At 43.7% G+C, this 106965-nt stretch overlaps 3 protein-coding genes across 6 annotated transcripts; 2 read left to right on the top strand and 1 right to left on the bottom strand.

Annotated features, from left to right (window-relative positions):
* Nucleotides 1–30080: 30080 nt before the first annotated feature.
* LOC120028471 (gap junction delta-2 protein-like) lies at nucleotides 30081–31190 on the bottom strand. The gene has a single exon (XM_038973677.1). It carries the CDS (start codon nucleotides 31188–31190, stop codon nucleotides 30081–30083), a length of 1110 nt encoding a protein of 369 aa, XP_038829605.1.
* A 5149-nt stretch (nucleotides 31191–36339) lies between these two features.
* Nucleotides 36340–54637, top strand: LOC120028745 (vascular endothelial zinc finger 1-like). Of its 4 annotated transcripts, XM_038973973.1 has the most exons (7): nucleotides 36340–36422; nucleotides 39133–39192; nucleotides 45701–46503; nucleotides 48617–48686; nucleotides 49090–49255; nucleotides 50573–50617; nucleotides 51292–54637. In XM_038973973.1, the coding sequence occupies exons 1-7, from the start codon at nucleotides 36390–36392 to the stop codon at nucleotides 51612–51614; spliced, it is 1500 nt and encodes a 499-aa protein (XP_038829901.1). In that variant the 5' UTR covers nucleotides 36340–36389; the 3' UTR covers nucleotides 51615–54637. The 4 variants fall into 4 exon arrangements, with proteins under 4 accessions (XP_038829901.1, XP_038829903.1, XP_038829902.1 ...); XM_038973975.1 differs by lacking the exon at nucleotides 39133–39192; XM_038973974.1 differs by lacking the exon at nucleotides 50573–50617.
* A 2556-nt stretch (nucleotides 54638–57193) lies between these two features.
* On the top strand, nucleotides 57194–105976 carry LOC120029093 (CUE domain-containing protein 1-like). Its single transcript, XM_038974395.1, has 10 exons — nucleotides 57194–57381; nucleotides 94808–95446; nucleotides 96189–96316; nucleotides 97285–97411; nucleotides 97554–97830; nucleotides 98163–98234; nucleotides 102647–102736; nucleotides 102884–102977; nucleotides 103156–103278; nucleotides 103434–105976. Coding segments are annotated over exons 2-10 (1224 nt in total). The 5' UTR covers nucleotides 57194–57381; nucleotides 94808–95134; the 3' UTR covers nucleotides 103435–105976.
* The last annotated feature ends 989 nt before the right edge of the window (nucleotides 105977–106965 follow it).

Below are 106965 nucleotides of genomic sequence, written 5' to 3'. Positions count from 1 at the left end.
GAGCGCGTCTTCGCGCTAGTTTGCGACTCTATGCAAGGTCCGATCCCACTTCTGACACCAATATAATGAAACAGCAGGGAGCAGGTCTCGAACCTTCGACCTTATAGCACGAAGTTCGGCGCGCTATCGACTGTGCCGCAAAAGCATGCTCCTCCGGCACAGTCGATTTCCGCGCTTATAAACCCAGGGTCGTTACAATATGTTACTTAAAAGATCTAACAATATTATAAAATTACATCTCGGAGTTTTTGTTTGAATTCTGGTTCTCTTCTCACAACACAAGTCACTCAGATAAGCCTAGCCAGTAACATGCTGCAGGTGCATTTGGCATTTGAAAAAACTATAGCTGTGCAGTGCTACAGAATGAGGAATGAATCTGTATCATAAAAGTGTAATGCAATATTCAGTCTTTTTTTGCCTCAAATACACACACACATGCTAGGGACAAATGTGTAGGCTACTTGTCCAGAAAGGTTTGTGCTGTAGAAGTGGATCTGCAGCAAAAGTATACCTTTACTACCATCTACAGGTCAAAGGTCACACTAGCATACAGAAAATGTAAATGCAGGGTATCCACAGAAAATTGAAATTTGAGTGTTTCTCTTGAGAAGTTTAACCAGTTCATTCCCTTCTCACTGAGTGTCCGGCATCATTTATTATTTTATTTGTTGTAAATTAAGTGTGGTTTATTTTACAGGACATTTATTTTACAGTGAATCATTGATATATGGTTGAATGTTGGTTGTGGGACATATCTGAAGTGCTATGTGTGTGTGTTCCATTAATCACACTAATGCCAGGGTGTGTGTGTGTGTGTGTATGTGTGTGTGTGTTGGCATGTTCTACACAGTATTCAGGACAACATTACTCTGTTTTGCATACAATGTGATTATTACTGCATAATAGACTACCATGTATTTTCTAATCAAATGTGTTTACTGGGGAACACAAATGAAGACAAAGGCCATCAATTCCTTGCAAATATTACTGTATTAGGGGAAATCGCTGTATTAAGCCTGCTTTGAAGACCGTTTGAATGGCTTGGATAGGCCTATGGACATTGGCTACCCGTCATTCAGGGCAGGTGTTCCTTGGTGTCCACATCACCAACGAACTATCATGGTCCAAACACACCAAGACTGTTGTGAAGAGGGCACAACAACACCTTTTCCCCCTCAGGAGACTGAAAAGATTTGCCATGGGTCCCCAGATCCCCCCCAGAAGTGAACATGGTGATTAGCTCACTAAAGAGCTCTAAAGCCAAAGATGTGTTTGGGCTGGACTCTACCTTTTTTTTAAACTGCAAAGAGTCACTCATTGGCCCCATTACTAAGGTCACCAACATATCTATTGGTCAGGGGGTGTTTCCAAGGGTCTGGAAGTCGGCAATAATAACCACATCTTTAAATCGGGTGACCCTGCTGACATGAGTAACTACAGGCCCATTAGTATACTACCTGTGGTATCGAAGGTTGTTGAAAAGTGTGTAACAGAGCAACTGATTGCCCACCTCAACAACAGCCCCTTCACATTACACTCCATGCAGTTTGGCTTCAGAGCAAAACACTCCACAGAAACGGCCAACTGCTTTCTTCTGGAAAATGTGAAATCCAAGATGGACAAAGGGAGCTTTGTTGGAGCTGTGTTTCTGGACCAAAGGAAGGCTTTTGATACTGTTAACCATGAGGTTCTCATCACAAAATTGTCCAAGTTCAACTTTTCCCCCGATGCCTTGGGATGGATGAAATCATACCTTGAAGGCAGAACTCAGCGTGTCAGAGTGAGCAATGAGTTGTCGCCCACTCTCAGCTATGATGTGGGTGTGCCCCAAGGGTCAGTGCTGGGGCCCCTCCTGTTCAGCCTGTACATTAATGATCTGCCTTCTGTCTGTACTGGGTCTGAAGTTGAAATGTATGCAGATGATACATTGATATATGTGCATGCAAAGAGCAAACAACAAGCGGCACAAGAACTCACTACTGTATTGGTACAGGTTGCAAAATGGCTCAGTGACTCATGTTCGCATCTCAATGTGAAAAAAACTGTCTGCATGTTCTTCACAAAGAGGGCAACTGATGCTGCTGAGCCAGATGTCTATGTGTCAGGGGAGAAGCTCCAGGTGGTATCTGATTTTAAGTACCTTGGCATCATTCTTGATTCCAACCTCTCTTTTAAAAAGCAGGTAAAAAAGGTAACTCAAATAACCAAATTCAACCTCGCTCATTTCCGATTTATACAAAATTGTTTCAATACAGAGGAAGCAAAACTGTACTTCAAATCTATGATACTCCCCCACTTAACATACTGCTTGACTAGTTGAGCCCAAGCTTGCTGTACAACATTAAAACCCATTCAGTCTGTCTACAAACAGGCTCTCAAAGTGCTTGATAGGAAGCCCAATAGCCATCATCACTGTTACATCCTCAGAAAGCATGAGCCCCTGAGTTGGAAAATTATTGTGCAATACACTGATGCATGTCTTGTATTCAAGATCCTAAATGGCCTGGCTCCCCCTCCACTCAGTACTTTTGTTCAACAGAAAACCCAAACATATGGCAGCAGATCTACAAGGTCTGCCATGATAGGTGACTGTATAGTTCACTTAAAGAAAAGCACCTTTAGTCAATCTGTTTCTCTGTGAGAGCTTCCCATGTTTGGAATATACTGCCATCAGACACACACAACTACACCACCTATCACACTTTCGCACAAAAAACATGGCTAAAGGCCAGTCAGACTTGTGAACATAATCCCTAGTTGTGTATTGCCGCTTTCCATGTTGTCTGTTGTCTGTAGCTTGTGAGGTGTGGAAACACTTTCTTGCTTTTATGGATTTCGTCTTGTTGCTTTTTGTGCTATGTTGCTCTGTGTGCATGCTATGTCTTGCTTGTCCTATGTTGCTATGCGTGTGCTCACTGCTCATTGATTGTCTGTATTGTTATTGTAATTGTTTTTAATAACCTGCCCAGGAACTGCGGTTGAAAATTAGCCGGCTGGCTAAAACCGGCACTTTTACTGAAACGTTGATTAATGTTTACTGTCCCTGTAAAAATTGAAATAAACTCAAACTCAAACTTTTGTTTTTACACTGCTGCTACCTGTTTATTATCTATGCATAGTCACTTTACAAATTACCTCGATTAACCTGTAACCCCGCACATTGACTTGGTACCGGTACCCCCTGTAAATAGCCTCGTTATTGTTATGTACATTTCTTGTGTTACCTTGTGATTGATTCGATTTTTTAAAACTTTAGTTTATTTAGTAAATATTTTATTAACTCTATTTCTTGAACTGCATTGTTGGTTACGGGCTTGTAAGTAAGCATTTCACAGTAAGGTCTACACCTGTTGTATTCAGCGCATGTGACAAATTAAATTTGATTTGATTTGTGGGGCAGAGCCCATCTGTTTTGAGCCCCACATTTTTAACATTTTGGGGGCTTGCTTGTTTTGCCTGTTATTTTGGCATTAATACGTGTCACATATCCATTTGCAAACAATGTCAAAAAATGTATTTCATTGAGTTAATAAAGCTGCATACAAACATGGTCTCTTTTTTGTTTTCTTGAGTAAAGCATCTCCTAAATGCAGGTGTTTCAGCCTAGCTCAGGGCTTTCTGTGGTGGTGGGGCAGCCAGCAGAAAATATGGAGCGTTGTGCCGTGATTGGCTCAGTGTTCTGTCACTGATGGGGACACTACTTCACCTCCAAGTCTAAGGGTAGAGCTAGAAAATTCTAGCCCCTTGGGTGCTGCCATAGAGTTATAATACAAGTGCCCATCCAAGAAGGCTCAATCACGTTATATGTACAGTAGCTTTGATTGGACTGATCATATCAACATCATATTTTCAAAATCTTAGCTAGCGGTCATCATCATGAATCAAGTCGACAATCTACTGGCAAATCCTTTTTAATCCTTGTCATATGAAGATAAATTAAAGATAAAACATATCGGTGCTCATTGGCCATTGGACATGAACATTACACAACAAGTTGGAAATCGCAAATTCAACAATGAGTGTTTTGGAAGGAATCAGTGACAGTGGCTAACTGCAAGCATTGCAAGGCAATCACTAGCTTTCTATTCAGTGGAGTGGCTGTGTGGTCCCAAATCTGGGATTAAGAGGCCCTTTTCTAAATAAAAAAATTCAACATTGGCCATGCTGTCAATGAAGCATGATTTGTGCCATGCTCAAAACAACTGTGAACTCGGAACTGCGAAAACTTGACTTCAGTGAGTTGAAGACAACTGGGAAGTTGTGAATAAACAAGCTCCGACTGGGAAAATATGTTTTGAACGGTCATCCAACTCGGAATTGTAAATCCGGCCTCTTTCTAGAGCTACGACCTGAAGATCAATGACGTCATCATGATTCAACCGTGTTTTTTTCTGAGTTCCCAGTTGTTTTGAAACTACCATAAATAAATCCAGAGAATGCCAGACTTTGATGACAAATTTTGCTCACGAAGTACCACCCTTTCCTGTTCAAGCTCGCTCATTGTCTTAATCGAAATTACTGATTGCCTCTTATCCGCTTGTCGTCCCCTTTTGCCATAGTTTGTACATCTGAATTTTCATTAGAAACCACATTTAATTAAGCAAGTCAGCCATATCAACTATGTTTTTTTAAAAGGCAGTAAATGAGGCTGAATGATCTGTTTCGCTGCCAGACAAGGCTCCACTGATAGCCAGGTGTAGCAGTGGTAAGATGTTGGGACTGCTGTTGGGACAGCTTTATGTAGGCCCTAACAGTTTGTGAGCACCGTTTGTCACCATTATAGTGCAATTAATGTATTGTTTAGTGTTGTGTTGTGACTTTGCTGGCATGCATCCCACTTTTTTTTTTGCCCAACCAAGATTTACATGCTAAAATCGCCACTGCCTATGGAGATTGCGGAAAACATCCTGATTAGAAGGGGATGTTTGCGAGGCTTCTCCTGTTGAGAGGTGGAGGGAAGATCCTCTGGGAGTCCAGACGTGGTAGCATGTGCCACTATGCTGGGCACTACAGAAGAGAGAGAGTTAACATGCATTTTAATTTGGAAATTATGTTATATTGTATTCTCAGTTTCAACTCAACATAACTTACACAAATAAATGAGAACCAGCATCTTGAGGCTTGGAAACAAATTCATTTTACATAAATCTCTTAATATATACGTATATCTCGATAATATATCATGTATATAGGGTATAATATTTATTACACCAATTTCTCAAACATGGACTTACACATGCTATCTTCAGCAGTAGTCTGGTCTTTGTATTCAGGGTGGTGGGAATTCTTCTTGGAATCCTTCTTGTTCCCCATCTTAAATGTCTAAGAAAGAGTTGAAAGACAAAAACATGTCAAAACAACAGTCACAGCGGAACACCGTCATGGTAATAACAATCACATATTACACACCAGCACAACAATATTTATAAATGGTTTTGGAATTAATGGATGGTTTTACATTTTCTCGAAATAGCATTGTTTACTCACATTGACACAATTGTTCATTTAAATAGTTTGCTGTACCTTTCAGTCGAATTTCAGCCTGGCAAGCCTTTGTAGGAAAGACAGCTTCCCTTTGGTAGCCTTCACATCCATGGGAAAAGCCTCAGGCCGGGTGGCTTCGAAAGATGTTCTTGAGACTGCCCTTGATGCCTCGTCACAACTGTGGAGAATCTCCTAGCTCAATGACTTCACAAGAATCCTATTGAATGTAGAGTCGTGAGTCGACACGGCCAGTTGGAGGATCTTCTCTGAGCCAAACACCTTCAACAGATGTTTGTAGACTTTATGAATCCTCAGGTTCTCGGGATAAGCTTGGTTCTCAAAGCAGCCTGACCACCAGCCTGAAGGCTATAACTTTTGGAATCAGGTTTTGTGATGTGCATGTGATGTCAACTGGGTACAGATCAGTTTGGTTTGGATTTTTGACAGAAGTCTCACCACTGACCTGCTGATGAGGCCAGTGAAGTCATCATCACCGCCTAAGTTATCAGAGGATGGGGCTGAAAGCGAGACATCTTTGACAACATCTGGGCTGGTTGACATCTGATCACAAGCAATGCTCTGAGCTACGCTGGAACAACTGGTGGCATCCCTTTCCTCATCTATGTTGGCGTCATGCAGCATTGGAGGTCTCACTTGTTGCCATGCTGATGGCAGAGAAAGATGGCAGAGGGTAGGGCTTACCACTCAGTAGACTACCTATATCAGTTATCAGTTATATCAGGTCGGAGATGACCCTCTGCTTTGTGCATCAGAAACCACAAGTCCATTACTTGGCTTACCATTACTTTGGTAAACAGACTGACTGTGTCACAAAATGCTGATGTAGAAAAATAGCATGAAATCCTGTCTTCAGATACATTGGCCGTCACACTGACTCCCTGAGCCCAACTCATTGATGCTAAAGAGGGCACGAGGCTAGGAAGCAGGAGGCGCTTCACATACCCAGCTCGTAAGCTGTAGGCTTCCCCACCTTCTTGTCATTCCTCTTCAGCTTCGTAAGGACTGAATCGGATGCCCTCTTTCCAGCCACCACTGTCAGAACCAAAGGGTTGCTCTCAGAAATTATGTGGTTGACTTGGTGAGTAAGATCACGGGAGAGAGCACCAATCCTACCCTGAGATATGAGCTCCTCCAGTCTTGCTATTGCAGCTGTTTGATCAGGGTGGGATGCAACTTTCCCTTCTTCCTCTGGATATACCTCATTTATGATGGTATTCAATATTGCAGACATGCTTTCCCTGGCATCACACAACAATGTTTTTAGCTCCGTAGATTTGCCCATGTCGATGACTGAGCATCTAAAAATGGGCTGAGTAGTACTTTCTGGAAATTCAGAAGGGATGGGAGTGCCAGGGAGTGCAAATTCCAACTCTGACTTCTGTGATCTGGCAGATGAGGATAATAACGAGGAGGAAGATCGCTCTGGCGCTTGGTAGACCAGTTCCTCACCACATTCGCTACTTCCTTCTCAACGTCCTCCAACATAATTCCAACCATATTCTCTATTTGTGAAAGCTCTCCTGCAGTCACCGTTTGGTCAGATTGTGACAGCTCATTCTGAATTGAAACCAGAAATGGCTGAGGGTCTTTTTGGCTTGAGTCTTTGTTGCTTTTGCCATGTGAAATAATTCCTCATGTATGTCTTCACATTGTGGTAAATAGTCTTCGCAGAAGTCCAGATCTTCTTCTCAGATACTTCCACACAAGACTGGGAGCCTTCAGGTGTGGCCTAGTGTACTCTAAGCTTTTATCATTGCTCTGTTGAAGCATAGAGTCTGCCTCCCATAGAGTAGTAGAAGACTCTGTGGGTGGGAAAAGGCTCTTCGTGTAATTTGTAATTGATCCAATGATTTCAAAAGCAGTTGAATTTGTATGCCTCGAGGAAATTGTTGATGTTGCTGGCAACATCTGAGAATCCGTCTGGCTGGAACGGACTTTTCTGTGAAAGCTACTCACTGATTTTATCAGTATTTTTTGCACTTTGTTGGAAGCGTTCATCTGGAACTCTTCGCTGGAGATCTTCTGAATGACTGAGGCTGGAGTATCTCTTAATCCCTCCAACGCCGAGGAACCGGACACAGGCATGTCTTCTAGGTAAGACATGATACCGTCCAAAAAGTCACAAACTTCAAGGGAGTTGTAAGAGCAACTCTCTGCAACAGATGATGTGCTTTTCAAATCTGCCACCTCTGACCTAGAGTTGAAGTCGGACGTTTACATACATTCATCTGTACAAACATTAGTATGCAAGTACATGTATAAACACCATAGGACCACACAGCCGTCAAACCGCTCAGGAAGGAGATGCGTTCTGTCTCCTAGAGATGAATGTACTTAGGTGCGAAAAGTGCAAATCAATCCCAGAACAACAGCAAAGGACCTTGTGAAGATGCTGGAAGACACAGGAACAAAAGTATCTATATCCACAGTAAAATGAGTCCTATATCGACTCCAAAACCGCCATAAAAAAATCCAGAATAGACTATGGTTTGCAACTGCACATGGAGAAATGTCCTCTTGTCTGATGAAACAAAAATAGAACTGTTTGGCCATAATGACCATCGTTATGTTTGGAGGAAAAGCCAAAGAACACCATCCCAACCGTGAAGCACGGGGGTGGCAGCATCATGTTGTGGGGGTGTTTTGCTGCAGGAGGGACTGGTGCACTTCACAAAATAGATGGCATCATGAGGACGGAAAATGATGTGGATATATTGAAGCAACATCTCAAGACATCAGTCAGGAAGTTAAAACTTGGTCGCAAATGGGTCTTCCAAATGGACAATGACCCCAAGCATACTTCCAAAGTTGTGGCAAAATGGCTTAAGGACAACAAAATCAAGCTATTGGAGTGGCCATCACAAAGCCCTGACCTTAATCCCATAGAAAATTTGTGGGCAGAACTGAAAAAGCGTGTGCGAGCAAGGAGGCCTACAAACCTGACTCAGTTACACCAGCTCTGTCAGGAGGAACGGGTCAAAATTCACCCAACTTATTGAGGGAAGCTTGTGGAAGGCTACCTGAAACGTTTAACCCAAGTTAAACAATTTAAAGGCAATGCTACCAAATACCAATTGAGTGTATGTAAACATCTGACCCACTGGGAATGTGATGAAAGAAATAAAAGCTGAAATAAATCATTCTCTCTATTATTCTGACATTTCACATTCTTAAAATAAAGTGGTGATCCAAACTGACCTAAGACAGGGAATTTTTACAAGGATTAAATGTCAGGAGTTTTTAAAAACTGAGTTTAAATGTGTTTGGCTAAGGTGTATGTAAACCTCCGACTTCAACTGTATAGCCACAACCTGGGAAAATACCTCTTTGGAATAACAGAGATACAGTAATGGTTGAGAGTTCTCACTTGGCATTTAAGGAGAGCACCAAGTCCAATTGAGTTGACCTCTTGCAGTATTGCCTCGCTTTTACTGGTTTCAGGTTGTTCTGGTGTTTTCTCTTCTACAGAGCCAGTTTAATCACGTTGCCACGACGTGGTCCTTTTGGGTGTACAGTCGTGGCCAAAAGTTTTGAGAATGACCCAAATATTAATTTTCACAAAGTTTGCTGCTTCAGTGTCTTTAGATATTTTTGTCAGATGTTACTATGGAATACTGAAGTATAATTACAAGCATTTCATAAGTGTCAAAGGCTTTTAATGACAATTACATGAAGTTGATGCATAGATCAATATTTGCAGTGTTGACCCTTCTTTTTCAAGACCTCTGCAATCTGCCCTGGCATGCTGTCAATTAACTTCTGGGCCACATCCTGACTGATGGCAGCCCATTCTTGCATAATCAATGCTTGGAGTTTGTCAGAATTTGTGGGTTTTTGTTTGTCCACCCGCTTCTTGAGGATTGACCACAAGTTCTCAATGGGATTAAGGTCTGTGGAGTTTCCTGGCCATGGACCAGGAAACAAATATCGATGTTTTGTTCCCCGAGCCACTTAGTTATCACTTTTGCCTTATGGCAAGGTACTCCATTATCCTGGAATGGTTGGGAGAAGTTGCTCTCGGAGGATGTGTTGGTACCATTCTTTATTCGTGGCTGTGTACTTAGGCAAAGTTGTGAGTGAGCCCACTCCCTTGGCTGAGAAGCAACCCCACACATTAATGGTCTCAGGATGCTTTACTGCTGGCATGACACAGGACTGATGGTAGCGCTCACCATGTCTTCTCCGGACAAGCTTTTTTCCGGATGCCCCGAACAATCGGAAAGGGGATTCATCAGAGAAAATGACTTTACCCCAGTCCTCAGCAGTCCAATCCCTGTACCTTTTGCAGAATATCAGTCTGTCCCTGATGTTTTTCCTGGAGAGAAGTGGCTTCTTTGCTGCCCTTCTTGACACCAGGCCATCTTCCAAAAGTCTTCGCCTCACTGTGCGTGCAGATGCACTCACACCTGCCTGCTGCCATTCCTGAGCAAGCTCTGTACTGGTGGTGCCCCGATCCCGCAGCTGAATCAACTTTAGGAGACGGTCCTGGCGCTTGCTGGACTTTCTTGGGTGCCCTGAAGCCTTCTTCACAACAATTGAACTGCTCTCCTTGAAGTTCTTGATGATCCGATAAATGGTTGATTTAGGTGCAATCTTACTGGCATCCTTGCCTGTGAAGCCCTTTAAGTGTTAAGTGTTTTTGTACTATATCTCTTAACACAATGATGAAAATAATCATGGCCTCTAAACCTTCAAGCTGCATACTGGACCCTATTCCATCTAAACAGCTGAAAGAGCTGCTTCCTGTGCTCGGCCCTCCTATGTTGAACATAATAAACGGCTCTCTATCCACCGGATGTGTACCAAACTCACTAAAAGTGGCAGTAATAAAGCCTCTCTTGAAAAAGCCAAACCTTGACCCAGAAAATATAAAAAAACTATCGGCCTATATCGAATCTTCCATTCCTCTCAGAAAAATTTGAAAAAGCTGTTGCGCAGCAACTCACTGCCTTCCTGAAGACAAACAATGTTTACGAAATGCTTCAGTCTGGTTTTAGACCCTATCATAGCACTGAGACTGCACTTGTGAAGGTGGTAAATTACCTTTTAATGCCGTCAGACCGAGGCTCTGCATCTGTCCTCGTGCTCCTAGACCTTAGTGCTGCCTTTGATACCATCGATCACCACATTCTTTTGGAGAGATTGGTCTACACGAGTTCTGGCCTGGTTTAGATCTTATCTGTCGGAAAGATATCAGTTTGTCTCTGTGAATAGTTTGTCCTCTGACAAATCAACTGTACATTTCGGTGTTCCTCAAGGTTCCGTTTTGGGACCACTATTGTTTTCACTATATATTTTACCTCTTGGGGATGTCATTCGAAAACATAATGTTAACTTTCACTGCTATGCGGATGACACACAGCTGTACATTTCAATGAAACATGGTGAAGCCCCAAAATTGCCCTCGCTGGAAGCCTGTGTTTCAGACATAAGTGGATGGCTGCAAACTTTCTACTTTTAAACTCGGACAACACAGAGATGCTTGTTCTAGATCCCAAGAAACAAAGAGATCTTCTGTTGAATCTGACAATTAATCTTGATGGTTGTACAGTCGTCTCAAATAAAACTGTGAAGGACCTCGGCGTTACTCTGGACCCTGATCTCTCTTTTGACGAACATATCAAGACTGTTTCAAGGACAGCTTTTTTCCATCTACGTAACATTGCAAAAATCAGAAACTTTCTGTCCAAAAATGATGCAGAAAAATGTATCCATGCTTTTGTTACTTCTAGGTTAGCAATGCTCTACTTTCCGGCTACCCGGATAAAGCACTAAATAAACTTCAGTTAGTGCTAAATACGGCTGCTAGAATCCTGACTAGAACCAAAAAATATGATAATATTACTCCAGTGCTAGCCTCCCTACACTGGCTTCCTGTTAAGGCAAGGGCTGATTTCAAGGCTTTACTGCTAACCTACAAAGCATTACATGGGCTTGCTCCTACCTATCTTTCCGATTTGGTCCTGCCGTACATACCTACACGTACGCTACGGTCACAAGACGCAGGCCTCCTAATTGTCCCTAGAATTTCTAAGCAAACAGCTGGAGGCAGGGCTTTCTCCTATAGAGCTCCATTTTTTTAATTTTTTAATTATTTTTTTTTTTTATCCCATTTTCTCCCCAATTTTCGTGGTATCCAATCGCTAGTAATTACTATCTTGTCTCATCGCTACAACTCCCGTACGGGCTCGGGAGAGACGAAGGTCGAAAGCCATGCGTCCTCCGAAGCACAACCCAACCAAGCCGCACTGCTTCTTAACACAGCGCGCCTCCAACCCGGAAGCCAGCCGCACCAATGTGTCGGAGGAAACACCGTGTACCTGGCCCCCTTGGCTAGCGCGCACTGCGCCCGGACCGCCACAGGAGTTGCTGGAGCGCGATGAGACAAGGATATCCCTACCGGCCAAACCCTCCCTAACCCGGACGACGCTATGCCAATTGTGCGTCGCCCCACGGACCTCCCGGTCGCGGCCGGCTGTGACAGAGCCTGGGCGCGAACCCAGAGACTCTGGTGGCGCAGCTAGCACTGCGATGCAGTGCCCTAGACCACTGCGCCACCCGGGAGGCCCCAGAGCTCCATTTTTATGGAATGGTCTGCCTACCCATGTGAGAGACGCAGACTCTGTCTCAACCTTTAAGTCTTTACTGAAGACTAATCTCTTCAGTGGGTCATGTGATTGAGTGTAGTCTGGCCCAGGAGTGTGAAGGTGAACGGAAAGGCTCTGGAGCAACGAACCGCCCTTGCTGTCTCTGCCTGGCCGGTTCCCCTCTCTCCACTGGGATTCTCTGCCTCTAACCCTATTACAGGGGCTGAGTCACTGGCTTACTGGTGCTCTTTCATGCCGTCCCTAGGAGGGGTGCGTCACTTGAGTGGGTTAAGTAACTGACGTGGTCTTCCTGTCTAGGTTGGCGCCCCCCCTTGGGTTGTGCCGTGGCAGAGATCTTTGTGGGCTATACTCGGCCTTGTCTCAGGATGGTAAGTTGGTGGATGAAGATATCCCTCTAGTGGTGTGGGGGCTGTGCTTTGGTAAAGTGGGTGGGGTTATATACTTCCTGTTTGGCCCTGTCCGGGGGTATCATCGGATGGGGCCACAGTGTCTCCTGACCCCTCCTGTCTCAGCCTCCAGTATTTATGCTGCAGTAGTTTATGTGTCAGGGGGCTAGGGTCAGTTTGTTATATCTGGAGTACTTCTCCTGTCTTATCCGGTGTCCTGTGTGAATTTAAGTATGCTCTCTCTAATTCTCTCTTTCTCTCTTTCTTTCTCTCTCTCGGGGGACCTGAGCCCTAGGACCATGCCTCAGGACTACCTGGCATGATGACTCCTTGCTGTCCCCAGTCCACCTGGCCGTGCTGCTGCTCCAGTTTCAACTGTTCTGCCTGCGGCTATGGAACCCTGACCTGTTCACCGGACGTGCTACCTGTCCCAGACCTGCTGTTTTCAACTCTCTAGAGACCGCAGGAGCGGTAGACATACTCTTAATGATCGGCTATGAAAAGCCAACTGACATTTACTCCTGAGGTGCTGACTTGCTGCACCCTCGACAACTACTGTGATTATTATTATTTGACCATGCTGGTCATTTATGAACATTTGAACATCTTGGCCATGTTCTGTTATAATCTCCACCCGGCACAGCCAGAAGAGGACTGGCCACCCCTCATAGCATGGTTCCTCTCTAGGTTTCTTCCTAGGTTTTGGCCTTTCTAGGGAGTTTTTCCTAGCCACCGTGCTTCTACACCTGCATTTTTTGCTGTTTGGGGTTTTAGGCTGGGTTTCTGTACAGCACTTTGAGATATCAGCTGATGTCAGAAGGGCTATATAAATACATTTGATTTGATTTGATTTGATTGTTGTACAAAGCAATGATGACGGCACGTGTTTCCTTGCAGGTAACCATGTTTGACAGAGGAAGAACAATGATTCCAATCACCACCCTCCTTTTGAAGCTTCCAGTCTGTTATTCGAACTCAATCAGCATGACTGAGTGATCTCCAGCCTTGTCCTCGTCAACACTCACACCTGTGTTAACGAGAGAATCACTGACATGATGTCAGCTGCTCCTTTTGTGGCAGGGCTGAAATGAAGGAGATATGTTTTTGGTGGATTCAGTTCATTTGCATGGCAAAGAGGGACATTGCAATTAATTGCAATTCATCTGATCACTCTTCATAACATTCTGGAGTATATGTCATTTGACATCATGCAAACTGAGGCAGCAGCCTTTGAAAATTTATATTTGTGTCATTCTCAAAACCTTTGGCCATGACTGTAATATCGTGGCTCCCCCTTCTCTCACTCCACAGGTTTTACAATGGTCATAAATTCCTGGTAGAAACTCTCAGTTTTGAGGGAGAGCGTAAGTATTCTTTTTTTTTTTTTTACCCCCTTTTCTCCCCAATTTCGTGGTATCCAATTGTTAGTAATTACTATCTTGTCTCATCGCTATAACTCCGTACGGGCTCGGGAGAGACGAAGGTCGAAAGCCATGCGTCCTCCGAAACAGAACCCAACCAAGCCGCACTGCTTCTTAACACAGCGCACCTCCAACCCGGAAGCAAGCCGCACCAATGTGTCGGAGGAAACACAGTGCACCTGGCTCCCTTGGTTAGCGCACACTGCGCCCGGTCCACCACAGGAGTCGCTGGTCCGATGAGACAAGGATATCCCTACCGGCCAAACCCTCCCTATCCCGGACGACGCTATGCCAATTGTGCGTCGCCCCACGGACCTCCCGGTCGCGGCCGGCTGCGACAGAGCCTGGGCGTGAACCCAGAGTCTCTGGTGACGCAGCTAGCGCTATGCAGTGCCCTAGACCACTGCACCACCCGGGAGGAGTGTAAGTATTCTTGTTGCAAAAACTCATAATCCCCAAAATTGGAGAATTAAAGAATATTTCTGTTTTTGAGAATGTGGGAATGGTCAAAGACACTTAAGGGGCAGTCATGTCGAGTTTGTTTCATTTGGTGACCTCATGAAGGACAGGAGACACACATTAATGTTTCTTTGTTTGTATACACTTCTCAATTATGGGGTTTGCATCTCAATCTTGGATAAAATAAATGATTGAGTATAGGAATACTTTTGAAAATATAAAATGTGATGTTAGCCTTCGAAATGAGAGTATGGGTTTTCATATAATGTTTTAACTAGTCAGTGACCACACCCCATGAGTACACACATTTACATTGGCGTCATGGAACACCCCCTTTTCTACTGTAATATAAAAGCCACTTCCAACTAAATTTACATAAGACCAGAAAATATGGAGCTGTCGTTACATGTTGAAATGGTTGGCAACTCTACCAAAAGTCAAGATAACACCGGGACAAGGTGACCATGTTGAAATGGCTAAGAAATCAACAAACTAAAGAACAATTATTCAGGCTGCAGCTGTTTAAATACTTTAATCTGGTAAACGCATCCGATCTTAGAACATTTCCGAACGGGACTCTGAAGTATCCATTATAACAACCTACAACTCCGACGGACTGATCTCTGGTCACAAACCAGAGGCTTTCTGTTGACTGACTATCCAGCAGACAGACCAGCGATCGCGGAGTGGGATAGCCATAACATACACTCATAAATATGTAAATTGACATTTATTTTCGAATGAGCGGTTGTTCGTGTGCAAAGTATTAGCAATTTATATGAGTGTAGTTATCCTCTCTGAGTTTCCCGCTCTTGAACTGTCCCCACCCCTTTCCTTTGTCTACCAATCCGTCATATCGGCTTAGCCCACCATGGACTTTTCTATCATGTCAGTAACCAATGTCTAACCTATTTGTGTGTGTGTTTATGTAATTCTGTGATTGATGAGTTAGTTAATAAATAATTAAGCCAATTTGTATATCGCTGATTCATGATTTATGTTAGGGTTTGTGCAGATATCCAAGGATTTGCAACGTTCAGTAATGAGACTGATGAGGTAATAATATATTAATAAGTGACTGCAATCGACAAGATCCGAAAATATCGGAATAGTTAATTCGGGAAATAAATACTCTTTAAACATTTTCCTGTGGTGCCCCAACTTCCTAGTTAGAGTTACATGATTAGTTTAATCAAGTAATTAAATTACACATAGGGTATTGATTTGATAACATACATTCTTCACATTTAATGGTAGTCAATGCTACGACAACGTCCATCAGATAAAGAAGATGAACTGCGTTCTGATATACACTACCGGTCAAAAGTCTTAGAACACCTACTCATTCAAGGGTTTTTCTTTATTTTTAATTTTTCTACAATGTAGAATAATAGTGAAGACATCAAAACTATGAAATAACACATATGGAATCATGTACTAACCAAAAAAGTGTTAAACAAATTAAACAAACAAACAGATTCTTCAAATATCCACCCTTTGCCTTGGGTAAAGACAGCTTTGCACACTCTTGGCATTCTCTCAACCAGCTTCACCTGGAATGCTTTTCCAACAGTCTTGAAGGAGTTCCTACATATGCTGAGCCCTTGTTGGCTGCTTTTCCTTCACTCTGTGGTCTGACTCATTCAATTTTGTTGAGGTTGGGTGATTGTGGAGGCCAGGTCATCTGATGCAGCACTCCATCACTCTCCATCTTGGTCAAATAGCCCTTACACAGCTTGGAGGTGTGTTCGGCCATTGTGCTGTTGAAAAACAAATGATAGTCCCATTAAGCCCAAACCAGATGAGATGGCATATTGCTGCAGAATGCTGTGGTAGCCATGCTGGTTATGTGTGCCTTGAATTTTAAATAAATCACAAACAGTGTCACCAGCAAAGCACCCCCACACCATAACACCTCCTCCTCCGCGCTTTACGGTGGGAAATACACATGCGGAGATCATCCTTTCACCCACACATCGTCTCACAAAGACATGTGGTTGGATCCAAAAATCTCCAATTTGGACTCCAGACCAAAGGACAAATTTCTACCATTCTGATGTCCATTGCTTGTGTTTCTTGGTCCAAGCAAGTCTCTTATTGTTATTAGTGTCCTTTAGTAGTGGTTTCTTTCAGCAATTCGATCATGAAGGCCTGATTCACACAGTCTCCTCTGAACAGTTGATGTTGAGATGTGTCTGTTACTTGAACTCTGTGATGCATTTTTTTGGGCTGCAATTTCTGAGGCTGGAAACTCTAATGAACGTATCCTCTGTAGCAGTGGTAACTGTGTCACCCCTGCTCCCGCTCTCCCTCCCTGGTGCACTCCTGCCACCATCATTATGCACACCTGCCTTTCCCCCGTCATGTGCATCAACGATTATTGGACTCACCTGGACTCAATCACCACTGTCATTACCTCCCCTATATCTGTCTGGTTCCCCGCTCTGTTCCCTGCTTCAGCAATGATTTTCCTATGTCCTTGTATACCCGTGTGCTGACGCTGTGCCTGTCTTGTTTTATGTCTGTTCCTTATTAAATGTTGACTCCCCGTACCTGCTTTTCATCTCCGGCGTCAGTCCTTACACTCTGGGACTTCCATTCCTGTGGCAGTCCTCATGATAGCTAGTTTCATCATAGCGCTTGATGGTTTTTGCGACTGCACTTGAAGAAACTTTCAAAGTTCTTGAAATTTTCCGTATTGACTGACCTTCATGTCTTAAAGTAATGATGAACTGTCTTTTCTCTTTGCTTATTTGAGCTGTACTTGCCATAATATGGACTTGGTCTTTTACCAAATAGGGCTATCTTCTGTATACCCCCCAATCTTGTCAGAACACAACTGATTGGCTCAAATGCATTAAGGAGGAAAGAAATTCAACAAATTAACTTTTAAGAAGGCATACCTGTTAATTGAAATGCATTCCAGGTGACTACCTCATGAAGCTGGTTGAGAGAATTCCAAGTGCAACAGCATTCCTCCTCCTCTTCATACGAAGAGGAGGAGTAGTGATTTGACCAAAGTGCAGCGGGTTGTGAATACATAATGATTTATTAAATCAAACGATGAAACACGAAAACAAACACTTGGAAGGATTTTACAAAATAACAAAACGGAGTAGACAGACCTGGACATGGAACTTACATAAAATACACGCAGAACTCACGAACAGGAACAGACTACATAAACCGAGACAGTCCCGTGTGGCGCGACAAACACTGACACGGACGACAATCACCCACAAACAAACAGTGAGAACAACCTACCTTAATATGACTCTCAATCAGAGGAAACGTCAAACACCTGCCTCTAATTGAGAGCCATACCAGGCAACCCAAAACCAACATAGAAACAGAAAACATAGACTGCCCACCCAAAACTCACGCCCTGACCAATAAACACATACCAAACAACAGAAAACAGGTCAGGAACGTGACACCAAGAGTGTGCAAAGCTGTCATCAAGGCAAAGGGTGGCTATTTGAATAATTTTAAAGATAAAATATATTTTGATTTGACTTGTTTGGTTGCTACACGATTCCATATGTGTTATTTAAAAGTTTTTATGTCTTCACTATTATTGTACAATGTAGAAAATAGTAAAAATAAAGAATAACCCTTGAATGAGTAGGTGTTCTAAAACTTTTGACCGCTCGTGTAGGTGACTCACTCCTACATGGTGAAGGCAAGCTCAGTTTTGAAACAGGCAGATCACTGGAGTCAGTGTGCTCCACGAACACAGCACTGGAGTCAGCTTTCACCATAAGTTCTTCCCCTTGGACTGGAGCTCCACCCATTCTGAGGAACAATGTCTCCAGCTTTGCCTGAAGCCTGTTGCAGAGTCTACGAGCTGCATGGAAGGGTTTCCCTTTTGTCGTACAGTGTCCCACTTGGGGGATCTCTCTGGGTGCTTGTTGGCTGATGTAATTCAGCATGCTGCACAATGTCATTGACATCTTCAACAAAGTTATCAATTATTTTTGATGCCTCAGAATCTACTTTATTCTGTATAAGCCCAGTGGCTGCAGAATCAAGGATCCTGTCAGATGGGCCAGATGTATTCATCAAGCTTGGAGTGGTACTAAACGAATGAGAAGTTTGAACCATACCAGAGATACCGCTCCTAAACCTTCTCACAAAAATTTCCCTCACAGCCTTTGAGGGTTTGGTCTTTCACTTCGCACTCAATAGAGGGCCAAGATTTTGAGTCATTGCTTTGCAAGATGTTTATATTATGTTCAGCTCCTCTGGAACAGAAGGTGCTCCTCTGCAAGGTCACTGCCAGATGCCAACATTTTAACTTTCACAGCCACTTCTTGAAGCAGCTTAGCCGATTCTGGATTTTCTTTTTCCAATTCATCCACCATGTCTGCGATAACAGTCATCCCCTCTTCCATTGCAGGTGGAATGCACGACTCAACATATAATTCAGAGGTGGAGCTCTGGTCCTCTGGAGTGGCGTGATCATCAAAAAACTTCTGGATCATGTTGACCATCTGTTCAGCGGCCTGGGTACCAGAAGCAATAGGGGAGGACCGCCCTGAAATGGTTCAGCTGATGGTCACAGAGAGGGTCGAGTTAAGCTGTTCGACCACGTCCTTGATAAGACCAATGGTCAGCTCAGGTGGGCAAGAGGACAGGATCTTATGGTCAGACAGTTGCTCCTGGACACTTTTGAAGATTCTGTCCACTGGCATTCCCAGGTGGACTTTCACTGACGTCTGGGAACTTTAAAACGAACAAGCAAAGCATGTGTTTTGTCTCTTAATACTCTGATTTAATTTTATTGGGCTTTTACAATAGGCCTATTTGAATAAAGTTATCTATGTAACCTTTCTTACTGATTACAGTAGACTACAGTTTCATTGAAAATGGATAACACAACCTGCACATCACAGACAGAACAGAGAACCAATGTAATACTACAGAGCTAAATCTCTGACCTGCATCGTTGTCGGTGCCCTGCTTCCCTGATTTCTTGCCACTACTCTTTCTTTTTGCCTAGAATAGAACAGAACAGATTCCAGATCTCTAATGATGGCAGACATGGTACAACAGGGCCTGTATATGATCTAAAATGCTAAACTGATCCAAGATCAGCACGTTTTGAAAACAGTGTGTTATTATCATAGAGATATATACTGTAGATCTCTATGGTAGGCCTGCTATCAGGTGCAGAGAGCAGCCCAGTAGACCTATGTGCTCTGTCACTCCTGCCATCTTCCCTTCCTTCACTTCTTGACCTCCTTCTTGGGCAGGGCTACCAGTTCTTCCTCAATACCCTCCTTTCCTTCCCTCTGAGGATCATCATCCTCCCTCTGTACTACCTGAAGGACAGACATTCCAATAGGTAATAATAGGTCAATGTCAGAGCAGATCCTTGCAGAGGACATCATAAATAGAGCTACAGCCATATCAGTGATTGACTATAGAGAATGGTCCATTTGTTTTGCAATATGTTCTAGCTTTTTACAATAAATACTGTATCAGCTTAGATTACTTTTATTTTTATTTTTTACTTTCCCCCAATTTATTTAGCATTTAGCCTACCCTTCATCCATTCAAGCTATTTTATATCTCGAAAAGCATGTCCTTGTTTGTGTTGGTTACATTCAAGTTGAGTTCAAGTCAAAAGTCAGGACAATATTGCAGGCAGGGATTGTAATTTGGGGCTACATGCTACGTCATGGAATGTTATAACTTTATGACATCACAAATCGTATTTTGGGGAGGAGCGCGGGAAAGGTTACTTGTCCACTCAGTAGGAATAATATTGAGAGAAATCTCCCTGTCAAACGTTTTCGATACCCCTACTCCTTCAATCGAACAATTACACTGGACACTGCCAATAATTTCATCACTCTCGACTGGTCAAAACCAATCATTGGTCAAAACACAGTAACATGTGGTCCTGCCTTTGCTATATTGTCTCTCTTGTGGGTTTATTTAGGTACGACATGTAGACCTTTAATAAGCCAAGTAGCCTTAGGTGGAACCCTAAAGCTCAGACGTTAGTCAACGTCTTCTGGGAAATGGTCACGACTTCCACCGAAGGTGGCTCCTCTCCCTGTTCGGGCGGCGCTAGCTGCCACCGATCCCTTTTCTTTTTCGTTTGGTTTTGTCTGTCTTGTGTTCACCTGTGTCTAGTTTAGGCTAATCAGTGGGGTATTTAATCTCGCCCTACCCGCTAGGTTTTGTGTGGGATTGTTTGTGTTACTGTCGTTGGCTTGGGTTGCGTTTTTCCCTGTTTAGCAGGTTTATTTTCACGGGACTGTTTTTCCTGCACGTTAGTTTAGTAGAGGAGTGTGTACCTCCGTTTTCAACTAGACTGCGTTCCTGCTTTCTAGTGGCTGCTTTTGTGGTCCTGTACCTGTTTTGTTGGTGGACCAGTAAATAAAACGCCCTTCTTGAAATTCTTGCTCTCCTGCGCCTGACTCCACACCCACCTCTCCTAGGGAGATACTGACAGAATCCCGCACCCGAAAATCATGGAGTCAGCAGGAGCGGATGTGCCCTCCCCGTCCATGGAGGAATGTGTCCTCCAGCATACCGCCATTTTACACCGTCTGGGGACGGCTATGGATCAAGTGATGGCGAGAATGGAGAGATGGGAGAGGAGCGGCCTCCCTACCCCGTCTTCAGCCACTCTCCAGCCTGCACCACCACCTTCTCCGGCGGCATCCGGACTCAGTGGGCATCGGCTCGCGCTCCCGAGGGAGTACGATGGGATGGCTGCCGGGTGCAAGGGGTTCCTGCTCCAGCTGGAGCTTTACCTGGCAACCGTTCACCCGACTCCCTCGGGAGGGGAGAGTGTCAACGTCCTGCCTTTCGGGCAAAGCCCTGGAGTGGACCAACGCGTTCTGGGAGGGTACAGACTCGGCGAGGGACCATTACCCAGAGTTCACCCGCCGCTTCCGGGCTGTGATCGACCACCCACCGGAGGGCCGAGCGGCGGGTGAACGTCTGTTTCATCTGAGGCAGGAGACGAGGAGCGCACAGGACTTCGCGCTGGAGTTTCGGACGCTGGCCGCCGGTACGGGGTGGAATGACAGGGCCCTGATGGACCACTATAGGTGCAGCCTACGGGAGGATGTCCGCAGGGAGCTAGCTTGTCGAGACACCACCCTCACTCTGGACCAACTGATAGACATGTCCATCAGGCTGGACAACTTGCTGGCTGCTCGCGGGCGTCCAGATCGGGTCCTGTTCGTTCCACCTCCCAGCACTCCCGCTCCGACACCCATGGAGTTAGGGGGTGCTGCAGCTAGGGCGTCCGGAGGAGGAGCCTCCTCCTGCACCAGTTGTGGTCGGAGAGAGCACACTGCCCGACCGGTGCTGGAGGAGCTCGTCTGGGAGTCGAGAGGGCAGGCAGAGCACTGCTCGGACACCCCAGGTGAGTCAGCACCAGGCTCACCCAGAGCTCCCTGTTGGTCATATGTATGTGTTGATTTCCTTTCCTGAGTTTTCCCCCCATTCCCAGCATAAGGCGCCAGTATATTCAGGCGCAGCGGGGAATTTTATGGACCGCGGGTTCGCGCTTAAGTTAGGGTTTCCCTTGGTTCAGATGGACCAACCCTTCCCCGTGCACGCCCTAGATAGTCGACCATTAGGGTCAGGGCTAGTCAGGGAGGCCACGGTTCCACTGGACATGTCTCTTCCTCATTGATTCTCCTGCGTTTCCAGTGGTGCTGGGGATTCCCTGTTTGGCTTATCACAATCCCAAAATTTTGTGGAAACAGGGTGCTCTAAAGGGGTGGTCAGAGGAGTGCTCAGGTAGGTGTGTGGGAGTTTCCATCGGTGCAACGACGGTGGAAAGTCCGGACCAAGTCTCCACCGTGCGCATTCCCCCTGGATATGCCGATTTGGCTATCGCTTTCTGTAAAAAGAGGGCGACCCAATTACCACCTCATCGACGAGGGGATTTTGCGATAAACCTCCAGGTAAACGCCGCACTTCCCAGGAGTCACGTGTATCCCCTGTCACAGGAGGAGAGGGTGGCTATGGAGACATATGTCACCGAATCTCTGGGACAGGGGTACATTCGGCCCTCCCGCCTCCTCGAGTTTCTTTTTTGTGAAGAAGAAGGAGGGAGGTCTGCGTCCGTGCATTGACTATAGAGGTCTAAATATCATCACAATGGGGTTCAGTTACCCGCTACCTCTCATCGCCATGGCGGTGGAGTCATTTCACGGAGCACGCTTCTTCACAAAACTGGATCTCAGGAGCGCGTATAACTTGGTGCGTATCCGGGAGGGAGATGAATGGAAGACCGCGTTTAGTACCACATCTGGCCATTATGAGGACCTCGTCATGCCGTATGGGTTGAAAAATGCTCCAGCCGTCTTCCAATCCTTTGTAGACGAGATTCTCAGGGACCTGCACGGGCAGGGTGTGGTGGTTTATATCGATGACATTCTGATCTATTCCGCCACACGCGCTGCGCATGTGTCTCTGGTGCGCAGGGTACTTGGGCGACTGTTGGAGCATGACCTGTACGTCAAGGCCGAGAAATGTGTGTTCTCCAAACAAGCCGTCTCTTTCCTGGGGTATCGCATTTCCACATCTGGGGTGGTGATGGAGTGTGACCGCATTGCGGCCGTGCGTAATTGGCCGACTCCGACCACGGTAAAGGAGGTGCAGCGGTTTTTAGGGTTTGCTAATTACTACCGGAGGTTTATCCGGGGTTTTGGGCAGGTGGATGCTCCCATTACCTCACTACTGGTGTGGTTTTTGGGCCGGTGCGTTTGCGGTGGTCGGCGGAGGCGGGCAGAGCATTTGGTTGTCTGAAGGCTTTTTTTACCGATGCTCCCGTATTGGCTCATCCGGACCCCTCTTTGGCATTCATAGTGGAGGTGGACGCGTCCGAGGCTGGTGTTGGAGCCGTGCTATCACAGCGCTCGGGCACGCCACTGAGGCTTCGCCCCTGCGCTTTCTTTTCGAGGAAGCTCAGTCCGGCGGAGCGAAACTATGATGTGGGGGACCGGGAGTTGCTGGCTGTGGTAAAGGCTCTGAAGGTGTGGAGACATTGGCTTGAGGGGGCGCAACACTCTTTTCTCATCTGGACTGACCACCGTAATCTGGAGTACATCCGGGCGGCGAGGAGACTGAATCCTCGCCAGGCAAGGTGGGCGATGTTTTTCACCAGATTTTGTTTCACCATCTCATATAGACCAGGTTCCCGTAACGCTAGGGCCGACGCACTGTCCCGTCTCTATGATACCGAGGAGCGGTTCATCGATCCCACCCCCATATTTCCGGCGGTATGGGAGGTGGACGCGGACATCGAGCGGGCGTCACGGTTAGAACCTACTCCACAACAGTGTCCAGCTGGTCGGAGGTACGTCCCGCTTGGTGTTCGCGACAGATTGATCAGGTGGGCCCACACGCTACCCTCCTCTGGTCATCCGGGGATTGATAGGATGGTGCGGGGTCTTAGGGGGGAAGTACTGGTGGCCCACCTTGTCCAAGGACGTGAGGATTTATGTCTCCTGCTGTTCGGTGTGCGCCCAGTGTAAGGCTCCTAGACACCTGCCTAGAGGGAAGTTACAGCCCCTTCCCGTTCCACAGCGGCCTTGGTCACACCTGTCGGTAGACTTCCTTACCGATCTTCCTCCGTCACAGGGGAACACCACGATCCTGGTCGTTGTGGATCGGTTTTCTAAGTCCTGCCGTCTCCTCCCTTTGCCCGGTCTCACTACGGCCCTACAGACTGCGGAGGCCTTGTTTACACACGTCTTCCGGCACTACGGGGTGCCTGAGGACATAGTTTCTGATCGGGGTCCCCAATTCACGTCTCGGGTTTGGAGGGCATTCATGGAGCATATGGGGGTCTCGATCGGCCTGACCTCGAGTTTTCACCCCGAAAGTAATTGGCAGGTGGAGAGAGTTAACCAGGATGTGTGTAGGTTTCTGCGGTCTTATTGCCAGGACCGGCCAGGAGAGTGGGCGAGGTTCGTCCCATGGGCCGAGATGGCCCAAAATTCACTCCGCCACTCCTCCACGAATCTGTCGCCGTTCCAGTGCGTGTTGGGCTATCAGCCGGTCCTGGTACCGTGGGATCAGAGCCAGACCGAGGCTCCTGTGGTGGAGGAATGGGTGTAGCGCTCAAAGGAGACCTGGAGAGCCGTCCAGGATTCCCTGAAACGGGCCGGTGGGCGGCAGAAGGAGAGCGCTGACCGCCACCGCAGTGAGGCCGCGTGTTCGCACCGGGGGACCGGGTCTGGCTCTCGACCCGAAACCTGCCCCTCCGCCTGCCCTGCCGGAAGCTGGGTCCGCGGTTTGTGGGGCCATTTAAAGTCCTGAGGAGAATAAACGAGGTGTGTTATAGGTTACAGCTCCCCCTTACTATTGAATTAACCCCTCGTTTCATGTGTCTCTCCTCAGGCCGGTGGTAGCTGGTCCACTGCATGACGTTGAGGTGCGGGAGGTCCCTCCGCCCCCCCTGGACATCGAGGGGCCCCCGGCGTACACGGTACGTTCCATCCTGGACTCTAGGCGTCGGGTGGGGGGCCTGCAGTACCTCGTGGATCGGGAGGGGTACGGCCCGGAGGAGAGGTGCTGGGTGCCGGTGGGGGACATCTTGGACTCATCTCTGCTGAGTGAGTTCCACAGCCTCCATCCGGATCGCCCTGCGCCTCGCCCTCCGGGTCGTTCTCGAGGCCGATATCGGCGTGGTGCGGGAGCCGCACGTCGGGGGGATGGGTACTGTCACGACTTCCACCGAAGGTGGCTCCTCTCCCTGTTCGGGCGGCGCTCGGCGGTCTACTAGCTGCCACCGATCCCTTTTCTTTTTCGTTTGGTTTTGTCTGTCTTGTGTTCACCTGTGTCTAGTTTAGGCTAATCAGTGGGGTATTTAATCTCGCCCTACCCGCTAGGTTTTGTGCGGGATTGTTTGTGTTACTGTCATTGGCTTGGGTTGCGTTTTTCCCTGTTAAAACTTCTCTAGGGTAGGGGGCAGCATTCGGAATTTTGGATGAAAAGCATGCCCAAATTAAACTGCCAGCTACTCATCCCCAGAAGATAAGATATGCATATTATTAGTATATTATTAGATTTGGATAGAAAACACTCTGAAGTTTCTAAAACTGTTTGAATCATGTCTGTGAGTATAACAGAACGTATTTAGCAGGCGAAACCCCGAGGACAAACCATTCAGATTTTTTTATTTTGAGGTCACTCTCTTTTCAATGGTTTTTCATTGGGAAACCAGATTTCTAAGGGGCCTGCTTGCAGTTCCTACCGCTTCCACTGGATGTCAACAGTCTTGAGAAATTGGTTGAGGTTATTTCTTTGTGTAATGAAGAAGTACGGACATCTTGAACGAGAGTCACTCGAGGTGTCCTGTTAGATAGAAGCGCGTGACCAGAAAGCGAGCTATAGTTGGTTTTAATCCTGAATTGAACACAGATCATCCCGTCTTCAATTCCATCGATTATTAACGTTAAAAAATACCTAAAGTTGTATTACAAAAGTAGTTTGACATTTTTTGGCAAAGTTTACAGGTAACCTTTGAGATATTTTGTAGTCACGTTTGAACCGGTGTTTTTCTGGATCAAACGCGCCAAATAAATGGACATTTTGGATATATATCGACGGAATTAATCGAACAAAAGGACCATTTGTGATGTTTATGGGACATATTGGAGTGCCAACAACAGAAGCTCGTCAAAGGTAAGGCATGAATTATATTTTATTTCTGCGTTTTGTGTCACGCCTGCAGGGTTGAAATATGCTTATCTCTCTTTGTTTACAATGGTGCTATCCTCAGATAATAGCATTGTTTGCTTTCGCCGAAAAGCCTATTTGAATTCTGACATGTTGGCTGGATTCACAACCAGTGTAGCTTTAATTTGGTATCTTTCATGTGTGACTTAATGAAAGTTTGATTTTTATAGTAGTTTTTATAGTAATTAATTTGAATTTGGCTCTGCATTTTCTCTGGCTTTTTGCCAAGTGAGACAGTAGCGTCCCGCCTAAACTCAGATTTTTTTATATAAATATGAACTTTACCGAACAAAGAATACATGTATTGTGTAACATGAAGTCCTATGAGTGTCATCTGATGAAGATCATCAAAGGTTAGTGATTAATTCTATCTCTATTTCTGCTTTTTTTTACTCCTCTTTGGCTGGAAAAATGGCTGTCTTTTTCTGTAACTTGGCTCATATCTTGGCTCATATCTCATATAATCGTTTGGTGTGCTTTCGGCGTAAAACCTTTTTGAAATCAGACACTTTGGCTGGATTTACAACAAGTGTATCTTTAAAATGGTGTAAAATACTTGTATGTTTGAGGAATTTAAATTATGGGATTTCTGTTGTTTTGAATTTGGCGCCCTGCAGTTTCACTGGCTGTTGATGAGGTGGGACGCTACCAGCAGGTTTATTTTCACGGGACTGTTTTTCCCGCACGTTAGGTTAGTAGAGGAGTGTGTTCCTCCGTTTTCGACTAGACTGCGTTCCTGTTTTCTAGTGGCTGCTTTTGTGGTCCTGTACCTGTTTTGTTAAATAAAACGCCCTTCTTGAAATTCTTGCTCTCCTGCGCCTGACTCCACACCCACCTCTCCTAGGGAGATACTGACAGAAATATTTGTACATAATATTAATTTCAATATCGTTCTTATTCTTTCATTTAGTCTCAATCCAAACCAACTTTCAATAAAATCCTATTATTGGCCGCCAAACCCCACCAAATAGGTTATTGTAGGCCATACAGTAGCAGGAGAAAATGAGAGCTGCAACGGGGACTCTTCCCTTGGCTCCTTCAGTGCAGAGGCGAGCGCCTGTATTGACCTGTGCCCCTGCCACTAAAGCCCAGGCCAATGGGTGGAGGCAGTAACCTACAAGGCTGACAGGCTACACCGTGTCATTTAATTAACTCACTAGAATTACCTTGTCTTTTTCATCCATTTCGATCACCTGCACATCCTTTTCACGTGAAATTAGTTTTGATTACTTTCAACTTTAATCCACTGATTTTAAGTGTTTCTGTTGCCTACGTCATCATGTGATGCTGTGAGCTAACAACAACAAAAAATATGCAGCAGGCTAGATAGACCTGGGCTGCATAACACAAAGTTATGTATTTGTTTACAGTGTAAAAAATAGCCTTGGCCTACTAGTTTACTAATCAAGTCCACACTAAAGACACACCTCTTCACACAGGCTTACTCAGATTCTCTATTATCCTAGCTTTAATCTCTGTTTAGTTAATTTTCCTGGTTAGTCTGCAATCATGTTTAGTGTTCTCACTGGTTAGTCTGTCCTTATGTTTACTGTCCATTAATATAGCCTACTTACTTATTTTAATGTTTGATTTTATATATTTTCATCCTGCAGATGAAACGTGTATGTAAAGTGACTTTGGATGTCTTGAAAAACTCTTGTTAGATCGCGTGTATTCCAATCTTCACTGTCCATGGTGCTGAATCTGACTGCCGCTAAATTAGTTTGAACACTGAAAACTTGTTTCCCCACCTTTAAAGGCCCAGTGCAGTCAAAATGATTTTATATCATACTGTACAACAGTTGATGAAACTAACACTGTAAAAGTGTTAGCTACTTCCTGATAGTTCTCGTTGAAAATACAGAGCACATTTCTCTGCCCAGGCGTGGCTGACTCATTCCGGATTTTACAACACCTGCATAGGTATTTTGCATGTCAGTTAAAGGTCCAATGCAGCCATTTCTATTTCAATATCAAATAAATTCTGGGTAACAATTAACAATTAAGTACCTTACTGTAATAGATTTCCACAAAAATTGCTTTCAGCAAAAAATATTTCTCAAGCCAAAATTTTGCTAGGACTGTCTGGGAGTGGTCTGAGTGTGGAGAGGAAAACGGAAAACTAGCTGTTATTGGCAGAAAGGTTTGGTACTCTCTTAGAAGGTGCTGTGTAGATATGGGAAACACTCTTTTCACGGCACTTCAATATATAAGTTACTTTTTCGTAGCAGGTTAGGAGAATTAACGTTACAGGTTAGGAGACTGAGGTTAAGGTTAGGAAAAGGGTTAAAACCTCCACGGGATTGGTGTCCCCCCCGCGGGACGGTTGAGCTAATATAGGCTAATATGATTAGCATGAGGTTGTAAGTAACAAAAAAAATCCCAGGACATAGACATGTCTTATATGGGAAGAAAGCTTAAATTCTTGTTAATCTAACTGCACTGTCCAATTTACAGTAGCTATTACAGTGAAAGAATACCATGCTATTGTTTGAGGAAAGTGCACATTTATGAACTTGAAAATGTATTAATCAACGAATTAGGCACATTTGGGTCTTGATACAACATTTTGAACATATATGCAATGGTTCATTGGATCAGTCTAAAACTTTTCACATGCAATCTAGTGGCCAAAATCTAAATTGCGCCTGGGCTGGAATAATACATTATGGCCTTTCTCTTGCATTTCAAAGATGATGATACAACAACAAAAAAACTCGTTTTTTTCATTGTATTATCTTTTACCATATCTAATGTGTTATATTCTCCAACATTAATTTCACATTTCCACAAACTTCAAAGTGTTTCCTTTCAAATGGAATCAAGAATATGCATATCCTTGCTTCAGGTCTTGAGCTACAGGCAGTTAGATTTGTCATTTTAGGCGAAAATTTAAAAAAAGGGTCTGATCCTCACAGATATGTGCACTACATACTCAGAAAAACAGATATTTACATTTTAGAATGTATTTCATCAAGAAAGTACATTATACAAGTCTTTTTTAATCTTACTCTTAATTACAAATGATTTATTTGGCTGTGGTTCATTTGATTTTCAGCACAACCCTGTTAGATAAATTAAAGTATTATAGTGACCTCTTGTGGTCAGATTTCAAACTCACAACTAAACTCATTCAAATGCAGGTTTTCCATACACTGTCTTATCAAACAGTGCAACATTTGACTGTTGAAATTACATTCTTCTAAAATTCTTACACTTCTGGATGAGAAATACAAGTCACTGTTCCAATACTGTTTGATTCTGCCGTTTTTGAAATACTATGGGCAAATATGAGAGCATTTGAGATCGGGACACCAACTATAAACATTTCAGTTAATAAAAACCCTTGGATAATTTCAACATTAATTACTAAAGATCTATACACATACATACCATGCAAATATCAATAAAAAGAGGCACACATGCTACAAATAGTTAGTGACTACCCACCAGTCAATCAGATTAGATTATTCTGAAAAAGAATAATGTTATAAGAGACAAAGTCCCTTTAGACAACATAAATGACTGTCTGCACACAGGTCAAAACTACTCTGCCAGCTATATATTTCAACAATTAAAAGGAATTATTGAAAAGTATCCTTCAAACATTGTTAGAATGTGAAAACGTGTCATGTTTTATGAAACAGGTGTGTTTGTATTGAAGAACCCTGAGATTGTGTACAGTAGGACTTATGTGTGAACAGACTGAAGATAATGACTGTAAACTGAATGAAAACAATTTCCCAGCAAAATGTTTTACTTTTCTCTTTCTTTTGAAACTCAGGAACAGTTTGAATGTTCTTTATGTAATTTTAGGCTATGGTATGGATGATAACGCTGAATCTTTCTTTCTGAATCAGGAGTATACTCTCATTCTCCAAATGCCCAATCTGAGCAACCTATGCTATAAACTCTGTCTTTCCCATTGTTGTTTCAAAAGTGGAAAATGCTACATCTGAGAATCACACAGAATGGGCCTTTCACAGCCAAGACTTCTTAGTCCGTTCCATCTTGGCCATGTTGGCCAGTTTAACCTTAACCCGGTCCCTCTCTTCCGGAGTCCTCTTGGAGGTGCACTCCACAGTAGAATCGGTCTCAAAGGAGATGGCTGGGGCATGAGTGAGCAGGTGGCCCCCAGCCTTCTCCTGGGCCATGGGAGTGGGAGTCTCCAGGACCACCCTGCCCCTCAGAGAGTGTTTGAGCTGCAGCAGCAGAGGGTTGTGGTGGTCGTACAGCCCCACAGGGTTCCTCTCAGGGCGGAAGCAGGTGGAGCAAGCGGAGCACAGTACGCGGAAGATGTAGACCCAGCCCAGAAAGTGCAGCTCTGCGATGTTGAGCACAAAGCAGCCCACGCTAATGCTGAACATGAAGTTGAGAAAGATGGTCTTCTCAGTGGCACGTGACACGAAGCAGTCTGTGCGGGTGGGGCAGGGGTATGTCTCGCAGCGGTACAGTTGAGGCACCTCGAAGCCAAACAGGTAGTACTGCCCCACCAGGAAGGTGATCTCCATGACGGAGCGCAGCAGCACGTGCAGGATGTAGATGAGCAGCACCTGGCTGGAGAGCTGACTGGGATCCTCCCCCAACTCCCCATAGTCCTCCTCCAGCAGGCTCTGCTCCACCCCCTCCGCTTCCTGACCAACCCACTCCTCCCTGTACCCAGGGCAGTAGGTGGGCATACCAGTCTCCATGTTCTCCAGCCCTTCCCTTCCCAGCTGCCCAAAGAACTTCTTGGAGGTCCGCTCAGCCATCACCTGCCCCTTCTGGATCTCCAGCTTCTCGTCCTTGGCGATCTTGTGCAGGACGTAAACGATGTAGAAGATGGACGGCGTGGAGACCAAGACGATCTGGAAGACCCAGAAGCGCAGGTGTGAGACGGGGGCGAAGGTGTCGTAGCAGACGTTGTTGCAGCCGGGCTGCAGGGTGTTGCAGGTGAACTTGGACTGCTCATCGCTGTACACCGCGTCCCCCACCAGGGTCACCAGCAGGATGCGGAAGATCAGCAGCATGGTCAGCCAGATCTTGCCGATCACTGTGGAGTGGTTCTGCACCTCGGACAGGAAGCGTCCGAGAATGGACCAGTCTCCCATGGTTTAACCTGGGGGAGGGGTGTGGAGGTTTTTGAAGGGACAAGTGTGTGAATCAGAACCTCTCAGTGCACTGCTACCTAAAACAGTAGAGTCCGAATGATTTTGACACCCACATGCTTTTCTTTCAAAAACAAGGACATTTCTAAGTGACCCCAAACTTTTGAACGGTAGTGTATGCAAAGGAACATTTTCTACTGTTTTGCAAACAGTGAGAGAAAATGACTTCTTATCTGGTCTAAGATGGTTGAATAAATAATTTTACAAAGAATGTCACTCATTATCTCATAACTTCTCAAACAGCTGTTGATACACAATAATGCTAGAGTATGCCCATATCAGTGAGGGGGATACAATGCAAAGGAAATTGTAACAGCAGAAAAGGTTTTTACTCCTTGCCCTTTATCATAACAATTGAAAACACAAACAGGGAAGAACATTCCTAACAAAATAGTTAAAAATCCACTCACCTCTGGATAGTTTGTCTCTTTCCAATGCAAATCTGTAAAAAATGCTTTGCCATGCAGTCCGCATTGACTATAATTAATATGAGTTCTGTTTAATGGATGATATGAACGGTGTTGAGCCTGGTATGGGAAAATAGGCTGACCAGACATATTCAGCCACTCTATCTGAAACTCTCTTTGTACTGTGGGGATACAAAGGCAGCCAATGTACAGTTTAACAAAGATTTTAAAATACAATGGGAGGCACCTTTTCTGAACAGCCGGGAATAGTCAAACAGTAACAGCAGGGAACAAACTGGAAAAGGAAAACAATGCCAGTTTATGCAAAGGTTCTGCTCTTCGCCAGTTTAAAAAATACAATTTAGAGAAATGGAAGATTGAACATTTCTCACTTTTCCAGATTATGCTCAGTCAATCTTTGAAGGAAATGTGATGACAAATTAGAGGAATCATCCAGCAGTTTTAGGCTTATATTCACCAGTTATGACCACAGCATTTCTCTTTCTGTAGACCTCTAGTCTTAGTGCTTTGCCCCATCCACTTATAGACCTAACACAGAGATAAAATCTCACAATACATAATGTTCACTAAAAGTGTCTTCCAGGAACTGTAGGTACCAAACAGGACTGTGGTATCATTTCTAATGGTATACTGAAAACACTATAAGTAGCTTGCATCAATGACGTATGGATCCAATCAAAGTCTACAGACGAAACACACAGAACAGGTTGTATCTCCATTAAAATAAGTATTTTAAGAGTCTATCCATCCACTTGAATGTCCATCATGGGATCCAATGTAAAGACCAAGCCTCAGTATCCTCTGCAGCATCTGTTTCTCTGCTTCATCATGATGTAGTCCATCCACTGTGGCTCTGTAACGGAGGACATGAGGACCATTCCCCTGCAGTTGGCGAGGGCAGGAATTCAATTGTTACTTTGTGTGGTTGGGCTGAAAGGCTGGATTAGGTCTTGTCCGTGTGTCATACAGTGCATTCGGAAAGTATTCAGACCCCTTGACTTTTTCCACATTTTGTTACGTTACAGCCTTATTCTAAAATGAATTAAATTATTTATTTTCTCATCAATCTACACACAATACCCATAATGACAAAGCCAGAACAGGTTTTTAGAATTTTTTACAAATGTATTAAAAATTTCAAACAGAAATAGTATTCAGACCCTTTGCTATGAGAATCGAAATTGATCTCAGGTGCCTCCTGTTTCCATTGATCATCCTGAGATGTTTCTACAACTTGATTGGAGTCCACCTGTGGTAAATTCAATTGATTGGACATTATTTGGAAAGGCACGCACTTGTCTATATAAGGTCCAACTGTTGACAGTGCATGTCAGAGCAAAAGCCAAGCCATGAGGTCGAAGGAATTGTCCGTAGAGCTCCAAGACAGGATTGTGTTGAGGCACAGACCTGGGGAAGGGTACCAAAACATTTCTGCAGCATTGAAGGTCCCCAAGAACACAGTGGCCATCATTCTCAAATGGAAGAAGTTTGGAACCACCAAGACTCTTCCTAGAGCTGGCCACCCGGCCAAACTGAGCAAATGGGGAAGAAGGGCCTTGGTCAGGGAGGTGACAAAGAACCCGATGGTCACTTTGACAGAGCTCCAGAGTTCCCCTGTGGAGATAGGAGAACCTTCCAGAAGGACAACCATCTCTGCAGCACTCCACAAATCAGGCCTTTATGGTAATGGCCAGACAGAAGCCACTCCTCATTAAAAGGCACATGAAAGCCCGCTTGGAGTTTGCCAAAAGGCACCTAAAGACTCTCAGACCATGAGAAACAAGATTCTCCGGTCTGACGAAACCAAGATTGAACTCTTTGGCCTGAATGCCTAGCGTCACGTCTGGAGGAACCCTGGCACCACCATGGGGATGTTTTTATTTTTTTTTACTTTTATTTAACCAGTTAAAACCAATTGAGGTTAAAAACCTCTTTTGCGAAGGCGACCTGGCAAGAAGGCAAAACAACAGAGAAATAGCAGTGTGTCCATAAAATATTACAGAAAAATACAAATTACACACAAAAGACAAAGTGTCACAAGTTACAGGTACAATTGAAGATTAGAAACAATTGCGGTTATCACAAACAGTGTTGTCAATCAGAGTCTTAAAAACAGGCAAGGACACTAACTCCCCTAACTTTAAAATCTTTTGAAGCATGTTCGAGGATGAAGGGGCATTATGGGAAAAAGATTGTTTCCCCATCTCAGTTCTATCCTTAGGAACAGACAAGGACATCAGCGACTGTGAACGAAGACTGAATTGACTGACTGATCTGGTCAGTAAAGAACAGAGATACAAAGGGAGGGACTGGGAGACTAGTCAGGATCGAGAGAAAGATGATTGGAGAGATCAGAGAGATCCTTGATGAAAACCTGCTCCAGAATGCTCAGGACCTCAGACTGGGGCGAAGGTTCACCTTCCAACAGTACAACCACCCTTAGCACACAGCCAAGACAACGCAGGAGTGACTTTGGGACAAGTCCCTGAATGTTCTTGAATGGGCCAGCCAGAGCCCGGACTTGAATCCGATCGAACATCTCTGGAGAGACCTGAAAACAGCTGTGCAGCAACGCTCCACATCCGATCTGACAGAGCTTAAGAGGATCTGCAGAGAAGAATGGGAGAAACTCCCCAAATACAGGTGTACCAAGCTTGTAGCTTCATACCCAAGAAGACTTATTAAGGCTGTAATTGCTGCCAAAGGTGCTTCAACAAAGTACTGAGTAAAAGGTCTGAATACTTATGTAAATGTGATATTTTAAATTTGCTAACATTTCTTAAAACCTGATTTTGCTTTGTCATTTTGGGGTATTGTGTATAGATTGAAAATAACAATTTAATCAATTTTAGAATAAGGCTGTAACGTAACAAAATGTGAAAAAAGTCAAGGGGCCTGAATTCTTTCCGAATGCACTGTATGTAAACACTACAGGGCAGCCAGTGCTAGTGGGCCAAATATGATCAATAATTGTTGATCTAAATGAGAATATTGAGGAAGCATTTGGCTTTCTGAAAAACACCAATCTAAGCATTGTCATGCCTAGAGGTGTAGATCATTGATAATTAATAAACCCTTTATAGGACCTATATACTGTAGATGCTTCAGAAATAATTTATAAGCAAATGTCTCGGAAGATAAAGTGTTGCACTATTGACTAGACAGCACATGTGCCGACTGTAATGTTATGATCATGTACCACTTCAGTTTAAGTATGTATAGATCAGTTTAAGTATGTATAGTATACTATGGGTGATGGATTTCTTTGAAGGGCCAATACAGCCGTTTTTATCTCAATATCAAACCCTTTCTGGGTAAGAAATAAGTACCTTACTGTGATTGTTTTAAATGAAAATGGTCAATAAGAAATTAAAATAGCTTCTTTGCAAAAAGCAAATGCTCAAGCAAAGATTTTGCTAGGACTGTCTGGGAGTAGTCTGAGTGGGGAGGGGTAAATTAGCTGTTGTTGGCAGAGGTTTGGAACTATCTTTGTTATTGGTCTATTAACTAATTAAGTGCCAGGTGATGTCACCATGCAGGCCAAAACTCTATCCCAACAAAACAGGCTGAAATTTCAGACGGTCTTTTCAGCCAGCTCTTACACTAAAAGGGCATTATCATAATTTCACAACCACATTTATTTGTACCTTTATTTAACTAGGTAAGTCAGTTTAAGAACAAATTATTATTTTCAATGATGGCCTAGGAACAGTGGGTTAACTGCTGCATAACCAAATCATTGAATGGGTGTCAATCACTGTGTGTGGAAATCTGTTTGGGTTTTCTGTGAACTATTGAGTGTGTGCATTGATTTCTAATCGTATATTCAGTGGGAAGTGATACATTTACCTTTTACGACATTCCTGTTTAGGGTTGGAATCTTCCCAATTCTCTTTTTTTCCTGAGAGCAACATATGGCAGCAACCAAATGCAATCTGGGAAAGAAATCTAAGTTTTATTGTTTCACTGATTTAATTTGAAGTGACTGCTGTGGTTAAGTGATTATTATATACGTCTATGTAAGTGATTCATCATCACAATATTACAGTTCATAGAGCAAGGCCATGGTGGTTATCAGATAATGGACGATGAAGGTAGGTTCTGAGCACATTTGTAAATTAATTAATGTTATGCATATGTTGCATCCTAATTGTGTTATGCAAGCATTTGTGTCTGGAGGTCAATATTTTGCAATCCAAGCAAATCTTGAAAGGATTTCTTAAAATTTTATTTGAAGGGGTTGACAAATAGTAGCTAAACTGTATAGAAACAACATGTTGCTTTTCCCCTAGTGTTTGTGTTGTAACATAATGTAATGATAAATACAGGCACAATCAGTAACCATAATTGACGATGGCATATTGAAAATGTACTTTTATGCCATCTCTGGAAGGCGCTCTAACGGACTAGTTAAGCACGACAAATGGGGGAACACGTTCCATGTCGAACATATTTTATTGTTGATTGACGCGCCACATCATATACCATTCAATCGTTTCCCAATACATACGTATTAGAAACACATTTGACAGCCACCATATTTTTAATACAAGCCAATTTACAATATGTTAATTTCTGAGAAATCTCTAACGTCCCATAAACGTCCACTAGAAATGGTTCAGCCCGGAGGGTTACCGGAAGTTGTAGCAGCTGCCATGTTTAGCTGCTTTGTTGTAGATTCCGTCTAGGTTTCCTGCAGATTTTAAGTGTTGCAATGGAACCGAGCTGGAGTACATTTTTATTCCAGGTAAGTGTCATCAGAGTGGTAAATTTGATTAACTACATCTAAATGTTACTAGATGTCTAATGCACCGTTGCTAATGGTGATTTTAAACGTGGATTTCTAGTAAAACTATTCAAGCAAAACAATGGTAGCGTTAGCTAGTTAGCTAATATTGGCTAGCCTATGAGCAATCCGCTGAAAGAGCTAACGTTAGCTCGCTAGCTCACTACATCAATCCCAGACTTCCAGCTGTGAGGTATATGGATGACGCTCGAGAGAGAGAGAGAGAGAGAGAGAGAGAGAGAGAGAGAGAGAGAGGGGAGGGGGGCGATCTGGGTGCCCCCCCCCCAGTTTTTTGTAGATTGTTGGTGTTAATACATACTTTAATCAAAATCCGCTAATGCATGTTTATTATAAATACCGGATAAATTGGAATGGGCCCCATTTAGCTAAATAGAAAAACTAAGCAAGCTAGCAAGTGATCATGGCCGCGCGTTGGTTAGTTAGGATGCTAGCCAGCTAGTTGTAGTTAGCCTCAAAGAACGAGAACAATCCACATCCAGCGGCGAGCCATGCTAGCTAGCGAGTAAATGTGGCATGAAAACAGTTTTTTTTAAAAAAATTTTGCAGTCAGTGATTTTGTTGACACATTTTGATAGGATTTGAATGATGTTCTGCTTTCAGCAAATCGCACTCGTATACATGCTGGGCACGAGGAGGGAATACCCCGCACTTCCGATTCTAAAATTTCCCCCCTTTTCCTCGTCCCAAAATATGTAACCGCGGGTTGGAGAAAGAATTCAAACTATGCAGTAATCTGCAGCCAAGATGCTAGCTAATTCTTGCACTACTGATCATTTGTAACCCCTCTGCCCTATGTCTGAGATTTCTATTAGGCAGCTTGCGGAGGATATTCGCGTCCTTAGTTGTCTGCCTTTGGTGCGATTTAAATTGCAAATCCAGGAATAGGGATGGTATTTGCCATTTACCATTTTATTAAGTACCTATATCCATCCAATCTATACATATTCAGAATTCCTGGACATGGTTACAGCATTTTTAGCAATGCACAACTTGCACCTTAATCAGTTGCAAAAATGCTTTTCCTACCCTCTGGCACGAGGTGAAAAGTTGTCTATGTAAAAACCTATCCTCTTGTTGCACTATGTTCATGCAGAGGAGTTGTAGTATTTACTAATGTGTGCTTGTAACAAGACATTAAACATCTGATAAAAACTTGTACACATATTTTGCCGATGTTATTGCAGGTGCAGCGAAATGCTTGTGTTTCTAGCTCCAACAGTACCTAACAATATACACAAATACCCCTGAATTAAGAAATATCAGGACGAGTTATGTCAGTGTGGAATATATGTATATGATGGACAGTATATGAGTAGAAAATATGTGTACAGCAATAGTTATATAGGAGGAGCCCTGACTAGAATACAGTAGATTATTTTTTATTTAACTAGGCAAGTCAGTTAAGAACAAATTCTTATTTACAGTGATGGCCTATTCAGGGGCAGAAGGACAGCTTGTTACCTTGGGGATTTGATCCAGCAACCTTTTGGTTACTGGCCCAACGCTCTAACCACTAGGCTACCTGCCGCTAATATACATATGAAGTGGGTAAAACAGCATGTAAACATTTATTAAAGTCACCCGTGTTCAATGACTATACATAGGGTAGCAGTCCCCCCAAAAATAAAGTGCCTTTGGAGGAAGAAAACATGAAAGCAGTCAACTTGCCAGATACACTAAATTCATTGATTGTATACATTACATAACCATTGGGAATTAAACCACCAACAGTCACGTGTGTCAGCTAGATCTTGAAAATGGTTCTCTTTCCATCACACCTGGGGGGAATTGCATTTTAAGAATCCAGAATATGTATGCCTAGACATTTGAAACATCCTCTTTTATGTTTATTTTCCTGGAATGTGGATCATTAGCTTAAGGGGAACAGGCTATTTCTCCTAGTGGACATGTATGTAACTTTTACTGTCCAATCTATCTGGCAACCTAAGATGCATTACAAAATGCAGTGTCAGTTAAATTATTAGATGAATTGGACCTTTTTGAAGACCCTTATTCACAACATCTCAAATGGCCTACTGCGTAGTGTCCCAATCCCAGGTCAAATGTGAACACCAGTGTTGAAAATGTATGTCCTCAAACCACTTGCCAGTTGTTTTTTTTCTTCCCTACTCCGCCTAATCATATTGTAGCCGTAGTGGTAGGCCTAGTTCTGTTCCCTCAGCGCTGGAGAGGTGCAGCTACTGCCAGTTAATTGGCGTGAGCCGAGGACCCTTGATAATGGTTTTATTTTGTTGCTAACAAGGTACAAATACCTGAAGCTGGTGTGATGGAGCAGTGGAGGAAAATGGAAACTAAGTAGTTGTTATTTGGAGGCTCCATTTGATTCGCTGGATTGGATAAAGCATCTAATGAGGCTGTGCGTCACTTGTTACTGTTCTGTAAGCGTCGGAAGTTATGCTTGGTGCGGGGGGGGGGGGGGGGGGGGGGTTGTCAAGCTATGCAGTTCTCAATAATAGTGTTCTCGTAATCCTCCTGAATCAGATGAAGATGACTCATTTCTTGTCTCACTATTTTAGGACAAACCTACATTTTAGGATTCCCCTAAGACAATACGTAATAGGGTTTTGTTTTACTGTTAATGTTAACATTTTATTAACAAGCCCAGTATTTTCCTTTTCTTTTGTATTAGTCTTCTGTAGGTCCCATGGTTCCAGGGAATCCACGTAGGGACTACTACACAGGGATCAGAGTAAGTTCATGTCCTCCACAGTAAAATCCCTGTAACCTGTGAACATTTTTTTTTTCTGCACATGACACGACCCCAACCAAGCCCTCAAAACATAGGTAGAACAAAGTATGTAGTCAAGGTCTTAGTCCTGGTTTCAGGGTTAACACTCAGATCTTGTTGCTTCCCTCATGCAGGTTGGTGCCTGAGTATGTTTATCAAGTTTTGTGAGAACACAAGCAATACCAATATATTTGAACTATTACTGTTTCTGGGATCATAAAATAAATTAGGCACTTCTTGTCTGAGCAAATGGCAAGCTGTGTTCTTGGGGGCCTTGTCTGATATCTAAACAGATTAGCATTGTGGTCAATGAGATACTTCTCCATCATTGTAAAGCCCCGCCCCACATCTCTGACTGAATTAACAGAACAGGCTGCTTTTATGTTTTTTTTGTTTTGTTTTCCACGCCCCCACTCCGTTTCAACACTATTTATCTGGGAATGACCTCAGCCTTCAGAGCGGATTTGTATCAAAATCATCAGAGCAGCGTGAAGGCACAGCGGGCTTCAGCTCCCTATGCGTCTGAGTCTGAGAGCCTTGCTGTCTCAGACACACACACACAGCTAGAAGAAATGCTAATGGTGGTAAGAATTCCAGTCTGGATCCAACTACAGTGCAGACGGAGGATAAAAAGGGGACTCGACACCCTGTGACTTCACCCTCTTTTTCCCCCATTCCCCAAAGCACGCCAGCTGAACAGAATCCCCAAATCAGGCAGGACTGGTGTCACAAAGGCCCCCCTGAGGGTCGTAAGTGCATCACTGCTTGGATTTGTGTCCTCTACGGCTCCACAAAAGAGCATAAAGAAAAAGGAACACAATTTGGGATTTTTCCCGACTCCCCCAGCTCAGACCCCATCCCTTGCCTGCCTGGCTGACCGTATTGGGATGCTTGGCTGAACCTGAAAGCCCAGGGGTCAGCTCTTTAACCCTGCCCTATGGTGATTACGGAAAATAACAAGGTCGTTTCAATCGTGGTGTCTTTGGTTTGCCCGTTGTAAGGTTGCTGGGTACAATGTAAAACTCTATTCACGCACCAACCAAAAATATTCATAAACCCCCCCGCCCCCCCACCCATTCTTTGGGGGCTGCCGTGACCAATTGGACAATGCCAGCAGCTGCAGATGTCCTCTGTACACTGCTCTATTAGCTACCAGTGTTGGGTAATTGTTTTGCAATCTTGTCAGTTTTCATTACACTGCTACATGTTTTTCAACCACTGCAAAACAATAGACAATCAGCAACATTTTGGGTAGTGTATGATTATTAGTAGGTGATTATTGAAACATTTCCTGATTTAGTGTTTAAAGGAAATATTTAAATGTTGTAATGTTTTATTTACGTATGGTTGATGGTTGTAGTAGGTTATATAAGCCAGTGGGATGAATGTGATTCGGGGGTGTGTAATTAGTTTGAGAGTTTGACGCCTCAACCAGCCTGCACCCACAGCACCACATAAAGGTGGTGTGAAATTGCTCCAAAAGGGATATTTATAGCAGATGTAACATGCTGCTTATACAACACGTACTGAGACACAACACAAGTTTCATTTCAAATAATTAGCATTAGTAGGTTCTGTTATCGCCATTCAAAGCGGCACTGAATAGTAAAGGGTCTGCTCGTCATTGCAGATGGATACCGTGTTCAGGAGGCATGACATTGGAGGAAATGTTGAAGTAGATGAGAAACTACCTGAACTTGTCCAATTGGTCAAAGCAACCATTCTGGACAGTATGTACACTCCCCAAATCAAATAAATGATGGCGCCAGAGGGGATTTCTGCTGTTTTATGGGCTCTTAACCAACCATGCTATGTATAAATTAAAAAAAAAAAAAAATGGTAACTTATTTTGTACATAATGTTGCTGCTACTCTGTCTTAAGACCAAAAAGAGCTTTTGGAAATCAGAACAGCTATTACTCACCTTAAACTTGACTAAGAATTTCTCTTTAATGGGTCGGACAAGAGGGATTTACTCCAGACACCCGAACAGGCCCTCATCCCCGTCATTCGCAGGAGAAAGACTGAAGAGGTATTGCGGAAAGAGATCAGGGTGCCTTGTAAGAATCCGCCGACGAGTGGCTAGTCTGCCCTTGCTATCCGTACTGTTGGCCAACGTACAATCGCTGGATAATAAATTGGATGAACTAAAAGCACGTATATCCTACCAACGGGACATTAACTGTAATATCTTATGTTTCACTTAGTCGTGGCTGAACGACATGAATACAACAGCTGGTGCACGATATCTAAGGAAGTCTCGAGCATTTGCTCGCCTGAGGTAGAGTATCTCATAATAAACTGTAGTTTCATCTATATTCTTCGTAGCTGTCTACAAACCACCACAGACCGATGCTGGCACTAAGACCACATTCAATGAGCTGTATTCCGCCATAAGCAAACAGGAAAACCCTCATCCAGAGGTGGTGCTCCTAGTGGCTGGGGACTTTAATGCAGGGGAACTTAAGTCCGTTTTATCTCATTTCAGCACGTTAAATGTGCAACCAGAGGGAAAGAACTCTAGACCACCTTTACTCCACACACAGAGATGAGTACAAAGCTTTCCCTCGCCCTCCATTTGGCAAATCTGACCATAATTATATCCTCCTGACTCCTGCTTACAAGCAAAAATTAAAGCAGAAAGCACCAGTGACTTGGTCAATAAAAAAGTGGTCAGATGAAGCAGATGCTAAGCTACAGGACTGTTTTGCTAGCACAGACTGCAATATGTTCCAGGATTCTTCCGATGGTATTGAGGAGTACACCACATCAGTCACTGGCTTCATCAGTAAGTGCATCGACAATGTCGTCCCCACAGTGACTGTACGTACATACCCCAACCAGAAGCCATGGATGACAGGCGACATCCACACTGAGCTAAAAGGTAGATCTGCCGCTTTCAAGGAGCAGGACTCTAACCCAGAAGCTTATAAAGAATCCCGCTATGCCCTCCGACGAACCATCAAGCGGGCAAAGCATCAATACAGGACTAAGATCTAATCGTACTACACCGGCTCCGACGTTCGTCGGATGTGGCAGGGATTGCAAACTATTACAGACTACAAAGTGAAGCACAGCTGAGAGCTGCCCAGTGACACGAGCCTACCAGATGACCTAAACTACTTCTATGTTTGCTTCAAGGCAAGTAACACTGAAACATTCATGAGAGCATCAGCTATTCCGGACGACTGTGTGATCACGCTCCCCGTAGCCGATGTGAGTAAGACCTTTAAACAGGTCAACATTCACAAGGCCGCAGGGCCAGACGGATTACCAGGACGTGTACTCCGAGCATGCGCTGACCAACTGGCAAATGTCTTCACTGACATTTTCAACCTCTCCCTGTCTGAGTCTGTAATACCAACATGTTTAAAGCAGACCACCATAGTCCCTGTGCCCAAGAATTCTAAGGTAACCTGCCTGAATTACCTGTAGCACTCGGGTCTGTAGCCATGAAGTGCTTTGAAAGGCTGGTCATGGCTCACATCAACACCATTATCCCAGAAACCCTAGACCCACTCCAATTTGCATACCGCCCCAACAGATCCACAGATGATGCAATCTTCATTGCACTCCACACTGCCTTTCCCACCTGGACAAAAGGAATACCAATGTGAGAATGCTATTCATTGACTACAGCTCAGCGTTCAATACCATAGTGACCTCCAAGCTCATTACTAAGCTAAATATCTCCCTACAACTGGATCCTGGACTTCCTGATAGGCCTCCCCCAGGTGGTAAGGGTAGGTAACAACACCTCAGCCACTCAGATCCTGAACACGGGGGCCCCTCGGGGGTGCGGGCTCTGTCCCCTCCTGTACTCCCTGTTCACTCATGACTGCACGGCCCGGCACGACTCCAACACCATCATTAAGTTTTCTGATGACACAACAGTGGTAGGCCTGATCACCAACAACGACGAGACGGCTTATAGGGAAGAGGTCAGATGCCAGGACAACAACCTCTCTCAACATGGTCAAGACTAAGGATATCATTGTGGACTACAGGAATAGGAGAACCAAGCACGCCCCCATTCTCATCGACAGGGCTGTAGTGGAGCAGGTTGAGAGCTTCAAGGTCCTTGGTGTCCACATCACCAACAGCCAACATGGTCCAAGCACACCAAGACAGTCGAAGAGGGCATGACAAAACCAAATCCAGCGATTGTAAATTTGCCAAAAGATTTGGCATGGGTCCCCAGATCCTCAAAAGGTTCTACAGCTGCACCATCGAGAGCATTCAGACTGGTGGCATTACTGCCTGGTATGGCAACTGAGGTTGAAGGCCGAACAAGGCCCTACAGAGGGTAGTGCGTACGGCCCAGTACATCACTGGGGCCAAGCTTCCTGCCATCCAGGACCTCTGTACCAGGCGGTGTCAGGAAGGGCCTAAACATTGTCAAAGACTCCAGCCACCCTAGTCCATAGACTGTTCTCTCTGCTACCGCACGGCAAGCGGTACTGGAGCACCTTGTCTAGGTCCAAGAGGCTTCTTAACCGCTTCTACCCCCAAGCCATAAGACTACTGAACAGCTAATCAAATGACCCACAGTGATGCCGAAACATTGGTATTTTACCCAATAAATTCCTGGGAGTGTGTGTGTGTGCGCAACCATTTTTTTCTATTTTAGTTTGTTCTCTGTTAGTCAGCACTACATTATTTAATGTTCTCTGTTAGTCAGCACTACATTATTTAATGTTCTCTGTTAGTCAGCACTACATTATTTAATGTTCTCTGTTAGTCAGCACTACATTATTTAATGTTCTCTGTTAGTCAGCACTACATTATTTAATGTTCTCTGTTAGTCAGCACTACATTATTTAATGTTCTCTGTTAGTCAGCACTACATTATTTAATGTTCTCTGTTAGTCAGCACTACATTATTTAATGTTCTCTGTTAGTCAGCACTACATTATTTAATGTTCTCTGTTAGTCAGCACTACATTATTTAATGTTCTCTGTTAGTCAGCACTACATTAGTTTGTTCTCTGTTAGTCAGCACTACATTATTTAATGTTCTCTGGGGGTGCTCCAGCTAATGCTTTTTATTAGGTATAGTTAGCTAACACACAGGTTGTCCCGTGCTAGATGCTGTACCAGTAGAGGAGGAAAAAAAGATCAGCTTACATGCAACAGATTTAGATTATTGAGTGGCAGGGAGCTGTGTGTGTGTGTCTAGACAGACTGTTATTTGTGTATCTTTGATGGATTCGTTTGAGCAGATCTCGAGTTGAATATTTTGGGTGTGCAATGCTAGATTTAGTCTTCATAGTTTAAAAAAATAAAACTTGATGTGGTGAAAAGGTCAAGAGGCGTAAATCTACAAAGTGAAACAAACCTGTCGATTCTATGTATGTAGTTGGTCAGGTGTACTGTATATTGTTCTTGTCATTCTGGCACGACATAACTGACTACATCACCCACTGAGCTCAAATCTCAGAGTTTAAATCCTCTCCTGTGTCTTATTAGTTATATGGCACCTTGAACAGCTGCCTCATAACCCTCTTCTCTCCTCCTAACCCTCTTCTCCCCTCCTAACCCTCTTCTCCCCTCCTAACCCTCTTCTCCCCTCCTAACCCTCTTCTCACACCACATTCATCAGGGCTGCACTTGTGTTTTTTCTGAGAGGCTCAGATGCCCTGGCTGGAAATGGCTCCCTTTCTATTTCTGGTAAATTAATGGATGTCCCTCTTTTTAAAGCCTGTCCTTCCTCTTAGAACGCAGCATTCATGCTGACAGGGCTGGGGTTGTAGTAGTAGTAACTTGGCTGCCTGAATGGCACAGGGGAAGACTTGGAATAATTTTTATTTTTGTGGGGGGCTCCCGAGTGGCGCAGCTGTCTAAGGCACTGCATCTCAGTGCTAGAGGCGTCACTACAGACACCCTGGTTCGATTCCAGGCTGTATCACACCTGGCCGTGATTGGGAGTCCCATAGGGCGGTGCACAATTAGCCCAGCGTTGTCGGGGGTTTGGCCGGTGTAGGAAGTCAATTGTAAATAAGAATTTGTTTTTAACTGACTTGCCTAGTTAAATGAATAATGGCATAAATTGAGCAACCTCTTTTTGAGCCTCAAACCTCAACGTCACCCACAAGGCTACCCTTAGATATCACCAGAAAAGCTTTTGAGTAGTATAGCTTCGTTCATGAAATTCATCAACAACATCTGTAAATGGAAGCTGACAACCAAATTGACTCTTCAAATAAGAAAAGTGAATCAAATTGTCATACTCTGCTCAATTCTTTGAAAAATTAGAAGTTTTGTTTTACTGTCATCCTTATCTTGGAAACAGCGGTAGTTCTGCTGACAAGGCAGTCCGTTTCAACTCTCTGGAGCAGTCAGAAACAGGTCTCTCTCACTTTCTCTCTCTGCTACATGCAGCTGTAGTAGCTTTGAGGGTGTGACTGACTGACACTGTAGACTGTGTACTGATGTGCTTCTGCATGGCTGTCTTTGTGTTGTCCTTCCAGCAGGCCAATGAAGCCCTGCATCACCAGCACCAGGTGGCCCAGAACAGCTTGCTGCCTCTCCTCCAGTCAGGAGGACCAGAACCTGTGGACCAGAAACCTGTGATGCCCATCCTCTTGGACCAGAAGCCCCCGGTCAGCGTCGCAGAGCTCCTCAAGGACAATGTGGCCAGTGGGACGGGGGGAGGCGGAGGAGGAGGCGGTGGTCCCGTTGTTGTGGTGAAGAAAGAGCCCAAGTCCAAAACACCGTTCATCTGCGGCTACTGCAACAAGGCCTTCCGGGACAGTTACCATCTCAGACGGCACGAGTCCTGCCACACGGGCGTCAAGATGGTGTCTCGTCCCAAGAAGACACAGACGGCGCCCACCATGGTGCCCATGATCTCCACAGTGCCACAGCGCGAGAACAGCGGCGGCCAGCCCTCTTACATCTCCACCATCGCTGGCATCCTCACCACGGCAACCACCTCGGCCTCCACGGGCTCCAGCATCATGTCTCCCACCATGGTGCCCCAGCAGCACCAGCACCAACAGCAGCACCATCATCATCAGCAGCAGAGCCAGCCCAAGAAGCCTGCCAAGCCAGTGAAGAAGAACCACGGCTGTGAGATGTGTGGCAAGGCCTTCCGTGACGTCTACCACCTGAACCGTCACAAGCTGTCCCACTCAGACGAGAAGCCCTTTGAGTGCCCCATCTGCCAGCAGCGCTTCAAGAGAAAGGACCGCATGACCTACCACGTGCGCTCACACGACGGGGGCGTTCACAAACCTTACATCTGCTCTGTCTGTGGGAAGGGCTTCTCCAGGTGCGTGGTGCAGTTCAACTTACTCAAGTTTCCCTTTAGTCCACTTAAAAAATGTTTATTGTCCATAGTACATGTTGAACTGTAATTGTTAATAATGCATTCTAAGAAAGAGTTTGTGTAAGGTTCTTTGGAATTTCACATATTTCTTACCGTTGTCTCTTTTTCACTGCTTCCATTTTAATGGGCCCCAAATATATTTTCTGATTGTGGGGAAAAAGCAAGAGGGCCATATTAGAACTTTTCAAATGTCGTCTTAATTCAGAATCGGAAACGTTTATGTAGAAGAAGCCTAACTGACAGGCATAAAGGACTACAAGAGGGCAGATAGTATCCAACAGGTGCAGCCTCATAAAACAATGTCAAATGTAGCCCTAGATTAATATGAGGATGATACAAGTCCATGGCAGGCTTGGTTGGGTAAAAACATTCCACTTGAAATTGATATTCAGTGGTCAGTAGCCTCATAATTTAAAGGTGTGATGAATTTTGGAAATCCTCATGTGTTGGAATGTAATTGAATTGGACTGGTTAATCAGTCTCAATCGATAGAAATTTAGGAACATTGCTTTGCATACTAGTATGTTTCCACAATGATGCTTTAATGCACATAGCCAAAAGGTGTTATGTACAATTTCCACTTTGAATGAAATTCCTCAATCAAAGAACAAGGTGGAGTATAATTTGAATGCCTAAAATCACATACCAGAATGCCTATTTATATGGTAACCCTATGAGACAATGTCCTTAATTGTTGTTCTGGACCACATCTTGTTTGTGTGTAGCTTTTATGAAGCTTGGCCATGATTACCGATGCCCCACGCAGCTTCTGTTCAGACCATAGTACTGGCTCATGACATGCAAGCAGTGCCCCACCATGTATATAAACAGTATCTGGACCTTTGCGTGCGTCACATAGTAGTCCCTCGTGTCCCCCCTCTCAGGGATATCGGCAGGGGACAGGGAGAATGCTGCAGGGGCCAGACAGCACCAGAAGAGATGGGTCTCCAGTGTCACTCCTGCAGCTCCCAAGGCCAATGGTAGTGTTCTGACTCACTGACTGGTCTGATTTCTAATCATTGATTTAGCTCCTCCCCTTTTGTTCTTTCCAATATTGGAGAGTATTTTGTTATTTCCCCCCCAACCTAACCCTTTCAGACATCATTAAGTTGTCAGTGAACGGTGAAGTTCTTGAGCTAAATTATTAGCAACTAGCGAAGTGAAGGATATTGTATCATAACCATATGACTTGGCGCAAAGTAACACATTTTACTCTTATGCGGCTAGAGGTGCATTTTCATGCTTGGCAGTCCTGAAAGAGGCTATTCCCCTCTTCTTTAACGAAGGAGTGTTGTGTTGGAGGGGAGATATGAGCTTTTTAGCTCCACTGCACTCCTGAGGAGATGGGATTGGACTCCTGTTCGCCATCACGAAAAGCCTGCTAGTGTGAAACCACCTCCTTAGAGACATTTTCAAGCCACACTCTCCTCCTTTGTTGGAGGGGAATTCTCTGGCTGCGTTTGTCCAATAGCTACATTTCACTAGTGCGGCTTAGTGAGGGCAGAGGAGGGGAACTGAGCGACAGATGGATGGCTGTGGTTGCCAGATAATTGTCTTCTCCAGGGTATACTGTAGAACAGATGATTTTTTGTTGTTGTGATGTTGTAGAATAGAGTTCTAGTTCGATTTTGAAAAGTTCTAGTTGGATTTTGGTGTGGCTCAACTGAATAACTCTCTGGTCTTGTTGCAAGAACATCAATTATTACTTTGGGGGAAGGAATGCATTTTGGAGGGGTGTAGTAGTGGATTGATGCTCTAATAGCCTGTGGCCCATGGGTCAGATATGGATGCCATGAGACTAACATTAATTTAATAAATAAAACATCCACAGTAAATTTAACATAATTGAACTATTATGGTATAACTGTGGGTTCACAGAGAATTTGTAATTTGCCTGCAATCTTTGTTGGCCCATTTTGTTAATTGAATCACGTGTCAACACAGTAGCCCCAGCTACTGTCAGTGTATGGCGTTATTGATTAAACTGTACCAGTGTTTTAGCTATTATACCAGGTTTTAAAATGCATGTGTTCTTCTGTGTCCTCTCCTCCTGCAGGCCTGACCATCTAAGCTGTCATGTGAAGCATGTTCATTCCTCAGAGAGACCCTTCAAATGCCAAGTAACGGTAAGGAGCCAGGCATCCTCCTCCGGGATGCCACCTTCCCTGTTTATGGTCACTTTCCTGTTCCGCACATTCACTCCTGGTTTGTTGGATTAAGGATGAGATTATTACGCTAACTCCCAATTGTAAAATATGTCATCTCTCCTGAGTCTTCAAGTTGCAGACATGTCTGCAGTGTACACACACACAAACTAATTCAGTGAATTTTAACATTTTTGTTTATTTATTTAACTAGGTAAGTCAGTTAAGAACAAATTCTTATTTACAATGACCGCCAAACCCGGACCATGCTGGGCCAATTGTGCGCCACCTTGTGGGACTCCCAATCACGGCCGGTTGTGATACAGCCTGATACAGATTGTATCTCATCTGATATCCCCGTCATTGTCCCTGTATACCACCCCAGGCCTGCACCTCTGCTTTCGCCACCAAAGACCGCCTGCGCTCCCACATGATCCGACATGAGGGCAAGGTGACCTGCAACATCTGTGGCAAGATGCTGAGCGCTGCCTACATTACCAGCCACCTCAAGACCCACGGCCAGGCCAGCTTCAACAACCCCTGTAATAAAGGTACGCCAGGCAGCCTCCCACTCTCCTCCTCCACTCCCTCCATCCTTCCCACTCTCCCCTCAGCCACACCTAGCCTGGGGTGCTCCAGACCTAGGTATTGAATCTTATATTTGTTTTCTTAAAAAATACTTTAGGTACTTATTCTGTCCCTATCTTTATGCTGAAAGCACCCCATGCATTGTCGTTCTGTGGTGTCCTGTACATCATAGGCAGGCACAAAGCATGTTGTCAGGGGTGTATTCATTCTGCCGATTCTGTTGCTAAACGTTTCTTAAATGGAAGCAAATGGAATGAAACGAAGGGGGGCCTACCTGAATTTGTCCAGTAGATACTCTTGTTTTGATACGAGAGTTTCTTCAGAATCATGACATGGAGTGGAGAGTGACCCATGGCTGTATGTATTTTATTCCAATATATTTGGGTCAGGATAAAGAATGATTAGGAATAGGCCAACTTTATATTAGCCATTTTCATGGACATTCATATCCTTCAGTGCAGCACCACAACAAATTGACTTTGAGATTCAAATGTACTGCACAACAGTCCACAACTGACAAGGACTGTGTTACCACTCATTCAGGGATTCATATCATAATGTCAGTTTGCTGGGGCCAACCCACAGCCCTGTCTGGTTTACCAGTTGTTTACATGTGTGGTGGGGATGACAAGTATCTCTGCTGAAAGAAATGGATAGCGTGTAGCAAGAAATCTGGTAGGAGACGGTCTAAATTTAAAGGGCTTTGGACGTTCAATTCATTTGACGCTCATAGCAAACTAGTGCAGCAATACAAGTCATTCAAATGCGATATGCGAGTCGACCAAAGAAAACACTTAATATCCTCTTAAGTGTTGATGGGTCTGTATGCTGTTTTCAGACTCTGTGGGTATCTTGTTTGTCAGCTGTTGAAATGGAGGTTTATGACATCTGCTCTCTTGTTGGTTTTTTTCAAACCTCCACTGACTTATGGGTGTTGAAGTCCAGTTTGGAAGAATAAGATCACTCTGATTAATTTTTCATAGGATTGATCACTTTTTAAAATGGCACGGGCAAAATCTATTGTTCAGCAGACCCTAATCATTTTACCCAATAAAATGGATATGCATACATTATACAACTATCTATTTCTGTCCTCACCAGCTACGACGTGCATTAAACATTTTAGTACTTGGTAGAAGGCCAAATGATTAGCCCTTCGTGTATCTAACCCAATGACCTGTGTCCCCCTATGCCCTTCTGGCACGCAGAACCAAGTGATGCCCTGTCCCAATCAGTCCTGTCAATCAATGTAACCCCTATCTGTCTGTATCTCTGAATAGGGCTAAGTGACTGGCAGTGGAACCACCACTCAGGGCTACGAAAAGGTAATCTAGTAGCTAAAGCCGAAACCCATCCCAATCCCAACCCCTCCAAATTTGTAGCTGTATACTTACTTATGCATTGAAGTGGCCCATTTTCCACTACAGATCTGTCTTCTAGCCTAGCGTGTGTAGTTCTAGTTGTTTTACAACCAAGTCGTTGCAGATGCTTCTGTGTTATGGTATCAGGGTTTTATTTCATTAAGCAGGATCAATAAGTTAGCTAGCCAAATGACTTTGATCAACCTTAAATTACAACTCGGAAGGTTTAAGTGGAATATGGGTTGTTTACAGCATTGAGTTAATTATACCATACCATTTCAAGTTGACTATAGTATGAAAAAAAGTGTTTCTGAATATTAGCTGAAAGTTAGCTGGCTAGCACATTGATCCTGCTTTTTGAATTGCCCCCTCAGGTGAGTTGACGGTAGGAGAGATCTTAAATAACTCGTTCCAAGTCCTTATGGACATCTCTCGTTTTCAAGGTAGGTTCATAAGAATCCTACCATTTGTTTTATCATGTCTAATCATTTTAATGTGTGTGTTGACCGTTGCAGTGACTCAAACCTCGGCCCCTCTAACCCTGTGGAGCTTGGGGCTATCATAAATGGTTTGTAATGAACGATCACCCAGCTCATTCTGTCTTTCTTTCGCTCCTTCCCTCCCTCGTCTTTCCTCAGACTCTAACAACGTGCACAACTCCGGCTCGGTGACGCCCGTCACCAACTCTGCCGCCATCACCTCGGCCATGAACCGTGGCAACGCCAGCAACCCGGTAACCATCGCCGCCCAGATGAACATCACCACCAGCACGGTCAACATCACCTCTCCAATCAACCTGCAGCACCCAGTGACCATCACTGGGCCCATGAATATAGCCCACCCTGTGGCCATCACCTCTGGGATGCCCATGAATATAACCGGGCCGCTTAACATCGCCATGCGGCCCATGGATAGCATGCCTTTTCTCTCCCAGGTCCTGCCTTCCTCCCCTCCCTGGTAGTAACCCCTTCCCTGGCCCCTGGTTAGCATCTCTTTATCAACCCCTCCCACCTCTCTCCTTCTACCCCCAAACCACCACCTCCTCCCTTACTTTAGCAGACCTTCCTCCTTACCAGGAGTACTATAGATGATCTTGTAGTAGAGCAGAGGTGTAGTATGGTGGGCTAGCTGGACGCTGTACCCGTCTGTCTGTCCGTCTGGCTGCAGTGGGAGCAGCTGTGAATGCAGCATGATGAGAGGTGGACTGGCCAGCCCCTGTAGATGCTGGTGCATTTTATTACCTTTTAACTGCCGGTAGGAGAACAGTCCTGGAAATCATGTGAAGTCTCGGAAGGAGGAATGGAGCTTTGGAATGATGCTCCAAGTGGATGCCTGACGTAAACAAACAACGAGTTATGCCTCGCCTCTTGCGTCAGAACATACCTGCACATTTGGCATTGGAATGAAACTGTAACAAATGTATTGCTGGTATTAATGTTTTTAAATGCTCTCTTACAGAGCAGATAGTTTTTATATTAGTTTTCCTTTTGTTATTATTATTATAGCCTGCTAATCAGTATTTAATAGTTGTATGCTTTGTAAGGAGTTAAGTACAGCAAAAGGGACAAAGGCTACCATTTTGCAGGATGGTGATTTTTCTGGAGAGAAAAATATCAAAGGCTCAACAGTTCAATCTTAGGTCAATGCCTTTGACTGTATAAGGTGAGCTCTCCCAGGTCCTGATGCCATCAATGGAAAATGGTCACATTCTCACTGCTGGTTACTGTAAACCTATACATGGTGTTTGTTAGTTTTGTTTTTGGAATAGTTGTCAGGTGTATTTTTAGATGACTTGATAAAGTAGCCGGAGGACATTACAGTGGTAATGTTACAGGAACACAAGGAGGAAATGTCTCGCACTGAAAGCATATCCCCGAGTTATTGTCCTGAAAACAGCAGTATTATTAAGAATCAAAATGAGTAGTGTTGGCTGTGAGCCTCGTTAATGTAGAGGCTATCAGAGCCACCTAGTGGCGCAGTAGACACTATGCTGAAAAAACAGTCCCAAAGTTCACCTTTTAAAACTTTTTGTGAAAATAGTTATGTTGGGAGAGGTTTTGGTAGGGCCATTTAATCCCCCTCTCTTTTTTAGTTTTTTATTGCAGGTTTAGGATCTTATAAGTATGAACTTCTACTCAGGAACTGTGCTGAGAGTAGCCCAGTCTTTTGATGAGAGTAAAAGGATCAATTTAAGGTCAACACGCAACCTTTGTTGACCTTATACCCATTCTTTGTAAATATTACAACAATTATTTTATTTTGTCTTTGCCTTTCAAAAAATTTAATAAAAGTAGATATCCTTCAACACAGGTCAGGGCTGTAATTACTTTATCAATGTCAATATGACTGTCCATTGGACTACTTTTCCATAGTTTACTTCCCAGGTTAGTTTAAAGTTTTCTGTCTCCTGAGGTCCTTTTATTATATTACTGTAGAACCAAAACTGCCAGCTGGGGCCCATGATGCCCGGAAAGAGAATGGAAGCAGAGATGAGAGGCTGTGTCAACTACATGTGTTCTAGAATGGTCAAAGATTATGGGTCAGGGGTCACAGGGCTGCTGCCTTCTCCAGCCCAGTGCCTACTGGCGTTGCCTAGGCCTACGTTCAGTACACAGGCCTCTCAACTGGCAGGAACTCTTTGAAACACGTGTAGCCGGCACGGCACCGATGTGAGCCATTGCCCCAAAATCAGGCTGTATGTCAAACTCGTGGACGTTCTTCAGAGACTTCTGCCCTCGTCAGTGGCATCGCCTTCCCTGTGTCTCTGTCTTGGGAAAGGCAAGATGTATGAGGCCTTTGCTAGTATTGCATGCATGCCAACACAGTGCCCCAAGAGAATTACTCTAATCTGGTATGGAGTTGTGGTCTTGTTGGCATTGGATTCCCTTTCCATCGATCTCGCATCGATGTTGCATGTGGACGTCTGAGCTCGTCCAAGTTTGGGTTGAGTAAAAAAAATAGTCATTAGACTTGACAACTTTTTAAAAGAAAACACTAAAAACAGAATAGTTTTGAAGTACGTGTTTGTTTGTCATTTGGCCTTCCGCAGTGGCCGTAACTAGTGTGTCTGAACTGCTTTACAACAAGACTATTTCACACCTCTGCTTCCTCTTCTAGATGTGATGGACATAGACTTCGACAACACTAGTGCCCAAAGCCTGTTTTAGCATGGGCAGCGCCATTGAGGACTTTTTGAAGAAGTCAACTGGGTGGGACTTCCTATAGGGTTAAGGAAGGATCAAATTCTATCCAGGTCATCAGGTGGGATCAACCAATGAATTATACTCATGAGGAAACATTCCATAACTGCAGGTGGCAGTAAATCGCCTACCTTGGCTTAATACATGTTCTAACAACACACTCCAGGTGGCAGTATGCACCCTTTTAGTTTGTTTGCCAACTCATAGAAGTAGAAGAAGGTGTACTATTTCAGAATTCAATGGCGCTGCCTCTGCTCTCACAGATGCCATAATGTCTATGGTGATGGACTTGTTTTGTGAAGGAAGCCTTAACTGTTCAGATGGCTAAGAGCTAGACAGCCCCCTCAACCAAATTGATATGTTGTCATTTTTGAGGGCGGGGAGTATGGTTTACATTGAATTAAGTGTTTTGTAAGCAACATTCTAAACCGTTATAAACATTTTGAAAACATGTTCTGTAATAATGTTTTTAATAAAGGGCCATTACTCTTATGCACCATCAGTTTCTTTTTAACCAAATGCTTTTAATTTGTTTACGATGACACTACATTTTTTAAACGCAATGATGGTTTTGGGCTTAACTTTGATTTTTGGAAGAGTTAAGTTAGTCTGATCTTTCTCAATTTTCTTTATGATTTGGAAGTTCTTGGAGCCCTGTGAAGGCTGATGAATGTATATCTTTGTACAAAACCATTTAGTTCAGAGGACATGTTAGTTATGATAGACACATGCAAGGAAAAAAAAAAAAAACATTTTTATAAATCTTTTTGTATTAGAACATTAACAACGGTAATTTTGTATATACGAAGACTAGGCTTTCTAATTAGCATAAAGGTAAACATTCCTATTTTTTTTTTTTTTTTTTTTTTATACATATGTGTCAAGAATAATTGTAAACATATGCGCAATGTTTTTATGTGCCTTTTATTTGGGTTGTCTAAATAAAAGAACTATAAAACATGATTGTGGACCGTCCATGCTGAGTCTCAGTGTAGGGAGGACAGAGTTAACATTTGGCTCACCCAACACCTCCTAAAAGGTATCCTTTCTTTCTCTCATCCCCCCATTCCCACCCCTCAGGTGTCTACACTGCCAGGCTCACAGTTGGCGTGCTATTGGAGTATGGTGTAATGATAAGTGCCTCTGTGACTCTGCGTATTGAGAGGATTTGGGGTGTATTGTGCCAAACCATGCTGTGTGTGGGTGTTTTTTTTTCTTTTCACTCATTTAAATTTTTATCAATTAAACTTGGAAATTTGGATGGGGTGTCTCAGTTTGTTTTGTTTGTGTGAACTGCACACAGTATTCTATTCTATTTTTTTTTCTCACATCATCTTTTTGCGGCCCAGACTTTAGCTCCTACTGTTAGTGTCAATGTAATCTGGTTCAGTGCACATTAGCCTGGGGATGAGGTTCGTGTCAGTGTGGATCCAAGTAATTTAAAAGGCAAAGATGCATGACTGAATAGGATGGAGTGGGGACTTTACACACACACACACACACTGGACAGTTTATTAGATACACCTGTTCACGAAAATGGTTCGCTCCGATAGTGAGTTCATGGTCACTGCAGGCAGGCATTGAGACATTCAGTTTCGATTGAACGTTAGGTCACTTGTTTTAACCATTCTAAGTGACTGAGTGTGGTATGATCGTCGGTGCCAGGCAAAGCGGATCCAGCATCTCAGAAATTGCCGCCCTCCTGGGCTTTCCAAGCTCGACAGGTTCTAGGGTTTACTCGAAAAGTGTGCGAAAAACATTGTCAGCAGCAGTCCTGTGGGCGAAAACAGCTCATTGATGAGGTGGAAGGAGAATGGCAAGAATTGTGCAAGCCAACAGTCAAGCCACAAACAGACCTATAACGGCACAGTGGTGTGCAGACAGCATCTTGGAACGCACAACTCATTGATCTTTGTCACGGATGGGCTATTGAAGCAGAAGACACACCGGGTTCCACTCCTATCAGCTAAAAACAAGAAGTTTCTCCAGTGGGCACGCGATCACCAACATTGGACAATTGAGTCGAAAAATATTGCCTGGTCCGACGAATCCCGGTTCCTGTTGCATCATGCTGATGGCAGAGGCAGGATTTGGTGTAAGCAGCATGAGTCCATGCTGTACCGACCAGGTACTAGATGGGTGTAACTAATAAACTGTCCGGTGAGTGTACATTTGCAGTCTCACTTCACTCCGCCACCAGCACCACCACACATACATTGTGTTGTGGCCCTGGCATGTGGCAGCATAATGGATCCATTCATTACCATTCAAGTCACAAGAAATGCATCACATCATTTGTCACTTCTCATTCAGAAACACATTTACACTTGACAGTTAACCCCAAATATTGCCAGGAGAACGCTACCTGCCTGAATGCCTAGTGGCAACTGTAAAGTTTGGTGGAGGAAGAATATTCTGTTTCCAACATTGTGGCAACAGTTTGGGGAAGGCCCTTTCCTGTTTCAGCATGACAATGCCCAGTGTTCAGAGCGAGGTCCATACAGGAATAGTTTGTCGATACCAGTGTGGAAGAACTTGACTAGCCTGCACAGAGCCCTGACCTCAACCCCATCGAACACCTTTGGGATGAATTAGAATTCCGACTGCGAGCCAGGCCTAATCGCCCATCAGTGCCCGACCTCACTAATGCTCTTGTGGCTGAATGGAAGCAAGTCCCAGCAGCGATGTTCCAACATCTAGTGGGAAAGCCTTCCCAGAAGTATGGAGGCTGTTATATCAGCAAAGGTAGGACCAACTCCATATTAATGCCCATGATTTTTGAATGAGATGTTCAACGAGACTTTTGGTAATGTGTTCTATGTTTGAGTTGCTTTTGAAAGCAAAATTCGAATTGAAAATATTGTCATTTTTCAATTCGATTTTCATAATAGCAAGCTAGGACTGATGGTTTGGGTTGCTAAACTAGCAAGTATGTGTGTTTGGTTACCAAGGGAACCACTGTCGCTATCTTGTAAATTTGCTAGCTACATTATTGGTATCACCAAAGGGATTAATTGGGTCAGTCTCATATGTTGCTTACCTAAAAAAGGACAATATAGGAGGGTATCTGAAGGAAAAGGTAGTCCTATGTGTTTTTTCTCTACAAAAAGTGCAGTACATTTCTGTCATTACGTCTTCAAACATACATGCTTTCAACTGGAGGCTAAGCACACGTGTACATTCTGCTCGTGCGCCTCTATAACATAAATAAACTACCCTCTCTCTCCTCACTACTGTATTTCTCCCATTTGTCCGCTAGGAAGCTGTGTTGTTCTTTGTTTCTGGGACAATATGATGCAGGCTCTGTGCCTCCGACCGGCAGACATTGTTTTCATAGCTCTGGTTTACTACTATCAGCCAACACAGGCACAGTTTTGTGGAGATCCCTCTGTTGCAATAATTCGGACTTTCAAAACACGGTCACTGAAGAGAGTCATCCACAATCTGTTTGGCAATAAAAAATAACATTGACAGAAGAAATCACCGTCGTAGTTCCCCTTCGGAAACCATTTGTCTGCTTTTCAATGAGTAAGTAACATTAGCTACATTTGACTGTTTTCCAGCTAGCTAGCAAGTAAACGCTAACCAAATGTGCATTTTTTTTTACTAGCTAACTGATTTAAAACACAACGAAGTAACGTTTTAAGTGTTCACAATTTACTAAGATTATGGATAGCTAAAGGACACTGGGTAAAGTGAACCTTGATGGATTGTCTGTTTTCTATGGTGGAATTGGGAGTCAGCGAGGCCCTTCTGAACAGCAGCGTCCCAGGATTGCACAGTTGTCACAGAACAAGAGTTGACGTTAGTTATAAAAATATATTGTTGTGTCCCAAGTAGCTAACGTTACCGTTAGCTAGCTAACTAGTGAACAGATGTTTGCTTGCCTTAAACTATAGTATAAGCAAATGTGATAGTATTTATCTAAAAAGTATTTCCGCTAGCTAATTCCCTTAACGCAATCCACAAAACTAACATTAGTTAGCTAAATCAGTGAATGCAAGCTAACGTTAGCTGTCTTCGTAAGCAGTAAATGTCAAATAATGTTTTAATATCGTAAACTCAAATCCTAAACAAACAGCATATAAAGGTATCAGCCAAAATAAAGGTAACACTTGAGTAAATTGGGGATAAAACGCATAATGAAAGCAGGTGCTTCAACACAGGTGTGATTCCTGAGTTAATTAAGCAATTAACATCCCATCATGCTTAGGGTCATGTATGAAAATGCCCAGTTGCCCATTATTTTGTCTACCATGGCTAGAAGAAGAGATCAAATTGTATTGGTCACGTATACATATTTAGCAAATGTTATTGTGGGTGTAGATCTGTGACTTTGAAAGAGGGGTCTCAAAGGACATAAGGGGTTTACGGTCACCAGATCTTAACTTACTTACTGGAGATTCTGGAGCTGCATCTGAGAGAGTTTTCCACCACCATCAACAAAATACAAAATTATGGAATTTCTTGTGGAAGAATGGCGTTGAATCCAGACACTTGTAGAATATATGCCAAGGCTCACTGAAGCTGTTCTGATGGCTCGTGGTGGCCCGACGCCCTATCAATACACTTTATGTTGATGTTTCTTTTATTTTGACAGGTACCTGTAGTTGACAGGAATTTGTTCATAAAGCGATCAAGAAACACATGCCTGATTTTTAGTCAGCGACACGAACAAAGACAGCTGCCAGAGCAATGGTGTGATGGTTCACCGTTAATAAAGCCACACTGTAAATATTTATTTACCATCAATAAGATGCAGATCCTTACATTATCTCGCACAGTATATTATTAAAGTTCACATGTGCCAACAAAGCTTTCACAATAAAATGGCAAGTAAGGCTAGTATACCTATTATTATGAAAGAATAGTGGATATTTATCATGTGTGTCCAAAATGTGTTCTGTCTGTCTTTCCTAAACTGTGCCAGCTACTTCTAAACAGTGCAACATTATTGATTGTGTTCATAAGATGTTCAAGCATGTCTGTGTCAAGGATGATAACATTTTCATGTAACACAGACTGCTCTGATATGTCCAAAGTGTCACGGCTGCTTTGATGCCACTCTGTCTATAGTCTGAACTGATGTTGAATCCATAAATATTCCTCTTCGTGCTCTAGAAATTCTTTACAGTTCCAAGGATTTCAAGGTTTCAAAATATTCCGGGTCAAGAGTTTGTTCTCACCTTGGGCTCCTGGTCTTTGGTTGACTCCTTTCCATAGAACAGCTTCAGACGACAGCCCATGAATTGCCCGGTGAGGCTGAACAGAACTCACCACCATGTTTCCAGATGAGTGTCAGAAGCGCTAATCGTTCATTAGAAATGTTTTGGACTGCTGCCCATGGTTTGAGAGATCACAGAGATGGTATTCTGAAGGTTTGCACTGCAGTTGGCCTCTCTATCTCTCCTCTCATTATGACTCAGAGCGTGCCAAAGTAACTTCTTGTTTTGGTTATCATTTTCCCACATCTTTTGAAAAAGTGCAAGTTAGCAATACATTGAAGCCAATCGCGTGGTTGGTCGATGGATCCACAATGTCAAATTAGACTATGTTCTGTAATAGGCCTACTTTATGTAAAGTGTTACCTGTGTAGCAGTGTTTCTGTTAGCCAGCAATTGCAGGCTTTTGCCCCCCCATAAATAAAACTTTCTGGCCAGAATGACCAGGAGAAAAAAAATCCAGCACAAAATAATGCTTTTTATTCATTGATGCTTTTTATTCATTATGTATATACATTTGACCGTCATGCTTATCAGTCTATAGGTTAATTTGCATAATTTAGTGGAATTAAATTGGCCTGTCTATTTTTGTTATTCATCATGTATCTTATTTATACAACACAACTATTACACACGCACAGCATACAGAGCCTATTTTGAGCGGGATTTCTCCTGCAGCTGGTTGCTGCTGTACTAAAACATGCTTTTATAAGCCCATTCTCTGCACAACAATTCTAAATGCAATCAAGTGTTAAAAGTTTTGGTGCAGAATTAAAAATAGCTACTATTTTTATTTCTCAACTGGTAATTGAAGCGCGCCTCCCATTCATTCTATTGCAGGCAACAGGCTATCAGCGCGTCACCCACCACTTTACAATGTGAGCTGGAGGCAGTATGCATTTTGAAAACATTTAATTATTTGAAACCTGAATGTTTTATTTCATATGATGAGGCATATCTTACCTTGCTTCAAAGGAGCCTATAGGCAAAATCTCACCATGGAAACGTGGAGGCAATTATTTTAGAAAGACTTCAGCGGCACGTGAGTTGGAAGATTACTATTTCTACCATTCTGCATGCCAGTTATGATTTTCATATGCGCAATTTCGTGGAACAGTTCAATTTCAGTAACATTTTTGTTTCTCAAAATTGTTGTCATGTGGTTAATCATAATCTGAATTAAAATGATAAAAATCTAAAAGTTATAAGTCAACTAATGCGAGATCAAAAAATAGAAAGAATGGCGCCGGAGGAGATGGCTGCTCCTAAACAATTGTGCTATTGTGTTGTTTTTTTTGCGTTAATGTTAACTTTTGTTTTTATTTTGTACATAATGTTGCTGCCACTGTCTCTTATGACCAAAAATAGCTTCTGGATATCAGGACACCTCGCACTGGACAAATATTATTTCTTTAACGAGTCGGACGCTAAGAATTTACTTCAGACATCCGACAAGGCCCGATGCAACGTAACCCCCCCCCCCCCCCCCCCTGTCATTTGCATCAGAAAGAGACAGAGATATCAGGGACGTAGGTACGGGGTGCTTTGTAAGGATCCGACGGTGAGTGGGTAATCTGCCTCTACCATCAGTCTGATTAGCCAACATACAATCATTGGATAACAAAATAGACGAGCTACAATCACGAATATCCTACCAACGGGACATTAAAAACTGGAATATCATATGTTTCTCAGAGTCGTGGCTGAACGACGACACGGATAACATACGGCTGGTTGGGTTTACGCTGCATTGGCAAGATAGAACAGCTGCCTCCGGTAAGACAAGGGGTGGCGGTCTGTGTATATTTGTAAACAAAAGCTGGTGCACGAAATCTAAGGACATCTCAAGGTTTTGCTCGCCTGAGGTAGAGTATCTCATAAGCTGTAGACCACACTATTTATCAAGAAAGTTTATCTGTATTTTTCGTAGCCATCTACATTAAAGGTCGACCGATTAATCGGAATGGCCGATTTTAGTTAGGGCTGATTTCAAGTTTTCATAACAATCGGTAATCTGCATTTTTGGACACCGATTATGGACGATTACATTGCAATCCACGAGGAGACTGCGTGGCAGGCTGACTACCTGTTATGCGAGTGCAGCAAGGAGACAAGGTAAGGTGCTAGCTAGCATTAAACGTATCTTATAAAAAACAATCAATCTTAACATAATCACTAGTTAACTACACATGGTTGATGATATTACTAGTTCATCTAGCTTGTCCTGCGTTGCATATAATCGATGCGGTGCCTGTTAATTTATCATTGAATCACAGCCTACTTTGCGAAACGGGTGATTTAACAAGCGCATTTGCGAAAAAAGCACAGTCGTTGTGCCTACCCATAAACATCAATGCCTTTCTTAAATCAATACACAAGTATATATTTTTTAACCTGCATATATAGTTAATATTGCCTGCTAACATGAATTTATTTTAACTAGGGAAATTGTGTCACTTCTCTTGCGTTCTGTGCAAGCAGAGTCAGGGTATATGCAGCAGTTTGGGCCGCCTGGCTCGTTGCAAACTGTGTGAAGACCATTTCTTCCTAACAAAGACTGTATTTAATTTGCCAGAATTGTACATAATTATGACATACATTGCACAACCTTCAATGTTAACAGCAATATTTAGACTTAGGGATGCCACTCATTAGATAAAATACGGAACGGTTCTGTATTTCACTGAAAAAATAAACGTTTTGTTTGCGAAATGATAGTTTCCGGATTTGACCATATTAATGACCTAAGGCTTGTATTTCTGTGTTTATTATAATTAAGTCTATGATTTGATAGAGCAGTCTGACTGAGCGGTGGTAGGCAGCAGCAGGCTCGTAAGCATTCATTCAAACAGCACTTTCCTGCATTTGCCAGCAGCTCTTCGCTGTGCTTCAAGCATTGCGCTGTTTATAACTTCAAGCCTATCAACTCCCGAGATTAGGCTGGCAATACTAAAGTACCTATTAGAACATCCAATATTCAAAGGTATATGAAATACAAATGGTATAGAGAGAAATAGTCCTATAATAACTACAACCTAAAACTTCTTACATGGGAATATTGAAGACTCATGTTAAAAGTAACCACCAGCTTTCATATGTTCTCATGTTCTGAGCAAGGAACTTAAACGTTAGCTTTTTTACATGGCACATATTGCACTTTTACTTTCTTCTCCAACACTGTTTTTGCATTATTTAAACCAAATTGAACATGTTTCATTATTTATTTGAGGCTAAATTGATTTTATTGATGTATTATATTAAGTTAAAATAAGTGTTCATTCAGTATTGTCATTATTACAAATATATATATATATATATATATATAAAAATCGACCGATTTTAATCGGTATCAGCTTTTTTTGGTCCTCCAATAATCGGTATCAGCGTTGAAAAATCATAATCAGTCGACTTCTAGTCTACATACCACCACAAACCGATGTTGGCACTAAGACCGCACTCAATGAGCTGTATACTGCCATAAGCAAACAGGAAAACTCTCATCCAGAGGCGGCGCTACTAGTGGCTGGGGATTTTAATGCAGGGAAACTTAAATTCGTTTTACCTAATTTCTACCAGCATGTTAAATGTGCAACCAGAGGGGAAAAAACTCTACACCACCTTTACTCCACACACAGAGACTCATACAAAACGCTCCCTCGCCCTCCATTTGGCAAATCTGACCATAATTCTATCCTCCTGATTCCCGCTTACAAACAACTAAAGCAGGAAGCACCAGTGACTCTGTCAATAAAAAAGTGGTCAGATGACGCAGATGCTAAGCTACAAGACTGTTTTGCTAGCACAGACTGGAATATATTCCGGGATTCTTCCGATGGCATTGAGGAGTACACCACATCAGTCACTGGCTTCATCAATAAGTGCATCGATGACGTCGTCCCCACAGTGACCGTACGTACATGCCCCAACCAGAAGCCATGGATTACAGGCAACATCCGCATTGAGCTAAAGGGTAGATCTGCCGCTTTCAAGGAGCAGGACTCTAACCCAGACGCTTATAAAAAAAAATACCACTATTGCCTGAGACAAACCATCAAACAGGCAAAGCGTCAATACAGGACTAAGATTGAATCGTACTACAGTGGCTCCGTCACTCGTCGGATGTGGCAGGTCTTGCAAACTATTACAGACTACAAAGGGAAGCACAGCCGCGAGCTGCCCAGTGATATGAGCCAACCAGATGAGCTAAATTACTTCTATGCTTGCTTTGAGGCAAGCAACACTGAAGCATGCATGAGAGCATCAGCTGTTCCGGACGACTGTGTGATCATGCTCTCCGTGAGTAAGACCTTTAAACAGGTCAACATTCACAAGGCCGCAGGGCCAGACGGATTACCAAGACGTGTACTCAGAGCATGCGCTGACCTACTGGCAAGTGTCTTTACTGACATTTTCAACCTCTCCCTGTCTGAGTCTGTAATACCAACCCGTTTCAAGCAGACCACCATATTCCCTGTGCCCAAGAACACTAAGGTATCCTGCCTTAATGACTACCGACCCGCAGCAATCAGGTCTGTAACCATGAAGTACTTTGAAAGGCTGGTCATCAACACCATTATCCCAGAAACCCTAGACCCACTCCAATTTGCATACCGCCCCAACAGATCCACAGATGATGCAATCTTTATTGCACTCCACACTGCCCTCTCCCACCTGGACAAAAGGAACACCTACACTACCACTCAAAAGTTTGGGGTCACTTAGAAATGTCCTTGTTTTTCAAAGAAAAGTAAAAAAAATGTTGTCCATTTTTAAAATAACATCAAATTGATCAGCAATACAGTGTAGACGTTGTAAATGACTATTGTAGCTGGACACGGCTTATTTTTAATGGAATATCTACATAGGCGTACAGAGGCCCATTATCAGCAACCGTCACTCCTGTGGTCCAATTGCACGTTGTATTGCGCTTTCACATCGATGATTGGTGATTATCGAAGGGGGAGATTGTTGGAAAGATTTTTCAAATAGCTTACTCTGAGGAACTAGCCCCTTGCACCTCTCTGGTTCAGAGCGGTTGGGTTAAATGCGGAAGACACATTTCAGTTGAATGCATTCAGTTGTACAACTGACTAGATATCCTCCTTTTCCCTTCATAGTTTTAATATATTATCATTCACAATGATAGCTGGAAGTAGGGGTGCTGAGGGTGCTGCAGCACCACCTGATAAATCGCTACCTCAACATATAGGGGTGCTGCAGCACCTCCTGATAAATCTCTACCTCAACATGTAGGAGTGCTGAGGGTGCTGCAGCACCTCCTGATAAAGCTCTACCTCAACATGTAGGGGTGCTGAGGGGGCTGCAGCACCTCCTGATAAAGCTCTACCTCAACATGTAGGGGTGCTGAGGGTGCTGCAGCACCTCCTGATAAAGCTCTACCTCAACATGTAGGGGTGCTGAGGGGGCTGCAGCACCTCCTGATAAAGCTCTACCTCAACATGTAGGGGTGCTGAGGGGGCTGCAGCACCTCCTGATAAAGCTCTACCTAAACATGTAGGGGTGCTGAGGGGGCTGCTGCACCTCTTGATAAAGCTCTACCTCAACATGTAGGGGTGCTGAGGGGGCTGCAGCATCTCCTGATAAAGCTCTACCTCAACATGTAGGGGTGCTGAGGGTGCTGCAGCACCTCCTGATAAATCGCTACCTCAACATTATCAGGACAGAGAAACCAGACACATGGGGCAGCACCCCTAAACAAAAGACAATGAAAATTGACACATCTCGTAAATGATGGTTATGAAATAAACTTATTTTGAACTCTGCAAACAACATTTAAACTGTGAGAATGAAAACGGTAAATAACTAATTTAATAAATGCATTAACCTCTCTGGTACGCTAGCGTCCCACCTCGACAACAGCCAGTGAAATTGCAGGGTACCAAATTCAAAACAGAAATCCCATAATTAAAATTCCTCAAACATACAAGTATTATCCACCATTTTAAAGAGAAACTTCTTGTAAATCCAACCACAGTGTCCGATTTCAAAAAGGCTTTACTGCGAAAGCACACCATGCGATTATGTTAGGTCAGCACCTAGTCACAGAAAACCATACAGCCATTTTTCCAACCAAAGAGAGGAGTCACAAAAAGCAGAAACTTTCACATCCGGTGAAAGTGCAGAGAGCCACATCAAATTACAGAAATACTCATCACAAACATTGATAAACGATACAAGTGTTTAAACATACGAATAAAGATAAACTTCTCCTTAATGCAACCGCTGTGTCAGATTTCAAAAAGGCTTTACAGAGAAAGCACAGTTTGCGATTATGTTAGGTCTGCACTTAGCCACAGAAACCCATACAGCCATTTTCCAGCCAAGGAGAGTGTTACAAAAGTCAGAAATAGCATTAAAATAAATCACTTACCTTTGATGATCTTCATCTGGTGGCACTCCCAGGTCTCCATGTTAGACAATAAATGTTTGTTTTGTTCGATAATGTCCCTCTTTATGACCAAATACCTCCTTTTTGTTTGCATTTTGTCCAGTAATCCGAATGCTTAAGGCGCGTGTGCTAATTCCAGACGAAAAGTTTTTTAAAAAGTACAATAAAAGTTAGTAGAAACATGCCAAACGATGTTTAAAATCAATCCTCCGGTTGTTTTTGTCATAAATAATCAATAATATTTCAACCGGACAAAAGCTTCGTCAATAGGAAAGGCTAAACAAGAAAGGCGCGTTCCCGATCAGGCGCATGGCTGATGAATGGAAATTTCCACTGGCCACTGATTGAAAGTGCTGTATCTCCCTAATTTTTCAGAGTAAAAGCCTGAAACAATGCCTAAAGACTGGCTACGTGTAGAGGAAGCCACGGAGCTCGTGAACTGGGTCCTAAGTCTTTGTATGGTGGATAGGCTTTCAATGGAAAAACAGCCTTTGAAAATAATAGTACTTCCTGGTTGGATTTTCCTCTGGTTTTCGCCTGCCATATCAGTTCTGTTATACTCACAGACATTATTTTAACAGTTTTGGGAGCTTTAGAGTGTTTTCTATCCAAATCTACTAATTATATGCATATCCTATCTTCTGGGCCTGAGTAGCAGGCAGTTTAATTTGGGCACGCTTTTCATCCAAAATTTCGAATGCTGCCCCCTACCCTAGTGAAGTTAACAGAAATGTATGTAACCAAATAATGAGTAACGGTACATTTACTACTGATGACATATGTTATGGGGAATTGATACAACAAATGTATCAGAGGGCAAACAATACACACAATGAAACAATGAATTGCCAAAAGTTGGCGGGAGACAGCTGAGCCATTTTGGAGAGAGACTCACCTACGTCTTTGGCACATAACCCTTCTTGTTTTAATTATACTCAAGAAACATTATAGTCACACACATATATATTTTAGATGCTTTTCGCTGACAGCTGCAACTCCGTAATCAGCTAGGCAGGCCTATTGCCACGCGGGCTACCCAAATTGTGGGCTACCCAAATAGGCATAGGCCTAGGCCTATGAGCTTTTTCAAGTAAGCTAATGATCCTGTCCTCGAGTTCTTGCTGTCATGCTTGCTGGTGAAGTATTTTTATTATTATTTTTATTTATGTATAGACAGGAGTGATTATAATTAATTTATCAAATGTATTTCCATTTACTTCCCTATTGGACCGCCATTTAATTTCTCTCCCGTTCTACTGGATTTCATATCAACTTTCTTTGGTTATCCAGAAGCCAAATGTACAATCCTGGTCGTATTAGCAACCCATCCAAGTTGTTGCATCTTTAGATTCCCCCTCTTTCTAACAGAGATTTTATCGGTTACATATGGAACCACTATCAGGTGCGCTGTTAAGAATGGTGTTCTCAAATTGTTTTTTGGCAAATGTTTGAAAGTGCTGTTTTATTGGCTGCTTCATTATATGAGTTACATGTTCTGTTAAGATGCATTACCATAATGTAAATGTGATTTGTGTCATTCTGAGCACCGTGGTTGGATGCCCTAATGGGTTACTCACCCAGTGCATATGGGTCTGATAGATTTCTCAAATGGTACATAAAAAATCTTCCCGGTCATGTTGTCTGGCGCCACATTTTACTAACGGAAATCCTTCTGTGTACTAACACTGTTATTACACTGTTACATAGTGCTTTAGTAATTGCTCTGTTATTGCATACTAATGAAATTGAGTGGTTTGTGTCAGTTCTCTACGGTTTTATTTCTATCTGCAAGGAAACCACCATAACTTCTGGATCTCTCTCTCTCTTCCTACAAGGCCAATGGTCTGTCCATCCATGGGATGATAATGTGTTGCCTAGCCATCCACAGATCAGAGATAAAGACTGATGGAGGAGGAGGCATGTTAAAAAACCTGACCTGCATCTTCTCCTTTACGGCTGCATGCCCCAGCTAGGTGCTGCTACTCCCTTCCCCCTTCACAGGGTCCCCTGATTTGCATATGGCTCCTGAGTCCTGACCCTCTGTTTTGGCCCTCCCAGGGGATGCTGGGAAAGGCAGGCAGACAGGCAAGAGTGAGGCCCATCTAGATAACCCCCCCCTCCCATGTTGTCCCCCCTCCTCTTCTATCACCCGATGGTACTCATCAGTGACCATGTGATGCCACATGGGAACGCTCTCCTCTATCCCAGAGTTCTGTGTGGATAAGAGAATGAAAGATTTGGGCGGGGCCCAACTGACTAGTATGGTCTGTCTATGGGCTGTTTTCACTACTTGCTGTAGCCCTACATTTATTTGATCTCTGTTTTATCATGAAATCTTTCACTTAGTCTTTGTAACCATGGTATTAACATCCAACGTTTTGACTGGTAAGTTTTGTTCTATCACTCTCCTTTCTGCTTTGCCGGTAAAAAAATAAACAAGCCATTTATTTGCCATTTCATTGAAGGGCATCTCAAGCGCATTCTTCCCTGGGTTGTGTGAAATTAGATCTATGAATCATCTCAGTGAGACGTTCAACTCTCTCCCTGGGGTAGTAGGAGGTAAAAACTCCCTATTCCCCCGCGTGACAGATGTCCCAGAAAGGGCCTGCTACAACCATGATTGTCATTATTAGTTTTATAACGTGTGTTCTGACAGATGCAGCAGGCACACACATTTAAGGCTTCCAGGAAGACAGGAAGAGGAGGAGGACAAATGGGAGAGAGGGGGGGGTTGACATTTCCAGTAACGCTTCCACTGACATCGATGTGCCCTCCACTCACTCAGTCACGCACACACTCACATTCTATTTCTCCCTCTTGCTCGCTCTCCTCTCTCATTCACACACACTCTTCCTCCTCCTTCCCCAGAACCAGGTCATTGAACAGGAAGGATTATGGGTTGCCACTGTCACAGTAGTCACTAGGCTTTGGTTTAGTGCTCTGTTGTCTCTACTTTCTGTCCCACTCCCACCATGCTTATGGGTCACAAGTGATTACTGTAGTTGGTTCAGGGAGGCAGGCAGCGCTTTTTCCTTTTTTCTTACGCTTAGATTTTTACCTCATAACCTGGAAGTTGGAACAATTCACCAATCCAAAGCTGCTGTACAAATACGTTTTTATTGGTCGGGTACACATTTTGCAGATGTTATCGCAGGTGTAGCAAAATGCTTCATGTTTCTAGCTCCAACAGTGCAGTACACCGAGTGTACAAAACCTTAGGAACACCTTCCTAATGTTGAGTTGCACCCTCGTTTGCCCTCAGAACAGCCTTAATTAGACAGGGCATGGACTCTACACGGTGTCAAGTGTTCCACAGGGATGCTGGCCCATGTTGACTCCATTGCTTCCAACAGTTGGGTCAAGTTGGCTGGATATCCTTTGGGTGGTGGACCATTCTTGATACACAGGAAACTGTTGAGCATGAAAAACCCGTCAGCGTTGCAGTTCTTGACACACTGAAATCGGTGTGCCTGTCACCTCATACTTTTTTCAATGGCACTTACATCCTTTGTCTTGCCCATTCACCCTCTAAATGCCACACATACACAATCCATGTGTCAATTGACTCAAGACATCCTTCTTTAACCTGTCTCCTCCCCTTCATCTACACTGATTGAAGTGACATCAATGAGGGATCATGGCTTTCCCCTGAATTCACCTGGTCCGTCTGTCATGGAAAGAACACATTCGGTGTACCTGACAATACACATCAAAATGAAGAAATATTACAACGTTATTATTGTACCCTCAATAAGTGGAATAGGTCTACAAACTGGCCTATCAAAATAAATGTTATTGAAACGTGTGTATGTGGTATGTAAGTTATGGAGAAGCAGTGTATTCCACAGACGAGTAGGGGAAAAGAACTGGGGCCTGATGGGGGGGTTAAACTCCACAGGAACTGCACTTCATTCAAAATGAATGTGTGACCAAAGGCATTTGCCGTTCTGGTTTCTCCTTGTCCATTAAAACTCCATATTTCTGAAGTCCCACTGCTGACTGGCTGCTAAAAGCCTCGGGTGTGGAGGAGGCAGTTGGAGCCAGACATGACCGACTGTGTGATTTATTACACCACACCTCGCTATCACTTGGTCTTGGCTCCTCTTCCCTATCACTTCTGTCATCCCTTCGCCAAGATGTTGTAGTCGGCTGGGGCTGCATGAGCAATGTGCAAATTATGCAGTGTTGTTGAATGCAACATTTCCTTTTTTAATTCTGGAAACCTCTTTTTAGGTCCTCTAATGACAAAACTACCATCTTTAGAATCCTGTTAAATGAGCTATATCATGAGCCTTTCTGTCTGATACTTCTACAGAATTTAGAGTTATGTGTTACAGCCTGCATGCGTGAGATTTAGGCCAACAGACGATGTCTAGAAGTCTCTTGTGAATGTCTTGTTCAATAATGTATTGACTGGCAGTTTGTCATACTGTCTATACACACCATTACGTACAGTGCCTTGCAAAAGTATTCATCCCTCTTGGTGTTTTTCCTATTTTGTTGCATTACAACCTGTAATTTAAATGGATTTTTATTTGGATTTCATGTAATGGACATACACAAAATCGTCCAAATTGGTGAAGTGGAAAAGAAATGTACTTGTTTCAAAAAATTCTACAAAATAAAAAACGTGCATATGTATTCACCCCCTTTGCTATGAAACCCCTAAATAAGATCTGGTGCAACCAATTACCTTCAAAAGTCACATAATTAGTTAGATTGCACACAGGTGGACTTTATTTAAGTGTCACATGATCTGTCACATGATCTCAGTGTATATATACCCCTGTTCTGAAAGGCTCCAGAATCTGCAATACCGCAAAGCAAGCGGCACCATGATGACCAAGGAGCTCTCCAAACAGGTCAGGGAATAGTGGTGGAGAAGTACAGATCGGGGTTGGGTTATAAACAAAAATCTGAAACTTAATGGAGCACCATTAAATCCATTATTAAAAAATGGAAAGAATATGGCACCACAATAAACCTGCCAAGAGAGGGCCGCCCACCAAAACTCACGAACCAGGCAAGGAGGGTATTAATCAGAGAGGCAATAAAGAGACCCAAGATAAACCTGAAGGAGCTGCAAAGCTCCACAGGACCACTTTAAGCCGTACACTCCGCAGAGCTGGGCTTTACAGAAGAGTGGCCAGGAAAAAAAGCCATTGTTTAAAGAAAAAAATAAGCAAACACGTTTGGTGTTCGCCAAAAGGCATGTGGGAGACTCCCCAAACATATGGACGAAGGTACTCTGGTCAGAAGAGACTAAAATTTGACCATCAAGGAAAAAACTATGTCTGGCGCAAACCCAACACCTCTCATCACCCCGAGAACACCATCCCCACAGTAAAGCATGGTGGTCGTGGCAGCATCATGCTGTGGGGATGTTTTTCATCATCAGGGACTGGGAAACTGGTCAGAATTGAAGGAATGACGGATGATGCAAAATACAGGGAAATTCTTGAGGGAAACCGGTTTCAGAGATTTGAGACTGGGACGGAGGTTCACCTTCCAGCAGGACAATGACCCTAACATACTGCTAAAGCAAGACTCGAGTGGTTTAAGGGGAAACATTTAAATGTCTTGGAATGGCCTAGTCAAAGCCCAGACCTCAATCCAATTGAGAATCTGTGGTATGACTTAAAGATTGCTGTACACCAGCAGAACCCTTCCAACTTGAAGGAGCTGGAGAAGTTTTGCCTTGAAGAATGGGCAAAAATCCTAGTGGCTAGATGTGCCAAGCTTATAGAGACATACCCCAAGAGACTTGCAGCTGTAATTGCTGCAAAAGGTGGCTCTACAAAGTATTGACTTTGGGGGGGGGGGGGTGAATAGTTATGCACGCTCAAGTTTTCTTTTATCTTTTTATTTTTTATTTTTTACTTATGTCTTGTTTGTGTCACAATAAAACATATCTTGCATCTTCAAAGTGGTAGGCATGTTGTGTAACTCAAATGATACAAACGCCCAAAAATGTATTTCAATTCCAGGTTGTAAGGCAACAAAATAGGAAAAATGCCAAGGGGGTGAATACTTTCGCAAGCCACTGTACACATATATTTATATTCCACACTCAGACATTGCTTGTTCTGATATTTCTTTATTTAAATGTTTTTGATTTGTGTGTATTGTTAGGTATTACTGCACTGTTGGAGCTGTACCTGCGTTAACATCTGCAAAATATGTGTATGCGACCAATACAACTTGATTTCATTCCATATCAAGTAGATGTCGACCGATTATGATTTGTCAATACCGATACCGATTATTGGAGGACAAAAAAAAGCCGATACCGATTAATCGGCCTATTTTATGAAAAAAAGTATTTAAAAAAAAATATATATATATCATACACACACACACATTTTTGTAATAATGACAATTGCAACAATACTGAATGAACAATGAACACTTTTATTTTAACTTAATATAATACATAAATACACACACACGCACACAGCTCTGAAGTGACAATGATACTGAAGAGTCTGCTTAGGAGACAAATACTCTCAACTGTTTGAATAAAAATAGTTTTTGATGAATGTTGAAAACAAAAACTTTAATTTCTATATGCAGGAAATCCTATTTTAATAATGGGCATGGTAAGAATTGACAACCAAAGTGCGAGTCATAATTCCCATGACACCTTCTAGCAAAATCTGAAAAGCGGTTCCTTCATTTATTCTATAGGATATTTTTAGATTCACTTAAAATAAGGTCTGTGTTTCGTGTAGGCTTACATCACTGTGCCAATTTTATAACTGTGTAGATATCCATAGGACAAGGTAACTCTGATCAATATTGGCTAAATATAAGCGAAGATAAAAAAAATTGTAGAGTGGATTTATGAAAATATGTTGACAAACGTTACCTTATCCTAGTGAGATTTACACGGGTATCAAAACGTCGAGGCGGTTTTAAGCCTGCACGAAACACAGACCTTATTTGAAGTAGATCAAGACATTCTCTATGGAAGACATGAACGGTAAAATAACGAAGGAACCCCTTTCAAATTCAGCCGCAAGTTATTACAGGAATTATAACGCGTCGACTATTTCTCTCTAAACCATATACCTTTGACTAATCCGGAAGCTATCACCTCGAAAACAAAACGTTTATTCCGTTCCGTATTTTATCTAACGGGTGGTATCCATGAGTCTAAATATTCCTGTTACATTGCACAACCTTCAATGTTGTCATAATTACGTACAATTCTGGCAAATTAGTTCGCAAAGAGCCAGGCGGCCCAAACTGTTGCATATACCCTGACTCTGCGTGCAATGAACGCAAGAGAAATGACACAATTTCACCTGGTTAATATTGCCTGCTAACCTGGATTTCTTTTAGCTAAATATGCAGGTTTAAAAATATATACTTGTGTATTGATTTTAAGAAAGGCATTGATGTTTATGGTTAAGTACACATTGGAGCAATGACAGTCATTGATTGATTGTTTTTTAAAGATAAGTTTAATGCTAGCTAGCAACTTACTTTAGCTTACTGCATTCGCTAACAGTCAGGCTCCTTGTGGAGTGCAATGTAATCAGGTGTTAGAGCATTGGACTAGTTAACTGTAAGGTTGCAAGATTGAATCCCCCGAGCTGACAAGGTTAAAAATCTGTTGTTCTGCCCCTGAACGAGGCAGAACGTTCCTAGGCCGTCATTGAAAATAAGAATGTGTTCTTAACTGACTTGCCTAGTTAAATAAAGATTAAATAAAGGTGTAAAAAGAAAAAAAAAATCGGCAAATCGGCGCCCAAAAAGACCAATTTCCGATTGTTATGAAAACTTGAAATCGGTCGACCTCTAATATCAACACCTCTGGTGATTGTCCCAGAGTGTTAAACAATGACCTTTCTCTTGACTCACAGCATCTCGCCCCCACCCCGCTAAAGGCGTCTCTCTCTTCTGCTTCTGTTGTGGAAGGGTTATCTCATCTGACAACTTCCTGTTATTTGTCCTGTTTCCCATTTCCTCACAGTGATTGAGGCCCTCTCTCTGTGGCACCAAAGTCTTACCAAATCAATGGAGGTCAATTGTTTCCAAAATATATGTTATTAGGTTTCACAATAGATAAAAATGACACAGACAGATAGGCCTTATAATGTGTTTTTATTGGACACATCACATGTAATGACTTGTAGCTTTTTACCCTTCTAAGCGATGGATGAGATTTGATTTGGACTACTATGCCATATAAAATAATTATTGAAAAATTTGAATGCTACAAACATAATAGCCAGATAAATAGATGAATGCAGGGCTGGTGTGCATAAAAGATCACAGTGGAAATATAATTACCCTGAAAATACATCAAAGCCACATGACTAAATAATTGTTATGTTTATGGATTAGTCTTCAGTACAGTCAGGCCATGGCCGGATGCTCCTATTGTAATGCTACACGATGCTCTGTTGTGCTAATGGGGATAGGGATCATGTCTGGACCAGGCTCTGTTGAAATAGACTCTTTCTGGTTGCTTTTGGGCTCCTTTTGTCAGCTGTGAAAACAAGATGAGATGGGAAGAGGTCTTGTTTGCAGAGGGGCACAGAGTCCACCCTCTGTCCCATGGAATCACCCCTATTGGAAGTCTGGGGGCCCCTGGGCCTGGCGCCAATGTGAACCTGGTAGCAGTGTAAGAATTCATAGTGTGGGGGTAACACAAACTAAACGTAGACTTGGACAGATTTGATAATGAGGGCCACCTGGATGTATTCCCTGTGGTCCTCATGCTTCTTGAATATCTACAGATGTTCAATTAACTATTTGAATCAGACTTCTCATATTAGTAAATATTGTACACTATTGATTTTCTGCTTCTTTATAAGCAGCTCTAGTGAGTGAGTCGGTGATGACGCTTCTGGCCCAAGCACTGGATTCAAAGCCTGCTTTTCAAAATTGTGTTTTTAAGAGCTGCAACACCTGGCTGTCCTGCTTGGCCTGCAGCCAACATGCAGGCAGGATATGATCCCTTTTTTAATTCACATCATGTGCACAATCTGAGAACGCTTGCTCTTCATTCGACACAGTAAAGAAAAAACGAATGTGTGCGTGCCGCGTGTACGTTTTTAAATTCTCAAAAGAGCAGTGTATGTGTGCCTGTGTGCAGCTTTTGCCCGGTGACATGGCTGTAGCTAGGGCTAGCGTAATTACCATATAACCGCGTAACCTAACCGACGGTTATGGATGAAGACCGTCATGAAAATCAAACAACCCTCGTAACGTATTATTATAATCATTTTTGGGGTGGAACGAACAGCTGACTGAAGACGGAACCGCCGGGCATTCGTGAGATTGTGTTTTTGGCCTCTACAAAGTGATTGAACTTTGTCACTCCTTGCTGAAACAAGCAAGGTGTTGTAACAAACAAGTCTTTGGTTGCTTAGGCAACACCCCCTTCCCTGCAGCACATGCAGTCAGGAGCGGAGGAGAGGAGAAAATGTGTTTTTTACGTTGACCACGTAATTTGGCTGACCAATAACCATCACCCAAAACTAAACCGGGGAAGCAGAGTTTGCAAGAAACAAAGTGAAATCGCAACCACAGCTAGCAACAACATATGGACCTAACTCAGTGTTCTTTAAAGATACGTTGGGCCTTTGTCAGCATTGCTGTCTGTGCTGTTTGCACTGAAACAGGGATTTATATTCACATTTGGGACATCTACAGCAATGTGCGAAAATTCCTTCTCCACTCTGAAGAACGTATAGCAGTGAACACAGACTCAGCATGTTACATCAACGAAAAGCCAAGCTTGTCCAGCTGGCATTTGAAAGGGACCTGACAAGTACATTTTCTCCAGGAAGGAGAATGGAATCAAACTTCGCATGAGATTCAACACCGCATGGAGGAGGCTGCAACTCATCTAAATGGTAAGCTACAACCTTTATGGCCCCGGCTGCCATGGCAGAATTATTATCCCTCATGTAAGGGAGGGTTGTTTGGCAGATGTATTTTTATGTAATGTATAGTTTAGGCCTTTTTGCTGTTTACTTCAATCTAAAAGATGCATTGATCTGTCATTGCTTGCTTTTGCGGGTCTAATTGCTGTTGAGATATATTAGTTTTGCTTTATTTGATGGGTATAGGGACAATGACCAATGTAGCCTATTAGTTGTGCTCTGAGGTGACGCGGTAGCCTTCTGCCCATGTTCCTGAATGTATGGTTATGGTGTATGCGGTTTTAATGAGCATATCTTGGGCTACGAGTCTTTGTGGGACTTCTCTTCAACATTGAGTGCTTTCTTATGGCAAAATGACAGTTGTTGTGTACATGGCTGTGTTTCAGATAGGCCTCCATTTTTGTATGTAGGACCAATACCCTGTGTAGCCTACTAAAACAAGTAGGCAAACTTTCACTCTATCATTAATGTGTATTACACAGTCATTATGTGATAACTTTTACAGTAGCCTATGTCAATACTATGAAAACGACACAGCCTACATTTTCGTCCCCTCCCTGCTCTCTTGCTATTTTGTGTGTGTGTGTTGCTCTCTGAATGGGCATTTACTCTTTGCAGCAGATTCAAATTAGCTACTGCCATGTAGGAAATTTCACATCAGCTATGACTATAGAATATGCACTTAGTTTGATTTAATTTGCTTTTCTGAGAAATATTGCGCACATTGAGAAGTGGCAGCTTGGTTACACTCATTGCGTAGTGTCACAATTTTTTACAAATTTGACAAATGTAGCCTGTAGTTGTAATTATTGAAGTTTAAGCTATGAAGCCTGTAAGAATCTTTGATAAGCTAATGGTGCTCATCTTGTCGTGCTGACCTGTGTGTGTTGGTAGGTGTAAATTATGTGTAGGCCTACTGCAGCTACGGCTGCATTTTGTACACGTAGTAGTGGTACGCATGTCTTTCTTGTGTTATTATATAAAGCCATGGTTGTTGATGTGTACAGCTACATTTCAGGTATATTTTGGTACTCTGGGCCTATGAGTATTCAAATCTACCCCCCACTCCTCTAGCTGTAGACTAGATAGATGTCCTGGATCTCTGGCTCTTTCATGCAGATGGCTGTTATAACAGCCGTTGCATCCTGAGAGGTCACCAGGGTGAGTTTGTTGTTATTGTTGGCCTTGAGAGTGGTGGAGGGGGACTGCCATCTCTGCCTAGGTCTGCCTGCCCCTCTGAAGAAAAGTGGGTGTCACTCTTTCCAAATGGCTGTTGAAAACATGTGAACGTCACAGGGCAGGAATGTGAACTAGCTGGTCTTGTTGGGAGAATGAATGGCAGAGCACAGATGGAGGGAAGAGACTATAGTTAGCTTAGCCAAGACTCAATGGCCTTTCACTCACGTGTCTGTGAAACTGTAGGCCTATAGAGTATTGACACGGACAGTCTTACCATTTCTGTGGGGGATTTAGTAAGGGACTACAGTACAGTTTGTCTACAGAGATGATCAGAGATTTACTATGAGGCCTAATCCAAAAATAATCTAATTTCATTCTTGTTCAACTGCCACTTGTGCCACTTTTAGAGTGTGTATTTATCATAGCTGAAATGTTATTTTCACCCGTAAATTGGAGACGCAGTATAAGTGGAGCTCTCTGGCCCTAAATAGTTTAGCAGCAGTGGTCAACACAGGAGATTAGAATGTCCCACCTACAGTATGATGGCCCCAGATGGAATGCTGGGGCCTGGTTGTCATGGGGACAGACGAGCCTGGGACTCGTAATTGTGTTGGGAGATGGAGCCTACCATCTGAAAACACTATAACCCTTGTAATGAGATCTGTTCTCCACTACATAGATAGGCTACTTAGAGAGGACATGCATTTTGTCATTTTTTAAATCTAAACTCAGCAAAAGAAGAAACGTCCCTTTTTCAGGACCCTGTCTTTCAAATATAATTCGTAAAAATCCAAATAACTTCACAGATCTTCTTTGTAAAGGGTTTAAACACTGTTTCCCATGCTTGTTCAATAAACCATAAACAATTTGATTTGATTTATTTTACCTTTATTTAGCTAGGCAAGTCAGTTAAGAACAAATTCTTATTTTCAATGATGGCCTAAGAACAGTGGGTTAACTGCCTTGTTCAGGGGCAGAATGACAGATTTTTACCTTGTCAGCTCGGGGATTCGATCTTGCAACCTGAACATTAATGAACATTAATTAACATGCACCTGTGGAACGGTCGCTAAGACAGTAACAGCTTACAGACGGTAGGCAATTAAGGTCACAGTTATGAAAACTACTGACTCTGAAAAACACCAAAAGAAAGATGCCCAGGGTCCCTGCTCATCTGCGTGAACGTGCCTTTGGCATGCTGCAAGGAGGCATGAGGACTGCAGATGTGGCCAGGGCAATAAATTGCAATGTCCGTACTGTGAGATGCCTAAGACAGGGCTACAGGGAGACAGGACGGACAGCTGATCGTCCTCGCAGTGGCAGACCACATGTAACAACACCTGCACAGGATCGGTACATCCAAACATCACACCTGCAGGATAGGTACAGGATGGCAACAACAACTGCCCGAGTTACAGCAGGAATGCACAATTCCTCCATCAGTGCTCAGACTGTCCGCAATAGGCTGAGAGAGGCTGGACTGAGGGCTTGTAGGCCTGTTGTAAGGCAGGTCCTCACCAGACATCACCGGTAACAATGTCGCATATGGGCACAAACCCACCGTCGCTGGACCAGACAGGACTGGCAAAAAGTGCTCTTCACTGACGAGTCGTGGTTTTGTCTCACCAGGGGTGATGGTCGGATTCACGTTTATCGTCGAAGGAATGAGCGTTACACAGAGGTCTGTACTCTGGAGCAGGATCAATTTGGAGGTGGAGGGTCCGTCATGGTCTGGGGCAGTGTGTCACAGTATCATCGGACTGAGCTTGTTGTCATTGCAGGCAATCTCAACGCTGTGCGTTACAGGGAAGACATCCTCCTCCCTCATGTGGTCCCCTTCCTGCAGGCTCATCCTGACATGACCCTCCAGCATGACAATGCCACCAGCCATACTGCTTGTTCTGTGTGTGATTTCCTGCAAGACCGAATGTCAGTGTTCTGCCATGGCCAGTGAAGAGCCCGGATCTCAATCCCATTGAGCACGTCTGGGACCTGTTGGATCGGAGGGTGAGTGCTAGGGCCATTCCCCCCAGAAATGTCTGGGAACTTGCAGGTGCCTTGGTGGAAGAGTGGGGTAACATCTCACAGCAAGAACTGGAAAATCTGGTGCAGTCCATGAGGAGGAGATGCACTGTAATTCTTAATGCAGCTGGTGGCCACACCAAATACCGACTGTTACTTTTGATGTTGACCCCCCCCCCCATGTTCCATTTCTGTTAGACACATGTCCGTGGCACTTGTTCAGTTTATGTCTCAGTTGTTGAATCTTATGTTCATACAAATATTTACACCTGTTAAGTTTGCTGAAAATAAATGCAGTTGACAGTGAACGGACGTTTCTTTTTTTGCTGAGTTAATTTTTCTGTTGTCATCGTGTTCCTACGTATTGAAAGCAGATTAATTTATGCTTGACTGTGTTAATGTAGGCCAGCTAAAGGGCTTCAGCATCAAAGTGCATGACTGGCTGCATTTAGTCCTTCAGAGTCTGTTACTCCACATAATTACTTACTTAATATTACCTGCTCCAGCACAGTGAATATGATAGATTGAAGGTAAGCCCAGCTCTCTTGACCAGGGCAGTGCTGCTGCTTCCTTTTGTTCACTGTGTGTTGGGAGACAACCACAGCCGCACATACAGACCCAGGAGGACAAAGAGCAATGGATCCCATGCTAAATATAGCAGGTTCTTAGGTGCAGATGAATATGGTCTCGTTGATGTGAAGAGGTCTGTGTGTGAGGGAGAGAGGAGTCCATGGCTGTGCCTGGGTTCTGTGCTGAGACGCACATGCTTCAGGCCTTTATATACATAATTAACTTTCTACCAAAATAATATGCAGGTTTGCATAATCGTGGGCTGGTGGTACAAAAATAGGGACGTTGAGCCTGAAAGAAGGAAGCTATGATATGGTTTTTTGATAGGGAAGTGTTTACAAGTTTTTGGTCCCGTAATGCTGACAGAAACAGTTTTTCTACATGTATTTTTATAGCCCAGAGATGGATCAGCTGCAGAACTTATAATATTATCAGTGGGAGGATTGAGCCTCTGTATTCATCCCTGATTATATCCTAGCGGTTAGTAGTCATAAGGAAGAACTATAATGTTGCTGGCATGATGATGTGAAGGCATGAGAGGGTGTTCTATCATAAAGCACTTTATCATATTGTCTGACTTCCTGTTTCCTTGCTGGCCAGTGATGTCCTTACCAAGGGAAACAAGTGTTTCCAAGCTGCCGGGGGGACGGTGACTCGCCCTTTCAGCAGCGCAAAGCAGGAAGTCAATTCTGTATGGTCGAATGTGACCTCAACAGACAAGACCAGAGCACACATGCTGCACAGAGGGCAACATGGTAGAAACAACTATGGGCAGAAACCCACTTAAATTCTCTCTGTTTAACTGGCATTATCACTGACATCTCCCATCGACATCTATAGGCCAAAAGAGTTGATGGATGATGTAGGTCAAAGTCAAACACTTTCCGATTCATTTGGATTCCAATTAATTAGGCAAATAATGTCAGTGGTAAGAAGGTTTGAAGAGATTTTCCAGGTCACTCCTAGCTGTGAAAGTGCCCCCTTTTTTTCTTTCTCGTCACTCCTCGGTTGCTTGTTTCTGGCACATACATATTCACACCTAACAGTCCCACACACTTGCGAGAGTTGGACTCAGTTCAGTGACTCAAGGTTTATGCTGTGAATGTCCATAGAGAGAGACTGTAGTGTGTACTGGCTGTATGCCCTGAGCGAGGTACTGTGGGAGGGTGTTTTACAGGCCAGATGAAATGAAGTTCAAAGAAGCCCACTGCAGTGTATGTAGAGTTTATTGCTCCACAAATCAACATGAAGGCCTTGCAGAGTTAGGTTATCTCCTGGCCTGTATAGAGAGGATATCCATAAACATTGGGCCCCAGCTCACTGCTCAGATGGTCACTGCCAATATCCTCAGAGGCCCAGGATGGGGTGCATTTCAATATTGTCCTCATCTCCTTTCCTTAATCTGAGCAGATGTGTAATCAATAGGATGAGCAGCCTACTTAAGACTGTTGAGATGCACCCGTAGAGTCTGTCTCGCTCTCCTGGTCCCAGAGCTGGAGCATGAAAGTGATTTCCCATGGCTGCCACTGCTCCCTGGTCACACTTTTCACACACACACTTGCCTACCAGGCAATTCCACAGAAATGCAATTGTGCTAATGCTCAGATTTTTCACTTAAAATGCATGCCAACCCAAAAAATGTTGTGGTATGTAACTACTATGATTTCCCATTGTAGCCAATTAAATTGCAGAAATTCCATTACCAATTTTGGGGAAATTCTGTTACCGATTTTGTAAGGGAATTTCTAGTTTTAATCACTTAATAATTCACAAACAAAATTAATATCAGTAAAAACACTAATTGATAGGTCTACCTTGTTACTTCTGTGAACTTTTATTATCTTCCCTCCTCATGAGGGAGAGAAGAACATATCTTAAAGATTAGTTGGCAGGGGTCTTTACTTCAACGTTATTGTGTTTTTAATGTATTCTGGTACATTTTTAAGACTTTTTCTTATAGATGTTTTCTAAGACCTGTTTCCAGACCAGAAATCAAAGCCTTTGCTTCTTCTTAATTTTTAGTGTAGATTTTTTTTTTTTAAAGTACACAGTACATTCGGAAAGTATTCAGACCCCTTGCCTTTTTCCACTTTTTATTACATTACAGCCTTATTCTAAAATTGATAAATAAAACATGTTCCTCATCAATCTACACACAATACCCTATAATGACAAAATGGAAAAAAAGGTTTTTAGAAATGTTTGTTAATTTATTAAAAACAAATATTTTATTTACATGAGTATTCACACCTTTTCCTATGAGACTTGAAATTGAGCTCAGGTGCATCCTGTTTCCATTGATCATCCTTGATGTTTATACAACTTGATTGGAGTCCACCTGTGGTAAATTCAATTGATTGGACATGATTTGAAAAGGCACAAACCTGTCTATATAAGGTCCCACAGTTGACAGTGCATGTCAGAGCAAAAACCAAGCCATGAGGTGGAAGGAATTGTCCGTAGAGCTCCAAGACAGGATTGTGTTTCGGCACAGTTCTTGGGAAGAGTACCAAACAAGGTCTGCAGCATTTAAGGTCCCCAAGAACACAGTGGTCTACATCATTCTTAAATGGAAGAAATTTGGACCCACCAAGACTCTTCCTAGAGCTGGCCGCCCGGCCAACCTGAGCAATCGGGGGAGAAGGGCCTTGGTCAGGGAGGTGACCAAGAACCCGATGGTCACTCTGACAGAGCTCTAGAGTTCCTATGTGGAGATGGGAGAACCTTCCAGAAGGACAACCATCTCTGCAGCACGCCACCAATCAGGCCTTTACGGTAGAGTGGCCAAACGAAAGCCACTCCTCAGTAAAAGGCACATGACAGCCCGCTTGGAGTTTGCCAAAAGGTACCTAAAGGACTCTCAGACCATGAGAAACAAGATTCTCTGGTCTGATGAAACCATGATTGAACTCTTTGGCCTGAATGCAAAGAGTCACGCCTTGAGGAAACCTGGCACCATCCCTACGGTGAAGCATGGTGGTGGCAGCATCATGGTGTGGGGAAGTTTTTCAGCTGCAGGGACTGGGAGACTAGTCAGGATCGAGAGAAATATGAACGGAGCAAAGTACAGAGAGATCCTTGATGAAAACCTGCTCCAGAGCACTCAGGACCTCCGACTGGGGTGAAGGTACACCTTCCAACAGGACAATGACCCTAAGCACACAGCCAAGACAATGCAGGAGTGGCTTCGGGACAAGTCTCTGAATGTTCTTGAGTGGCCCAGCGAGACCCCGGACTTGTACCCGTTCGAGCATCTCTGGAAAGACCTGAAAATACAGTGGGGCAAAAAAGTATTTAGTCAGCCACCAATTGTGCAAGTTCTCCCACTTGAAAAGTACAGTTCTCTCTCATCTTTTTATCATAGGTACACTTCAACTATGACAGACAAAATGAGAAAAAAAAATCCAGAAAATCACATTGTAGGATTTTTAATGAATTTATTTGCAAATTATGGTGGAAAATAAGTATTTGGTCACCTACAAACAAGCAAGATTTCTGGCTCTCACAGACCTGTAACTTCTTCTTTAAGAGGCTCCTCTGTCCTCCACTCGTTACCTGTATTAATGGCACCTGTTTGAACTTGTTATCAGTATAAAAGACACCTGTCCACAACCTCAAACAGTCACACTCCAAACTCCACTATGGCCAAGACCAAAGAGCTGTCAAAGGACACCAGAAACAAAATTGTAGACCTGCACCAGGCTGGGAAGACTGAATCTGCAATAGGTAAGCAGCTTGGTTTGAAGAAATCAACTGTGGGAGCAATTATTAGGTAATGGAAGACATACAAGACCACTGATAATCTCCCTCGATCTGGGGCTCCACGCAAGATCTCACCCCGTGGGGTCAAAATTATCACAAGAACGGTGAGCAAAAATCCCAGAACCACACGGGGGGACCTAGTGAATGACCTGCAGAGAGCTGGGACCAAAGTAACAAAGCCTACCATCAGTAACACACTACGCCGCCAGGGACTCAAATCCTGCAGTGCCAGACGTGTCCCCCTGCTTAAGCCAGTACATGTCCAGGCCCGTCTGAAGTTTGCTAGAGAGCATTTGGATGATCCAGAAGAAGATTGGGAGAATGTCATATGGTCAGATGAAACCAAAATAGAACTTTTTGGTAAAAACTCAACTCGTCCTGTTTGGAGGACAAATAATGCTGAGTTGCATCCAAAGAACACCATACCTACTGTGAAGCATGGGGGTGGAAACATCATGCTTTGGGGCTGTTTTTCTGCAAAGGGACCAGGACGACTGATCCGTGTAAAGGAAAGAATGAATGGGGCCATGTATCGTGAGATTTTGAGTGAAAACCTCCTTCCATCAGCAAGGGCATTGAAGATGAAACGTGGCTGGGTCTTTCAGCATGACAATGATCCCAAACACACCGCCCGGGCAACGAAGGAGTGGCTTCGTAAGAAGCATTTCAAGGTCCTGGAGTGGCCTAGCCAGTCTCCAGATCTCAACCCCATAGAAAATCTTTGGAGGGAGTTGAAAGTCCGTTTTGCCAGGAACAGCCCCAAAACATCACTGCTCTAGAGGAGATCTGCATGGAGGAATGGGCCAAAATACCAGCAACAGTGTGTGAAAACCTTGTGAAGACTTACAGAAAACGTTTGACCTCTGTCATTGCCAACAAAGGGTATATAACAAAGTATTGAGATAAACTTTTGTTATTGACCAAATACTTATTTTCCACCATAATTTGCAAATAAATTCATTAAAAATCCTACAATTTGATTTTTTTTTCTCATTTTGTCTGTCATAGTTGAAGTGTACCTATGATGAAAATTACAGGCCTCTCTCATCTTTTTAAGTGGAAGAACTTGCACAATTGGTGGCTGACTAAATACTTTTTTGCCCCACTGTAGCTGCAGCGACGCCCCCAGATCCAACCTGACAGAGCTTGAGAAGAATGGGAGAAACTCCCCAGGTACAGGTGTGCCGAGCTTGTAGCGTCATACGAGGCTGTAATCGCTGACAAAGGTGCTTCAACAAAGTACTGATTTAAAGGTCTGAATAATTTATACTTTATATTTTATATACATTTGCTGAAATTGTTAACCTGTTTTTGCTTTGTCATTATGGGGTATTGTGTTTAGATTGATGAGGCAAAAACGAATTTAATCAATTTTAGAATAATGCTGTAACGTAACAAAATATGAAAAAGTTCGAGGGGTCTGAATACTTTCCGAATGCACTGTATATGCCTTAATTTCTCAAACATGTTTAGACTCTTAGTTTTCATTTGACTCCCAATTTGATATACGCCTATCAGGGGTTGGAACCTAAATTATTTTCCAATCCTTTCGTTCTGAACAGAACCATTTATTTTATTTGTTCCATTTCACTGTTCCGACCACAAAAATAAAGTTCTAAACTGTTTGGAACTGCAAAAAAGTACAGGTTTGTTTTCTGATCCTTTTTAAACCTCCAATTTTTTTTCGAGGAGTGGGTAAAGTATTTAATCTGTATAAGAAAGTCATTAAGGGTAAATTGTATTTTGCCGTAACGGCATGGTTTCATCATAATGAAAGACAAACACACACTGTGCTGCCTGTTGCTATGGACAGACCAGTTTATGGCGCGAGATGCAACTGAAGTTTAGCTGGTTTGGGAGAGAGCGAGAGAGGATTGAGGAAGCTTGACTTGAAGCGCTGGGCATCTTGTTATGACATGTACAGTTGAAGTCAGAAGTTTATATACACCTTAGCCAAATACATTTAAACTCAGTTTTTCACAATTTCTGACATTTAATCATATTCAAAATTCCCTGTTTTAGGTCAGTTAGGATCACCACTTAATTTTAAGAATGTGAAATGTCAGAATAATAAGAGAATGATTTTTGTTCAGCTTTTATTTATTTCATCACATTCCCAGTGGGTCAGACATTTACATACACTTAATTAGTATTTGGTAGCATTGCCTTTACATTTTTTAACTTGGGTCAAACATTTTGGGTAGCCTTCCACAAGCTTCCCACAATAAGTTGGGTGAATTTTGGCCCATTCTTCCTGACAGAGCTGGTATAACTGAGTCAGATTTGTAAGCCTCCTTGCTCGCACGCGCTTTTTCAGTTCTGCCCACAAATTTTCTATAGGTTTGACGTCTGGGCTTTGTAATGGCCACTCCAATACCTTGACTTGCCACAACTTTGGAAGTATGCTTGGGGTCATTGTCCATTTGGAAGACCCATTTGCAACCAAGCTTTAACTTCCTGACTGATGTCTTGAGATGTTGCTTCAATATATTCACCTAATTTTCCGTCCTCATGATGCCATCTATTTTGTGAAGTGCACCAGTCCCTCCTGCAGCAAAGCACCCCCACAACATGATGCTGCCACCCCCGTGCTTCACGGTTGGGATGGTGTTCTTTGGCTTGCAAGCCTCTCCCATTTTCCTCCAAACATAACGATGGTCATTATGGCCAAACAGTTCTATTTTTGTTTCATCAGACCAGAGGACATTTCTCCAAAAAGTACGATCTTTGTCCCCATGTGCAGTTGCAAACTGTAGTCTGGCTTTTTTATGGCGGTTTTGGAGCAGTGGCTTCTTCCTTGCTGAGCGGCCTTTCGAGTTACGTCGATATAGGACTCGTTTTACCGTGGATATAGATACGTTTGTACCTGTTTTCTCCAGCATCTTCGCAATGTCCTTTGCTGTTGTTCTGGGATTGATTTGCACTTTTCGCACTACTGTACATTCATCTCTAGCAGACAGAATGCGTCTCCTTCCTGAGTGTTTTGACGGCTGCGTGGTACTATTGTTTGTACAGATGAACGTGGTATCTTCAGGCATTTATAAATTGCTCCCAAGGATGAACCAGACTTTTTTTTCTGAGGTCTTGGCTGATTTCTTTTGATTTTCCCATGATGTCAAGCAAAGAGGCACTGAGTTTGAAGGTAGGCCTTGAAATACATCCACAGGTACACCTCCAATTGACTCAAATGATGTCAATTAGGCTATCAGAAGCTTCTAAAGCCATGACACAATTTTCTGGAATTTTCCAAGCTGTTTAAAGGCACAGTCAACTTAGTGTATGTATACTTCTGACCCACTGGAATTGTGATACAGTGAAATAATCTGTCTGTAAACAATTTTGGGAAAAATTACTTGTGTCATGCACAAGTAGATGTCCTAACCGACTTGCCAAAACTATAGTTTGTTAACAAGAAATTTGTGGAGTGGTTGAAAACGAGTTTTAATGACTCCTACCTAAGTGTATGTAAACTTCCGACTTCAACTGTATTATCTGAATTAGGCCCACATAATTATACTTATGGAGGAGTGGCTTCTATGGAGGACCTTTGAATGTCTTTGAACTTCCAACAGTTGTCTTAACATTGGACCAGAGAAAACGTTAGCTAGCTAGCAAGCTAACAAGATTGTGTGTGCGGCGCAGCACCCTAATTAAAAACGGTCTCAACTTTTTGAAGTTCATAAATACAATGTGAAACATAATAACTATAGTATCCTTAACTAGCATTAAAAAAGTTGATCCATTCTTCTCTAATAAACATCTCTCTCCCTAATTTCTGAATCACGCTTGTAAAGTCGTCAGAAAGCTACGGTAACCTATGCTTCGGAGGGGGAGGGGCATGTAACCTACACGCACGCACACACACTGGCAAAGATTTCCAGCTGGCAGGCAGACACTGGAATAAGTTTATGAGTGGCAAATGAGGGCTTTGCATGGGCGCATTGTTGTGATTTTTGTGGGACTGGGAAAAAAATGCCCAGATTGTAAAATAACGTTACTAACCGGTTCCCTTGCTTTTAAAAAGAACGGTTTTGTTCCGGAACAGTATAGATCACTTTTTCGTTTCCGGTTCTGATTCTGTTAATCTAATAATTTTGTTATTTTTCTGTTCTGTTCCCTTTCCTTACATTTTGGTGTTCATGGGTCCTGTTACATGTTGGTGTTCATGGGTCCTGTTACATGGAAATGACCTGCCTTCCCTCAGACTGTCTGCTGCAGAGAGGAGGCACAGAACACTAGTAGTAAACAGCCATGTGCAGCCCTGATTTGAATAGGCCTCTTGAACAATGCCTTTTGAGATTGGTGCCGTCCTAGAGATAATCCACTTTACAATGTTTCCACAACTGTGAGAAGACCCGCTGTCTCAATCACTCACACTCTCTCTCTGCATAGAGGAGGGCAAAGTGGGGGGGAGAGGGGTGGGGGCAGAGCATAGAGGAGGGCGAAGTGGGAGGGGAGAAGCGTGGGGGCAGTGCATAGAGAGGGGTGGGGGCAGAGCATAGAGGAGGGCGAAGTGGGAGGGGAGAAGCGTGGGGGCAGTGCATAGAGAGGGATGGGGGAAAGAGGGGTGGGGGCAGTGCATAGAGAGGGATGGGGGGAAAGAGGGGTGGGGGCAGTGCATAGAGGAGGGGGGGAAGTGTGAGGGCGTGGCAGAGAGGAGGGCGGGTTATTTTTAAATCTGACACAGCGGTTGCATTAAGAACAAGTGTATCTTTAATTATATGTAAAACATGTATCTTTCATCAAAGTTTATGATGAGTATTTCTGTTATTTGACGTGGCTCTCTGTAATTACTCCGGATATTTTGGAGGCATTTCTGAACATGGCGCCAATGTAAACCGAGATTTGTGGATATAAATATGCACATTATTGAACAAAACATAAATGTATTGTGTAACATGATGTCATATGAGTGTCATCTGATGAAGATTTTCAAAGGTTAGTGATTCATTTTATCTCTATTTCTGCTTTTTGTTACTACTATATTTTGCTGGGGAAATGGCTGTGTTTTTCTGTGGCTATGTACTGAGCTAACATAATTGTTTGGTGTGCTTTCCCCGTAAATCCTTTTTGAAATCAGACATGTTGGCTGGATTCACAACATGTGTAGGTTTAATTTGGTGTCTTTCATGTGTGATTTCATGAAAGATTGATTTTTATAGTAATATATTTGAATTTGGCGCGCTACATTTTTTCTGGATTTTGGCCAAGTGGGACTGTAACTTCTCTAGGATATGAGGGACGCTAACACAGTGTCCAAAGAAGGGACAGAAGTATACAGCATGGTGTCGTCTGCGTAGAGGTGGATCAAAGAATCACCAGCAGCGAAAGCGACATCATTGATGTATACAGAGAAGAGAGTCGGCCCGAGAATTGAACCCTGTGGCACTCCCATAGAGACTGCCAGAGGTCCGGACAACAGGCCCTCCGATTTGACATACTGAACTCTATCGTAGAAGTAGTTAGTGAACCAAGCGAGGCAGTCATCTGAGAAACCAAGGCTGTTGAGTCTGCCAATAAGAATGTTGTGATTGACATAGTCGAAAGCCTTGGCCAGGTAGATGAATAAGGCTGCACAGTAATGTCTCTTATCGATGGCGGTTATGATATCATTTAGGCTCTTGAGCGTGGCTGAGGTGCACCCATGACCAGCTCTGAAACCAGATTGCATAGCGGAGAAGGTACGGTGAGATTCGAAATGGTTGGTGATCTGTTTGTTAACTTGGCTTTCAAAGACCTTAGAAAGGCAGGGTAGAATAGATATAGGTTTTTAGCAGTTTGGGTCTAGAGAGTCTCCCCCTTTGGAAAGCTGCCGCGGTCATCCCCCTCTTCAATCTATGGGAATCTCAGACGATACGAAAGAGAGGTTGAACTGGCTAGTAATAGGGGTTGCAACAATTTCGGCAGATAATTTTAGAAAGAGAGGGTCCAGATTGTCTAGCCCGGCTGATTTGTAGGGGTCCAGATTTTGCAGCTCTTTCAGAACATCAGCTATCTGGATTTGGGTGAAGGAGAAGTGGGGGAGGCTTGGGCGAGTTGCTGTGGGGAGCGCAGGGCTGTTGACCGGGGTAGGGGTAGCCAGGTGGAAAGTATGGCCAGTCGTAGAAAAATGCTTATTGAAATTCTCAATTATTGTGGATTTATCGGTAGTGACAGTGTTTCCTAGCCTCAGTGCAGTGGGCAGCTGGGAGGGGGTGCTCTTTTTTTCCATGGACTTTACAGTGTCCAAGAACCTTTTGAGTTTGTACTACAGGATGCAAATTTCTGTTTGACAAAGCTAGCCTTTGCTTTCCTAACTGCTTGTATATATTGGTTCCTAACTTCCCTGAAAAGTTGCATATCACGGGGGTTATTCGATGCTAATGCAGTACGCCACAGGATGTTTTTGTGCTGGTCAAGGGCAGTCAGGTCTGGAGTGAACCAAGGGCTATATCTATTCCTGGTTCAATTTTTTTTGAATGTCGCATGCTTATTTAAGATGGTGAGGAAGGCACTTTTTAATGAATAACCTGGCATCCTCTACTGACGGGATGAGGTCAATGTCATTCCAGGATACCCCGGCCAGGTCGATTTAGAAAGGCTTGTTCGCTGAAGTGTTTTAGGGAGCGTTTGACAGTGATGAGGGGTGGTCGTTTGACCGCGGACCAATTACGGATACAGGCAATGAGGCAGTGATCGCTGAGATCTTGGTTGAAAACAGCAGAGGTGTATTTGGATAGCGAGTTAGTTAGGATGATATCTATGAGTGCCCGTGTTTACGGATTTGGGGTTGTACCTGGTTGGTTCATAGATAATTTGTGTGAGATTGAGGGCATCAAGTTTAGATTTGTAGGATGGCCGGGGTGTTAAGCATGTCCCAGTTTAGGTCACCTCGCAGCACGAGCTCAGAAGATAGATGGGGGGGCAATTAATTCACATATGGTGTCCAGGGCACAGCTGGGGGCAGAGGGTGGTCTATAGCAAGCGGCAACGGTGAGATACTTGTTTCTGGAAAGGTGAATTTTTAGAAGTAGAAGCTCGAATTGTTTTGGCACAGACCTGGATAGTAAGACAGAACTCTACAGGCTATCTCTGCAGTAGATTGCAATACCGCCCCCTTTGGCAGTTCCATCTTGGCGGAAAATGTTATAGTTAGGGATGGAAATTTCAGGGTTTTTGGTGGTTTTCCTAAGCCAGGATTCAGACACGGCTAAGACATCCGGGTTGGCAGAGTATGCTAAAGCAGTGAATAAAACAAACTTAGGGAGGAGGCTTCTATTGTTAACATGCATGAATCCAAGGCTTTTACGGTTACAGAAGTCAACAAATGAGAGCACCTGGGGAGTAGGAGTGTAGCTAGGCACTGCAGGTCCTGGATTAACCTCTACATCACTAGAGGAACAGAGGAGAAGTGGGATAAGGGTACGGCTAAAGGCTATAAGAACTGGCCGTCTAGCACGTTCGGAACGGAGAGTAAAGGGAGCAGGTTTCTGGGCACGATAGCATAGATTCAATGCATAGTGTACAGACAAAGGTATGGTAGGAAGGGAGTACATTGGAGGTAAACCTAGGCATTGAGTAATGATGAGAGAGATATAGTCTCTAGAGACGTTTAAACCAGGTGATGTCATCGCATATGTGGGAGGTGGAATAACATGGTTGGTTAAGGTATATTGAGCAGGGCTAGAGGCTCTACAGTGAAATAAGACAGTAATCACTAACCAGGACAGTAATGGACAAGGCATGTTGATATTAGGGAGAGGCATGCGTAGCCAAGTTATCGTATGGGTCCAGTGAGGGGTTGGGCTGGCTGGGGACATGGCGATTCAGACAGTTAGCAGGCCGGGGCTAGCAAGCTAGCATAAGGGCCTTAGAGGGAAGTCGCGATGGGGGAAAGTCTGTTTTTGCCTCCTCGTGCGGTGACATCGATAGACCAGTCGTGGAATTAGTAGGGTTCCAAGTAGCAGAGGGGTAGAAGTCCAATTGGCAAAATGGGTATAATGGTCCAAGAAACTGCCCGATGGATCATCTACAGTCCAATATGCTCCAGATAGCTAGCAGGCAGCGGTTAGCAGAATGGGCCTTCAGGGTACGTCGCGCCTGAGGGGCCTGTTGGGATCCTCGGGCAGATTATGTCTGTATTCCAGTTGTGAAGGATCGGTGGGGTTCTGTGCCCCGTACCGGCAGTAGAAGGGGTCCAGATATTGTAGCCAAGGAGTGGGCTTCAGGAGTCACCCAGGAGCCCTAGCCGGGAGATGGGTCTAGCGTGGGCTAGCTCCAGGCTAGTTGGTGCTAGCTCCGGGACTGAAACGTTAGCCAGGAGTAGTCATCCCGGGATGCGGTTAGCTAGCTGCGATGATCGTGATGATAAGGTTCAGAGTTTGCGGTAGGAATCCGGGGGGTATGGAGAGAAAAATAGGTCCGGTATGCTCTGGTTTGAAACGCGTTGTACGAACTGGCGAGAGCTTTCCGAGCTAAAGGTTATCTGATGACCGCTAGCAGTGGTTAACTGACTGATCGCTGATAGCTGGTAACTAGCTAGCTTCAATTGAGGTATTCCAGTTCGGAGGTAAATAGAAATACTTTAGAAAAAGGGGCAGTGGGGGGTGGGGGCGGTGCAGAGAAAGAGGGGGGGAGAGACGGGTGGGGGCGGTGCAGAGAGGAGGGCGAAGTGGGAGAGGGGTGGGGGCGGTGCGGAGAGGAGGGCGAAGTGGGGGGGAGAGGGTTGGGGGCGGTGCAGAGAGGAGGGCGAAGTGGGGGGGAGAGGGGTGGGGGCGGTGCGGAGAGGAGGGCGAAGTAGGGGGTTGTGCGGAGAGGAGGGGTGGGGGTGGTGCGGAGAGGAGGGCGAAGTAGGGGGTTGTGCGGAGAGGAGGGGTGGGGGCGGTGCAGAGAGGAGGGCGAAGTAGGGGGGGGAGAGGGGTGGGGGCGGTGCAGAGAGGAGGGCGAAGTAGGGGGGGGAGAGGGGTGGGGGCGGTGCAGAGAGGAGGGCGAAGTAGGGGGGGAGAGGGGTGGGGGCGGTGCAGAGAGGAGGGCGAAGTAGGGGGGAGAGGGGTGGGGGCGGTGCAGAGAGGAGGGCGAAGTGGGGCGGTGGGGGCGGTGCAGAGAGGTGGGGGCAGTGCGGAGAGGAGGGCGAAGTGGGGGGAGAGGGGTGGGGGCGGTGCAGAGAGGAGGAGGGCGAAGTGGGGGGAGAGTGGTGGGGGCGGTGCATAGAGGAGGGCGAAGTGGAAGGGAGAGGGGTTGGGGCAGTGCAGAGAGGAGGGCGAAGTGGGGGGGGTGCATAGAAGAGGGTGAAGTGGGGGTGAGAGGGAAGGCAGTGCATAGATGGGGGCGAAGTTGCAGACTCTGGCTGTGCTGATGCTGGACGGGGCCTGGCACTGCCATGTGGTTTGGGCTGGCACTGGATGCATTGTTCCCCCATCGCAGCCAGGGATTTCTCTTCCCAGCACTACAGTGACAGAGCAGAGGGGGAGAGTAGTGATAACTATTAGCTTGGGCATCGAAAGGCCGCTCCAGTTCCTCTGAGGACTTTTACATTTTTGGAATTCTGTTTTTTTCTCTCCCTCCATGGCCTCTTTCTTGTAATGGAAACCAGGATGAGGAAAATCCAGGCACTCAGAGACGACTCCTGGTTATAGTCCTCGTCAGGGATTCTGTAAACTCTGCTTTCTGTTTCAGCTGTGGAGAGGTAACCTGAAGGTAAAGGATCTTATGTTTCTTATTCTAATGTTTACTCTACGTAGCATAAACTTTTATAACTAGCAATGTAAATATGTATCAAGTTCTACTACAGGCGACAACCAGATATCAGAGTACGGAGAACCCATGTTAACGTCTAGCCTAGGTGTGAGCTCCCATAACAACTGGCATGAAACTAGGCCTACTCAAGTTTTGAATTTAACATTACGCCTAGCCTAGGAGTGTCAAACATACGGCCCGCTTTAAGTTTAAAAAAAAGTAAATATACTTTAGAATGACTAAAACCAAATTGAAACTGTGTAGAAATGATAATGGACCTACATTCATACAGTTTCTTGACTGTCCAGTTCGCTAATAATTACCTAAATGAAGCTAAACAGTCAAGGAGCAAAACAATATATGGAGGACTATTTATTGCACATTTTGACGGCAAGGAAATCGAACCAGTTTTCAGTGCGGCCCAATGGACCTCGTTGAAGACCGAATGCAACCCCCACTGGGCAAAATTAGTTTGACACCCCTGGCCTCTGAGAATCCGGCAGAAGGTCTGGAACTGGATGTAGGCTAAACCAGGCTAACAGTTGTGGAATGGTGCATTTTTGGAAACTCCATCAAGCATGACAGACCTTGGAGTGGATGTCAGCCAATGCTCAACATCCAGAGAGAAGTCAGATTGGTGGCAGATGGCCAGTCAGAAGGTCAATAGGTCATAGACTGGTATGTTGCATGATATGTCAAGTTGGAGCCATTGATTTTAGAATGGGTCTAAGCTCAAAACATGTTGAAATGACTGAAAAATGAGTGTTTGGACTTTTCCTTGATATTCATCTGATACATTTCTGTGCCTTTTTGAAAAACTGTCCACACATTGAATTTAGTGTGGGTTAAATGGAAATTATTTCAGTGGTTTGAATGCCATGAAAGGGATATCTGTTTGCGTCAATGTCAAGTGAATCCTCAGTTAAAATCCATTCACTTATATCCATGATGTATTGTTTGCTGGTTATGAAAAAGCAGTCCATCTGTTGAGGCTTCCAAGGTCATTCAGACACATTGACCCCTCCTTTGTTTCTACCAGGCTTAATTCTCGCAAGGTCCTTCAATTGTGTCCGAGAGGGAAAAAGGGACCACTAAGCCTGTGCTAAATGCATCACAGATCTTTGTGTGCGTAATCATCCGCATTGACTGACGGCACCTTGCTTTGCTCTTGCTGCCTGTTTTTATTTTCCTCTCTCGAGTGTTTGCCCTGGTTTGTGGTGGCTGGCTGGTTCTGGTTGATTTTCTACTGCAGCTGTCACTCCCTCCCTGTCCTTACCCAGCCGTTCGATTAGCATCTCAGTCAGTCACTCAGTGGTCTAGTCGGTCTCATACTCCCATTAGACTAATTTGCCATGGCCTGAAGTTGTCCAAGGTAAACTGGGGGTTAAGCTGGGCACCAGTTTGTGCTTGTTGTATAGATTTGTGTGTGTGTGTGTGTGTGTGTGTGTGTGTGTGGTGCTCGTCCTCCCCACTGCTTGGCACATGGATTAATGGCATCTGTTAGCAGCAGCTTGGCCATCCATCCTACTTTCTCTGGACTGGATGTGTGTAGGGCAATATTTGGGTTCCTCCTTCAGGCGTAGTTGGCAGGACGTTAGTCCCTCTATGGCACTTACTTGGCTCTGAGAGAAAGAAACAGGCTTTGTTTTACAAGAAACTGGAAAGAGATGCACTCTGCAACTGTACATCTTGGCCTTGTAGTCTTGTTGGTGAGTTGTAATATAGGCCTATAATGTGATTCAAAATAAGGAATTTCCCTACAGTGCTGGAATGTAAAGTTTCACCTTTTCATTCAAATGCCAACTGTTTAATCTACAGACGTTATTTGTGTTGCCATGGTAACACAGGGGCCTAGCCTGACAAGGTTGAGCAGAAAGGCGGGGTGGGGACACTGTGGGGACACTGAGACACCATCTCGGACAAGGCCATGTAAAATCTTGTCGAACCATGTCAGTTTTCCCAATTGTATTTCAATGGCTCTGTGGCTGCAGCCTTTTAGCTAGTATTTGAAATGAGCCTAGCTGCTTTCTTGTGAGTGGAGCCTAGGTGATTTATTCTCAGTAGAGCCTAGGTGTTTGCTTCTGTGTAGAGCCTAGGTGCTTGTTAAAGGAAAAATCAAATGTGCGTATTACAGGTATGTTAGCTTTTGCTAACCTCCCTCTTTATCTCCCTCTCAGGCATTGACTGTTTTGGACCAGAGATTCCGGTCCCCGTACCAGACACTTGTGACGGGACGGAGGAGTGGACACAAACTAAGGACCCTCTTCGCTACAGCCAGCCGTGTTGGATGCAGCTGAATAACAAGCTGAGAAAAAGAAAGAGCACTGGACTCTCCTGCTCCATTCTGAGGACTGTCATCCATGTGGTGGTATGAAGAGACTGTGAGTCAGGAGAAACACAATCAGACGGGAGCAGATTGATAGAGGGAGAGAAAGAAAGGTAGAGGTGTGAGTGTCAAGGTGCCCTCCTGACCCCAAGGTGATAGCACCAGTCAAGGCAGCAGGATGACCAGCCTGTTCAGGCGAAGCAACAGTAATGGAGGCTCCGGTGGAGGAGGAGGGGGAGGTGGTGGTGGTTCTACCCCAGGAGAGCTCAACAACAGCCGGCCTAACCGACAGGTGCGGCGCCTGGAGTTCAACCAGGCCATGGAGGACTTTAAGATCATGTTCCCCACCATGGATTACGAGGTCATCGAGTGCGTCCTGCGCTCCAACAACGGGGCGGTGGACGCCACCATCGACCAGCTCCTCCAGATGAGCATCGACGGAGAGGGATCAGATGACAGCTCTGACTCCGATGATAGCATCCCACCAGAGGTCAGTCAGTGCAGGGTCAAGGCTTCCACATGTTTTGCTAGGCGAACCGAACAAGTGTGCTCGCGTAAGCCCTTAAAATATATTTGCTTAAAGTAGAAAAAAGCGTCAATAGTACTGTTTGTCCATCTTGAGATGCCGTAGTGAAGACCCTTGCCAGCTGGTCAGTGCATGCTCCGAGTACGCTTCCTGGTATTCTGTCTGGCCCCGCAACCTTGCGAATGTTAACCTGTTTAAAGATCTTACTCACACGGGCTTCCCGACTGGCGCAGCGGTCTGAGGCAGTCCTAGAGGCGTCACTGCAGACGCATGGGACTGCCAGCCGTGATCGGGAGTCCCATAGTTAGGGGAGGGTTTGGCCAGACGACGCTGGGCCAATTGTGACCTTTAAACAGGTTAACATTGGCAAGGTCGCGGGGCTAGACAGAATGTCTCTCTCTCTCCCCTCCTGTTCTTGTCGTAGTCTAGGTTTTAGTCAATAATAAATAATACATTGTGTATCAGTACCACACATAAAAAAAGAAGGAACTGCAACCCATGTCATCTCACTACAATATAAATAGTAAAGTAGTGCTGTTTTGTCTGCTCCAGTTACCTTACCAGACACTAACCCCCCAACCAGCTTCTCTCTTAAAACTTAAATGATTTATCTTACTGACATGACTGATTTGAATGGGTAAATGTGTATTAACGTTATTGGGACATACTCTCTCTTTCTCTTGGTCTCCTCCATTCCCTGGGCTAGATTCTGGAGAGGACATTAGAACCTGACAGTTCCGACGAGGAACCTCCCCCCGTCTACTCACCGCCCACTTATGACATGCACATCTACGACAGGAAGTACCCCGAGGCCCCGCCCACTCCTCCACCCAGGTAAATTGTCATACTATCCCAGGAGGCTGGTGGGAAGAGCTATAGGTGAACAGACTCATTGTAATGAATGGAAAGAATGGAGTCAAACACGTTGTTTCCATGTGTTTGACATGTTTGGTACCATTCCATTTATTCCATTCCAGCCATTACAATGAGCCCTTCCTCCTATATATGCTCCCTATATATGCTCCCACCAGCCTTCTCTTTACTATACTATACAGTTCAACAGATCTACAAAATGCCCAGAGAAGAGTTTAACCTATCAGTCGTCTGTCTATCGTAATTCTTTAATTCTGTATAGAATATGTGCATCTGGAACGTGAACACTGATTACTTTATGAACGGGAGGAAGGAGGGATGCATGTTCTAAAAATCCCGACAGGACCTTTTGTTTGCATGCAATCTCCTAGCCTGTACTCTATAAAGCCCAGAGGAACAGAGGAAGTGGTCCTATGGGGCCCTGGAATTTATATGTTTGGGCCTGTGGATATCACAGCCGACCACATGCTGTTATAGTTAGTCAAGGTACCACCTGGTGGCCATTTTAAGAACTGTGCCATGCTGTCTCAAGGGTGTGTGTATGTATGATTGGTGCTTGTGTATCACTGGACCAGTTAATAACAAAAATCCATGTAATTGAATTTGCTTCAAGCCCCATTGTCCATGATTTATGATTCAAGACCATGTCCACATTTGCTCTGCTTCACACCACCAGCTGAGAGATTCACAGTAATTGACTTTTTGGACTGTACAAAGTGGTGTGTTAAATGTGGTGACTGCTGCTCAAAGGGGATTTTATTGTGAAGACAAACAGACATGAATTATTATTTGTGTTTTCATGCATTGCTTACTTTTCACAGCATCAGTACACAATGTATGATGTGTGCATTTAGTTTAGTTCTAGTGTGACATGGCATATGAATCTCTCTCTAGTCTGACCTTAACCTTTTGACCCTTGTCTGACCTAGGTTTGAGGCCCAGCTCCCTCCAGGTCACCGGCAGGTCCGCAGCTACAGGAACTGGAATCCACCGTTGCTTGGCAACCTGCCAGATGATTTCCTGCGGATCCTGCCACAGCAACTAGATAGTATACAGGTACACAGTGGATGTGAAGAAAACCACACACAAAAACTGCATTAGCAGTATGACGTTATCATTAACAGCAGGGCGACATCCTGCTTACAGAAATCAATAGCAACTAAATTCAAACTCTCTTTCTCCATCTCTCCTCCTCTAGGGCTCACAGAGCAGTCTGTCCCAGCCTTCTTCCTCCTCTCTGTCCTCCATCGCCCAGCAGACAACCCAGGGAGGTGTCTCCAAGCCAGGGACTGATGGAGCCCTAGGGGCACCTGGAGGGCCAGGTGGTCCCGGGGGCATGGCAGGGGTAGGCACGGAGCAGGAGCGTAAACTGAAGCAGTACCTGGATGATGAACGCATCGCTCTGTTCCTCCAGAACGAGGAGTTCATGAGGGAGCTGCAGCGCAACCGCGAGTTCCTCGTCGCCCTGGAGAGAGGTGTGTGTCATGCACAGATACGCATACATGGTCACCTGCATGATATACTTTAACACACAGAATACATGTTCAGGACACAGTAGGCTAGTGCAGTAGGCTAGTGCAGTAGTCAAGTTTATGCTTTCTACGGAGCGAGTCAGCTACTGTTGAAAATACTCTCTCTTTCATGCTATGCTAGTTGCAAAGTCCCTTGTGTATCTCATGATGCTTCATCCTACAAAAGTTTAAATTTGGGAAGCATGTCCCACTTTCATAAAGGTTTCTTAATAATAGATTAGATGCTGCTATGTGTCCCCATATTGCGTCGTAACATCCAGCTCTCTCTGTTTTAGATCGCTTGAAGTACGAATCAAAGAAATCCATGTCCAATCATTCATCCTCTTACATGGAGAATTCCACAGCAGGTAGATGTCATTCATCCTGTTACATGGAGAATTCCACAGCAGGTAGATGTCATTCATCCTCTTACATGGAGAATTACACAGCAGGTAGATGTCATTCATCCTCTTACATGGAGAATTACACAGCAGGTAGATGTCATTCATCCTCTTACATGGAGAATTCCACAGCAGGTAGATGTCATTCATCCTCTTACATGGAGAATTCCACAGCAGGTAGATGTCATTCATAAGCTTCACCAGTAAAGGTGTGTGTGTGTGTGTGTGCTTTCTTATTCAAACACCCAATAGGCCTACTCATATCAATGACTTGGGGTTTATTTTGATAACGTCCCTTTATCACGTCCAATATCTAGCCACCTATATTTATCACTCGCTACCACTGGGTATGGTGAATGCTTCTCCAAGTAGTTGTTGACATGATAAATGGCTTTCTCTGGAGTGATTCATTTAGTATTTTATTAGGATCCCCAAATATCCGCTGCCAGGAAACAAAACTCAACAAATAAAATACATCAATAATTTTGTTATTTATTTTTTCAAAAACTGCATTGTTGGTTAAGGGCTTGTAAGTAAGAATTTCACGGTAACCTGCTTATATTGGGCGCATGTGACAAATAACATTTGATTTGATTTTGCTTTGATAATACAATACAAAATATATATTTAAAACAATTTAAGTCTCTTTAAAGTCCCTGTCGTGCTGCAAGTTTTTCTTTTATCAGTTGTATTTTTTTAATCTGTTTTTATTGCTAGCTTGAGTTACCTGGGGTGGCCCAGAGTTCCATGTAATCATGGCTCTATTTAATACTGTGTGTTTCCCAGCCTCTGTTCTGGACCTGGGGACTGTGAAGAGACCTCTGGTTGCATGTCTTGTGTTGTACCGATGCGTGTCCAACTGTTTGAACAGATAGTTTGTTACCTTTAACCCATTAACACCTCGCACAAAGACCAATAGTGATGCAGTCAACTTTGAGCCAGTAGAGATTGACATGCATACCACTGACATTTGCCCTCCGTGTACATTTGCCCTCCGTGTACATTGATTTAGATGAAAACAGAGCAGCGTCTTATCATGGACAGACCGCTTCCCATTTTAGCAGCCATTGAGCATATACAGTGCCTTCGGGAAAGTATTCAGACCTCTTGACTTTTTCCAAATTTTGTTACATTAGACTTATTCTAAAATGGATAAAAAAATATAATAATCCTCAGCAATCTACACACAATACCCGATAATGACGAAGCGAAAACAGTTTTTTAGAAATGTTTCCAAATGTATTAGTAATAAAAAACAGATCCCTTATTTACTTAAGTATTTAGACCCTTTGCTATGAGACTCGAAATTGAGCTCAGGTGCATCCTGTTTCCGTTGATCATCCTTGATGTTTATACAACTTGATTGGAGTCCACCTGTGGTAAATTCAATTGATTGGACATGACCTGTCTATATAAGGTCCCACAGTTGACAGTGCATGTCAGAGCAAAATCCAAGCCATGAGGTCGAAGGAATTGTCCGTAGAGCTCCAAGACAGGATTGTGTCTTGGCACAGATCTGGGGAAGAGTACCAAACAAGGTCTGCAGCATTGAAGGTCCTGAGTAATCGGGGGAGCCTTGGTCAGGCAGGTGACCAAGAACCCGATGGTCACTCTGACAGAGCTCTAGAGGTCCTCGTGGAGATGGGAGAACCTTCCAGAAGGACAACCATCTCTGCAGCACTCCACCAATCATGCCTTTATGGTAGAGTGGCTAGACGGAAGCCACTCCTCAGTAAAAGGCACATGACAGCCCGCTTGGAGTTTGCCAAAAGGCACCTAGAAGACTCTTTGACCATGAGAAACAAGATTCTTTTTCAGCGGCAGGTACTGGGAGACTAGTCAGGATCGAGGGAAAGATGAACGGAGCAAAGTACAGAGAGATCCTTGATGAAAACCTGCTCCAGTGCGCTCAGGACCTCAGACTGGGGCGAAGGTTCACCTTCCAACAGGACAATGACCCTAAGCACACAGCCAAGATAATGCAGGAGTGACTTCAGGACAAGTCTTTGAATGTCCTTGAGTGGCCCAGCCAGAGCCTGGACTTCAACCCGATCGAACATCCCTGGAGAGACCTGAAAATAGCTGTGCAGCAACGCTCCCCGTCCAACATGACAGAGCTTGAGAGGATCTGCAGAGAAGAATGGGAGAAACTCCCCAAATACAGGTGTGCCAGCTTGTGCTGTCATACCCAACAATGCTGTAGTCGCTGCCAAAGGTAATTGAACAATTTACCAAAAAAAGGGTCTGAATACTTATGCAAATGCTATATTTTCATTTTTTATTTGTAATAAATTTGCAAAGATTTCTAAAAACCTGTTTTTGCTTTGTCATTATGTGTTAATGTGTGTAGATTGAGGGGGGAATAGAATATGTTATCCATTTCAGAATAACACTTTAACGTAACAAAATGTGGAAACAGTCAAGGGGTCTGAATACTGTCCGAATGCACTGTATATAGGCCTTGCCTATAGAAAGCTGATGGGATCCTTCTCTTTTAAATAGAGGCCATCAAAACTCTGTTTTCTGCATAGCCTATAGAAATGTTGTGTGAACTCGTGGGCTCTCATTAAGTGTTTGATTAGATTTTCTATTACATTTCCATTGATGTCAGAGTGATTAGAGGGACAATAGAGTGCTGAGTACTGGGCACTATGCAAGTTTGGTAGGCTACTAATGACCAGCAGCATCAGAGCTTGGAGAAGCCTAATTACTATGATTAAGCGGTCATGTGGAATTTGACTGCCGCAATGACTCGTGACCGCCGGTGTGGTGGTAATACGGTCACCGTAACAGCCCAAGTCATGCCTAAGTTTGCAAATATTGTCAACAAAAAAGTTGTGAAAGTGGTTGGCAATATCGAAGGGTTTTGTTATGAACAAGCCATCTTCCTCAGTGAAGGATGGAGCTGAGTTTGCTTTTTATGCCTAGAATTTCATTTAAGGTCCTCCAGAGCTTTTTACTATCATTCTTTATATAATTTATCTCATTAATTCATTTTTTTAATTGTTTTTTGGGGGCGTAGATCATCTTTAATATTGCAGATGGCATGGTTGTAGCTTCCATCAATGTAATATATATACACTGCTCAAAAAAATAAAGGGAACACTTAAACAACACAATGTAACTCCAAGTCAATCACACTTCTGTGAAATCAAACTGTCCACTTAGGAAGCAACACTGATTGACAATACATTTCACATGCTGTTGTGCAAATGGAATAGACAAAAGGTGGAAATTATAGGCAATTAGCAAGACACCCCCAATAAAGGAGTGGTTCTGCAGGTGGTGACCACAGACCACTTCTCAGTTCCTATGCTTCCTGGCTGATGTTTTGGTCACTTTTGAATGCTGGCGGTGCTTTCACTCTAGTGGTAGCATGAGACGGAGTCTACAACCCACACAAGTGGCTCAGGTAGTGCAGCTCATCCAGGATGGCACATCAATGCGAGCTGTGGCAAGAAGGTTTGCTGTGTCTGTCAGCGTAGTGTCCAGAGCATGGAGGCGCTACCAGGAGACAGGCCAGTACATCAGGAGACGTGGAGGAGGCCGTAGGAGGGCAACAACCCAGCAGCAGGACCGCTACCTCTGCCTTTGTGCAAGGAGGAGCACTGCCAGAGCCCTGCAAAATGACCTCCAGCAGGCCACAAATGTGCATGTGTCAGCATATGGTCTCACAAGGGGTCTGAGGATCTCATATCGGTACCTAATGGCAGTCAGGCTACCTCTGGCGAGCACATGGAGGGCTGTGCGGCCCCACAAAGAAATGCCACCCCACACCATGACTGACCCACCGCCAAACCGGTCATGCTGGAGGATGTTGCAGGCAGCAGAACGTTCTCCACGGCGTCTCCAGACTCTGTCACGTCTGTCACATGTGCTCATGTGCTCAGTGTGAACCTGCTTTCATCTGTGAAGAGCACAGGGCGCCAGTGGCGAATTTGCCAATCTTGGTGTTCTCTGGCAAATGCCAAACGTCCTGCACGGTGTTGGGCTGTAAGCACAACCCCCACCTGTGGACGTCGGGCCCTCATACCACCCTCATGGAGTCTGTTTCTGACCGTTTGAGCAGACACATGCATTTGACTGGTACTGTACATACACATAATCATTTATCTTTGTTCTATAGTAATTTTTTAAGAACAAAGTCTTAAAGTGCCCAGAGAAAATTTAACGACGGCTGTAGTCACCAATTAAGACTTTACAAAAATGGTTGAAGTAGATTGTTTGTTCACTACTCAGGTTCATTATTATACTGTATGTGAATGTGTGTTACTGCGTTCGTGTTTTCGTGTGTGATCTTGTGTGATTTTGTGTGTGTCTGTGTGTGTGTGCATAATATGCATATGTTTGTCTTTTACAACTAATTTCTTTGTTTCCAGGAGAGCACTGTGCTTCGAGGTCGATGGAGGCCTGTACTGCTGTGTCAGATGACGCCATGTTCAGAGACAAACTCAAACACATGGGCAAATGTAAGGCATTCTCTACCAGCAGGCCACTCTATATACATTATTACCATCCCCTGTCTCTCTCTGGCAATGGCCAGTTAACGAACTCAATCACTAGAACAGCATACTTATGCAAACCCCCCCGATACGGTTGTCTTCTCTCCCACCTAGCAACAAGAAAGAAGCTGTTTGAAATCGCCAGATCATTCTCTGACAAGACAAAGAGAAGAAAGTTAAAAAGAAGAACGCTCCTGAAGCACCAGTCGTATCCTTCATTGCCAGTCGATACTAATTTCCAATCAGAAACATTGGATGGGTTCTGTTTTTGCAGTGATGGCTTTTTATAGAACTCAATGTTCAAGTACCACATACTGTATAATACAGATGCATATGTATCAATATCCAGGCCTTCAGGTGTTTCCCTTGACCATATCCCCTCTAAGACTGGGCACAGCCAACTCCACAGCCAACCTCCTGGAAGATGTGGAGGGAAGCCCAGAAGAGGGTCAGCCCAGAAGATCAGACACTCAGGAAGACGATGTGCCACACAAGGAGCCTTTGTCATGGTGAAAACCTGTCTCCTTCCCTGTTGGAAATTGTATCACTTTACTCTGTGTAACTACTATAACCGCTTTAATCAAACATTATTGTTGACTTACATCCTTTGTTTATAGATAGGCCTTTTGGCTGTAATCTGACAAACATGTCACCTCCATTTCAGATTCTCCAAGGCTGCACCACATCAGGGTTTCCATGGTGACAGCAGAATGACCCATGGCTGGTGGCCACGCAATACTTTGGCTCCTCCCTCCTCTAACACAGACCAGCCAATCCCAGGCCCAGAAGTGACCTGGGACCACCCCCCTCGCTCAGGAGGAGAGGAAGCAGACTGCTACCACCTATCCTTAACTCTGACTGTTCATAACCGCATTGGATAACCATTATAATCTCTGTATTATAACTCTTCATTAATATATGACTTCATATGTAAAGGGCAGATGCATTAGTCTTTTGACAGTTCTTTTTTGTCGTATCAGCTCCCTTTAATCCCCATTGCAGAATGCTTGTCAGCCTTGCTGGTGATGATCTTAACATATGGACTCATCTAGTGTTACCAGTCTAATATCTTTGATATGGCTGGGGTAGGTCACTCTAGAGCCAAAGTGTGCACAAGCACCTCTGAAATGTCCCATAATAAACCATGTTCACTCCCAGTACCCATGTGTTGCTATGCCCATTTGGTCACAGTTTTAAACAGACAGTAACCAGTGATGATGTGGCAAGTTTTTAAACAACACCTCAACTAGAATCACAGCTCAATCCAAGTTCAATCCCATGTTTCCTGAAAGTTCAGGACACAGAAACAACTTGTAAACAGAGACTCTAATATTACAGTTGACTCCCCCTTGTAAATCTGGATTTGCCTCGGAGCAATTTGACAGGAGATGATATCATCAGAGACCTGTGTGTGTCAGTCAAGGGGTTGTTAAGTTGCCCTGCTCAAATGTCAACAAACCCTTCTGTTGCACCCTCCTATATCAAAGAGGCATTCAAACCTGCCAAAAGGGTCACTTGTTCCAAGCGGGTCATATTTCATCCCATATTGTTATGTCAATGTGTAACTAAATGCCAAGTGTAACCTTTAATCCCATTTCAGGAACTCTGACAAACTTCTTAAGATTTCATGCGAACTGAAATATCCCTCAAGCTAACTGACTGCCATATCTCACTATTCTCATGTCTTTTTCAATACAGCATTTATATACTAACCCTATCTCGTTGAGAGTAAGGAGGGGTGCATATTGCTGAATTCGTGTTATTAATGAGTACACAATAATATAACTAGTAGAAATATTTGATAAACAAATATGCCAGTGATCTGTGCACATTGTTGATAAACATGTGTTTTGTTATGTGGTGTAATGGGAAGTGTTGGGTATGGAGAGAGCAAAGCAGAACGTGATATGGATGATGCCTCTGTGAGGTGAGGACTGGCATTGATCTTGATTAGATGCTGTTGGGTATATCGGTAGAAAAGAGGAGAAGGCTGATGATGACCCAGCGCTGTGATATGAGTTTCAACAGACAGTCGAGCTAGATTTAAAGTCAACCCTTTGAGCCACTATCTGATTCGCAAGGTTTCACATTGATCCGTCACTTTCCCAACTATTGGAAATGATTACTGTCTTATTCTGAAGCCTTCTCGCCGAAGGGTGCTCTTTGCTCACGATCGTTAAAAAGGAAGGGACAGACGGGTGTAGGAAACTCTCTCCACCATGCTTCTAAAAATTCTGTTTTAAAATTGATGCATAAAAGTGAGCAAACCAAGTGCACACTTTAGGGAGAAGGGTGGGGAATTGGAACACCAATTCATTCACTCTACCTTCTTAAATGGATTTACATGTAAATGTTTGATTTGCTACCTCTCAATCTAGATGGCTCCATGATTGAAACGTATGTTTTTACTATTGAAATTTAAGATGATTCAAATCAAATCACCCATTTACAGTTTTTCCTTGATTTAGGAATGAGACATGTTTTAACCCCTTCTCTGTCAGGATGTTGACAGAAGACCTCATTGGTGATAGGTCATGTGTTGTATATAAGGAGAAAGGTATGTTTGTTGAATATACGGAGAAAGTTTTGTATGTACAAGTATTGATTGTGTGAAGGGAGGCTGAAATCGACCCTTTCAGTGTTCTTTTTGAAGTCTTGATGTTATGGATTGGGTTTGGAATTATGCCCCTTTGACAATTTCTGTCTGTTGTCATTTTCTTGTTTGTTAGTTTTGCTCTCAGCATTTTTCTCATATAGGTCTTCACAAACTCTCTAATAAAATGTGTTTATTGCCCTTGCCATAATGAAAAAGATTTGCCATAATGTCACCCACTCCTTTATACTGTTATTGAGCGGCAGATAGGGGGCGCCATTATCCAGCTTACTCAAACTGCCATCAGACTATCCAGACTTCATTGTTACTGTCATGCTATTCACATCAGTGGAGGATGCTGAGGGGAGGACGGCTCATAATAATGGCTGGAATGGAGCGATTGGAATGGCATCAAACACATAGAAACCATGTGTTGGATACCATTAAACTGATTGCGCTCCAGCCATTACCACAAGCCCGTCCTCCCCAATTAAGGTGCCACCAACCTCCTGTGATTTACATTCATATCCATATAGGTATTTCAAATGGGTTTTTGTAATATATACTACCGTTCAAAAGTTTGGAGTGACTTAGAAATGTCCTTGTTTTTGAAAGAATAGCACATTTTTTGTCCATTTTAAAATAACATCAAATTGATCAGAAATACAGTGTAGACATTGTTAATGTTGTAAATGACTATTGTAGCTGGAAACGGCTGATTTTTATGGAAAACTCTACATAGGTGTACAGAGGCCCATTATCAGCAACTGTTACTCCTGTGTTCCAATGGCACATTGTGTTAGCTAATTCAAGTTTATCATTTTCAAAGGCTAATTGATCATGAGAAAACCCTTTTTCCAATTATGTTAGCACAGCTGAAAACTGTTGTTCTGATTAAAGAAGCAATAAAACTGGCCTTTAGACTAGTTGAGTATCTGGAGCGTCAGCATTTGTGGGTTCGATTACAGGCTCAAAATTCCCAGAAACAAAATAATTTTCTTCTGAAACTTGTCAGTCTATTCTTGTTCTGAGAAATGAAGGCTATTCCATGCGAGAAATTGCCAAGTAGCTGAATATCTCGTACAACGCTGTGTACTACTCCCTTCACAGAACAGTGCAAACTGGCTCTAACCAGATTAGAAAGAGTGGGAGGCCCTGGTGCACAACTGAGCAAGAGGACAAGTACATTAGTGTCTAGTTTGAGGAACAGATGCCTTATTTTCAGTCCTCAACTGGCAGCTTCATTAAATAGTACCCGCAAAACACCAGTCTCAATGTCAACAGTGAAGAGGCGACTCTGGGATGCTGGCCTTCTAGGCAGAGTTCTTCTGTCCAGTGTCTGTGTTCTTTTGCCCATCTTAATCTTTTATTTTTATTGGCCAGTCTGAGATATGGCTTTTTCTTTGCAACTCTGCCTAGAAGGCCAGCCAGTTGAGGACTTTTGAGGCACCTGTTTCTCAAACTAGACACTCTAATGTACTTGTCCTCTTGCTCAGTTGTGCACCGGGGCCTCCCACTCTTTATATTCTGGTTAGAGCCAGTTTGCACTGTTCTGTGAAGGGAGTTGTACACAGCGTTGTACAAGATTTTCAGTTTCTTAGCA

The sequence above is a fragment of the Salvelinus namaycush genome, chromosome 34 (assembly GCF_016432855.1).
Source record: "Salvelinus namaycush isolate Seneca chromosome 34, SaNama_1.0, whole genome shotgun sequence".
Taxonomy (NCBI): Eukaryota; Metazoa; Chordata; class Actinopteri; order Salmoniformes; family Salmonidae; genus Salvelinus; species Salvelinus namaycush.
The sequence above is the reverse complement of the archived record's forward strand: the minus strand, read 5'-3'. Positions and strand labels throughout refer to the sequence as shown.

What these genes read in the sequence shown, in the direction of transcription:
- LOC120028745 (XM_038973973.1), top strand. Translation starts at nt 36,390, where the DNA reads ATGGAACCGAGCTGGAGTACATTTTTATTCCAG. An exon ending in ACTACTACACAGGGATCAGA is followed by an intron (nt 39,193 to 45,700) that starts GTAAGTTCATGT and finishes TTGTCCTTCCAG; the next exon opens with CAGGCCAATGAAGCCCTGCA. An exon ending in CAACAACCCCTGTAATAAAG is followed by an intron (nt 49,256 to 50,572) that starts GTACGCCAGGCA and finishes ATCTCTGAATAG; the next exon opens with GGCTAAGTGACTGGCAGTGG.
- LOC120029093 (XM_038974395.1), top strand. Translation starts at nt 95,135, where the DNA reads ATGACCAGCCTGTTCAGGCGAAGCAACAGTAATGGAGGCTCCGGTGGA. An exon ending in ACTCAAACACATGGGCAAAT is followed by an intron (nt 102,737 to 102,883) that starts GTAAGGCATTCT and finishes TCTCCCACCTAG; the next exon opens with CAACAAGAAAGAAGCTGTTT. An exon ending in ACGCTCCTGAAGCACCAGTC is followed by an intron (nt 102,978 to 103,155) that starts GTATCCTTCATT and finishes ATCCCCTCTAAG; the next exon opens with ACTGGGCACAGCCAACTCCA.
- LOC120028471 (XM_038973677.1), bottom strand. Translation starts at nt 31,190, where the DNA reads ATGGGAGACTGGTCCATTCTCGGACGCTTCCTGTCCGAGGTGCAGAAC.